Raw genomic sequence first — 143,202 nt, 5'->3', positions numbered from 1 at the left:
TAAATAGAGCTGGAAGTGAATTGAAAGTCTTTCCAAGTGCTAGCCAGAGTATATCCTGTATATCTTGCAGTGATTAATAGCTGATGAATTCAGCTAATAATGTCAGAGGACATTGTCAAGGTTGATGAACCCAAAACTTGCCCCTGTTTGCCGGCGCTTCCATAGAGGAGGCATCTCTTAGGGACAGCCAGAGAGAGGGACTGGCTGCCAGTGGGCTTCTTCAAGAAGATTTGGATGAATGGGCAGTGGTAGACGGATATCATAGTATAATAGGGGTTTTTTTCTTTTAAAACCACAGATTGTGATTCATCCTAATTTTCAGTTCTGGTTATTTTCCAGTATTCAATGAAAGGTCTTCATGGGTCCCAACGGTGTCGTGAGCAGCAGAACAGAGAAAACTCCTCCACAGTTTTGTCATGATTTGTTGCCTGGTCTTTACTTTCTTAATCTTCTGTCACCCAGGGTTTTTTTTAACTCCTTTTCCAGAACTATGGAGGAGTTTCCCTTACCAGAAACACAATCCTAAATAAAAAGGAATTTCCAAGAATTATAAAATGTTGCGTGTTGGTGAGTGCCCATTTTAGTCGTATGATCTTGTTCACATTTCTGAAGGATCTGGGGATCACCAAGATGTGCGCTGGGGCTGAAATTCATGACACTGGCCCTGTGTTTGGTTTGTCATGCATGGCATGCACCCCTTTCCCTTTGCATCATCACTGGGGTTGTTTGGAAAATGTTTAATACCATTTAGAAATAAATAAATGGGCAGGCACCGAGAAAACCATCATTCAAGAGTAATAAAGCAACTACAAAGGTTAAGATGCCGACTTTAAAAGGATGTGCTGACAACTCTGGTAAGATGAAGTGTGAGATCCCAGTGTTCGGTGACATCAGCTCCGCTGGGTGCATGGCCAGGACGGCTCCCGCTTGGTTCGCTTGGCTCCTGTCTTCCCTGTCACGTTCCAGCTTCACGCGCAGCCACGGCTGCAGCATTTGCACACGTGGGCTTTAGAGGGCGTGAGGCATCAGCGCCAGTGAAATCCAGCTTGGGGGGTGTGTAAAGGGCCTGGGTGTGCAAGACACGGCAGAAGGACCGACACCGGAGAGCCTGCAAGAGCCGCCTCCGACCTCTGTGTCCTCACCTGGATTGCTTCTTTTTCAGTGTGGCCCTACAACCGTTCGCAGGAGTGGCAGATAAAACCTGCGCCCATGTGCTTGTGCAGTGCAGGAATACACAAATTCGGATTCTCTTTTAATGATGTGATGTCATCTAGCATACCGCCATATCGGGAAAAAACTGTGCACACAGAAATACGTGGCAATTTTGTCCTTATTAAGTGAATATTTTCTCATGTTTTGCCTACAAGAAGACTCTCCGTTTATAGAGTTTTAAATTTTGTGGCACCTTCTAAACTCTGAATATGTTGTGAAGTGAACTTGTATAAATCAGTAACCATTAAATCTAATGTTTTGAACTGGCAACTGCTAAACTTCACTACACAATGTGCACTCTAATCGTTTGAATTGCAGAGGCCAGATTCTCATATTGACACCAGTATCAACTCAAAGTAAATCCATTATTACAGAGGGGGAATTACTTCAGGCTTACAGGAGCACAAGTGAGCTGAAAACCTGGCCCCTGGCTTTCAAGTTCTAATGAAGTTCAATTGCACTGAGTACTTGAAAGATTGTTTTTTTATCTGTAGTGTCTACAATCAGGAACATTGGTTATTTAAAAGATAAAAAAGCTAAACACAAAATCTGAACATATGTAGATGTTTAGGCCATCGGGAATAAAATTCTCCAATTAAAATACTAATAAATGCAGAATATCCCCTCCCATAAATAATTGGTTAAGTAAACAGTGAGACTAGGTGAAATACTTCTGTGATTATTCAACACAGAGAAAAATCAAGAGGGTTGACTGAATAACAATTCCTCAATTAACACACAATGAAGAACATTTGCGTTTTAATTAATCCTTATTGGCACTGCAGTATCTTCCACAGAGAATCTATTCCGACTCATTTCATAGGTAGGCGTTTCAAGTTTAGGTAATTTCAACATTTGGTGTCCAATATAAATGTACTTATTAAAACTGATAGAAATACATGGGATTAAAATCAGACACAAAGGGCAAGTACACTTGGGAGTTAATGTCTCTGCGCAGAGTGCGGCTGCAGCTGCTGGAACACACACAATGCGCTTCTGCGCTTCTTTACAGCTCTGTTGTTTGGGGGTTAAATGCTTTCTTATAAACCGTCAGGAGTAGATAAACGGCACTGGGCTGAGCTGGGAGGTTGGACTAATAGCACAGGCAGTGATGGACACTGAGGTCAGCACCTCGGTTGGTGCAACGTTGCATCCCTGCTGCTCCTGCAAACACTGCTGCCCCTGCAAACACCGCTGCATCCCCACTGCCCCTGCAAACACCACTGCATCCCCACTGCCCCTGCAAACACCGCTGCATCCCCGCTGCCCCTGCAAACACCGCTGCATCCCCACTGCCCCTGCAAACACTACTGCATCGTCACTGCCCCTGCAAACACCACTGCATCCCCACTGCCCCTGCAAACACCACTGCATCGTCACTGCCCCTGCAAACACCGCTGCATCCCCGCTGCCCCTGCAAACACCGCTGCATCGTCACTGCCCCTGCAAACACCGCTGCATCGTCACTGCCCTGCAAACACCGCTGCATCGTCTCTGCCCCTGCAAACACCGCTGCATCCCCACTGCCCTGCAAACACCGCTGCATCGTCACTGCCCCTGCAAACACCGCTGCATCGTCACTGCCCCTGCAAACACCGCTGCATCCCCACTGTCCCTGCAAACACCACTACTCCTGCAAAGCCCACTGCATCCCCGCTGCCCCTGCAAACACCACAGCTGCAGTCGCCCTCTCCTCCAGCTGACTGCCAGGTGGAGCAGCTCTTGCAACAAAGTCTTGTAAAATTTAATACACTCAACTAATAGGCTTCCATGGCAGTTTATTTAAAAGTCATATAAATTTAATAGAGTTCATTATTTTATCAGAGGCGTTTAATTTTCTGCTGCATTCTTCAGAATCACCCAGAACACCTACAGCTTTGTAGCGGTCGTCTGTGGACCCTTTCTGACTCAGGAGCTACTCTGCAGGGAACCACAACAGGCAACTAAAGACAACAAAACTATTTTCGGTGGTCCTAGATTCACAACAAAGAGGTCCATGCTTCCAGTAGAGAAAAAAAATTTGCAAATGACATCCAAAACCAAGCTCTGTAAGATCCACTCCACTTCCAAGTCATCCAAAATCTATCAAACACCCCATCACAAGGGAGCAAGCCTGCTATCAAAAGAGCAAGAAATGAGTAATTTCTATTTCTGTTTTTGTTGACACAAAACAGGTAGTCTAACAGAACAAATATTTAGACATGCCTAATTACAACACTCAAGTTTTACAGGTAGGACTAAATAATAAATATTTTAAAAGACCTTTCAAATAAGATACAATAACTTAATAATTAAATGTTGGTTTTATGAAAAGCACCTGCAGTGGTTTTGCTGCTGTGCTGCATTTCAATCCTCACACCAATTTCTGGGTTGTATGTTACAAAGATAACAAAATACCCGCTTGCCCTTCAGTGATAGAGCAGACTTTTTAAATTTTAAGTTCTTGTTCTTCATAACCTTCATTTTGTTTTCTTGCTCAACCATAGTATTTCTGTTTGGATTTGTAGGTATCTCACAGAATTTCTTCTTATATTTTAGACTGGCTGAAGAAAGAGAAACTCACCGAAGCCGGTGCTATACCGTACTGCTGAGCCGACCTAGAGACGGGGTCACGCTGGCGCTGGGCAGCGTGGGGAAGGCTGGAGATCTCTATCCCCTGAAACACAGCAAGGGGAGTGTTGTCTCCCTCTTGATGTGGAGAGAATTTCTGTGTTTTTCTTGGCTCTGATCTTATATTTGCTTAGGGGTAAGACCTGCTCAAAACAATTCAATAACGCATGAAATTCAACGCCATACTAATTTCATAAGCAAAAGCGGGACGGCCAAGAGAAGAGCAGAGAAAGTCTTCAGAAAAGTGGCAGAGAACGGATTTTCCCCAAACTAAACCATGCTCAGAAGAGAGCCCATTTACCAACTAATATCTCCTGTATTTAGCTCTAGGTGACGCGTCCCACTCCCCCTATTGCAGCCCCTCCTGGAGAGAAGCTGCTGAGCTTCCCCAGGGTCTGGTCCCCTTGCAGGGAGCAGGAATGTCACCCTGAACCGGGGACACGCGGCGTCGATGTCCAACAGGGTTTGTGGGGGGAGCAGAGCCGCCTGCTCTGACACTGCTGCACGCTTGTCATATTTCTGCAGGTTCAGTAAAGCTGGTTGGTTCACATTCACTGGCATGGAGGTGAAGGCTTTACTTTCACGTCCATTTTTTCTGGGTCAGTGCAAAATCTCAGAGGTGGCTCTGACCTGGCCTCTCGGTTTGACTCCATTTCAGATGCACGAGAGCAAGGCAAGGGGAAACACAAAGATCCAACAAGAGGAGACTTCTCAGCTCCTCCAGCTCCCTGTGAAGTCCCTGAGACTTCCCAAGCTGCACTTTCAGATGACACTTTTTGCCCTCCCTCCGTGTGGTCAGTACCATTGTGCACACACAGCAACACGTGCGCCTCGACAGCCCCATGGCACAGGGCAGGCAAGGAAAGCACGAGCACAGGGCAGGTGAACGAACCAGCAGCCAAGCAGGAGCCAGCGGCGAAGCCCCCGGGCAAAACCTCATCCCTTCACTCAGGTACCCCCTCCCTTCACCACTGGGACGCATTGCTTCAGCTACAAGGAAATTCCTGTGCGTTTTCATGCTGGCCAGAGGAATTCCCCACTGCAATAGTTCTTTCAGACCAAGCCCCAGGTCCGGCCTTGCAAAGCGCTGGCAGCCGTCGCTTGCAATGGCAAGAGCCAACCTTGCCACGGCCGTGCCAGCGCCGACCCGGCTGCTCCGCTCCTGCCTCTCGGAGAGCCCGAGGTGCACGTGCTCAGGGGAAGCCGTCAAACCAGGTGGATTTCAGCTCACTCGTTCCATGCAAGGCCTTGTATTTGCACAGCTGTGGCTCTTTGCTAAATACGAGCACTTTCTGAGGGACTCAGCATTTTCAGCTCACCCTTTTTTTTCAGGAAACCTAGTGCCCAGATGGGAAAGCTGAAACTATATCTGTAGTGGGGAATGGAAATATATGAATCCAATCACCCCTCCAGAAAAAGGGGCTTTTATACAAGAAATGCCACAGCAGATTTTTTTTTTCAGGGGCGTGTTTACATTACAGATGAAAAAGCCTGTCTCCCGATCCAATATGAACAGAGGAACACGGCTTCCTAGAAGGCGCGCGTGTCTAGACAGCCCATCAGCAGCCTGACCGCAGCGCGGGCCCGGCGGCCGCTGCAAAGCTGTCAAAACAGCGCCGGCGCAGCCCGTCACCGAGCCACGGCCGGCACAGCCGCCGCGGTACCGCACCGGCACGGGCAACGGCGGTGACCGTGGACGAGGAAACTGCGCCCCGCCACAGCCTGCCCCGACGGCTCTTCAGAAACGAAATCCCAGCACTGACTGAGCTCATGCATTTCAAACGCTGTCAGTTATGGTTGGCAGCAGCACCACAAAAGCCTTCCCAAAAAAAGCTTGAACTTAGTCATTATGTTTCATTAGGAGCCCTGCAATACTACAGTGAGAGTTGTGGGAAAGTGTTTGCAAGCAGGAAAACACTTGAAACCCATCCTTGACTGTAATTTGGTAAAGATCAAACATGAGGATATTTATCGGCTTTTCTGGGAACATGAATGTTTTAGGAAGGAAGGCTGGAAAACCTGCAGCGTGCTGAAAGCACAGTGTGCCTCCGCCACTGTGCAAACACCATCTGGGTCTCTCTAGCTCGCACACCCGCCTGCAACGGGGAGCGCGGGAGCTGCTCCCCAGCTTGTGCGCCGGCCCGCGACACCCCGAGGATCAGTTTTATAAGCATATGCTACTTTAGTGGTTCTTTAAGAACGCTCTCTCAGCCATGCTGCTCTCCCATCTAGCTTTTTTGCTTATATATATGCAAAATATACAGTATGATTTATTCCACACCCTTCCCTACTTTCTCATCCAAAGTTGTGTGCAGGTTTTTTAGCAAGTGATAACAGCAGCCCGTGTTGAGTTACTGAGTCTGTAAGAGCCTATTGAACTCAATTTTTTCAAATCAGTCATAAAAATGTATATGCTGTTGAAATGGGAGCATTTTTTCACCACCCTCGTTTCCTTTATTCTGTTGGATGGCTCCATTTCAAAGCTTTGTTTTGCTTATCTTTCATTTCTAACTCCTACACCAAGACATCCCCTTTCTCATTCCTCATCTGGAGCGCAATTTCTTCGGTATTATTTTCTTTCAGTAACGTACTGCTCTGTAAGAGCTGAGCCCATGCAGAGCTGCTTCAACAGTTTAACACACAACCTGGAGAACGTTAAGCGATACCAGCGTTAACATCTTGTCTAATGCAGTCTCTTGTAAAATGTCCTTGTGCACCCCATAAATGTTCAATAATAGAAACATGACATCAGGCACACCCAGTTTGGGGGCTCTGAAAAGGGAAATAAAATCACAAAGCTACTTATAAAAAAAAAAAAACAAACTTAAATATGAGCAGGCAAGGCAGTTCTAAGTAAAGAAAGAGATCTCGGAGAATCTCTGTCATGTCCTGCACAGGTTTCACAGAACTGCTTGCAGAGTAAATAACTTTGTCTCCTACATTCCCAGTGTTAAAGCCAACGGCAAGGAATGAGAGGGACACGTCGGGCTGGAAAGCCACCTGCCAGACGCCTCAGGTGTTCTCGGTGCAGCTCCTCAGCATCCGCACGGGCCTGGGACGAGGTTTGGCCTGGGGGACCCTGCGGCGCTGGGGGGCTCGCGCGCGGGGAGCAGGAGCCCAGCAGCAGAGCACCGGGAACTTGGGAAGCTGCAACGCGGAATAACCCTTTTCAACACCCACACCCCTCCCAGGCAGAAATAACACTTCTGAATTCACAGCTGAGGATTCGTGTCATGTTATGTCATAGCTACGGAGATTTTCCAGACTTAGTCAGGTGTGAGTGATTGATTATCGGGTGAATTTAGGAGCAGTTTCAGTGTGCAGAGAAGTTTTCCTTTTGCGGGGAGACTGCAAATGCAGGCTATGGAGCTGAGAGAGGAGGAGATTAAATTCCCTTTGTACTTAGTCATGTCCAAGAGGAAGGAGGGATGATCCAGAAGTTTCAGAAATATTACAAGAACCTGGGTCCAGGCTCAGCGGGAACCTGCCATTGCTTGCCAGCTGGGTCACATAGGTCAGGAAAGATTTATCTCCATCTATAAACTTTCATGATAACATGAAACAGCTTGTGAGGAGGATTCCTGATTTATTTGTGTCCTCCAGCTGCTTCTTAGCAGCAGAGCCGCATTCCTGTGAATCCTGCCTGTAAACGATGCAGCTCTTTGCGTGACCAGAAATTGTAAAGAAGCCCATGTAAGGGCCAACAGGCAGTACTGAACGCACAAAAATCAGCAACATATTTTATATCCTGTTCTAAGGCAGAAAATAACCTGTGTCTGGAAAACTTTGTTCACTCCCCCAGAATCCGCGTCGGTGGTGGAGCTGGTCCCGGGCACAGCCCGCAGAGCTGGGCGCCCCCTCTTTGCAGGAGGGGCTGCCGTTTTAACGCTGGCGTTTCGAGACACGCTTCACACGCTGTCCCATTTTGTGTAAAACGAGCTGTTTCCACACTAACTCTATGAAACCTGTTGCTTAGGTGACCGCTCGTGGAGCACAAGTAGCAGGGAGCGATGGCAGCAGCCGGCACCCACCGCCCGCTCCTGGGTGAGCATCAGAGCATCAGCCGAGCGAAACTCACCGGCTCTAACCAGGAGACGCGCTCAAAGGGCAGTACTGTGGCGGTAGCTTAGGTGAAAGATGACAAAATATTTCCAGAAGCAGCACGTAAAGGGATCTGTGGTTCCACCAAAAAGCTCCGGCTTAAAGAAATATCTATGGCTTTAGTCAAAGGTTTGCAAGTGTCCGAGTGTAACTCCTGCAGGTTTCCACAGGCAGAAGTGTTTATGACAGCTGCATAAATCATAAAAATAGCTGGAGATATTACAATACTGAACCTGAGAAATGAGATATTTGATCTAGGTTTCAATGCCAAGCACCACGTTTAGTAACTGCAGTCAGGCTGTTTACTCCAGCTTTCCCAGCACTCGTGGCAGAGTGCTCTGCTGTTTGTGTGTGGAAAAAAGTGGGATTTTCTTGTAGACTATCAAACTGTTAGGCAGCAGATTAAATTATCAACCTTTCGTTTTGGCAATATATCAGAAACGTGAGTATTTGTTCCTCATCCTTCTCCCCGTGGTTCCCAGCGCTGAGCTGGGGGCACAGCACGCACGCAGCTGTCTAAGTCAGTGCAGACATAAACCCTTCCTGGCGAAGCACAAAAAGAAGCCATTTAGAACAGGAAGATAAGAGCAGTTGCCTTATCCTTTAGTTATATTTAATATTTCTGCACAGTCAAGAAACCACGAGGAAAGAAATTGCAACTAAGTTCTGGCAACTATCGCTGCTGCTGCACCCATTTACAATATATCATTCAATCTCAAACCTCATTTTCTTAAACCTCTTGTTCTTGTTCTGCTGGTACACACACTATCATTCTCATCAATATGTGGTTTACAAACCCGAAATTAATCAGGTTTCTCAGCTTCCCTTACCAGCATCTTGCCTCTTAACACAGCAGCAACAGCATCCCACTCACTGTAGGTAACTGCTGCAAATATCCACACAAACAAACCCCAGGAGCAGAGCCCTTTTGGTAAATGGAACTGAATGATTCATGCCTCTTAAAGCTAAAAAATTTAAGAGGAAAATAAATAAAACACCTGCTCAGAAATTAGGAGGTTTTAGGCCCTAGCAACAACAAAGCCCGGGATGCACGTTTTGATTTTAAAACCACGTTGGACTCCATTCGCCATCGGCACCACGGACCCGAGGCTGCGGCCAGCGCCGGCACCGCCAGCGCCGGCACCGCCAGCGCCGGGACCGCCAGCGCCGGGACCGCCAGCGCCGGGACCACCAGCACCGGGACCGCCAGCACCGGGACCGCCAGCGCCGGCACCGCCAGCGCCGGGACCGCCAGCACCGGGACCGCCAGCGCCGGCACCGCCAGCGCCGGGACCGCCAGCGCCGGCACCGCCAGCGCCGGGACCGCCAGCGCCGGGACCGCCAGCGCCGGCACCGCCAGCGCCGGGACCGCCAGCGCCGGCACCGCCAGCGCCGGCTCGCGGGGACACAGCCCATCTGCTCTGCTCCGGGCAGTTTGCAGCACTACTCTTAAATCCTGTTCTTCCCCCAAGCTGAGTTCAAAGGAGCCCTGAATTTTATAGCCAGAAGAGACTCCGACATCTTATGAAATACTGAGGAACATCAACGGGATTCCTGGCTGTGCTGCAGTGTCACGTTTATCTCCGGCTGGGACACCTGGTACCTCCCAGCTGAACGCCGGGCAGAGGTAGAGCATGAAGAAAGGCTTGAGAAGACTCATCTGCTGCTCTGAACCCCTCCAGCCACTGTTCACCTAGAAGATCTGCACTGGCACTTCCTACAGGCTCAGCATAAGAACTAGCAGCCTAAATCCCATCAGCGTATTTCTTCTGCAAGTCAGACCACATTTCTTTCCCCTTTTACATTTTTGTGCACAAAATCGCATCTGCCCTTTCACCACCTAGTCATTTGGCATCAGGAGGACCTTCTGCATTTCTTCAGTTTTACCCTCATCGACCTGCTTAACTCAGTCGCGTCAACAAACCTTGTCATCTATTCCGGACCAGGCATGTCTCGTCTGCCTTGCTGCGCAGCAACCAGCCGCGCTGGCAGGGTTAAAGCGCGTTGCTCTGGTGCTGCAGCATAATTACATCAGCAGCAGTAAAATGCGTACTCTGCGGATTGGTACCTCTTCTCCCAATGTCATTTCATTAATTAGGCCTTACGTCACCACAGTTAAAATAGTTCTGTGACCGGGCAAATGCATTGCTTTAAAAATAATTATATAAGTTACATAAATTTTAGCCCTTATTACATTGCTTACACTCCTGGTGATTTTAACTTCACAGTAAGATGTACCTCTTAAACTTTACTGCACTGTTTTGGCAATACTCGAAATCAAATATCGATCTCTTTCCGCACGTTCTGTATCTTTTTTATTGCACGCTTTCCGGACAGTGTCTCACAGGACAGAAGTTGTGCCCCTGCCGTGTCCCCCCGCCCCAGCACGACTAACGGGCTGCTCCTTCATCCCTGCCAACAGAACGCTGTCGGTGGCAGCACCGTTCTTGTGCCTTTTCTTTGTGGTCGGATTATACAACTAAAAACGCATTTACGTATATTATACTAAGCCAAAAAGGATAAATTACAAGCAGACATTGAATGAAACAGGATGTCTCCTAGCAGGTTAACAAAGACAATCCGTTAAGGAATAATTGAAGAGTATGGAAACATCTTTTTGCTAAATATTTTATTCCTGCTGAGGCTATAATCAAGCTTCTAAAGAACATCTCCTAAGGCTTCACAAGTTACTAAAAAGACTTGCACATGTAAAAACCACTGCACTGAAAATTATTAGGTTTTAAACGTCAATAATGTAAGTAAATATTTTCATTCTTAGGCTTTTCTTTTTTCTTCTAAGGACAAGTTTATGATGTTTGTAAGGCTCCTGTACTGTGTTAGGAGAAATCAAAGAAAGAGGTGAATAATGAAAAGATAGCAACTTGAATATGTAACAAATGCAAAAACCAGACTATTTGCGTCATTATTAATCACAGAATCATTTTGGTTGGAGGAGACCCTCAAGATCATGGAGTCCAACCGTTCCCCACCCCGGCACTGCCCCATGTCCTGAGAACCTCATGTCCGTCTGTCCGGCCCCTCCAGGGATGGTGACTCCAGCACTGCCCTGGGCAGCCTGTTCCAATGCCCCACAGCCCTTTGGGGAAGAAATCGTTCCCCAGATCCAACCTCAACCTCCCCTGGCGCAACTTGAGGCTGTTTCCTCTCATTCTATCACTTGTTACTGATTTGAGAAATCACCTCACTCGAAATTCACAGACTGAAGCCCAAAGTCTCCTTTAAAAAGGGACAGAAAGAAAAAAATAAATTCTGGCCTGGTGAAAACCTGAACACAATTCAGCACGAACAATTCTGAAATCACCGTCAAGCACGAAGAAATTCCCAGAGAGCTCCTAATCCATCCCAGCTCTGAGCCGCAGGGAACCCAGCCCCTCCTGCAGCCAAGGCACGTCCTGCTGCTCACAGAACACACACATCTCTTCACATTATTTTCAAAGCTATTTTTTGCAGAAAAGTTTGAATTCTCCACAGGTTTTAGATATGAACATGCAGAATTACTTCCCCAGAATTGAATCATTAGCTTTTATAGATCCAGTGGCAACACTTTAAAATAATGACCCAGCCATTATTCATTCTCATGACATTTATTTTAATAACATTAATCATAATGAACTCATTTGGTATTAATGTAGGTGTCATAAGGCCCTCTATAGAATTCCTAGGGCTTTAATTAGCTGGGCCATTATTTTTATTATTTTTCCAAAAGTTAATCTAGATGTGCCTAAGAGGTGCTGGACTGGCAGAACATGGTAGAGAGTTCTCTGTTTACCCAGGGAACAAATATAAATCGTTTCCTAAGGCGCGGGTGCTTTCTGGCTGGATTTTGATGGGGTGTGGGGCTGTTTTGGTTCCCAGTGCCCAGCCAAGCAGCGGCAGGGAAATAGTGCTAAATCTTGCATCTTTGCAGCAAGCTGTAAAATGAGCCTCTTCTTTCTTTGGGCTACTTTTTAATCTAGTGTGTTCTGCAGAATCAAAACTGTAAGATGTTATCTGTTATCTAAGGAGTGTAATCGTGCTTGTAATATTCACTCTCTTAAAAAGAAAAGCAACTCTCCAGTCCCTAATCCAAACACTGCCTCATCCGTAAGTGTGTGTGTTTTAAAGCTCCTCACATTGCCAGGAGCTAGCAGGGAGAAAAAAAACATCCTGGACTTCTAAGCCAAAGACTAGAAATTCTGAGAAAGAAACCTCCTCTTCAGGTAAATCATTTTTGCTCTTAAGGGAAAAGCAACCACATTTCGATCAGGTTCACTAAAGAGAAAGGTGTAGCTGTCTAACGATGGAAAGCTCCATCGGCATCCACATCTGAGAAACCCTACATGGGTAGAAGAGATAAATTGGGATAGAAAACACAAAAAGAACCCCCCAGTACGTCTAAGTCTCGCTTCATTTTAATTCAACAGCCACGTGTGCTTGGATAACAGTTCCTTTGAGATGTAGGAGAGCAATGAAATAACATGAATTCTGGCTTCTTTTTCTACTTTATGGCACATTACAAGGGAGAGTTTATAACCACCCACATCTTTGAAATTCTTGGATTGTCATAATCTTGGAGAAAATATCTGAAACATCCAGCACTGATGCATTAAAAGACTGTTTTTCAACCAGAAAAAAATTAAGTGTGAAGAGAAGGCACACTACAGATTTTTCTGTTATGAGAATCTCAGTTTTGGCTATTACTGAAAACACAGGACAGCGGGAACAAGTTTAGCACTTATTATGGCTTTTGCAGTTGTGGAATTAGTGTTGCACAGGCAGGACCTACTTTTACAACATATTATAGTAGACAGTTTACAATCAGAATATTTTTAGTTTTTTATTCCAAGCCTCTGCAGAATGAACTTTCCAGTAACTACACAATGAACGTAATGCCTACATAATCCTGGAATGAGTCAACCTGGTTGCAGCAGATAATAATACAGGAACCAAACCGCTCAGGAGTTAGACCGCAATCCGTTCCACCTGTCTCTGAAGAGACGTGAGAAGAGAAAGATGCTCGACAGCCGGACAGCCCTGGCGGGGCTGGCTCTGCACCCAGGCACCCGTCTGAGCTGCGCGTCGGTGATTTTCCTGCCCGGTCAGACCAGTCCCGGGCCCCGAGGATCAGCAGAAAGGCCCCGAGCAGGCGGGCAGCAATTCAGTTTGTGCTCCGGCAGAACCCGCTGCCAAGGAACAAACTCCCCCAGCAAGGAGGCGCGTGGAGAGCTGGTGCCGGGCAGGATGCGATGGCAAGCTCCCTTGCTGGAAATGGCATAGGAGAGAAAATAATAAAAGAAAAAGAGGAAAGAGGGGGAAAAGGCTGTGCTCTGAGTGCAGCTTGTCGGTGATCTGGAGCATCCTTTCAGCTGGGACTGTGACACCAAGCGTGACAAATTTCCACCTGCTCTTTCATGCCGGTCCGCTCAACGCCTGAGGGGCCAGCTTAGCAAAATTCACCGGGCAGAGGGGAAAACTCTGGCTGCAGAAGGAAGAGCAGCGATTCTCCATTTGCATTGCAGCCGTAATCGTCTCTCTGTGGTCAGGTGGGAGCTTTGCTTGGGGTGCGGGTCACAGCAAGGTTGGCCCCGCGCAGAACCTGCCCACGCTGGGGTCCCCGTCTCGCTGCGGTCAGGGGGTGCCAAGGGGCGGATTTGTGTGTGCAACATCAGAACAACCCCAGCCATGCATTTATGAGGTTTTCTCCAATTCGGCTGAGAAAATGATCACACCCAACACCACTCCTTTCAGATCTACAGCTTTTCTCCCACCTGTGGGATACTTTGTCATATTATATTCATTAAACTGCCCTAAGCCTCAGCGCCAGCGTTGCTGTAAGTGCTGTAGGTTAATACGTTTTCTTCTCTCCTATGAACGTTCTATTAAACTATGACTGTTACCACAAATTTATTAGCAGACATTGTATATACAAGCTCACATTTCAGTGCTCTCAGCTTACATAAGCGCTACTTTACGCTTACCACTGTATTTTATTTAATGGTGGTAACATTTGCCCAGACAAGGAGGACACTCACATCTCTGCTATGCTGCACGTTCAAATTCTGCAGAAACAAGGCCCGTTTAACGTATTCCTGCAAAGGCGATCGTTAACTTGTGGTCAAACCCAAGCCACGGCCCTTCTGCTCGCAGCCGCCCGGGCGCTCGGCGGGCGCACCCGCGCGCAGCCCCGCGCCCCGGCAGAACGGTGCCAATATCTGCAAAGCTGCTCCCGGTCTCCGGGCAACCCCGGCTCCCCGCGGCTGGAGAGCGGCCGGGAGCCTCTTGTACCGTTCGAGAACTATTGCTCTATTATTTGCTTCCTGGCTTGCTCAAGTACCCAATCTTCAGTTAGGCTATAATGGAAAGACCAAGGAATAAGGAAAACCTGCGGCTTTTTGGGGAAAAGAAAGAACCCAATATGTTTTATATATCCAATTATTTGGGTTAAGTTTGGGGTATTTCACTATTTCACTTGAGACTGTTTGTTCATTCCCTAGTACTGTTAACAAGAAAGCAGAGCAGCTTCCCTGGCCGTGCCAGGCAGGACACCAGGATACCATTTGCACTTTGGCTCACATTGACCAAGAAATAGCAAGAACTCAAGCACTAGAATACCAAAACCGGCTATTTTCTCAAGGTACACAAGAGGCATGTTTTACACATGTGCAGGCCTGAACTTTGCAATACTGGACTCAGGTATAATCTGACACTTGCTTATGAAAAAAAATATAAAAAAATAATTGAGTCTTAAAAAAGGCTTTCAAAAATGGGAAGACACTTTGAAAGGAAGTACTGAAACATTTCATTCAAAAAATGTTGAAATGGGAAGTTTGACATTGCCTGAATTTATCACCTCCTTAGTGCCTTCACCCTCTCAGAAATTAAGTTTTCAGCAATGACTGCATGATTACACGAAGCGTTTTAATTTCACCTGATCTGCACTTTGACAGAGCTGTTCCTCAGTTTTTCCAGCTAGCTCAACACACAGCACTAAGGCAGCTTTTAGATTTTTTTGAAATGTTGTATGTAGAGCAATTACTACTAAATCTACTACCACTTCGATTTCTAGTTTGTTTTTTTTCTGGACACCTGGGGGGTCACGAACACAGTTTCCAGAGACATGATGACAAATGAAGCATCATAAACACATCCACATGACAAAAACATTTATTTATAGTTCTTCAAGTTGTTAGGATACAATGTATGAGAATATTTTATTAGAGAAGCTTCAAAAATAAAACCATCATGAAACAAATAACATACTGAGGAACTGATGTAAAACAAAAAGTTTCATTAGTATATGCTGAGCAATGAAAGTTTCTGATTTACATCAGTTTTATTAGCTTCAACTACCAGTCTTTTCATCAGTACTTGCCATCCCAGTGACGCTACCTGTTCCTCTATCACAGGCAGCCAGAAAAACCTTCATATGTTTTTCAGACACTTTTTCATTAACCAGGTTTAGAAGACAAAACATTACTTTCAGAGTAGTTATTCAGGCATCCTCAAAAAGTTTTTGATGGGGAAGATGAAATTACAAGTGCAAGCAAGTTTTAAATATGCTCTCATATTTTGGCAATGGCATTTGAAATCAATATTTTCCATTACATCTATAAATGGTGATGGAATGTAGGGTAACGTTTCAGCTGCTAATATCTTATGGTCCGATCTATACAGAATATCTATTTTTTTGTGGTCCGATTGTATTGATTCCTCATTCAACATACAAATGAGGCTATGAGTTCATTAAAAAAGGGAAAAACAATTGCAGAATAGTTTATACTTGTCACTCGGGAGACTGAGCTGGATTTCAGCAAAGTTACGGCGAACAGTCACCACGAGCATGTGCACACTTGTCTTCAGAAGCTGCACAAATCTTTCTATAAAACCCGTTCCAAGTTTTCTCGGACTTTAATGCCTGAAACACTGGAATAGCATCTCTTGGCTGCAGTAAAAAATGAAAGACACCCCCAGCAAACCCAACACAGCTTTATAACAATGCTCAAAATCAGTTTTCACCGAGTGTCTCTCAGCAGCCACCCCCCAAACACACAGAGGTTGAAGATTGAGAACCTGGAATTAATTTTTCTATTTTAGAGCCACCCACAGCATTACAGGAACTTCTAGAAAAATCCTGCAGCAGGGAAGAGCAACCAGTGAGAGACTGAATTTGTATTTCAGCTGTCACCTCACAGGCACCCAAAGGCAGGAGAAGCCGCCTCCTGCAAACGATCCAGAAGGCTCGCACTTGGGGTTCGTCATGTTGCTCATCAAAATTCCTGCTTGTGTACCTGAGAACAGACGTGTGGCCCAGCCGGCCTCTGCCAGACCCTTACGAACAGCTCGACAAACCCAGAGGCTCGCAGAACACCCTCCTCAGACTCGGGTTTGCTCTCGGGCAAGGCGGCGCAGGAGCGCGCGTCCGCCCCCCCAGCCCTGCCTGGCACAACGAGGACAGCGAAGCCCGCGGCATTCGGGTGCATCGCACACAGGCTTGAAGCATCCTAAGGGGAAGCTGTTAAACTGGCAGCTTTGGATGCAAAAAGCCTGTTTTTCACGCTTGGAACGAAGAGATGAAATGCCAGCAGGATGGCTGGATGGATGTCTGAACCGAGATTTCGGGAAAGGCAGTTGGTTTCCAGAGGCTTTGACCTCTGATTTCAATCTGACATTTGTCAATCCTGTTAAAAGCTTAGACTGGTCTAATATTTAATGGGATTTTGTAAATTCCAACCCCAATATGCTCAAACAGAACCCTCAAAAAATATCACATAGGAACCATCTCTGTTGTTATGGAGCTGTGCTAATTTAGATTAATATATCAGAGGGGAACACCCATAAATCGTTACTAGTTTTGTACCCTTCTTTGCTGTAGGAATAAGGATAGTAATTTTTAAAATTGCAGCAACCTGGAAGAAGAACTCGAGACAAACCATCAGTACATAATGAACAGAGCCGAGTCATTTCCAAGGCTCTGCGTGAAAGTGAGAGATGCATTAGGTACATTTATGTCTCACATTGCGGGAGCTTCAGTATAGTCTGAACAGAAGACTCCCAATACTTTCAGAAACTATGTCCTTGAAAAGGTAATGACTATGTCAGGCGATGAAGTTAAAATAAGAAATGTGAAAGTAATAAAACACTATCCATAAGTCACAGCAGGTGTCCAACCTTTTCACCTGCTGACATGCCAAAATGTCTTTTTTTCCAGAAGATAAGCTGTGAGAGATGACTATTCTGGAAATTACATTTTAGCTCCAATGAATCACATTTTCCAGCCTGAAGTCACTCACAGTAAAGTGCTATGTGCCCAAGAACTTCTCAATTCCAGAAATAACACTTGGAGGGCCTGGGAGAAAACGTGACGCTCCGAGGGTGCTGTTTACATGTACCCCAGGGTCTCCCCAAAAGACCACAATCATCCCAATATTTTTAATCGTTACCTTAATTTACCTTTACACTTTCTATACATTGTTTTTCTATTGTCTGCTACGTGTTCTACTGCTGATGGTGATTATGGTTTTAAATGCGAGATGAAAGGGACTTAGCCAGATGCAGAAAATTATAGTGCTTTATATTTTCATGTAATTGAATGTTTTCCTTTTCTTGGATATTTACATGAGCTTTTAATTTTATTTTCTTTTAGATATGGAAGTTGGACCTTCAAAATAATCATTTGGCTTGTTTACTTACAAAAGATCCTCTGATTTAATTTATAAGAATTATGAATTGAGGATTATGAATAAACATGTGTGACAATTAATAGCTTCTTTGTTGAATTCTCATATGGAACCAGATGGTCTACTGATGCATGTAAATAGATCATTTATTTCATTTGGAAATCTGAATATTGAATAAGAAATTAGATATTTGCAGTTGAAGACCTTACCAAATGTTAAAGCTAATTCAGAGCAGAACTGGGGAATGGATTATGCATTGTCATATGGAAATAAATCCAGGGGCCTCTTCAGAACGATCAGCATAGTTTAACATATGAGCTCATCGCAAATGCCCAGTATGCATAGAAGAAAAATATTTGTCTATCTGAACCTTTTAATCATCACATTTTTACATCAGAAGTATTTATTTTGGCTTGCTAGCCAGCAGGCTGCTGACATAATAGAAAAACTTCACTGGTGGTTGTTAATCTCCAGTTTTTACACAGCTGCTTCAAATGGAAACTGTTTGCAAGTTGATCACACTACAAGAAGTTAGAGATGGATGGAAAAAACAAGACAAACTGAACAGCACCAAAGGTACATTTGTTCTCTGACATGCCAGTGTCACTGCTTTTCAAGACGTATTTTTAAGAAAGAGAAAATAACATGCATGCGAAACCGAGACACTCAGCAAATGCTGCTGCTGGGACTTGTTTGCAAATAACCACAGCAACAACAGTCACTCAGATACCAACCACTGCGGTTTAACGGCTGAACAGGACACACGCCTTGAAGTCATTGATAAATAAACTCATGGATGCAGGCTAAAACTGATGTTCACTGCCCACTTTAATAGTAGAAAAAGTAAATATGACTGCGACCTTTCCGCGGATCAGTAGAGTACCAGCACTCTAATTAATTGACTCTGTATATTATTCAGAATTCGTTATCACGGCGACCCTGGAAAGGCAATTTATGTATGTTGGTAGAAAGAGCCAATTCTAGTCTTGCTAAAACAGGTATAAATCAGATACCAGCGAGGGTATGTCAGGGGCAGGTCCCACATCTGCAAGGGGATTTCGTGGGGACGCGGATGCCACCGGCCACACGCTGTCCCCAACGGGACCCCTGAGCTGCTCCCCCCCAGGCCGGGGGCGCAAGGATGCTCGGGGGTCTGGGCAGAGGGAATCGCTCCGGCTCAGGGCACTTCAGCAGCTGAGCAGATCGATTGGGCTGAAGTGGGAAGGAGGAAATTACTCCTGGGACTAAAGCTTTCTGAAGCCAGTCTCAAGTTTAATATTTAAAAAGTTCAGTTTTAGGTATATTAACATCTCTCAGCTTCCTCAGGTACTAAAGCTGATGGTGTATTTGTAGGGAATAGGACAGAAAAACAGCACTGCTGGGTAAACCTAAGCTGGCTCCAGAGTCAGGTGGGTTAATCTGGCTTTCCTGGGATGTGGCCAACAAATTAATCTTGTTTTCTAGACTTTCCAAGTACAAGAGAGCTTGGTATCTGGCACTTGTAAAGAGCCAGTGACTCTTTCCTGAAGCATCCCTCTGATGACGGTCCTGCCAGCAATGTCCTGCCCTTCTACAGAGACTCATTTTCTTTGTTTTCTTTCCTCTGGTGTCTTATGATAGGAGTTACTTTTATGACAGCAGAACAAAATCCAGTGTTAGTCACCTGTTGTAATTCTTCCCTTTTGACTGACCACGAACACTACCCACCAAACCTGCAAATCCATCCCTGTTGCTGCAACAACGGAGCAGGGAGAAGATGCCAAAACGGTACCTACGGTAAGGGCTGAGCTCCTCTCCAGGGGCAAAAAGTGCAAACATATTACTCTAAGTATTAAATCTTCAGTCAAAGCCTTTGTAATTCTTTTGTACTCTAGCACTAACTATAAATTAGATTTTATTGCACTTAATCCCTATAGCAGTCACGTAGATGCAGTATCATCTCTTCAGGTCATAACAGCATGTAGTGCAGTGTTAATTCCTTCTCCATTCCGCCAAGCACTTCAGTGCGGGGAAGCACAGAACGGAATGCAGGGCGGGCACTGCAGGCGAAGCGCTGCCGCAGGGCCGGAGGCAGATCCTGGGACGGGACGTGCCCGCGACGTCCCGGCGGGACGGGACCCGAGCGCCCCTGAGCTCCACAGCGCTTTGCCGCTGGAGCACGAATGACGCTCGAAGGCGAAAAACGCAGCTGGGTGATGACTTGGTGTGTGTTTTGAATACAATTGCCAGGTGGGCCTTTGACATTTTACTTCATATCTTTTTAAGAGTGGACAGCAGTAATATTATGTACATGCAAAGAAGGTTTACTTCTTCCTTCTGAGGCAAGAATTTCTCTGCAATCAGGTGGAAGGCACCTCTTAGAAAGAGACCATCATATTGAAAACCTCAAGAGATGCTCCTTGTCATGCACTTAGCGCTGTCTGTGCAAATAAAGCCATTCTTTAGAAGACAGAAAGGTCTGGGCTCCTCCACACCATACCTTCCACCATGACACATTAGTGTTTCTGTTACTCATTTAGGAACTTGTGTTTGCTTCGCCATAAAGGTATTTATTGTTGTGCAAATTTCATGTGAAATCTGAGGAATTAGACAAATGCTGAGACCAAGCAGACAATTAAACTGTCCAATATTCCCCTTTCCAGAGAGAAATTAAAAATGGCACAAGGACATTGAAAAATTAAGTCCAGTTGATTAAGGTCTATCGTCTGCTGAAAACATACAGATCCTAACATATTCCTTTTCAGCAAAGCTTAGCTCTTCAACATGACAAGCTTCATTTGCTCTTCAGTCCCCACTTGCCTACTTGCAAGATGCGGTAACACTTACCTGCTTCAAAGAAAATTATTATGTTTAATTAAGGACTGTTAAGCCACTTGAGATGCTTGATGGCAAAGTTTATTCTTTATTATCAGAATAATCAGCCCTTAATGATGAAAAATGCAAATTGCTGCCAATAAACTCACACATGCAAGTCCGTCTACTTGTCTTTGAGATTATTATTTCATATTAGTGCTGAGTGAAGCCTCTTCCACCTGTTGATTTGACCTACAGCCATCGTTGCCCCAGGGCGCACACATCCCCCGTACCCGAACCACCAGCCATCGCAGCCACGGGATATTTAGTGCATGTTTTTGTGTTTAACAGCTCATCATCTTGTCAGACCTGGGAAGTTTCAAGCATCCTCAGTGCTTAAAGTGGCTCAACAAGACCAGCTCAAATGAAGACAGGCCTGGCTAGAACCAGGAGGACAAACGCAACCGTTCGCTCCACGGCAGAGCGGCGATGGCAGCACACACGGCCAGGGTGCCTTGGGCTCGGAATCAAAGCGATTTTGCCTTCCACAACTGCGGAAATCTGCCCGAGCATGTTGTGCTCTGTCCACGTCCAAACTGAGCCCAGTCTGGCCAGTGTAGGAAGGGACAGCAGAGAAGGGGCTGTCAAGGACCCATCGATGAGCCAGGATACAGACCCAAAACACCCACGTACATTTGCTACTTGAATTCCCCCACCAGTTACACAACCTGCTGTGAACACCTTATCACTCTGTTATTGCCTCCACCAGCACACATACAGATCTAGTTAGCCAAATTCAGGAGCAGTCCCATCTAATCTACATACAAACCTTGGCTCATCTTGCCACCTCAATTAAACCAACTGCCCCACTGAAGTTCAATGGGGGTAGGGGTTACACGGGAGATGAGATTAAAGGTTATGTTTTAATTCTAGCAATGCTTGTAAACCTTGATAAAGGCAAAACTCCATGTGTCAAGTCATGGCAAGGCATATACTGGAAGAAACAAAGGGTTTGCAGGAGATGAGCCAGGCAGATTGGGAGGGAATTGCCCGGGGCCGCAGGGCAGCTGCCCAGCTGGAGTGGGAAATACCGTCTCCACAATGTGTTCTCGTGTTTTACAAGCTGGACCACAAATCCCCACACAGTTCCTTGGCACTTGTTTGGTGGCCAGGCAGTACAACTGAAATCATATCCTCCCTCTGTTTCGCCTCTATTTTTGTTGTTTTCTTATGTCCAAACATGTCACAGAGCATTACCACTGCCATTTAGTCATCTCCGTCTTCCCCTCAGCACACACGCATCACATCTATAGTCTTCCACGCACATTAGTACGGCATTCACCCAAATTTAATCATGGAGAACGAACATAAATGATTGGCATTATTCACTAACATGAAAAAGAAAATACTTCCATATCTGCATGTGCTGTCAAAAATTTAGACATGGCAGAGGCACTTTGCAGTATTTTGGTTGCATTTGGTGTTTGTGGGGGTTCGTAAGCGGCACCACCAAGGCACAGGGGGCACAGACACTGCGTTCCAGTTCTGCACCGCTGTGAAGCAGTTTTGTATCAACTACTACATGATTTTCCTTAGCAGTTACTGAGATGAAGCTATTGGAAAGGCAAAGACTTAAATAAAAAATAATTTAAAAAAAAAAAATCAAAGAGTTAAAGAATCTTTAGAAACATAAACTGCACAGATTTCCATGGCTTTTATAGTAACTATAGAAGGACAATATGAGAAAGAACAACCTTATCTCCTTTAATTTGGAGGTTTGGGAGGGCCTGACATCCAGCTGGGATGACAGGAGTTAGCAACACCAATGGAAATTAGCTCCTATTCAAGTGCTGAACACACAGATTTAAAACACCAGCATTATGTTTATTTTGATAGCTCCTCTGTTTTGTTTTTAAAATTCTAGGAAAGTCTCAGCACATCTACAGAAACACCTGTTCCTGAGCCAAGAGCTAAGAAAATCTGTCTTTGCAGGGTAGTCTAGACAGGAAGAATCTGATACCTGGTATACAGGGGATTAAAGCAAATGGATGTCCTGAGGTTGAATTATTTTCCCCTTTCCCCTTCTCTATACAGCAACTCCAGTTAAAACCCGTGCTCCTATTGCAAGAGAAAGCCCAGCTCTCATTTACCTACAGATTTCTTATGTTATGGATTATTTTTAGCTGCAAAATATAAATGAAAAATAGCACTGAACAATGGTTGCAACTGAAACCTTAACATTGACAATGGTTTTGCTGTGCAGTCATTCATACCAGTTACTCAAAGGAGCACTCACAGGTCCTGAGCTACACGCCACGGCTGTACACAGCTATTGCCCTCTCTGTCCTTTTTGCAAAGTGTAAGCGTTTTCATGAACATTTCATAGAGAAGAGTAAAACCTTAGCTCGTATCCCCAGATGAATCAAGCAATAACACCAGCCACTGATATGAAACCCCCAAATAACCCGTTTGCTACTTAATTAAAGCCGTGGCCTAAGGGCCAGACCTGCTGTGCCCGCAGCAGCTCCTCTGGGCCACAAACAGGCACCAGCCCATCCCAACAGCTCCAGCAGCAAACGCAGCATTTCCTAATTAGCTGGTTCCATAAAACTGATTAACTGCAGGCAGATATGCAGTCAAGAGGAATTTATGGAAAGCTGTTCAGCAGTCAGTGCAGCTGACACCGAAGTCATTCAAAGGCTGGAACGCCAGGTGGGCCTTCGGGAGCGCCCGTCTGTGCCCAGAGCCCCGGACACGGCGAGAGCCCCGGCCCGGCCGCTCCTGTCCCCAGCAGCTCTTCAGCAAGATCTCTGGTTCTTTTGTAATCGCAGTGCTAATTGATCCACTGAAAGAAAAATCTCAGTGTGGGGTTTTTTTCTTTTGTCATTTTTGTTTGGTTTTAGGTTTAATTGTTAACTTTACCTTCCTCCTTGCTCTCTGAAGAGCCTCAGTTCCCTTTAAAACACAAACACATTGCAATCAGATCTCGGGACGTATGTTCGTTATTGTAAAAACCCTGTAATGACTTCCGGCTTGCTTATTCACAGGACCTCTTGCCAAACTAGGACTTACTGAGAGCAGCAGCTGAAGTCGGCAGCCACAGCTTTCAGGGAAACATCAGAACTCCACTGAGTAGTAACTGAGGTGACATCGAGATTCAACAGCATCTTGGCACCATCCGGCCCCCGATAAGAACCTCCCAGAGGGGAGAAGGCACCACGCAGCTTGGTGTCCCGCGGTGCTGCTGCGCCCCGGACAGCGGCAGGGACCTGGGCACGGAACGGGGCTCGTTGCCTCCGCTGGGAACGGGGCAGCTCAGCCGGGCTGCCAGGGCTTCCTCAGGCGCGTTTGCAGCCCCAGAAGGACCCGGCGTCTCCCTTGTTTTTTCCAGGCAGCATTTGATCAGATGAGGGGGCTTCCCCCATTCGAACGTCGCACCCCAGGAAAAGCTGTACAGACGCTGGGATCACAACCGCAGGCTCTCTAGGTCTGTGTTGTGACAAATGCCACCTTTACCTAAAGGCACCCTGTAGAATTAGTTTGTGTTGCCCTTCGGAAAATGCTCAGAGTAACCCTTCTCTCCCAATTTGTTTCCTCGGGCCTTGCAGCCAGCGCTCAGCCACGGCTCTGCCCCCGCCGAACCGCCGCGCTCAGCGGCCTTGCCTTGCCCTCCCCTCCCACCCATCCCCGCGGCCCAGGGCGGCGCGGAGGGATAGAACCCCTTTACACGGGGGTCATACACAACGGGGGTACCCGGTTTAGCTCAGGTCCCCAGCAGCACTCCGTGCGTCCTGAGCCACGGGGCGCTGGGCAGGACCGGGTCCCCTGGGGCTGCCCCCTGGGTTTGGTGTGTATGTGGTTGGTTTGGTTTGGTTCATTTCCCCTGTTGTGGAGCAGTGTTGTTGTTTCGCTTTTTTGGGAAGTTAGAGGATACATTGTAAATAGCTTGCAAATAGCACTATTGTGGGCTGGAGGAAAGTGGTGTAGTTAACAGAATTTAAATGATTAGCTGAGCTCAGGAGATCCAACCACCTCCTAAGTGACTATGAATATTCAGGTAAATATGTTTAGCTGAAATATTGAGTCATCAGCAGACACTCCATGCACAAAATGTACTCCTGCCTATTTTTCATTAATTTAAAGGCTCAGCACTAGCCAGCACTCTGGACAGCTTGCCATGACACTTCTGTAGTATTTCTCAGGTATGTTCTCTTTCAGGTAGGTTTGCTTTCTTCCGGCATGTTACAGAAGACAGAAGATAACAGCTTTGCATACAGCAGCTATAGAATGCATTATAGAACTACAATATAGAATGTCCTGAGCTGGAAGGGACCCACAGGATCATGGAGTCCAACTGCTGTCCCTGCACAGGACACCCCACAGGTCACCCCGTGTGTCTGAGGACGTTGTCCAGTCTCTTCTTGAACACTGTCAGGTTGGGGCCGGGACACCTCCCTGGGGAGCCTGTTCAGTGTCCAGCACCTCTGGGGGAAGAACCTTTTCCTCATGGCCAACCGACCCTCCCCTGGCACATCTTCCTGCCATTCCCTCAGGTTCTGTCATCAGTCACTAAAGAGAAGAGCTAAATCTATATAGCTAAAAGTCAGGATGCTGGGGTTGGAGCAGGGAGAGGGAATATGAAGAAAAGAGTTGGTGAGCATGTTTTTCCTCACCGAGAAAAGATTTACTTATCAGAAGATAGTGCTCCTTAAATGACAAATTTCAAGGATTTCCAGACAGCAAGGATACCAGTCCAACCCAAGGCACCCACCCTTTCCTAGCTCATATGTGCAACACATGCGAGCACAGAAGCGGCTGAGGAGGAGCGGGAGCGTCACCTTGTGCAATGAGAGGAGCAGGGGCTGCTGGGTGGAAGGAAATTTAAACAGGAGTAAGCAATGCTTGAAGATTAGGAAATGGAGATTAAACCATACAGAAAAGGAATGTCTGCTGTGGGGGGAGGCAGGAAAGCATTTTCAATATAATATTTTTCATTAATTGCTGAGAAACAGGGAGAGATGAACTGCCTTGGACAAAGTGCTATACAACAGCAATGGAAGAAAGACAATCAGTTTCTGGGATGCTAGAAAGAGGGAAAGCCAGACAAAATTAGAGGAGGAGCCAAGCGAGGAAGAAGTCTGGAACAGCGGTCCATAGCTGTTCTGGGCACGGTGGAAGGAACCGGAGAGGAGCGTGGAAGGAAAGCAGAGCGCCCTGCTCAGCCCGTGCGCGCCAGCTGGCAGCTCAGCGCTCGGGACGGTACAAGAACCAGCCGAGATACACTCTGGGAACTGGCAAGGCACCCATCTCATGTGTTTTTCACTAAACTGTTTGAAATAGGCTTATACTCATTGTTCCAGGACAGCATTTTTTACACATCACTGTCTTAACAAATAGTTTCAAGTTGTACATTATCTGATCCCTCCGATAAATCTGGCCCCGTGTGCCAATGCAACAAATTGCAGACTAACACATAGGCTGGAAGGATGATGACTAAGAGTCAACTACCAGCGCTCCACTGAACCCTGGAAGTCTACAGCAGCCTGCACCAGGTGAGAAACAAGTGCTGCACTGATTTGTATTTATTTGTTTTAAAATAAATTCTTATTGGAGAACAGGACCAGGAGCAGATCCTGCACAGCCACACTGACCACCCAACAGCACCATGTCAGCTTACAGCAGCCTGTGGGGAAAAACGTAATTCTAGTCATCCCAGCATTTGGCCACCAGGTCCCCACTGGGTCCCACCGCTCTGGTTCGGGGCAGATGCTCAACTGCAGTTTCACAGCTGCTCCAAGCAGAGGCCCGTACAACCCTGTCACTCTGGGACAAGCCCAGGAGTTCGGACAAGTAAAGCAGGAGGTGAAGAAGCAATTCAGAGCTCCAAGTGAAAGTGTTTCATCCATTCCACCCAGAAGCCACGTTCTCCGCTCCGAGCCTGGCAGCAGCCGAGCCTGAAGCTCAGCAGGGCTCTGGCAGGCGGCAGTGGCACCTTCCCCGCTCTGCACACCCAGGGCTGGCTGAGGGAAAGCACATTTTCATTTTCTTTTCTTTTTAAAGTCTGTCTGTTCTTCTAGAAAGATCTACAGCTACCACATCTCTCCTTGTTCTGTGTTCAGTTTGGAAGCCCTGCATTCATAGCTAGAGAAATCCCTGTTCCTGAAAGACACGGCATGTGCCAATGTCAACAAATGGTTTGTGTTTGCTTCAGTAAATTCTGCCATCTCAGATTTTTAATGTGCTCATGGACTAGGACCAAAGCTTTCCTTACTAGCTGGTGTAAGCTCCAGAGCGCCTGTGATCTATTTCTATAGCTTGGCTGCATTAACTTTTTCTCCCAAATCTCTTGTTTCTGTTGCATGGAATTTATGCTTTTGTTCAGCTGTTGCTGTGCAACTCTGGTTCTTCCCAAGGCTGCAGTGGCCTTTGGTCATCCTGTGCTCAGCTCCCTGTAAGAAAACCTCACCCACCGTCAGATGCCTGTCTGTTCTGGAAGAACATCTTGAGAACTACATAAACCAAACTACCTGCTGCCACTTCTCCAAGGGCATGTTAAAAATACATCCTGCATTTGCAGAGAGTAACTCATTGGAACGTTACCATCAGAAGCAAACCTATTTACCTGGTACCACCTCCTAACTCAGAACTTACTGTCTTACATGCAGTCCAAGGGGTTCCCCGGTTTGGGAAAGAAGGGAGATGGAAAGAACAGGAAAGGCTGTGAATTTTTCTAATGTGTCTGGACCAGAAGGTGTGCAATGGGATTTCTTTACAGCTTCCTTTAGCATCTTCAGAGAATATTATCTTTTAATTTGTCCTCTCATCCCTAAGCCATTTTTTAATTTTATCAACAAAACAATTCACACAGAAGCCCAATTTACTGTTGCAATTAAATCAAGGTATTTACATCTCCCCTCATTTTAACAAGTCTAGTGTCTATTTAGTACAGATTTAATATGCAATACACTCATCTAAGAAGTTTCCTCATGTGCAGTTATTCCATAGCCTCTTTTACTTGAAGTACAAGTGATGTGAATATGCACAAGACGACATGGGTATCCCCTTCACGATTTAAAGTCTTCTGAAGATGAATGCAAAGATGTCACCCTGCCACCAGGTGAACGGTATCTGAAACCTGTATGTGAGCTAGATGAAGCAAGGAACCACAACACAGGCATCTGAGAACTACAAAGAAAATGAACACAGACATGCAAAGCAACCACCACCGCGTCACGACTCAGCCCATGAGAGACTGGAGCCCCAGACAGATCCGTACGAGCCACAGGAGCCGGCAGGAGGCAGCTCCTGCCGTGGGTCCCCTGCTTCAAACCAGCTGCACCGTGTGGTGGTTCAGGCACTTGGCTCGGCTCACGTCTGGGAGACACTGATCTCTGGGGACTCTGCTCCAAACAGAGCTGCAGGGACCCAGCAGCAGGGAGAGGGTGGTAACAACGAGCAAGACACGGAGTCCTGCACCGGTAACTAGCTTGGAGAAGAGGAGACTGAGGGGTGACCTCATCAATGTTTATAAATATATAAAGGGTGGGTGTCACGAGGATGGAGCCAGGCTCTTCTCGGTGACAACCAACAGTAAGACAAGGGGTAATGGCTTCAAGCTGGAACACAAGAGATTCCACATAAATTTGAGAAGAAACTTCTTCTCAGTGAGGGTGACGGACACTGGCCCAGGCTGCCCAGGGGGGTTGTGGATTCTCCTTCTCTGCAGACATTCAAAACCCACCTGGACACCTTCCTGTGTAACCTCACCTAGGTTTTCCTGCTCCGGCAGGGGGATTGGACTGGATGATCTTTTGAGGTCCCTTCCAATCCCTAACATTCTGTGATTCTGTAACTGCACCAGCGCCCGAGGGGACAGCTGGTGGGGACACATGCTGCTCCTGCAGCCACGGAGCCCGCAGGGAAACTGCAGGCAAAAGAGAAGCTGAACTACAGGCAGTGATGGGCACTAATAGCCCTCAAGAACTAATAACCTACTATGCCGTCCAATTAATTATCACTTAGGAGTTGAAGCCTCAGAAAAGTAGGGCTTCAGCACCTCCCAACGCTCACAGGCTTCTCCGCCCTCTCCGCCCCCCAGACATCTCTTCCTCCAGCTCAGCGGCCAGGGCACAGCCACCTCCTGAACCCCACGGCAGCGCAGCGTCCCCGGCCTCCCGCGGGAACCTGCGGGGACACAGACCCACAGCCCACACCCCATCCCCGAGGGGGCCGCAGCCGCACGAGCCCGTGCGGCTCAGCTCCGCAGAGCTGGACAACCCAACACTTCCAGGAGAAGCTGCCACTGAGGCTTGAGGTGAAGTTTTGGCAATAACCAAAAACTGAAAAAAACCTTCACACAACTCTTAAGTGAAGATTTAGCACGCATGGGGTATCCTTCTGGGGAACTGGTTAGCAAGAGGTTGACAGCGCTGGAAGACTAGTTTGAAAGGGAAAGGTACTCGTTACTGAGGTCAGCTAATAAAGCAAGAGAAGCACACTGCACAGCCAGCTGGAAAGATAAGTGATGAAAAAAAGAATCCCTAGATAAGCAAAGATGTTTTACTGAATAGCAGTGGGGAGAAAAAAACCAACACACCACATTGTTAAGGAGCAGAGTATTGATAATTAACCTCTGACACTTCATAATTGCATTCAGCAGTACTTATGGTTTGTTTGTTCTCAGCTTTAAAACAATCTTTACTCATGACAACTCCGGCTTGCTGTGCTCTTGCTCGTTGACTCGCTCCTCTCGCGTTACTCTCGTGCCCCTGCGGCGCGCTCCCCAGCCGGCCCCGCGCAGGCTGCAGGCACAGCCCAGCCGCACCGCTCACCCCAGCGCTGGGAGCCACCACAAACCAGCTTCAGATCAGGCTATACGTGTGCAAACACAACTGGTGTGGGATCATCGAACATCATCGTGCCGTTCACCTCAGTAACCCCCAGGCACAGTGTCCTGCTCACGAGGGCAGCTCTGATGCTCTCCTGTCCCAGAGCTGTCCGACTTCAGCCTGTCCAGAAAAGCATAAACCCTGGCCAGAAAATCATTCCTTAGGGCCCATAGAGCTGGCAGATGTTCGCAGCAACACAGAAAAGCTTGTTTCACAGCAAGATCACCTTTTTTTTTTTTTTTTTCCTCCTCAACTGAAACAAGATGCTCAGGACCTTAAAAAGCAAAGTCTGCGGGAGCGAGAGTCGCCTCCTCCCTCCCAGGGGATCCTGGCCCCGCGATGCTCTGCGCAGCATCAACACTTCAATCAACACCGCAGGACCTTCGGGGCCAACAGTCAGTGAAAGCTGAACATCCCAGCCGTGGTTTCAATTAGTGCTAAAGAGCAACTGCATTTGCATACTGGCAACCATTCACAGATTAACTACATTCATCCTGATACATGCACATTTCATCCCCAATATTATGAAAGGGAGACAGAAAACAGTTCTGTGACTTCCTTAAAAATATTCCAGCCCTTTCTCATTATCTGTGAGCTGGGGGGTGCAGAATATCTGTATTACTGGCTGCAGAGAAACAGCTGTATTATCTCTAATCTTTGAGTAAGCTGGGTTGCAGCACTCAGTGATTTTTTTTTTTAATTTTTTTACAGTCCACAAGGTCTTCTCACTTCACTCAACACATGGGTCTTATTTAAACAGGCTTAGTGGGATGAGGAGTAACAGAGAACTAGAAATGTAAAGTGGCAAGGGGAGAGTCATGAGAACAATGATGTAACAGGTTTCCAAAAACCTTATGTTTGTTTGTAAGTTTTTAGCAACTTCAGGTCTACCAGGCACAAAAGTATATGCTTAGGAATATCAGCCTGCAAAAGCATAACAATTAAGAAAAATGGTTAAAAAGCAAACTTGCAACAGAAAAGGGGCAAACCCAACAACTAAGCACAGGCAAATTTCCATTAACTTAAGGGAAAAGAGAAAAAAAAAAATCAGGATTTTGTCCAAAAGTTGGATATTTAGCAAATAAAGTGGCCAAGGAAAACAAGGTACAGTTAGGAATGCCCATAGTCTTCCAGCACTGGTTTAAGTACAGTGTATTGATAGCATTGGACTGACTTGAATCTACTCCCACTTGGCAGGAAAGCTGATCTTTTTTCCTCCCACAGCTGTCTATATCGATGTCCTTTCTTTTTTTTCTTCTTAATATGTCTAGCATCTAATTTAATGCCTATTAAGTGTTCTCAATCAGATAGCATTTCTTTCATTTTAGGGGGAAAGGAGATCTATCAAACACACAGCATGCTCACACCACAAAAAGAGCACAGGGATATTCATGAGAAGATATTAACAGAAAAGCAGCTCCCAAGGAGAGCTCCCGCAGGGCCAACCTGTGCCACCACGTCCTGGGGACACCGTGGGGCCGGGATGAGGCTGATGGAGGGACCCCCCAGCTCCAGTGGGCAATCTCCAGTTCCAGAAGTGTGAGAATACCTGCAAAACGTTACCATGAGCAAATATCTGACCTGATTTTGTAAAGGGCAAGTGACTGGTTATACAGCATCACTGCGAAAGAAAGCTGGTCCACTTTTTTCTGATGGGTAGGCTAAGAGGATAACTCACCAAAATGTCTCATTAACAATTCTAAATGCTTCTCTTCGGCTTCAACCTTTTCCTTTTAACTTTTTTTCCAGTATAAGTTAACCATGGTTTCAAACAAAAAGTTACTTCCAGCTTAACGGGTCATCTTGAAACAGATCCTCTTCATAGAGCTTAAATTAGAAGACTTGGAAGAAACATACCCTTTTAATGAATAGTTTTTGTTTTTATAAATGAATATTTTCCAGTGGAAAAAAAAGGATGTCTTCAAAAGCTTTCAGACACTGCCACTCAAAGTCAATGTCATGACTACTTTGGTAATTAGAAACACAATGACTCTTGTCATATGCTCCCTCAAATTCTGGTAACCACACACCGATTTTCTATATTCTCTCAATAGCTTTAAGACCTGATGGATTGTCCTTCCCTGCCCGCCCCAAACAGCCGAGTGCTCATGTAAAACTTCTAAACATCCTTCCCAGGCCGTGCGAGGCACAAACCCCCCATGTACAAAATGAGCCTTGCCAGGTTCATCTGGATCGGACAACACTAAGGCCAACGTTGTTTGGGAATCAATATAAACCCAGTGAGACTGCGCTGCTCGTTCTCTAACGAGGCTGGAGCGGATCGACAGCATCTCTCCCAGCCCAAGCAACACCCAGTCAGTTTGTTTCAGTAGCAAAAACATCTATCAAGAGGCTAAAATTTCAGGACACAACACAAGTTAAGGGAAGCAAAACTTACTGAAGAGATGTGAATATATTTAAATGAAAACACTGAACTTTAGAAAAACACCCCATGCTACAAAAGATATTAGCATAGCCTGTATCAAATGTGACTGATAACAAACGCTGCTGTTCTGCTTTTCTGGCTCTATCCACATTATTTGTTTCAATCACAGTACATGACATCAGAACAGCAACCTCCTGAAACACCTGGATACACAACTGAGTCTCCTCCACCCCGCGTTTCAGTAGTTCTAGCTTGGCATTCAGATATCCTGACTCTTCGATACCATGGAGTCTTCCCTGGCAGCTGTGACAGCCCATTTGTTTGCTAAATAACAACACTTCATTGTCAGGCTGCTGACTTTCAAAATAGTCCTAAAGGTAACATCCCATTTTTTGCTAAATATTCATTCTAAATCCAACTGGTTTCTCATATTTCAATATCCGTATCACTGGCCAGCAAGGGCACTTGAGGACAGAGGGGTCGCCATATGGAGACAAGCCCTGCTCCAGGGAGCAAACACTCTCAACAGAAAAGACTGATGGAGTAAACAGGGCAATAGTTCAAGCAGGCTCTCGGTTCAGCAGAAAACGCAAACATTGCAGCACAGCACTGACTGTCACCCTGGCTCAGATCTGTGGCTCCCTGCCATCGTTTTGGATGCTTATGTAGCTACGCAGCACCACAAAGTAGAGACCACTGCATTATTGACCTGTTTTCCATGCACCAAGTGCCTAAATCTTTTGTTGCTTCCTCTTAAAATTAACTCCAGACAATTCTATAAGCTAAGGATTGACATTTGTTATCAGAGTTTAACAGAGTAAAGCTACCAGAGAAAAACAGTCTTACAGTTGAAACACAAGGTCAGAGACCCTGAAAAGCAGGTTGCTTTACAAATCATGCCATGCATTTTACCTGCCACCCAGTAAAGGTGGCAGATCCTTCTGGGCACAGACTCCTCGTGTACCAGTGGAGCTGCAGGTGCCTGTGCTGCCACAGGCAGTTGTAAAAGCTTTGACATATCAAGTGGAAAATGTTGAAGTGTTACTTTAGGATAACACAAACTCCTAGCATTTCCAGTACGAGACAGCGGATAATTCCCTGTTCTTTACACTGCGGAATCGGATGGGTCATTCCCCAGGCTGCCCCAGTAACCAGAGCTGGGACCACGGGGGAGCTGGGGGCATGGGGCTGGATTCTCCCGGGACACTCAGCATCCAGCTGGGGTTGGGTTTCCCATTGAACAGCAGCCCCAGGAGTCCAGGGGTGGCTCTTAGCCCCCCACAACCCCAAACTCAGGCTCCAGCAACCTGGGCTGGGGTCTCGCTCCTGTGCGCAAGCTCACCAGTCTCTGCAAACACTGCGGCTTTTCAGAAAGCCCAGGGACTGCAGGTCATTAGGAAAGAAGCACGCCGATGCGATGCCCCTGTGTAACCCACCGTTGCCAAGGGGGCCAGGCCCATCGCTGCATGCCCTTTCCCCCTTCCACAAGCAGCTTCCCTCACTTCCAGCTGCTGCAAACAGCCCAAACCCCCCAGACCCGCCTCCAGCAGCCACTCGCATCAGATGGGGGTTTCTCAGCAGCTGCCGCTTCCCCCAGCCGCTCTGAGAGCCCCTTCCAGCCCAAAACAGCAGAGGAGCTGAGCAATGAAGACAATGGTACAACCACGGAATCTCAACAGGAGATTTCAGAACCTCACACAGAAATCACGACTTTTACTGTCTATTAGCCCAGAATGCCCCATCCTGCAGTAATGAGGGAAACAACCAGGGCAACCAGCGGCCGTTCGCTGCAGTCTCAGAGGACCCGGACAGGCACAGCATTCCTGATGGCTCAAACGTTCATTAGCAAAGCTCGAATCAAAGCCCAAATCCAGCAGGGGCTCCTCGGTGGGACAAGACACACGAGGAGAATGCCCAGAGGGTGGAAAAAGCCCAACTTGTGCAGCACAGCACCACACTCGGGCCACCGCGCCGCTGCATTCCCAGCGCTACCCATCAGGAGCGGCCCCTCTCCTCCATATTTGCAATTTTTCATGCTGTTGCAATGTAAACAGTAATGACTACGGGTAAATGTTAGCTTTCAATGACAACCACTGTACATATAGATTTCATACAGTTTACTTTTCATGTTTTGGTTAAAAGGTCAGAGCAGCGCTCAAATATTTGGAAGAGCCATGAAATTTATATCACATAAGAAATTACAGCGTGTAGTAAACACACACACACACCCCCCCCTATTTATATGTCTATACATATAAAGAGAAACAGCCTGGCTCTGGCAGTTAATCTGTTCTTGCTGGAAGGCAGGATCCAAGCAGCAAGCCCGTGTGCACAGCCTCTCCTCTCCGTGCTCTTTGGAAGCGCCTTCGTTCTATGGCACACATTAAGCTAATGCATATTTCTATTTACAATATCTTTATTTAATTAAATGCCGCTTTTCATACACACATACTATTTAGCTGACACTTGCAGCTCTCCCTCTGAATTGAGGAAAATCTCCTTTCTGTGGCCCCTTCTCCAGATGTTTGCCTTTCAGCAGTGATGCGGGATTAACTCATCTGCAGGAGAAGCAAGCGGTGTGCCCGAAACCAGCCCCGCCTCACCCCAAATGTGCAAGGGGTGCGTGTTCCTGCCCCCGGGGCTGGGGGGGGCAGAGCTCTGAGCCCCCAGGGCCAGCTCCCCCCGCAGGCACTGCACCAAGCACAGGGCTCCAGGCTGCTCCCTGCACCCCCAAAAACCTCCCTCCCGAGCTCTGCTCCGGTGGGCAGGCAGGTCCCCCCTTTTCTCTGGGCACTTTGCTGTCAGCAGCAAGGGCACAAGTTTTCCCGACTTCCACACGGGCAGCGTCCCGGTCTGCGGGGGGGTGCTGGCTCCAGAAGGGACCCCCCAACATCCGGAGTTCGCTGCCCTCAGCAGGGCCAGCGCAGCAGGAGGAGCCGACCTGCCTGGCCCAGCAAGCACATTCACCAACAACTCCATCAAAGCTTAATTATGATTAATAAAAGGATTGCAGCTGCAGCTTGGGTTTTGAAATAATAAAACTCATTTCTGCAGTCGTTCCAAGAATGACTTAACTTCACTGTCCTTTGCAATTCAAACGTTAGTTCCAAGCAGCACCCAGCGGTAAGAGCTCTGTACCTGATAAAGCAGAGCCTTACGATTTGTAACCTGAATCAGCTATGTTTAGTCAGCATACCAAAGCAAGAATATTTATTATTAAGAGAAAGCTATATACTAATTTTCAAGAACTGTCTTTCACTACACAGAACTAGTGGAAAAAGCAAAACAGTGAAAGCTCCTGACGTGGATTACAAGGGATGGGAATGCAGCCAGTTCTGGACAATACAGCACACGCAGAATCACAGAATGGCTTAGGCTTGAAGGGACCTTAGAGATGGTCGAGTTCCGCCCCCGTGCCATGGGCAGGGACACCTTCCATAGACCGGGTTGCCTGGAGCCCCGTCCAGCCTGGCCCGGAACACTCCGGGGATGGGGCATCCGCAGCTGCTCTGGGCCTCACCACCTCGTGGGGAAGAACTTCTTGCTTATATCTAAACTAATCTCCCCTCTTTCCATTTAAAGCCATTACCCCTTATCCTGTCACTACATGTCCCTACATTCTCCTTTTCCCCCCCTTTTTTAAAAATGGGAATTAGGTTTCCCCTTTTCCAGTCAATGGGAACTTCCACAGTATCTCAAATATGATGGACAGGAGCTTCTCATCTTCATCTGCCAGTTCCCTCTGGACCTGCAGATGCATCTCGTCAGGTCTCATGGATTTGTGCACCTTCAGGTTCCTTAGATGGTCTCAAACCTGATCTCCTGCAGTAGGAGATTCTTCATTCCCCAGTCCCTGCCTTTGCCCCTTGTAACCTGGGCTCTGCAACTACAGCACCTGCCAGTGAAGACTGATGAAAAAAAAGCCATCGAGTCGCTCAGCCACCTCCATATCCCAGGTAAGCAGCTCTCCCGTTTCCTTCTGTAAATGGCCCATGTTTTCCCTAGTGTTATCACCAACACACCTATGGAAGCTTTTCTTGTTGCCCAAAATAATGCAACTGGATGAAGATTACCTATAAAGCCACTTGTTCACAATACTAATGTATAATCATTAAGAGTAGCCTAATTATTGTTACTATTTCTGTATACAACAGCAGCTCAGAAGCCATAACCTCCACATGTTTGCAGCTATGACCACGAAACAGCTATTGCTGCTGCCCCGAACAAAGATTAAAATCAAATTTCTTCTCCATCGAATGAAGTTTTATGAGTATACATTCAAATTTTGAGCAAGAACCCCCAACAGGTTTAGTTTCTATCCTTTATATTCCAGTATGGCAGCTGCCACCACGGCCGAGCCACTGCAGACAAAGGCACGCTGGAGCCGTCGCTTGGCAGCCTCTGCAAACGCTTCTGCAGAACCCGGCTCCTTCTGGGCTTTACATTACAAAGCAAAGGAAAACTAAAAAATAAACTTCAGAATTCTTTGCACAGGAAGCAACTAAAAAGCCCCTCATAAGTGAAATAAAATGTGGTCACTTTGATGTACGTAATCTTTTGCCTTGGGTTATTTTTAGAATTTTAGTTGCCATAACAACAAAAAGTATTTTACTGTATAGCATATACTGAAATGAGTTTGTTCTCCCTTGCAGCACACAGCAGTGCCCTGAGCACCACCCATGCCCCCAAGGGGAGGGAAGCTCCCCTGCTCCAGCCCAGGGCAGGGCTGCACCACACATGGGCAGACCCAGGACCGCAGCTGCAGGAACCTGGGCGCGCACAGCATCAGACACACGGACAGAAAAGCAGCCAGAGCAGCAGATGGTGCAGCCCAACAGCATCAGCCCAGCTGCTTTCTAGGCTGCAGTAACCATTGCACAGCCCCCCAAAACCTCCTGCTCCCCAGGCAGCCCCTGTCCCAGCACCCCAGAGGAGCCCTTACCTACACCCAGCACCCTCTCCAGCAGCAAAGGACTCTCAGAAGCAGAACAAGGCCCAGGCTGGCTGCACCCATAAGGAGGCTGTGGGGATGGGACACACCTGTGGGGACAGGGCACACCTGGCCTGCTCAGGCAGCTGGACTAGATGATCGTTATAGGTACCTTCCAACCAAAATATTCTATTCTATTCTATTCTATTCTATTCTATTCTATTCTATTCTATTCTATTCTATTCTATTCTATTCTATTCTATTCTATTCTTTCTCCTGTGCGAGCGGGGCACACCTGCGGCGAGCGCGATGCTGGGTGCTGTCACGGGAGCTGCGGCTGGAGCTCTCGGTGCGGCCAGCAGGCTGGGCTCAGCAGCGGCTCCCCTCTTGCTGTCCTGCCCCAGCTCCCAGGGCCTCATCCCCCCATCTGCCCACTCCAGTTACATGTGACCTGTTGAATATATATTTTTGCTAGCAAATTGTTTTGTTGCTGTAGCCACAATGGCCTAAGGCTACAAGCAAGGGAGGAGGAGATGCGAGAGGCTCTTGTGCTGGTGCTGGCTGCCCGCAGCGGGGGAGTGAGGGGCTTGTGCACATGTGTTCAGGCAGGCGTGAGCGCGGGAGCTGCGGGGGGAACACGCAGCAGAGCGGGGAGCAGAGCAGGGCAGGCCAGAGCTCTAACCGCGTCACTGGGCTTCGCTCCTGATCCCGCAAGTGCAGGGGCTGTGGCGGGGTCTGCTGCGCTGGGACCGCGGCAGCCCAGGGCCCTCTGCAGCAGCACAGCCTCCTCGCCATTACCCATGTGTAAACTGCTTATTGTTGCAAAACATATTTGGTCTGAAATACGTTTCTTCTGCTTAAACAGTACTTTGCTTCCCCAGAGCTGCCTGATCACCAGGTAACTGAGAGAAAGGAGCTGTGGATGTTGAACCCAACTCAGATAGCTGAGTGATTGCTAAATACAGTTTTTAAATGTTTGCAAGCGTTTACTCTCTTCTGTATACCTTTTTTCCAGCAAAAAATGACAGTGTTATTTTCAAACAAAATAAACCAGGCAGTGACAGGAGGTGAGCGCTCCTGGGCACTCCTGCCATTTCCAGCCGGCGTGGAAATCTCTGCCGACAGCAGCTCCCGCAGCCATGGGGCTCCGGGCGCAGACAAGGACACCCAGCCCAGCGTGTGGCTCAAGGGAGCATGTGCCATGGTCAGCCAACTGATGGGCTTTAATTAAAACCAGTGACAAGAGTTTTAAGTACAGAAAATACTGGTCTTCTCCAAAATTATTTATTCTGCTTGAAAGCTAATGCTCTGCTTTAAGTCTGCTTTTATATGTCTTTTGGACTTGAATTATGGCACATTAATTATGGCCAGAGGCAACAAAGTGGGGTTATTCCTTTACAAAGAATATGGAGAAATTCAGTTAAAAATAGCTTGTACGACAGTGCTGCCAGGCTCGGGCATTTTCCTGCCTCTGCTGGATTTCTGTTTTCCATAACCAAGGAGGAATTTGCTCACGGAACATATGGAATTTTTATATTACTCAGCATAATTAAGTGTAACTGGTTAAATGATGGCAGCGACTGTGGAGGTCACTAGAACAGCCATTAACTTTTCCCTGCTAAGTGACATGGCAGTTGGCCAAAATACCATTATTGTCCTCCGCCCCCTTTTTTTTAGTGATGTTACACAGAATTTTAAGCCTCCATTGGAAAGGACGAGCACATAACACCCGGAACACCAGCGTGCTGTAGGGCTGCGTTCCCAGTAAGAGACAAAACTCGTTGCAAGATCTGAAATCAGAGCCAGAGCCCCAGCCCGAGTGATCCACTGAGTTCTGGTGGGACCTGGTGCCACCTTGAGACATCGCTGGGCTTTAGTGGACAGGAAAGGAGAGCAGAAACACCAACGCCTGCCACCCCCTTCGGAAGAGGAATGGAGTTTGCTTTAAGAAATGAAGCCATACAGCATATGGAAACTTTGGAGAATTCACAGAGGAAAGCGAGGATTTGTTCCCTATGCTCTGGCACGTTAGAAAGTGTTCTCAACCCAGCAGCGCTGCTTCGAGGGGCTGTCTGCCGGGCCGCTGCTGGAGGGGCTGCGCTGCCCCGTGGCCCCGCGCAGTGCCCGTGTGGCCCCGGGGCTGGCAGCGAGCGCACGGCGCGGGAGCGGCCCCGGCGCGGAGCGGCCCCGGAGCGGAGCGGCCCCGGAGCGGAGCGGCGGATCCCCCGGGCCAGCGGGCGCGGCAGCAGCTCGGAGACCCGTGCGCGCAGGTTGCCATCTAGTGGCCTGGGAACATGGGCGTCCGGGGCTTTGCTCGCTCGTTTTCACAGAATCACAGAATGTCAGGGGTTGGAAGGGACCTCGAAAGCTCATCCAGCCCAATCCCCCCGCCGGAGCAGGAACACCCAGCTGAGGTTACACAGAAGGTGTCCAGGTGGGTTGGAATGTCTGCAGAGAAGGAGACTCCACAACCTCCCTGGGCAGCCTGGGCCAGGCTCTGGCACCCTCACCATCAAGAAGTTTCTTCTCATCTTTAAGTGGAACCTCCTGTGTTCCAGTTTGCACCCACTGCCCCTTGTCCTGTCACTGGTTGTCACCCAGAAGAGCCTGGCTCCATCCTCCTGACACTCCCCCTTTCCGCATTGATAACCATGAATGAGTCACCCCTCAGCCTCCTCTTCTCCAAACTAAAGAGACCCAGCTCCCTCCCAGGGATGCTGATTGAGCCCAAACATTGCTGGAGGGGACTCTGAAATGCTCTTACATTCCCCCTTTGCCTGGAACGGAGGCCTTGCCACGGTGAGCAGCAGGTTGGGAGGTCAAGTTATATTTGCTCTGCCTTCTCCCCTTATTAATCCTATGTTTTGAGTTTTCAGGATGTTTTGGCTGCGAAGTAAGGCCAAAGGGTGACTTTGAGAGGAAGGTTCATTATTGGTGCTGTTTCTCCTGGGTGAAATACAGATTGCAGGTCAGGGATGCTCTGCCCATGCTCACACCTTGCACCAGGAGATTTAGGGAAACACCAGTGGCCTTGTCAAAACCCTCAGGTGTGCAGGAACCCATAGGATGCTGCATTTTCCAGCAGCCAGCTTGAATTCAGCAGCGGTGCTGGGTCAGCCCAGCCGGGAGCTCCCGCTGCGGCTGGCGCGGGGGATCACCTCCCACAGGGACACCGGTGTGACCCCCTCCCACAGGGACACCGGTGTGACCCCCTCCCACAGGGACACCGGTGTGACCCCCTGCTCTGCAGCCTCCTCTGCCTTGGGAAGGTTCATCTCGTGGGGTCTCGTGCGCCGCTGCCTCACCCTGTGGGGCGTTTACGGTCACAGGGTGACTCATCTGACCCCCTATGGTACTCGCTTTGAGATAAGAAAAGTGCCTTATTTACTTATATGTCTACATCTGCATTACAGATATCTGTCTTATCAGGTGAATCCCACAGCAGATGGGTTGAAATAAAGGCTGAAACCAGTGAGAAATATTGAGAACTGCAGCAATATAAATACCACTGTTACAAATAATTTATTGGTTCAGAGAATGATGCAGACAAGTTATTGATAATGGTATAGATTAATGAGCAAAAGGGGTTTTTTTGTTCTGGTTTGTTTTCCCAGCAGAACTGGGGACCTGAGCTGTGGTTACGCTTTGCCTGTTTAGTGTCCTCTAGACAAATAGTTCCCCGTCTCCATGTCTTGGTTTTTCCCTCTGTGATACAGAGATGATAATAATTAGCCAACTTCTTAGTAAACTGGATTGACTGAGACTGGTAAGAGGGGAAAAGGCACTTTATAGTGGGAGAAAACTGGAGCAGAATTATAATCCATGAAGCATTATTGGCTTTCTAAGCTTCATCAAGCGCTGCATTCACGCATTACTCTTGTGCTTGAGAGGCAACACTTGCCAAGATGCATCACCTGAAGATTTGCCACCTTGCTTAGCTGCAGGCTGCAAATAAAAGAAACCTGATGATACCTGAACAAAGCTTCAAGGGCCCTTGCTGGGCAAAGACACCAGCTTTTTGCATGGCGTGACGCAGGTCCGAGCCCGCCGTGCGTTGTGCAGGGCGCCCACCCCGAGCCATGAGCAACGTTACTCCCGGTTTGTGAGGGGCCGGGGCCGGAGCGCTGGACGTGCTGTAAATCATGCGTGGGGATGACGGGTTGAAAAAAACCCACCACGAGAAATCTTGGCAGCGATGCGGAGGGGATTGCAATAGTGCGCAAGTGCAGGCCAAAGCTGTTTATCCTGCCAAAGGTTCTTGGAAGAAACCAGCAGCGTTTCTGTATCTCGCAAACCCATCTCTGTCCAGCACGCTGCATACCCTTGTTCATATACCAGTTTTCCAGCTTCTTGTGATGGTGAGTGTATTAATCAAGGGTTATATGGAAAAGAAAACAGGACCGTAGCAACCAGACTAACACAGCCGGGTGCTATCTAAACATCAAGCCCATGTACATGTGAGTGAAGAGTGAAGTGAGTTGTTTGGGGGATTATACTTCAGGTTTCCATGGAAAAAACTCCAGTAGAACACACTTCCACCTTAATTACTGTGTAAACTGAAGAGAGGTTTCAGAGCTTCAGCTTGATGTTTTTTATGAGTATTATCCAGCTGCTGCCAGCACTTCACAGTGTCAAAATTTAGCTCAGCTGTATTTTCTCCAGGGTCTAGAATTCTGCCTGTATTTGCTTTGAAAATAGTGAAGGAACAAGAACCATTCTCTGCAGTTATTCAGTCATCTGCTTGGCAATCCAGAGTGAAAACAAGCAAACAAATGTGCTGGAGGCAGCAGCAAGGAGAGAGCTGGATGTGACTGCTCCAGTGCTACTTACAGCAAGAAAACATGAGTATCTCCTCAAAAATGCTGCATACACAAAGAACATGCAGACTCACTTGTACAGACAGAATAATCAGAAAGAAATAGGAGCAAAAATCCCTATAAATCAATGAAGCTAATTAATTACAGATTGTGGGAGAGCATCCCCAGCTGCATCCCATGGGAGCATCCCCGGCCGCATCCCCAGGAGCATCCTCATCTGCTCGCACACCCCACGCCGGGATCCCGCTCCAGCCTGGCCCTGTGCAGGGCTTGGTATCACAACAGGGGAGGGGAGTGCAGGGCGAGGGGCTTTCAGGGTAGATTTTACTGTGGATCGCCACATCCACTATGTACACTGTGATGATTTATTTATGGGGGGAAAAGCCAAAAAATACTCCCAACTGAACAGTGCTCCTGACTCTTACACTTAACTTCATAGCGAGGGAATGTGTTTTTCCCCTCTCTTATCCTGTGTTTTTCATCATCATTTGTCAAATATACTACAACCCACTATTTACCTCATTCTGAAGCTCTGAGAGGTTTTGTGGCTTTATTGCCTCCCGGTGTTCTCTGAATAAATCACTGTATATTTGCAACACAAAGTGAGAAGTGCTAGGAGTGACAAGTGGAACACATAACCCCGTTCCGTAGGTGCCTGCGTTTCAGTGCCCGGCTGCAGCGCGACCTGCGCCGAACCTGCAGCCTGGGAACACAGAGAGCACCGGTGGGAAAACTGGCACTGCCTAATGTGGAGACAAGAGGATCATTTGCAAATTTAAGCTCTGCCATCACTATACATCTGAAACAAACATAAGAATAGATTTGAGGTAGAATTAGGCTGTTTAAGCTTAATTAAAGCTCAGGGAGAACATTAAGATCTTCATACCACATGAGTTAAGATCACTTGATTGCTGCAAATTTATTCCAAATTAACAGTGGTGGGAAGGAGTGAAGAATTAATCCAGCGATGTGGGCTTGGACCAATCAATCATTTATAATTATGATCTTGTCTTTTGTCAATATGCATGTTTAAAATTTAATTCTGATGCTTTATTCAGATATGACAGTGAAATCAACAGAGATTAACAAGTGAAATGAGAAAGAGAGGCCTGTTCAGTTAAAAAACCAAAATAAACAACACCCCCACACAAACATTGATACTTAAAGCAGATAATGTTATTTAAACATTAAATAAGTGAACACAAACTACCCCATGGCATTGAAACCGTTATCTTGATTGTGTAAACACGCGAATGAATAAATGCATTCAGTGTAAAAGATCCTGAAATGAAGTTACGGGTTACGGCGAAACATCTGCGTCTCTCAGAAAGCTGGGGCTGACACGGAGAACTGGCAATTCTCAACCTCCAGATCAAACCTACTGTTACATGGTAGGTGAGTACATACAGTTTAGATAAAAGGATTTAGAGTATGAGAATTCCAGGAGAGTATAAAATGGCCAGAGAAAACGTTAAAGCCAATTGCAGCTAATCAAGCAGATGTTCTTACCGAACCCTTGCTACTGGAATCCATACCCAGAGCATTCTTCTTCCATCTGAGATTATACTCATGGATCCCTTCTCATTCTTTAGCTTTTAAGAGCAATACAACTGCTGTGGCTTTTATGAAAATAAAATGTAATTAAATTATTCAATTGTTTTACTGAAATGCACATATTTGATGGGAAAAGGAGGAGATTCCGCTCCCAGCAGAGCGCTCACCTTTAGCTGTCGTTCTCATCAAATGCCATTGCTCTGGTTTGCTGCTCTGCTCTGCCTCCAGACCAGCCCAGCTCCTCCACAGACCGCACAATTAACAAACCCATTTCACAGCTGAGCAACTGAACTCAGACCTGTTAATTCCCAGATTTGTTTAACTCAAGGCTGATGCTAAAATCAGCAACTCAATTTGCAGGGGATTGAGCAAATATTCCTTCAAACAAACAACAATTCAGAGCAAAATAAGGCCCCATGTCTCATGTGTTGTAAAATCCAAAACCGCTTAAAGCCACTATTTTGCATGTATTTAAAGCCTGCAATATTCAGTGGTGAAATTGTATGTCTGGAAGGCATTGAGAAGGTTAAAATGCAGAGTGCTATTTTTATAATGCTGCGGTGTGATTATTTCAGCTTCTTTTAGCAAAGATGAAAAAACAAGCAGCCTGTGCTGTGGTAAAAGCAAGAGCAGTAAGTGACCAATAAATAAAGCTGCAAACGAGACAACAAAAGTTTCTATGAACAGATCAGAATAAAGTAAAAGCAAAATCCGCGACGATCCCTTAACAGGGAAGGAAAGCAAGTGCTGCAGTGATGATGGGTCGAGGTGCCTTTTCTGTGAGCCCTCCCCAAAACACCGGCTGTGACCAAACACTTAAACCCTCGAAGGTTACGGCTGTTTCTGTGTGTCCGTGGAGGGTTATTAAATGACACCAGAGGATTCTCGGGGAATCGGGCAGAGCAGCTGCCCTGGGAACTGCGCGGCGAGGGGGCTACAGACACCGTCCTCACGGGGGCAAATAAAGCGCTTCTTGAGAGGACGACCCGAGGAAGAAATGTTAATGCCGGTGTCACGGAGGAACCCCACAGTCAGTTTTGGACGGACAACATGTTCCAAACCAGACTTGATTCTAGCCGGAAAAGTGTAGCCGATAAACCGACTAGAAACAGGGTTTATACAATTATTTAGCATTCCGACAACATAAAATACAGGTTCGGATACCAGTTGAGGAGGTTATTGGGGTACGACACCATAAGGATAGCGAGGCTCCACAACGCGCACTCGCACACCCACAGGAGACAAAACCAGAGGCCTCTCGGCCCAGGACACCCGCAAGAAACGGGCGCGGGGCTGGGCCAGGCGAGCGCTGCCACCGGCCGGGCTGGGCCAGGGCTCGCGCGGGGATCTCCCCGGTAATAACCGCTCGCCACGGGAGGAGGTTCGGCGCTCTCAGTCTCCTCAGACGGGTCCCAGTGGAAGGGGGGGGCTCCAGTTCACAGACCCGCTGCCCCCAGGCCGCTGCGGGGGGGCTGCGGCGGGGACCCCGTTTTGCAGCCTGCTCAGATCCGGCTGCGGGCGGTAAACACGGCCCAGAAGCTCCTCAGCTCCTCTGGGCACCTCCTGTGTTGGGGACCCCGTCAATCGGCTGAGGGTCCCACCCTCCTGCCCCCCAGCCGGGGGAGGTGAAGTCACCCGTGGGACCACCCTGGGGGTGAACGCGGGGACAGGCCAATGGGGCACAAATGTGCCAAAGAGCCATCGACTGCCCCATCGAAAGCTCCGGATCTCGGGGGATGTGCAACTGCCACAGCCTGTGAGGAGACTGGAAAAGGACTAAAAGACTCAACCTGTAAATACATAGAAGAAAAGTGAGGTGATACAAATCAGCCAAAATGGGGTGGCAAGAGAGAAAGCAGGTTAAGAAAACCTAGTGATCTTCTTCCAGAGGTAACTCGTTTTATTAAAGATGGGGAAGCCGCAGATGTCATCTCGTGTTTCACAAGAAACACAGTTCAGAAAAATTTACCATAAAGGTTGAAATGTGAGCACAAAACTATGACTGAGTCACTATAAAATGCAGGCGATATCCCCACCCTCAGTCTGCACTGTTCGCTATTTTAATCAACTTGGGGGATGAAATCTAGAGATAAAGCAGAAGGCACTGTAGTCACTTTGGAGACTGGATTGGAGTTCAAATTGATCTACGTAAATTGGAGAAATGATCTGAATGGTTAAGAAGGAATTCAGTGCAGCACACAACACTATTTTAAAGAGAAAATGTCACTGCCTAGAAACAAGGTGGGTAACCGTGAGTTCAGCGGCGCTTCTGTAGAAGAGGGTTTGAGGACTGCAGTGGGTAGTCAAACGTTTTTTTTTCAAGAAAAGAGAAGAATGGCAGGGGAAATTAGAATTAGTTCACCATTATGTAAGAGGCCACAGCCAAAAGGAAGAGAATAATCTTTCATGTCTGTTGTGGATAGAATAGTAATAATAAAGTGCATTAAAGGGAGGAAGAAATAGGAAGAAATAAGCCTGACATCATGAACCATTTTCTAATCATAAAGTGGGCAAAGTACTGACACGGTGTTCAGGGAGACTGTGCCACTGCCCTCCAGCTGTGGCTGCGAAGGACAGGTCAGGCCCATCTGCCAGCGCTCAGACCATCTCACCTCCCCTGGGTCCATCGAGGGGCAGGTCAGACCATCTCACCTCCTCTGGGTCCGTCGAGGGGCAGGTCAGACCATCTCACCTCCCCTGGGTCCATCGAGGGGCAGGTCAGTCCATCTCACCTCCCCTGGGTCCATCGAGGGGCAGGTCAGACCATCTCACCTCCTCTGGGTCCATCGAGGGGCAGGTCAGACCATCTCACCTCCTCTGGGTCCATCGAGGGGCAGGTCAGTCCATCTCACCTCCTCTGGGTCTGTCGAGGGGCAGGTCAGACCATCTCATCTCCTCTGGGTCCGTCGAGGGGCAGGTCAGACCATCTCACCTCCCCTGGGTCCACCAGACCGAGCTGCGATGCCGGGAGCAGGGGAGGGGGTGGAACAGCCGGTTCACCCCACGGGGACATCCAAACCCCATCGACTTGCCTCAAACACTCTGTTCCAAAAGATAAAAACACTCCTGTTAACATTTCTCAAATCCCAAATAAAGTGATCAAAGGTAATTCTGTACCTTGCAGACTCGGGGCCTTTAAAGTAAATCAGGCGGGTGTTTGGCAGAATTTGGCCGAACGAATCTGAGGAAGCAGAGCAGCAAGCAGTGGGACATCTGCTGCTGGCACTAGAGAAGTGCAGGCGCTGCCTTACATCTCTTAACCTTGTCTGAGCCAGGAACTTTTAATTGGGACGGAACACTGGAATGAGAAAATCATCCTGAATGTAAATGTTTCCATCTGTGATTCAGTAAAGCTTCCAGCAGAGCCTTGCCAAGATGCTAGATTACCTTTCCTGCTGACAATTAACATTTGAACTAACCGCTAAAACAATCAAAGGATTGACTCATGAATAAAGTGAAGATTAAATAAAGAAAAAGACACTGAACTCATTAAAATCCTCCATAACCTGTTGTGAGTCTTCAGTGTTTGTCTTGATGGTATGAGGACAAAAGGACCTTCAACTTTCTTGGGCAATCAAGCCTGAATGGGTTAATACATTAAGTTTTTAAGATGGATTTTCAGTTCTGCAGATTGTAGCCTTCACCACAACACAAGTCCTCTATGCACATACTTCTCAGGCTGTGCATTTCTGAGGTAAGAGCTGGCAGCGCCCTGTAAATCCTGACACTGAAATCGCTCTGTGGTCCCAGCGCAGGCTCCGACGCTGCCCGAGGAGGTACCGGCCAGAGTCCCCCCCTCCCCGGTTTATTTGCAAATGAGGATATTTGTCCAGATTTGCCTGACATAATTATTGGCCAAATATTCATCTTGTTGATTCAGCCAAGTCTCCCGTTGAGCTAAACGGGAATTCTGCCTGAAAAAGAACGGAGGAGTTGGCACCCACCCGAGTGGGATAAATCACACCCCGAGTGGAAACGTCTGGATTTTACCCTGAGGCCCGAATAGCCTCCAGTTTGGATTCATAAAAACTGCTGAGGATGAGCCTTCGCTGGCACCAGCTGCCAACGGGCCTGGAAAGGCTCTGCCCGAGTTCTGGGAGCAGCGCTCATTGGTACCTGCGAGGGAAGCTTCATTAGCTCGCTTCACAATATTTTAGTATTAGAACCTGATGTGCTCAAGGAAGTATGTGAGCTTTTATATTTACTAGAACAATTCTGTATTTAATTTGGCCTCATTAGAAAAGGTAATCACTGTAATTTATTTGCACAAATACAGGACATCAAGCCCCACCAGCAGGTAACATTCTTCATTAAAAGGAATAAGAACTTTGTGCACCAGGGCAGATGTGGCCTATTAATCCAAAGAAATCACAACTATGAAGTACAGGGTAAAACATTTTGATAAATTAAATCAACTCAACCTTTATTTAGGATGGTAATTGCTAACAACACACCCAAGTAGAAAAATGTCTTGGCTCTTGAATTTGCTTCTGGAAGGAAACTGAAGTTTTTAATGTGTGTTTTAAAATCCATTGTAACAGCCGGTTACAGTACGTCACCCCAGTCAAAGCAGTTTGGTGCATGTTTGGTTCTTAAGGGCTTTACATTCATCTGGCACTTCCCAGTGCTCCCAGTGACACCAACACACGCTGGCTCCAGCCAACAAAGGACCTGGGCAGTAGCTCCTAGTGGCACCAGGAAGGTAGTTCTAGGAGAACGTGCAGAACTAAGGGAAGAGTGAACAAAAACGTGTGCCGAGCCTTCCGAATCGTTCACATACCAGGAAGAGGAAAGATTTCCTTGGAAGCTGCATTCACACAGTCTTACCAGGTGGTGCTAACGGAACACGGCTGGTCGGTGCGTCACTCCTGAAGCCTGTGACAGATCGATTCACGGACACGAGAGGTGGACACCAGACTAACACAGATGGCTCCACGGACACCACAGGTGGACACCAGACTAACAGATGGCTCCATGGACATGAGGTGGACACCAGACTAACACAGATGGCTCCACGGACACAAGAGGTGGACACCAGACTAACAGATGGCTCCATGGACATGAGGTGGACACCAGACTAACACAGATGGCTCCACGGACACCACAGGTGGACACCAGACTAACAGATGGCTCCATGGACATGAGGTGGACACCAGACTAGCACAGATGGCTCCACGGACACAAGAGGTGGACACCAGACTAACAGATGGCTCCATGGACACGAGGTGGACACCAGACTAACACAGATGGCTCCACGGACACAAGAGGTGGACACCAGACTAACAGATGGCTCCATGGACACGAGAGGTGGACACCAGACTGACACCTGCGGTAGATTCAAGGATACGAAATCCCCTGGGTTAAAGCGCTGAAGAAGCCGTGGTTATAAACCAGCACTCTGGTAGAGCTTTTTCATTTCCAAGGCAGGGGTGGGGAACCACTATCTACTTAACCAACCTCCCTTTCCCAGCATGAGCTAAAATACGGCTGGATCCTTTTCTTGCTTATCTTTAAGAAATAGCAAGTGCTGATGTGAAGAAAAAACAGTCTTGCTTTCCCACTTCTTATGATGGTAAGGCTTGTTGTGAGTGACTAACAGCACAAACTAGATTATACCTCTCATGTAACACTAAGTATTTGTGGCTGAAGCAAATTTCAAATCCATTAACTGAAAAGTGTTTTAAATATGATTTTGCTTCAATATTGAAGTTGCTATTTTAGTACTTAAATCCATTTAAAAAGAAATACTAGAAAAACCAAACACCTTTTTCAAAATTTAAGGAAATTTAATCAATGTGCCTTAAATTATTTTACAGTAACTACAATACTGACAAGCATAACATTTTCAAAATGGTGTTTTTCTTGGAAGTACTGCAAAAGAGATTACTCTTCATCTACCAGTATATGCACCACTAGGAAAAGAAACTCTTGTTGAAGTCATCTTCAGAAATCCAAGTTAACATATAGCTACTTAGACATCCAAATGTGTTCAAATTTCAAGTGTGACAGAATTACAGATCCCTTTAAGTATCTGTTTTCTAATTCATAATTTGAGTACCTTAAATCCTGAAATAATATCAAATGAACAAATAAACGAGACCAAATAGCTTAAGAGTATATTTGTTAAAATATAGAAAATACTCTAATTGCTTGTGGTCATTTGCGCATTTTGCTTTTGCTAAGAGGGGACAGGAAATACCTTCTTTTTTACTGCAGATTTATTCAGAGAACCCCAAATCTACTTCATCTGCAGTTAACTGTTAACTTTTTCTGATTAAAAAAATCTATAACTGGAATAATTCTCCCTGCCTCACTCCCCTACAAAAAACAAACAAAAGAAACCAAAAAACCAAATAAGAATCGCCAGTCCTCAAATAAACAACCAAAAGTTACTTTTCTAAATATAGAGGAATGGGAAGGAAAGTACATTAACTTGATAAGCGTGAACACTTATTAAAGCTATAGACACCTCGGGTCAATTGAAAACAGTATTCAAAGTCCTACAAAAGTGAACACGAGACATTTGTTTTCATTGTTCAGACGATTCAAACCAGGTCTAAATTTCGCAACAGTGACACTACACAGTTGTTTGCAGTTGTTTCTGGTCCGATTCAATGTTCCGAGTTGATGGTTTTTTGGCCCACTGGAGTCCAACGGTTTGGACAGTCTGTTCAAAACACAGAAATGAGAGCAAAGACTCCGTATAACAAAGCACAGGGGTATGCTACGAGGAGCTGTTGTCCTTCCATCGCTAAGGCAGAAATAAAGATTTTGGAAGCAGAAAAACTGCACCAGCCAATGATTCCAGCCGTGAGAAGAATCCCTATCATTCCCCTGTAAAGACAGAAATAAAAAGAGTATCAGACCTGTGTATATATGCTTACAGGACTTGTAACTGGACTTCTAACACTTCTTACAGATTCCAAGATTAATTTTAGCTTTTATCTTTGACTTTTTAAATGAAATAACTCCAGTATAGACTCCAGAATGATATTATTCCATTTTGACAGCACAAAAAAACCCCAAACCAAATCAACTTTGTGCATATGAAACACAAAAGCGGTGAGTAAACTAACTCTAGCAAGTTCTCTCTTTTCAGTCCCTGATTTCATATAGCTACGACTAATCACACTGATTTTCTCCTGCTTGTCAAATTCAAATTTGCATCTTAAAATTATATTTACTTTTAGACTTTACAGGTACTGAGACTTGTCAGATTCAAAACTGACCGAAAACAAACTTGTTACTGTTATTTGAGTCTATGTATTTAAAAGCTATTGACTTACAGATAAAACCAGTATCGACCCACCTTTCATCCAGTAAATACCTGAAGACCGTTGATATTTATGTTCTTACACTGACTACACTACTGCTGAATTCCTGATTATTCAAATTATATGCAGCTTCATCACTGAATATGAAAATTCCTTTTAATAACTTCCTTCATCATCTCATAGGAGAGGAATCTATTACCAAATCATGAAGTTTATATACTTACTGCAAGGAGAACACAATTGCAAAAGTGGAAAGCAGGATCATGGGAAGGAGACAGTATCCAAGGACGCTGGCGACGCAGCCAAACGAGACGCCCGTCATGCTCATGAGGTTCAGGAGACAGAACATCCCTAAACAGCCGATTGCACTTATTCCATACACATAACCAAACTGCATCTTACCAGCCTGCAAGTCAAGCAGAAAAATGCCCGTTAGTTACCAGAGCAAGTCGTGGCTCCCACAAAGGGAAAAAGACACAATCTTTAGAGTATCTTTGTCTTCCCCTTGTCCCTAGTTCCTACATTCCAATTCAGACAGTATTTCCCACTCCCTCCGTTCCAGGACACCTCTGTGTTCCAGGCATTCCGGAGGAACATTCACCCTGACTCTACTTGTCTTGAACAGATTTGGATCAAACTGTTATTCTTTGATCTGGGCTGCAAAACACTATGAATTCTTTAGGGTTTAATCGACTAATGTCTCATGCTGATTGATTACTTGCAATAATAATCTTTATAGAACTAGTATACGAAGACCAAGAAATTGTAATTCAGGAACTTCTTGACAAACCCAGAGCTAAAACCCTTTAACTTGCGACAGACTCCACAAAGTTACAGCACGACATACATTACAAAAACTTCCCAGAAACAGCTGAAGCTGAGCTGTAAAGCGCTACATATGAACAGCAGAATTAACTCATGTAGGTTCTACAAGGTCGAAATCAGAACTTGGCTTACTAACAAGTATGCAGAGAGCACACATGCATTATTTCCAAATCTACATATCCTATGCCATCATGTGTTTTTCCGCAGCCATGGGACCCGCAGGCACCAGCTCTGGCTCCCAGCACCACCTTCCAAACTAAGTTCCCTTCCAACCCAGCCCTCCTCCCTCTCAGGCGCTACAGAAAACCATCACACTTGCTTGAATCTTTTTGCTAGGCTAAGCTTGTTTGCTTTCACTGCACTCAATGTACCTAAAAAAAAAAAGGGCACAAAGGAGAAAGTGGTACTTTCTTAGGAAAAGAACATCCAAATGTATCTATTACAAACATGTTCATTAACTCTATTGGCCTAGTTTCCATAAAGTTTACTTATAAAACTAGGCTTAAAGTCCCCTTGGTACCAAAACACTGTGTTCTAAATGTCACAGCAGTGTGAAATTTTTGACAAAAATTAAATGCAGTGCCTGAAGACATTTAGAGAATAAAAAGAGATTAAAAAATATTGAACCTTTCAATGACAAGGAAGACTGTTCGCTGCTACTCTGTCATTTCATAATTGACACTTTTGAGTCATTAAAGCACAATCTTATTTCAATTAAGCTCAACTAAAAAACCCCACGAAGCTCCAACAGCTGCTGACCTGTTAAGCAGTATAAACAATGCGAGAGCAGGTTTACTCTAGAAGTGTTTCACCAGACTGACTCTTGATACTGGAAATCATGCCTGATGTATCAGTACTTATGAAATCTCTTTTTTCACATGAATTTTGAGTTTCCTTGCCTCTTAAATATCAGTAAAGAACAATGAATAAAGAGTAGGGAGCAAAGAAACACAGTGAAACAAATCAGAGAGAGAGACTCAAATATTAAACACAATAAGAGCTAAAAAATAAAATAAAATCGTAAATGAAGACATGAAATAAATATTCAAATATTTAAGTTGTCCATTGTTTTGATTCCTGGTAAGACAGAAGATAACAGAGACATCACAAAAAGACAAGGTATGACTCTGAAAGCAAAACATCTATTAAAAAAACCCCAACCAGGTAAAAAACTGAGCACACGGGTCACACCCATTCCTGTGACAAAAGGGAGCCACGTTCTTCAAAAGCAAAGTATGACAAGAAATACGAATTACATTGAAATAATTTCCACGCAAAAACCAAGCTCAAAGACATGGATTCAAACTCCATGGAAGGAAAGGGTCAGTGAACTGCTGAACCTCCACCCAGCTCCGGAATCTTGCTCAGGATGTGCTTTTTTGGCCTACGTGCCAAGAAGTCACTTCCAGTAAACCCAGAAGTAACTTGGCTTTTTCCCAGTGTTTCCAAGAATATGAATGCACAAACTGTAATATTTTGCAATCAATATCTTACCAGTAATAATGTGGCTCCAAAAGCCAGACAGAAGACCATTGGTCCAGCCAAGTCGGTCTCATTCATGATGCTGCCATCTGCTACTTTCAATGGGTGTAGCACCGTTAGTGTCTTCTGCCAGATGTGGTCAAAATTGATCCCCAATTCTACAAATTACATGAAAAGAATTATGCATATTTATTTCATTTTTCTCTTCCTGTCATGCCGATTTGCTTCACTCTTGGTTTTCTCTGCGCCTCTGCTTTTAAATGCCCTCCAGACCCCATCCAACTGGGACCAGGAATTGAGTCATTCCATCTTTCCTCCAGCTGCCAAACATGCTGCCTCCACAGATTCCAGGTCCCAAATACTCAGAAGTGACAAAGTGGTTTCTAAAGAACCAGGTAAGAGCATAAGCAGTGTTCTGGGTCAGCCTAGAAGTTCCTTTAGCCCAGTACCCTGCCCTGTGCGTGGCCAAAAGCAGATCCATACAAAGAGCCCAAGCACAGAACATGCAGATTCCCCAAGTCTCCAATGACTGGTGGCTCCAGGATCTCTAATTCAAAGTAGTTTCTCTGTACTTAACGACCCTCAGTGCGTTTCTCTTTCGTACACCACCCAGCCCTCCTAATGCTGGGTGTCCCATGCCAAGGAGTGTCACAGCCCTCCAGCCAGGTCCCATTTCAGGTCTCCGTCCCCACAGCCTGAGCACAATTGTGCACTCAACTCCGGTTCCGAACACAGTTACCATCTGCCCACCTCAGGCTCTACGAAGCATCTGTGTCAACCAAATAATGTTTTGAAGAACACAAAAAAAGCACCGAGGGTGGAAGGTATCGTGAACAGGTACCGGTGAGAGGCATCATGACGACCTCTCTAACCAGTAAGGGTTTGTTCCGCTGTTTGGTATCGAACAGTGACGGATACAAGCTGGAAACTGAACCCAGCAACCCAGACACCGACTGCGATCTGATCCGGCACCCTGCACAGGCTGTGTTCCACACTGCATTTCTGCAGTGCCCAGCATTCCTCTTCAGCAAGGAAACATTTCAGTCCTAACCAATCAACTGTAACTAACTGCATCCATTTATTTTACAAAAAGTGGGATTGTAAGTAATATTTGCAACAACAGAAACATTAAGTGTTTTGTCATATGTGCTGTATAAAGTCAAGTTATGCATTTAACTCCACAGAACAGCTGGTATGAAGTAATAAAGCACAAATTTAAAACTGCAGCAGTTCACACAAGAACATGTATTTCATATAGCAAAATACAGCTAAACAAAAAAATTAATGAGAATTTAAAATCAACTGTGCACTTTCAGAAGCAGGGAATACACACCCTGCTACTCAGCTGATCACCAAACTCGGAAGAGTTTTGGATTTTGGCCATCAAGCTTAAGTTATACCTTCTAATAGAGGAGGCTCATCCTCGAAATTACTTCCATAAAAAGACTGTGCTGAAGTTGGAGTGTAGGTCTGTGTCGGCTGGTAGATCTGCCCTGTGTACGGCTGCTGCTGCATCATGTCTGGGGGGACAAATCCGCTCTGCTGAGAGTATTCATAACCTCCATACTGCCTGCAAAGAGCAACAGTGTGTTACGGACAGGGACAGAATGGCATGGAAAACACTCCCCGGCAAAAGCAAAGCTTATTTTCAGAAAATAAGTCACAGCAAACAATCCTTTCTTCTTTTTTAAAAAGTCACATTAGATGCTCCCCTACTTGGACCCAGGACAATCAGGCATTTGGCCACGTCCAGCAATTCAAATCCTTATAAACACCACACTGTTAAGCTAAACAAAGTAATTCATGCCATATTCACTAGTATTGCTTCTTGGTTTAAATTCAGAGGCCTGGAGAAGTGAGTGTTATCCAATGACTGAATTACTACTACAGGCTGCAGACCTGTAAAAAAGCAGGAAAAGTTTACATCTCAAACCTATTCAAATATTGTCCTTTAATTGCTACAGACATCTCATTTGATACCAGCATTAATTTGCTATTTAGAACGTTTATTTGCAAACTCACAGTTGGAGAACAAAGTTGTTCACACTATCACTTTTGTTACCATCCATATTTTAAAAATGAGCTTAACAAAAACAAAAACCAAAAGCAGTTTCCCCCTTCACTTTGGCACCACGTGTATCAGGGAGCATTATGACATACAGGAAGGAATTATGACAGACATTAAACACATTGTGACATCTCCCTACAGGACATGATGCAGAGAGAAAAAATGGCCAATTTTTCAGTTTCACACATTCTCAATTACTTGCTAACAAACTATTTTATAGTACCTTTGGAATACTTTTTGTTTTAGTTTTGATATGTATAAAAATATACATTACTATCTTTTACAAGAACCTCATCAAAGTTATCCTCTGTTCCTAAACAAACTTGTAATTTGCTCTTGCCACTAACCATAAATATTTAACTACGGAAATATGAAAACAAACAAGAAAAATCCAGAACTCCTCCCGCATGTCAGCAGAGTTCTGCCTCACCCCAGCACTGTGACCCTTCCAGGACACAAACAGGCATCAACCTGCTCCATCTGCTGCAGGGATCACAGGGGCCATGTAACTGACCAAACCCTCAGCCTGAGACCGGAGATACACGAAGGGCTCCTGAGAGCCCCCCGGCCGAGAAACATCCCCCATGCTTCCCTGCTAAAGCCTGGGAATCACCACTGACACTGCAGCTCACTTATGTGACACTGGAACTCATTTCTGCTCCCTGAGTGGCTGGAGTTGGACTTACAGAACAACAGTATTTCTTTTCAATATAACTAAAATTATATAACCTTTCTTTCAATTTTCTAATCTTTGCTGCAAAATGCAGAAGGCAGGGTATTTAACATACAGCTGCTTTCTATCTCCATTTACAGGATATAAGTTATGCTCCTCATAAACCAGAGCAACAGGAACCCAATCCCCGGCACCAGGAGCTGGCTGCAGCACCCGCCCTGTTCTGGATAAACACACTGTCCCACAAGGATCTGAACTCGGGCTCGGTCACTGAAGAAGCCCGACCGAACAGCTCCCCAGCAGCCCCCGTTACACCACCCAGGGCACGCAGGAGTTACTTGCTGTACGCGCTGCCGCTGTAATCATAGGCCTGGGGCTGGTCATCGATGCTGTAGCTGGTCTGGAAGAAGTCTGTGCTGAAGCTGTCGAACCCGGACATGGCGGGTGTCTGCAAGAGAGCGGCCGGGCTGCGGGGGGAGCAACGGACACACCGCCCGGGACCCTCCCAGGGCCGCGCGGGACCCCACGGGGCCACCAGTGACCCCCAAATGCACAAACGACCCGCCCGGGACACCCCAGGGCCGCCCGAGACCCCACAGGGCCGCCCACAGCCCTGAGCACACACAGGCCGCTCCGGGAGTTCCCCTCCCGCCGCTCAGCTCACGGCGGCCCTGCCGCCCTCCCCGGCGCCGTGCGCTGGCCTGGCCTGGCCCGGGCCCGGCCCCGCGGACCCACCTGCGACCCCCCGGGCCCGGCCCCGCACCCGCCGCCCTGCGACGTGTCACCAGCGACGCGAGCACTTCCGGGGCAGCGTGACCGCGCGTGCGCACGGCGCTCCGGGCCAAAGGTCTCTGCTGGGCATGCGCCGCCCCGGCACCGCCCCTGCCCGCGTGACGTCACTGCGCGTTGCCAGGGGGACGGAGCGGAGCCAAGGCGGCGGCGGGCCCGGTTCCCGCGGCTCCGGTCACCCCGCTGGGCCGCGGGCGCTTTTCCCCGCGCTGTTAGGCCTCCCTGGGGCTTCGAAGTTTCATGGCTTCTGTCTTCCATCGCTTTGCCTAAAATCTGAAGAAAAGCAAAACACTGGCTTTTAAGTAAATGCAAAGAATAAAATTCTGTCCAGGTTTCACTTGGCATTAAAGCATCAGTGGTTAGTGCCTCCTTTTACTGCTTTTGCTGGTGCCGAGAGTCGATAGCCCAGCTGCGAAACACCAGGAGCGCCGCTGGCCAGCGGGTGAGGCTGTAACTGTGCAGCCGCGGCTTGGGGTGTCCTGCTATTCTCTCCTGCCGCAGCCAGCAATGACGTATTAAAAAATCCGTGATAGTTGTTAATCCTTCCATCAGCATCACCTGTCCGAAAAACCAGCGGCAACCCCGCCGGCAGACGCGGCGGTGACGGGGCAGAGCGGATGCGGGGCAGGATCAGCCGGAGGCAAAGTGTGCGTTTCGCTGCAGGTTACACGCACAGCGAACACCGGCAGGATTTCAGTAAGGTTTAGTGTTAACAGAGGGATTTATTAATAAGCAGCTTTTTAATTGTCAAAAATTAGGATTTTTTTCCTATTATTCATCAGAAGAAATGGTATTGCAAGTCCTTGTATAAATGTGGAGCAGGGCAGGGATCAAATGCTGTTCACATGATTCAGACAGAATTCTTGTTGACATCACTGGGGGGACTTTAGCCCTAGAGATATTATTTTGCACGCGGTTCATTTAAGGTATGGTTTTTTTCTCCAGGCCGCGGCTTGGTCCCAGGCAGTGATTCTGCCCCCCGTGTGGGCACTTTGCCCGTGATGTGTGTGGATCTCCCAGAGGATCAGGGTGTGCTCTGCTCACTGCTCCGATCGGAGAGCTGTGGGAAACCGCAGGCACTGAAGGCAATGGCGATGGTGCTGCTGAGTGAAAAGTAAATAGTTGCTGTCATTTAATACTAGACCTTAATTCCCTTTCATATGTCCACATTAAATAAAATCAATATTTTCCTGAGCCCAGACAAAAAATTTGCTAGAGCCATGAATCTTCTTGTCTTTACTAAAGATGAACTGTCAGCCCGTCCCTCACAGAGAAGCTGCAGGAGCTGGGAATGCTGTGGAATTGAGAAAAACGACCGGGACCATGGAGACACCCTCATGTGAAGAAGCTCCTTCACAGTCCTTTGTCATTCACTCTTTTTATCCCTGTAGTTTTTCATCATTTTACTCCTTTATTTTTCCTGTAGGGCCAGGGGAAAAGGCTGTACTCGGACTGCTAATTAGAATTTGTTATTAACTGCCCAGGGGCCCGGTGTTGCCCGCTCAGGGGGGCTCTGTCGTGACCAGGTTGGGCAAACCCTGGCTGAGGGGGTTTAGCTGAACCTTCAAAATGAGATGACTCATGACTGCCACTGGAGATTACTGTATTTAAATCATAGTCCTGTTACAAGCCTCTGCTGCAAAACACACCGTGTGGTGCAGCATATACGGTACCTCCTAAGAACAGCCCCCCAGAAAATACGCATCTTTGTAGAACCGAATGAAATAATGGTGGGGGAATTATAACTACAGATATTACAGAGATCAGTAACTGTGGCATAAGCTGCTTCTTGCAAAGTTATACTTTCAGTGAATTCGTGTTTGAAGACTGAGGAGATCCCAGCTTTCACGGGAGACCTGTGGAGTGTGCGGGCTGCATCTGCCGCTGCTGACTTAGTGCCACTTTGCTGAACTGGGTGATTTTGCTGTAGTTCACTAGACAGTAAAATGAGACCCAAATCCCAGGCACTGGGCTGTTTAGTTGTGATCTGCTGTTGAAATGCTCTTTGGCTAGAAATCTATTTGGATTTGCTTAGATTATTAGAATTTACTCACAGCTTAGGCTGAGCTGTCATTAATTATTTCTCTCTGCACTGGGCATCTCAACATGCTTGAGAGTATCGAAGTTACAGCTTTGCAGGACAGATTCAGCCAGGTTTGCAGCGGTGTGTCCAGGTCCGGGGGCTCCAGGTTCGGGCAGGCATTGCAGGCACACAGCTGCTCCTTCCCGCAGCACTTGGCAAGGGCTTCACGTGAAGAATAGCCCAGCTCACAGGTCCAGCCTGGGAAGGCACTAAACACCATCTGTTTCCTGAGGGACCAGCTCCAGCTGCGCCTGGGCTTATCTGAACAGGGGATCTGGCTTTGCAAGAGGCCTTCAAATGACTCCAAGATGGGAAAAGATACTTATAAAATTAGTTACACAGTGCTGATGTCAAAATAATGCTACCCAGTGAGGAGCAAACTTTCTTTTAGCTGTAACATTATAAAACACACTGTAATTGCACCAGTGTTAGTAATGGGGTCATTTGAACTAGACTGAGAATAAAAGTGTTATGCAAACAACTTTGGAATTGTTGGAGGAAGGGAAAAAGGAGGGGAGGCAATGGCTGCTGAAGGAGGCTTTGCTATGGCAGAACTTGTAAGAGAGAAAGGGAGTCGCTTACAGAAGATGACTGAAAACAACAAATTTTGAGTTTAACCCTCACACTGATGTGGGTGCATGTGAGGTCTCTGTCCGCCCATGCACAGGGGGTCTATTGCAGTACCAGAAACCCCCAGGATTGTTTGTTTAGTGGATCGCTTGGTCCATGAAATTCTAAAGGATTTGCTGGCTTTGGATATATCAGTTCTTGGCCAAAATGTTATCTGATGTACAACGATTGCTATCTAAATCAGTGGAACACGATTCCCCTTACTGTCAGCCTTTAAAACCTAGAACCTTGTGCAATGAATTTGCTCTGGATTTGGTGTTTGACAGAAGGAGTGCACAGTTTTATTTGCAGAAGCTGTGCCCACACTCTGTATGTTACATGATGGAAGAAATGTTGCGTGTCTGCTGTTCCGGCTGTCTGCCTTGCACTGTGCCCGTGCTCACGTGCTCAGCAGCTGTGAAAGAGATTCTTCCCCTTTGCCTTTTTTAATGAAAATACATTACACACTTGAGTTATGAATAAAAGATCAAGGGCAAATCTGTATGCGGCTTTACTACATACTTGTTAATAAACCCTACTTCATGGCACTGATGCTCTTTTGCTAGCAGATCCTTTTCGTAGGGAGATTCTGCCATTTAGTGTTTCTTTATGCTTTTTCTTCAAAGTGAAAGATTTGTTAGAGCTTTTATTCACACATGCTGCTGGATTTCAGCAGATGAGATTTTCACTGCATGTAATTCGCACTGCTGGATCAGTGGGTAATGTGTTATTTTAGCTCAGTCTCATACGCTGTCTTGCCTGGCTCACTTCTTGGGAACTCAGTTTCTAGAGCTCCCTGAGTGATGTGAAGCCCGCTCCACTCTGGGAATGAGATCCACCTTTTCGAGAGTGGCCACGTTAAGGGGCTGGAACTCCGCAACAGCCTGGAATTTATTCCTCCCCGGGCTCTGTGACTGTTCTTTGTTGCAGTTCGAGCCTGGATGGGAAGTTTTCTCTAGAAGCGCTTGCACCCACCCCAGGACACGAGGTCTGGTTCTGGGGAAGCCGGGACCCCGCTCCCTTGCTCTGATAATGAGCCAGGACTGGGCCAGACTTCTCTTTTTCTCTTTGCTGTGCCACCCTCCTCAGAAACAGCACTTTTCTCTCTGGCCGGCTGGAGTTTTGCCCCAGCCAAATGTTGCATTGGCTGGGTATTCAGAAATGAGGCTGCCGAGGAGCACTGAATGATGCACGATATGTGGCTGAAGGATCCTGAGGTGGCACCTTGAAGTCATTTCTGAATCAAAGTGTAAGCCTGGAACTGCAAGTACTGGTTTTTTTCTTCCTTTTAAAATTTTTATTTTAACTAGTGTGTGTAAAAATCACCCAGAGTGATGAAAGTTCCCATGTGGTTTTTTAGCTGAAATCTTTTGTCCAAAATCCAGCCTAGATATTTTTCTCTTCCCAGAATTACTCCTTCCATTTTTGATGGAAATTATCAGTACTTCTCTGAGAGCTTTGAAGCTCCGCACGGTGTTGCTAAATGCTGATAAACAGCTTCTACATTTCTCATTATGCGTAGGCGCGTTGATTCGTATTTATAGCTTGTGTATTCACACTGCGAGATGTGAGGTGATACATGTACGACACACACCATCGCTACTACAGCCCCAGCTGAATCCTCCCCTTTCTTTCTAACAGTCATTGCTGCCTCTACTGAGACACCGACCTTTTTTCAGCACCCTCAAAGTGTGATGAAGTCAGTTGTCCCATGATTTCCTGAAAGCTCGGATGCTAATTTAGCACTTTGTCGTAAGGAATGACCTCAAACCTGGGAATGATGTCACATCTTCGTGTACCAGGTCTAAGCACAGCTCTGCTGTGACTTTTGGAACACCCACTTTAGGCTCAGGCTCAGTTTTCCCCTGGCCGGAGTGAAGGTTACATAGGCATCTGTTAAAGTGGAATACACTTCATCTTCCTCCCTCTGATCGATGCTGCTTTTCTGTTCCATCAGAACTGCAGCTGCTCTTCAAATGAGCTGTGTTGGTTCTGCAGCTGAATGCGTAAGAACCTTTGTGTGGTCCTGACACATATTTTACACTTAGGTCACCGGTGTATTTGGCCTGGATTTCCAAGTTTCACTCTTCTCAGGCTGCATTTTGATGGATTTGGCCAAGGGCTTGTATTTAGCAGGGAAGCAGTATGTGATGCTTTTACTACTGAAGTCATTTCATCAAAGGAAATTTATATTATGATACAGTAAAATGATTGGAACATCCTGTGTAACGAAATAAAAGCAAGACTTGAATTTCTTTCATTTATTATTTGAAAAGTGCAGATGCATTTCTAAAGCTGTTGTGATTAAAATTCCAAGGTTTTTGTTCTTTTCAAAGGGCAATTCTGATTATAATGTTTCGAAAAGACTTGGAGCTTAAATATCTCTATATTCAGTAATCACACGGTATCCATGTCAGAATGCTTCACAGAAGCTCGTCAGGAAGCACCATTTTTTATAAAACTCTCTTATCACCACGCCAGTCCCTAAGCACCTGCACATCAGACTTACTGTGCTGTCTCAGTTCAGCCCCAGAGCTTCTACCCCAGTGAACTTTATCCCCCCACCTCGGTGATTTGAATCTTAATCATACTGCGTGATCACAAATGGCTTTGGTGCTTGTTTGAACAAGATCAATTTTTACTGTGCGGAGTGAATTGATTCTTCAAGCCCTGCCAATATAGCATCACTGGCTTTATGAAAATTGATTTTAAAATTATTACAGCATACTAACTGACATTAATAAGTAAAGTATTTGAAAAAGCTGATGCAATACCCCTTGCTTTGAATAGAGGCAGCAGTAATGAGCTTAAAGCCCAAAGAAAGCGATCAGTTCATCTGACTGGTCACATAGCTGGTAAAGCCCGTACGCGTCGAGTGTCCTAGACTCCTAAAAAAGCAATGAAGACATCTAAGTGAACATGCTCTCACATCACACCCCTGAACCTACTTTGTAAGGGTTGTGGAGCACTTGGTAAGTACTTCTGCAGCTGGTCCACTGGAACTGCAGGTGCAGACGGACAATGCTTTGCCTTTTCACCTTCAGAGCTAATACTCTGCAGTATTAATAGTACCAGATTCTGCTGGTTTGAAAATTAGAAATCGGATCCAGAAGAGATGGAACCTTGGCTCAGGAGTCCAGTAGTTGCTTCAGAATTAATGAACCGAATAAGGTAAAAATCGAGGGTTTGATTAACTGTTCAGCTCTCAGGTTTGAAGTCTGTAAGTATACGAATTAATGATTTTCTGCCTTAGCCTTGAAAATTGTACTTTTTACATAGGCATGTTAACTTTTTAAATTATGGCCATGTTTTCAGATGAATCTCACTGAAGTACCTGCAACTGAAGTGCAGTCAGCAAAAAACGTGCACACGGTGACTTCCCCACATGAAGATTTCACTCGAAAGCTCCACGTTCACTCTCAGCTCCAGGTTTTAGTTAATGTTTGAGTAAAAGGCTTTATTTTACCATAGGTTTATCATTCTGAGTAACCTATTTTTGCCCAGAACCGATGTGTACGAGACACACAGCCGGACCGTCCTGCGCGGTGCCCGGTGCGCGCACACAGCCGCGCTGTGCCGAGCCGCGGCGGCCGCTCAGGGCTGCGTCTCGGGGATGTTCGGTGCGGAGCTGCTTTAACTCGAGGCGTGCGCCGGCCGGAGCGAGGGGGCCGCCCCAGCCCCAGCCCGCCCGCACCCCCGGCCCCGCTCCCGGTTGTTCCGCCGCCCGTTCCCGCAGCGCCGGACCCGCGATTTGCCGCCGGGCGGCCGCGCGGTGGCGCGCGGAGCCACGGCCCCGGGAGCCCCGGCAAATGCAGCGGGTGCGGATCCCCGCTGAGACCCGGTACATGCAGCGGGTGCGGATCCCCGCTGAGACCCGGCAAATGCAGCGGGTGCGGATCCCCGCTGAGACCCGGCAAATGCAGCGGGTGCGGGAGCGCTCCCGCCACGCCAAGCTCTTGCGGGGACCCACCTGCCCCCGGCCGCGGGGGGGCCGGGTCCCCTCACTGCCGGCTCTTGCCCTTCCTGGGTCGCTGCTGGGGAGATGAGCAGCGCCAGCAGCCTGCGAGAGCCCCGCTCCTGCCGGAACGCCCCGGGGGGCCGTGCCGGGAGCCCCCCCGCGCCAGCCGCTCCCGCCCCGGGTGCTGCCTCCCTCCCCGCCCGCGCCGCCGGCTGAAGCCCCCCCGTGCCAGCGCGGAGCCGGGCAAGGCACGTCTGGGCGGCGGGCGGGCAGGGAGCGTTCGCTGCCGGCTGAAGCGGGACGGAGAGGAACGGAACGGAGCGGGGCGGAACTTTCCCCGAACTGGAGCGGGCTGCAGTCCCCTCCGCCCCCCGGCAGCGGCCCCGGCGCTGTCTCGGTGCTGCCCGGGGCGCGGGCGCTCATCCCGGCCCGACTCCTTTAAGATGATGCAATCGGCATCGCCCTCCGCGCTCCCGGCCCCGCGCCGCTGAGCAGAGCGGCGCAGAGCGGTGCAGAACCGCGCAGAGCCGCGCAGAGCCGCGCGGGGCGGCCGCACGCCCGGCGGGGCGGAGCGGAGCGGGGCGGCCCCAGCGCCCGGCGCTCCGGGGGGGCCACGGCCGCGCCGCCCGGGTGATGCCGCCGCCGGAGCCGCCCGCCCTTAGCGCAGCTTTCTGCAAGTCATCGGAGCCGCCCCGCTCCCCGAGCCCCGTCGGATCGATTCGGGGGTTTTGTTGTGGTTTTGTTTTGGGTTTTTTGGGTTTTTTTCCTGCGCCCCCATCGTGCGGTATGTGTTGGTTTCCCTCGTCACCTGCCACGGTTAACTTTCCAGTGACTCGGTTTAACTCTTGAGATTTCCATGGATGCTGCTGAGAACACTTTTCCTGCCTTTGCCGGGATCGGATTTCATACCGACTGGACCCTTTGTGGCTGTATGTGTGTTCTGAGTGTCTTGAAATTTTGCTTTCCTTTCCAAGAGCTATGCATTAATTGTAACCAAGGTAAGAGTCGATGTTCATGTTCCCTCGTGCATGTCTAAATTAGATGTTTCTTTAAAGATGAAGGATGTGTTTTCTTTTAAACGGTGGAGTCATATGTAGTCCTTTCATTGATTAGCACTTGTGAAAAAGAAGCGTAGAACTTGCAGAGAAACAGACCTATTTAGCAGGAGATCTAGCTTGGCTTTCTAAACTGATCCGGTTTTCTCTGTTGCAGCTTCTGTGATACCTGAAAGAATAATTTGTGTCTTATTTTGTTTTCCCTTTTGACAGACCTGTGAATGACCATAGGCTTGGCTTGACCTTGATTTTGATGGCTTTGTTGGAAGATGTAATGATGTGATTGCGTTTCATGAAGCGATTGCTCTCCAGCCTGTGTGGCATAGGCTGTAAGCCACTTCTGCCACACTGTCACTCGTGGACAATCCAGATTTTTTTTAAACAAACCTTTTGGCTATTTTTCTTTTCTCACTTCTCCTTTCCCCCCTGTTTTTCCTTAATGTTGGGAGCCTTATTCTACACTTCGATGTGATCGAGAGTCCTGCTGCTTCGTGCTGCTGATTTCTGGTTTAAAGTACAATGGCTCTAAGTGGCAACTGCAGGACTTACCTTCCCCCCCGAGAGCAGGGGACAGGGCTGCCCTCCTTCCCAGAGGTAGTGGAGCTAAACGTGGGCGGCCAGGTTTACTTCACTCGCCATTCCACCTTGGTTGGCACCCCTCACTCCCTGCTGTGGAAAATGTTCACCCCAAAGAGGGACACAGCCAACGATCTGGCCAAGGACTCCAAGGGAAGGTTCTTCATTGACAGAGATGGTTTCCTTTTCCGCTACATTCTGGACTATCTCAGGGACAAGCAGGTGGTTCTGCCTGACCACTTCCCAGAGAAGGGGCGGCTCAGGCGGGAGGCTGAGTACTTCCAGCTCCCAGACCTGGTCAAACTCCTGACTCCCGATGACAACAAGCAAAGCCCGGATGATTATTGCCACAGTGACTATGAAGAGGTCTCTCAAGGCAGTGACACGAGAATATGCCCACCCTCATCGCTCTTACCACCTGATCGCAAATGGGGATTCATTACCATCGGGTACCGGGGGTCATGCACTGTTGGCAGAGAGAGCCAAGCGGATGCCAAATTCAGGAGGGTTCCAAGGATTTTGGTTTGTGGAAGGATTGCTCTGGTCAAAGAGGTCTTTGGAGAAACTTTGAATGAAAGCAGAGATCCAGACAGGGCTCCAGAAAGGTACACCTCCAGGTTTTATCTCAAGTTCAAGCACCTGGAGAGGGCTTTCGACATGTTGTCCGAGTGTGGATTCCACATGGTGGCCTGTAACTCCTCAGTGACGGCTTCTTTTGTCAACCAGTACACAGACGACAAGGTCTGGTCCAGCTACACTGAATATGTCTTCTACCGTAAGTATAAGACATTTCTGAGAGCAACATAACTATCTGTTTTAAGCTGCTCTCTTCTGCTGACTGTACGATTCTCCAAGCACAAAGAGCGCACATTTCCTTGTATCTGCTGTGGACTGAGGCTTTATTTAGATCCGAGGGGTTATGCTTCAGTTTAAGCTTTCCAAATGTAAAGCAAGGCTGAACCCAATGGCTTAGCCTTGGCTAGGTGGCAGCACAGGCTGCCAGAAGCAGCCCAGCGCTGGGGCTGGAGGGTGCTGCTGGCTCTGCTGGGGACATCAGCATCCCGGGGTCATCAGCATCCCACCGCCTCGCCCGCTGCCCCTCTCCGGGCAGGATGCAGCATCAGCCTTGCAAACACACTGCAGATTTAATTACAGAACGTCTTCAAATGGGATTCCATTTGCAAAGGTAATAGCGGCTTGATAATAGTCAAGCACAGTCAGCCAAGCCATCTGTCAACAAACCTGACACACTTACACGCAGCGAAGGGAAAACAAAATCCCGTCCCCCCGGCTGCTTTCCATCAGGGGGCCTGCTCGGAGCCAGCTGATGTGCTTGGAAACGAGGGCTCGGAGCAGAGAGAGACAAGTCGCTGTGCCTCGTTATGCAACATGCCAATGAAAAACAAACTATCCTCATAATGAGAAGTATCTGCCCTGCTTACTGCAATCACATCAGATCACATACTGTTGTGGCAATTTCAGCTGATAGCTCTAGCAGGCTCATTAACTTTCCAAATCGATATCCAGGTAGAGGCATTGTTACCAATGGTAACACAAGGGTAATTTTGATTCTATAATTCTGTATCAGAAAATCATTCCACAACTGCTGTGCTTACATATTCGAGAGGTTCATGAGGCTGTTTTCCTCCATTTTCATTTCAAGAGGGTGAAGGATGGACCATTTCCTCGGTGCATTTGTAGAAATGGGCTTTATCCAGCTGCTGCTTTGGACAAGGGTTTGGAGAGCGAGCACGCATTGCCGGCAGAGCTGCCGCGCTGCATGCGGCGCTCACAGTGAGCAGGCTCGGGAACCTGGAGAGCTGGCAAAAGTTTGAGATGAAAGATGTATCAGGAAGCGAATAGTTTGTGTGTAATACTGGAATCAGCGCCATCTACTCTTGTGCCTCAGCTCAACAGGCAGCCCTGATTTGCTTGTGTAATGGTGCTTAAGTTAGCATCCTGAAAAGCCATCTGTATTTTGGACATGCACAGATTTACTTAAAATTAGTTTTCTAGCTGGATTTCTTAGCAGAATGGTTCTAAGGTCATAGATCCGATTATATTCCAACAGGGATGGATGATTTCTATCATTAGGCTTCTTGTGTTTGAAATCATAGTGTCTTGTACAAGCTATCAAAGGAGAATTAATGTAGTTAAAGGAATGGATGAGAATAAATTCTGTTTGCATTTATATTTAAAATCAGGAAAAAAAGTTCTTTATAGGCACAATGGTTTGCTAATTGAAGAGAGGATGAAGGTGGGTTTTGCACAGACTCCTGTTTTTCATATTACTCAAATTTTTACCTTCAAGGATTGCTTTTTGCTTCCCCATCACTACAGCTAGGGTTAGGTACTGACACGAGAGGTACCTTACGAATTTTGGAGAGTGAAAGTATGTAGTAGGTGTCACAGAATCTTCTCTCACCAGTGCATGGAAAACCTAATTCAAGTAAAGTTCCTGGAAAGACTATTACCCAGTTCAGCAGGCTTTGCATTTGGCCTCTATCAGTTTTGTGGATTTTTGACACTGATATGGTTCAGAGATGGATTTTTCAAAGGTGCCTCCATAGGTAAAAGCTAAAGCGATGACTGTGATGCCAAATCACTCTGTGATCTGGATCCCGTCTGTGACGCCCAGGGCCATGTGCTGCGGTGGAGCTGTGGGGGCTGCGGTGGAGCTGTGGGGGCTGCAGGGGCTGCGGTGGAGCTGCGGGGGCTGCGGGGGCTGCAGTGGAGCTGCGGGGGCTGCGGCGGAGCTGCGGGGGCTGCGGCGCTCGGCCGCGTCCCTGGCTCTGCCGCAGGGTTCACCTGGAGCCACAGGAACCTCTGTCCACATCTCCCAAAGTCATTTCTTTTGAAACTTTTGAGGACCAACAAAGTTGACATCTGGCTTTCTAGTGGAACATTCCAACTTCTTGGCAGCTGTAATTATTTAATTAGAAGCTGCCAACTGTGTCTATCTAGGCATTAACTCATCAGGCTGTTGTCATCAGGTTAATGGGCCCAAACACAGGGGGTGTCTCATGCCAGTGGTGGGGCAGATGCCGAGGTGGTCCCTGCAGAGCCCTGGAGTGGCTCCTGCTCCTGACCCGTCAGGGACCTTTCAGGGGCTGCAGAAGGATGGTTGTTCCCGAAGGAGGGAGAGTAGAGGGAGGAGCATTTTTTTGATACACCAAGTACGTTGAATGCTCCAAATACTGCTTGGAAGGTAAATGCCTGTGGTTGGCATGAAGGTAAAGAACAATATGTGCAAATCCTTCTGAAAGTAGATCAGATGGACAAAAGGGGGTGTAAACTGTGCGGCTATTCACGCAGGTACGGCGTGTGCTGTTAACAAAATTGCACGATTAATATTGTATGACATTTTCTTCCCTTGTTGAAATGTAGGTGCTATTAAGGCTAATGGGAGATTCATGTTCTGTTTGGAGGAGGTTTTCCTGAAATGCAGGGCACGCAGAAGGTGTCCAGGACAGCAAAGCTGCAGCTGCTGTGCTGCGTGGGCGAGCGGGGCTGCAGAGCAGCGGGGATGACGGTGCAGTCCTGGGAGCGCCGCGGGGCGCAGCGCCATGCACAGGAGGGCTGGAGCCGGGCTGCGTCCGTCCAGCACAGCCACCGTGAAGCAGTTCTGTGAAACACAGGTCCAGCGTGGGGGAGAGCAGGTCTCGCAGCCTGGCTCCTGCTCACGGGTGGAGTTTGAGTTAAGCATGTGAGGTTTTGCTCATGCATTTTCTTTCTCTTCAGTTTCTCTTATGTCCAAACAGTTTACTTAAATTTTATACTGGCTAAGATTGGATTTCTTACTTGAATGATTTTGTGCATTTTTTTTCCCCTCCTCCTGTTGTTTTGATGATCTTGAAGTAAAACCTCATCTCCAAACACTCTAATTTTTGAAGACAGTGACAGCATGTGCTTGGATCTTCATTTTAAAATGTTTTCAACCTTTACCATAGGATGAATCAAAAGTGTGCACTTGAACATCTGGTAAATGTTGTGGCGGGGGCAGGGGGTGTTAGAGCATATGGGCTGGCTCAGCCTGGTGGAGCCTGGCCCCGTTCCTGACTTGGCAGCAGCAGCGGCACACTCTGCACCACCTCCCATCACCTCCCAGCCAGCTCTGCACCACCTCCCATCACCTCCCATCACCTCCCGCCCGGCTCCTGCTGCCGCTGCCCCACGGGCAGCACTGCCAGGCTGTGGGGCACAGTCCTGCTGGTGGATGTGGTGATTGCTGGAAAAGCAAAATAACAGGTTGGAAATAAAGGGTTGCGCTTCAGCCAGGTCAGCAGCACGGCAGGCTGCGTGTGTGCCTGCAGAGCAGCGAGGGACCGAGTGACCTGGGATGGGGTGGGGAGAAAGTGCATGGCAGCCCCATCTGCATATTGCTATTGCCCCCAAACTCCTGATACCATGTCCCTTCTCTCTCTGCTTGTCAGTGGCTGAGACTGCAATAGTCTCTTAGAACAGTTCACAGTATGGAAAGGAGAACTTGACCCTAATATATCGCACCAAACCCTGTTCACCCTGGTGGCTCCCTGCACACTGTGGGTAGCACCGTAAGGATGCAGTTGGCACCACAACGAGCAGCTTGTCCTCTGCTCAGCTGGAACAATAAAGCAGGGGGACAGGAGAGCTGTTAGGCAAAAAGGAACAAATATAGAAGCAGTACAGATGGAGGGAAAGGAGAGAAAATTCACACACAGTCTGGAGAGGAAGAACTGGGGAAAAGATGAGGGTACTGAGAGCTATACCAAGACGTGCTGGGGGGGAATTTGTTAGCTATGTCAGGCCTGCAGTGTAACCCAAATGTGTTCCTGCAACAAGCAAGTGGAGAGGGGTTGACAAATGCTCATTCAAGTGCACCAGCAGAAAAGAAAATGGGGATTTAGACAGACGAGTATCCCTGTCCTTCCTAAGGCTGCGTTTTTAAGTCTGAGCAAGCCTGAGAAAGCCAGGCCAGCGGTCTGATTTGCTTAAGCCTTGCCTTGCGCCGGCCACTTCACGTCTGCACGTGTGGAGCAGCTCAGGCGCCTGCAGGTGTTCAGGGGAAACGGAGATGCTCCTGGCACTGTACCTCTGAAAGGCAAAAATTAATGAACAAGGCTCTTGCTCCTGAAGGACATGGTGCCTCTGCTTGCTCTAGGGACAGTTGTACATTCTGGCCTCCTCACCTCACCCTGTCAAGAAGCTGCTGGGTGTGCTTGTCACCTGCTGGCAGGAGCCTGATGTGCAGAGGTGTCTGCGAGCAGGTTTGCGGCACAGGCAGATGGACCCGCTGGCGCGGGGCTGTGCAGAGGGACGTGCCCAGCGATGCCCTGTGTGGCTGCGCTCTGCTGGCCGCTCCTCATGGACAGGGAGCTCTGGGATCATCCTGGTGTCCTTCGCTTGAGATGATCCGCTCGGGATTAATGCAGCGAGCTGTGGCCCGTCACTGTGCGTGTGAGCAGAGCCAAGAGATCCCATACTGATGTACATATCGCTGACTCAGAAATGAATTGTGTGGTAGCAATTTGACTGACAAAATGGAATGCTTCTGCACGGTGACACCTACAGCTGTGATGTCAAACGGGTTTGATGTGGAAGAGGTATATATCACCTATTTTCCCTTCTCTTTAAACTGATACTGTCATATGTTCTAGTAGTTGATTCTGCCTGGTTTTAAATCAGTGAAGATCAAAATGACCTAAAAGATTACAAAATAAAGTCTAATCCAATGAATAATGCAAGCTCCCTTTCCTGTTGACAGGAGGTGTTTCTGTTCCCAGGTAATTATTGTCATCATCAGTGAATCTGGTCCGTCTTGCCAAACAAAATTCTCTCTCGCGAGGATGCTCATCTGCAGGTGGAGGGGCTGTAATCAGCCAAGTCTGCTTGATCCAGCACAGTCATGTCAGAAGGACCTTGCTCACAGCTTTTTTGGTCAGACTTGAGTGACAGTTGATTTTTTTCCCAGTTTATCATGGCATATGGAAAAGCCTGCAGAGTTTTTGATTAGTGTTATTCCACAGATGAAAAAATGCTCTTATTTATTGGAGACCAGTAGTGTCAAATCTGATTGTTAGATTAGTCTAAGAAGCTCCATGGATACCCAAAGCAAAACTTGGTAAAAATGTTGGCTGGATATAGGACTCTGAGTTCATTCTAACAATGTGTGGATAATGATGTTCAGGAACAGGCAAGGACGGCTTTTCAGTACTGGGCTGTGTCTCTGCCCAGTATTCACGGCATGGCTGGTTATTTCACAGCCCTTGGGGTATGATCTTTGTTGGCTTGAACGCTGGAGGTAAATGTCCATCGCGACCGTGCAGCTGTGTGACCTGCTGCTCCAAAAGCCCTCCTGGCAGTGCAGCCCCCCCGTCCCCAGCCCCGCGCAGCAGCTTTCCTGCCCGGGACAACCCGAACCCTCCACCCTGTGTCTGCGGGGGCTCTGCGCTGGAACCGGGTCCTGCTTCGGGAGATAAAATCAGCGCTGCCCAAATTGGCTGTGGGATGGGTGTTGATGTGGTGCTTGCGCCTCCCCGCTCTGCCCCAGCTGTCGGGATGCCGTGTGTGCATCGCGCAGGGCAGGTCTCGGGGAGGCAGTGGAAATGTTCCGGCAGGGCTTGGTGACACGGGGCCTGGCCGTGGGGACACGCTGCTCCATGTCCTCGCTGCGCCCGGCCAGCACCGCGGCGGCTGCAGGTACGGGCTGCAGGCAGGACTGGCCCGTGGAGCTTGCGCCGCTGCTGCTCTGTGATCCACAAAGAGACTGGGATGACTACGGGATTGACCAAGGAGGGCTGGCATTCAGGGCGAAAAAAAAAAAAATCCATGTATTTTAAACTGCAGTCTTGAGCTGGATGTTTTCACAGAGCAGCGCGCAGGTCCCACAGCGGCGTTTGGGGACTGGCCGCTCAGAGGAGGGTTTGCTGTGCCAGCTGCAGGTTTGTGCCAGGGACATGTTCCCGCTGCTGGGACGGGGAAGGTCCCGTGTGCTGTCCCAGGACACGGCGAGGGGCCCAGGGCCCCGGGGTGCTGGCCCCGCTCAGCTGGGGATCCCCTGCTCACCCCGGGCTCTCCCGGCTCAGCCCCGGCCTTTCTCAGAGCTGCTGAAATGTAGTTGTGCTTCTGATGACAACAAAATCAGAAAGAGCAAAGGAGTGTAAATAAGAAAACATAACACAGATATTTGTCACTCAGTGAGTATCAGCAACATATTGTACCCACAGACAAACGCTTCCTTGCAGCAGGTTGGTTTTTTTTCTTTCCAGCCATCCTGGATTTGTTTAGATTTGTAACCACAACATTTTCTCAGTTTCTTCTCCTTTTTTTTTTTTTTTTTTGTCAGCTTTTCAAGTTCAAGGCTAGTGTACAATAAATATGGAGAAATGAAACAAAATCTGAATTACATCTTTGCAATGAGCAAGAGTAACCTTTTATGGAACTTGCTCGAAACCATATTTTTTGTAAAGGAAGAAAACAGACTGAAGTGAGTTGGACTTGGCGGAATTGCTTACATTGACACTGAGGTGTGATAGCGAATGAGTTGGGCAGTCCAGAGCACCCTGCTTGGGGGGTGCCCTGCTCCCGGCAGGAGATGTGCTCGGGTTCGTGCAGGACAATACAATAAAACAAAACATTGCTGCGTTATTGTGCCTTCTTGTGTTGACCCAAGCACTTAAGGACCAGAGGAGCTCAAGCTTCAAATCCGCTGATGTAAGGGAGTGTGTTCTTGTGAGGATTCGGGAAGTGCTGACCACCCAAATCGCCTCTGCAGTCCAGAAGGATGCGGGTCTGATGGCTCATATGTAGTAGAAAAGCTTAGTGCATAAGATAACGTCTCCCTTCACTGCTCCGGTGTAGGAATCTGGTGTTTAATTCTGCACTAATTGTTTTATTAAGGGCTTCCTAAGAGCTTTGGACTTCTCTTTCGGAATGCATGTCCCTTGGTTTTATCTCTGCTAGTAGGATCTGGGTAAATAAAACAGAATGAACAGCAGTATACTGGGCATCGGAGTACTGGGTAGACCATCTTCCTTAGTTTTCCCAAATTAGCTTGTTATATTAGTTTTCTAATAATGTTTAAAGGAAAGCAAGAAGTCTGGAATTGCGAGAATACTTCTTACGTTTCAATAGCTGGCTGTAAGCTTTGTGAAATACCCATAAATATAAACTGTTCAATTAGAGCGTGATCCTGTTGCCCACTTTCTATTGACTACCAGTCATGTAAATTCGTTCCGTCGTGAGCCCAGGCTGGGGGTGAGGGTTCTGCAGCTGGGGGAACCACTTGCACGTAGGAAACTGGTTCATAAATCGCTAGTGGTACAAATTTTCCAGGGTTTCTTCTGAAGCTACTAACAAAGTCATTAGTGATTTATAGGAGCTCATTGATTAGCTGCTAAGGCAGCTAAAAAATTCCTCTACCAAAAACATAGTGAAGAGAACTCTGGCCAGCCTGGTTTGCAATCCGTCCTGAAAACGTGGCAAACAAACCCCAAGTCTGCGTGTGAAAATCCCTGTAACTGTGCTCCAGCTCTGGAGGTTGTTCGAAAAAGAGTTCGGCATCCCCAAACCTTTAGTTTCCAATAGGAAAATGAAGCTGAGTGTGGTGTGTGCCCTGGGAGAGCGGAGCCCCGGGGGGACGGGGGGACGGGGACCCTGCGCCCCGCGGGGCGTTGGGCTTTGGCCAGGGCCTGAAAGCCCAATTTACAGAGAAAATTCTCTCTCTGCATATTTCGGAGGAGACTTATTTCAAGACTTCAGGTTGAATTTCCATCAAACTGAATCAGAGTATATTTTTACACCAGAATTAAATCAGGCTGAAATAGAACCCAGTGGAACATGCTGATTTTGACTGAGTTCTGCACTTTAAATATTCTCAAAGCCAAAAACTCAGGGCAAAGCTTGAGTGAGCAAAAAGCACGCCATCAGAGAACTCGAAAAAATGTTCATTTGGGCTTCTACAAAGCGACTTTTACTGAAGTTTTCTCAGCTCAGAGGCTTCACTGGTAGTGCGGGCAAGTCCAGCGTTTTGTTCCACAGAGGAACTGAAGGATTCAGAGGCTGATCCGAGGCTGGGGACTGAAGACGGCTTTTTGCAAATTTACTGTTTGCATGCCGGTATGAAAATGTGATTACTGATCATCATTTAAGCTAAATATAACACCTGTATTGATAGCGGGTGCTTTCACATAGAATCTGGACCGAGTTTCTCTTCGGTGTCGTGCCTCGGTGCGGTGCCCCGCGGCAGGTGAGCGCGGGCTGGGCAGCAGCGCAGGACACCGGGCTGCTGAAAACCATGGGAGGCTTTGCTGAACATCTGAAACCTCCTGGCTTATAATATACAAAAATCAATAAGAAGGTATTGGATGAGTTGCTGATTATTTTAAAAGTATGTTTTCTTTGGTTTGCTCTCTGAATTTTCAGGTGATCACCACGGTCAGTGCAGGGAGCTGGTCATCAAGAGGGTGCCTGGTTCTTTCTGTTTGGTGTGATGTTGCAGCATAATTGTGGAAAAATACTTTATCAATGTCTTCTTGCAGAATTAAAGAGGAAATTCTGTTTCTGAATTAATGGCCCGATAGTGATCTCTGTCATTCCTGCCAGTTTTGGGTAGAATGTGTTTCTCTCAATCCTGCCATCACCTCTTAAACCACAAGACTTGTTGGTTAGAGAGGTTTTGTGCCCGTGGCTCAAATAAATTCTGTCATTCCCTGGGACGTTGTTTAACCCAAACCACGTGGCACCCAAGGGCGTCTTTGCTTTCCCTGGTGAAGCCACAATTATCAAGATGCAAAAGCATGTGTAGCCTAGCTGGGGGAGAGCAGTTTTTAGGTATTCTTGCTTTCCTTCATTTGTGAGCATTCAAGAGAATAAATCCTCTATTCTCTCAAGTCAATGCACTTACATTACGTGAGGAATAAATCATTCCCTTCCTTCAGTTCTGAGTTTGCGGCTAGAAAGCTAGTCTGCCTTACTTTAAGTAGACAAAGAATATTTAAATAAGGATACTGATAAAAATGCTTTCACTGGTAAGGATTTGATTGAAGAATCAGTTGCTTTCAAGAGTCCTGGAGATGATGCAGAAATGAAAAGACACCATTTCTTGCAGAGAGATTGAGAAGTTGGTTTAAGTTTTATCTGTGGGAAGGATTTCCAGAACGGGGTGACACCTGTGGTGCTGGGAGAGCCCAGCTCCCTGCCGGGGTCCCCCTGTCCCTGCCGGGGTCCCCGTGTCCCTGCCGGGGTCCCCCTGTCCCTGCCGGGGTCCCCGTGTCCCTGCCGGGGTCCCCGTGTCCCTGCCGGGGTCTCCCTGTCCCTGCCGGGGTCCCCCTGTCCCTGCCGGGGTCCCCGTGTCCTGCGCTGCAGCCGGGGGGGTTGCTGGGGCCAGGTCACCTCTGCCCACCCTGCAGGTGCTGCTGGGCCCACAAGTCCAATGCGCATTTTCGCATGTTGTCAGAAAGATGAACATTTAGGAACAATGGTATTTGTTCTGTGCACTAGTTTTGATGTCCTTCGTGATGGAAATAAATAAATAAAGTAACCTCCCTCCCAGAAGGACAGTATTGTCACCTTTTTTGGACTGAAAATAGAAATGGATGTCACAACTTGTTTTTTTCCTGCTTTATATGTGTTAGTTGGTTTGGATTTTTTTTTTTTTTTCTGGCAGGATCAGCAATGAATACGAATGAGTCTACCTCCCATTGCACAGATAAGACAACATTTCCCAGGTATGGGATTAGGCAGCCCATGGCAGTCTGCATCCCTGGGGACGGGCAGATCTGTTGGACGTCATTAATGGGGAGAATCAAACCCTGCTCCAACTCCCACTTTTCAATCTTAAAAGTACCCTTCATGTGTACACTTCTTTTCCAACTTTTGCTAGTGGCTTCGGTACAAATGGCATCGTACCTAAAGTGCATCTAAATACATTACTAGCTTTTCTTTGCAAGAACAGATACAGGCAGGGAAGGAAGAGCCAACCTTCCCAGCAGCCGTTTGGGGAGCAGCCTCTCTGCTGCACCCCTGCTAATGGAAATGCAGCAAAACCAATCATTTTCTTAATGAATGCGAAAAGCTACATGGCAGATAGTAAATAAATAATAGCAGGAAAACATTGCACATAGATTTCTTGGGGAACGGAACTTAATTAAATTCCATGAACATGCCTACGTAGTTCCATTGATCAGGAAAAAATGGATATGTGCTACATCTTGAAGATTTACTCACTTGACAGTGTTTTGCTTTCCTCCCCCTGCTCAGTTTCATTCACTTTATATCCTGCAGTGGTAAGGGAACACATTTCTGTTTTTCTTTCTTGAAGAAATTGATCCTAAGAAGCACAGGACATGATGTATGGTTTGTAACTCTACAATATTGCTAAGCAAAAAAAAAAAAAATCACTGAAGAAGGCTTGGCAGATATTATATTAATTTCCATCTTAAAATGGATTTTTTCCCACTAGGACCAATAAAAATATGTGAAGGCTTTCAACAGCCTCTCTAGTAATAATTAGTTAAAAGATGGTGTAAATCTTGCTAGGCTAATTTAGCAAGGTAGGTTTTTTTAGACACTTCACAGGCATTTTTTTTGCCATTGAATCCAAGCTCACCCCAGAATTCACAGCACCGACCACTCTGGGTCTTGCTGGGGTCTCCGTGTCTCCTCTTTGGCCCGTCGCAGTCAGAAGTCACGGCGGGGCCGCGGCTGCGCTGGCCGGGCTGCGGCAGGACAGACGGCTGCGGCAGGACAGACGGCCGCGGCAGGACAGACGGCCGCGGCAGGACAGACGGCCGCGGCAGGACAGACGGCCGCGGCCGCCGCGGTGGCCCAAGGGACCTCGGCACAGGGGGTGGCTCAGCTCCTCCCGTGGCCGTGCTGGGGCTGCCGGCTCTGCCGCACGGCCCACGCGCGCTGCTCAGACGAAACGCGCTCCGCCAGAACCCAGGGCATTTTCTCTCTTTGCTGTGCGGTGTTCAGATGTCCCACCCAAGCTGCTGTCTGGTGTCAGGGCCGGGGGTCCCGGCGGAGCAGCGAGCAGCCACGTTCCTGTTGCTCCAGGCTGGCCGCTGCTCGTTCCCCGTCCCCTTGAAGGACGGCAGCAAGTTGGTTGGAAAATGAGGAGGCTGCTGTCCTTGCGAGCATAATTGTGATTTGGCGTATGGGTACAGTATTAAAATTCCAGTTGAACAGATGGTGTCAGGATTTTAACATGCTTATGAAACGCAGATGGTCTAAGGAGTGAACTTGTACACTAGTTATTTTTATTTTGAACAGGTTAAGAACAAATTATTTTTTGACTATTGCTATTATTGCCCTACTTGTCATTTTCTCTTTCCCTGTGCGTGTACATGCATTTATGTGCGTGTCTGTGCACACGTGCAAGTCTTCGCAGAATCTCTTTGCCTTGTACCTTTAGATTGAAAACAGCCTGATTTCTGCCTAAAACTCCTTTCTGTATATTTACAGTTTCCTTCCCAGTGGCCCTTTGTTTTCCCTTAGAGCCACTGCCGCTCTCCTCGGGGCTGCGGGGCGGAGGGGCTGCAGAGCCTCTGCAGAGGGGACAGTGGCAAACCCCGCTCCCCGGGGCGGCAGCTCGGGACCCCGGGGCAGCGCCGGATGGGCCACACGCCCCCGCTGGGACCGAGGGCGCCGGGGCAGGATTCTGCTCTTGGTTGTGCTGGAGTAAATGCAGACTGACCCCATTTTTACACCAGTAAGGATCTGGTACTTGCTGTCTAATCCTGTCATGAAACACAGGGTTATATATTTGTCATAATTTATAAGTTTATTTAATCTTTTATGAAACAAATACAATTATTAATGTCCACCTTAATATTTTACCCCTACTACGTAGTACTAATTTCCATGCAAAGATACCGTTGCGTTGCATAAAGCACCTGTGTGCATTTTCCGCCCTGTTTCTCGTCCCCGTGCCACAGACTCCGGGCAGGACGCTGCGGCGCGCTCCAGCCCAGCCTGCCGGGTGCAGCCCTGACCCTGCGGCGGCTCCGTCCCCGCCGCCGCCGCAGCTGGTGGCATCTTCTCGGAGGGGGAGGTTCGACGTGGGTCCGTGATCTTCCGTGTCCCAGGGGTGTTTGCTGTGTGCAGCTGCTCATGGGGAAGCTTGTGCCAATCCGTGGCCTTGGTGTTTAATTTAGATCCCAATCCAGAAAGCAGGAGAGACCCCCCGTACCTCCTGTGTTTGGAACAAGCTGTAAGTATTTGAGAGTGGGGAAAAGAACGTTTCTCAAGGGTTAAATCCTTGAGTAAGTGTCTACCCAGCTTGCTCCTAACATGGGAATGTATTTCTGAGGTCTGACTGTGATCGAGTGACCAGACCAGCAAAAATAAATCCGAGTCTGTTACCTGTCCTTGATGCAGTTCCTGTGTACATCCCGGCAACAGCGGCTCTGGGGAAGGTTTCCACAAAAGACGATGCAAACATATGGTGCAAGGGCAAAGACGCCAGTTGCAGGTGTGGGTATAATCAGGTTCATTTATTCCTCCCTCGTGCCTGCTGCCATTACTCATTCCTCTTGCATGCAAATGTGCAAATCTCCCTACTGCTCGTTGAAGCTCGCAGTGATTTAGAAGCCCCTGTTCCTGTCCTGAAAAGGCAGCGGGATGGAGACACCCCCATGGCAGGGACCCGGCACCCAGGGACCCCGGCTCCCCCGGGCCCCGCTCAGGGCCCTCTCTTGCTTTTTTTTTCTGCTTTCTGGGAAGCTGGTGGAGAATGCGAAGGGTTCTGGTGGCGTTGTGGCTGGAGGGGGCGGCGGGGCTGGCGGGACGCAGAGCGGGGTGCTGCTGGAGCGCATCTGCACGGGCTGCGAGGGGGCTCGTCCCCATGGGGCTGGCATGTCCCTTCTTGCTGGGGCAGCCGCTGTGTTGCAGAAAGGGCTTTTGGGATCCCCTGGAGTGCAAAAACGTGCCCTCCCGCCTATTTTCGATAATCAGTATTTTCCATAATTATCCTGGATGAGATGACATTGACCGAGAAGCCTGTGCCGTAGCCAGAGGTGTTGTAGGTAATTTGGTTTTCCTCGGAGTTGCGGCACCGTCGAGGGGCACACGTCGGGCTCGGCTCTGCGCAGATGCTCAGGTACTAATGGGGACAGGGTGAGCGGGGATGAGTAATGAGTGTTTAATGGGAAAACAGCACAGCGCTGTAAGAGAGCAACTGACTCCATCGCACCTTCACAGCTGCCTCCTTGCTTTAGACAGCGTGTTTGTTCTCTCCAGTTACCTGGTGGGGAGGGAGGCGGCGACAGCGGAGCGGCACAGGGCACCGATCGCGGCTGCCACCTTCTCCCTCGCAAGCATAAATATTTGAAAGTTTATGTTGCTGCTTCTGAACAAGGGGATTACAGAGCTCTGGAATGTTAACTTCTTGCACTTCATGCTATGTTTGAAGCGTGGCCTCCCCAAGCACAGCCCCCCGGTCTGTGGGTGGGAAAGGGTCTCGCTGTGCCCCGGAGCGTGTGGCAGCGGTGACCCCGTCCCCCCATCCCCGGTGGAGACCCCCGAGCCGCGGGGCCTCGCTCTGCCCGCGGGTGGCTGGGTCCTGGCTGCCGGGACCGCCCTTGTCCCCGCTGGGGGCCCTGGGGACTGTCTCCCCGCAGCACATCCCCGTGGGACGGGGCGCCGGCGGCTGCTGCGCCGTGGGGTTCGCTGCCCCTCGCGCATCCCCGGCAGCTGGGGCTGTCCCTGGGCTGTCTGCGGGCACAGCGTGGCGCGGGGCTGCCCGTGTCCCACGTCCCCAGAGCCGGCAGCACCTCCTGCCGCCCCGCCAGCCGACGGGACCGGCACCCCACGCACCTCTTCCCACCCTTCACTCCACCTACGTCTCCATGGCTTGAAATCAAACCAGGGCTTGAAGTCGGTGTCGGTACATCTGCTTCTGTTATATTGCCAAAAAAACCAAAGCCGAATTCCAATATCATATTCCACGTGTCCCCCGTGCTGTTATGTGACATAAACCATCATGCTGGGGAGAGAGAAATTTTCCTGTACGTGAATTTCCTGCACCTGACCCTGCCAGGTTTCTCCCCTGCCTGGAGAAATGCAGAAAAAAATATCAGTGACAAAGATGTTTGCGAGTTCCGTGACCTGATTTTGAACATATTTCGAAAAGAAACAAGTGAAATTTAATAAGTAAAATACTAGCTAGAATGTGTTTGCTCAGCTGTAGTGACAACTTTAGTGACATACTGTATTTTTTGTTTGCAGATGCAGCTTTTGCAGAGCCATGGCTGCAGGAGAGATTAAATATTGTTTGAAAAAGTGTTCAGAGATTTTGTTTGCAATCATGCTGTAGCTCTTCTCTAAATATTGGAAGCTTTTAAAATCAGTTTGTATTGATAATGGCATTGTACAGATCGTCAGTGTTTTAATGTGCTTATCCCCAAGGGATGAAGTCACTGAAGAGAACAGATTAAGTTAAACCTTAAAGAATGTTTCGATAGGGAAAATCATATTTCTTTTAAAACTGCTTAGCATAATGTTATTTGATATTTGATTGTATTCCTTACCACTTATATAAGCAGCATTTGTGGCCAGAGCACGGTTATTGGTTTTTGGGCTGCAATGGTGAATGTCCCAAAGCAGCAACGGGCACGGCCCAAGTCGGGGCTGTTTCACGGGCCCTTTGGAAGGGCTGTTCCACCGTGTCCCCCGCGGGCCCGCGGAGGGCTGTGCTGAGGGGTCCCTGTCCCCGTGCGTCCCCGCGGGTTGTGCAGGACCCGGTTCCCGTGGCCGCCCGGCTGGGGGTGGCCGGCTGGAGCCGTGGGTCTCGCAGGCACTGCATCCCTAATCGAAAGCGTCTTCTTGTACTGCCGTCCGAAAAGTCTTCTTGTACTGCCGTCCGAAAAGTCTTCTTGTACCTCCATCCGAAAAGTCTTCTTGTACCTCCATCCGAAAAGTCTTCTTGTACCTCCATCCGAAAAGTCTTCTTGTACTGCCGTCCGAAAAGTCTTCTTGTACTGCCATCTGAAAAGTCTTCTTGTACTGCCATCCGAAAAGTCTTCTTGTACCTCTATCCGAAAAGTCTTCTTGTACCTCTGTCCGAAAAGTCTTCTTGTACCTCTATCCGAAAAGTCTTCTTGTACCTCCATCCGAAAAGTCTTCTTGTACTGCCATCCGAAAAGTCTTCTTGTACTGCCATCCGAAAACGCAAACCAGAGACGCGTGTGTGTTGCAGCGCTCGTCCGTATTTCCGCCTGTCATAACAGGCTCCATCATCTGCCGCGCTAACTTGGCACGCGGTGACACAGCCACTTCGGGAAGACAGATCAGGTTTGATAAACCCATAACGACACCGTTTGCCAAAAGCTGTTTGGATGTACGGGAGTCACATTTTTACTGAGCTGTTCTGAACACGTCCACCTGGATATAACCTCATACAAAACAATCCCCTTCTGCAGGACAGGAACATGTCCCATATGTCCCCAAAGGGGACTGAATCCATCCGACGAGACCTTAGAGCTGCCATGTGCTAACCACAGGGTCCGGAGTAAAAATGCATAAACCTCTTTGTGACTGAGATCAGAAGGATTGTTGTGCCCATTCACTAGAATTGTTAAAATTATTTCAGTGAGACCTTTACATTAGTTTCAGCCTTTGTAGCTGAAGTTTCATTTGGCATGTATTGCGCACCCTGACAGCAGTGTGCCAAATAACACATATTTATTTGACCCTCCCAAATTCACCAGAAATACAGAGCCAGCCTCTACAACAAGGAAAGGTTTCCCTCTGCTTGGAACTGTTGTTTGAATATAGGATGTTACAAAACCTGTCATGTCACTGTTATTTTCTCCTCAACATCTTATTACTGGCTATTAACAACCATCCAGTGTGCTTTCCCTAAGAACGCATCGCTGGCTACTGAAATAGGAAATGTGGAAATGTGATGTGGATTAGCAGATCTTTACAACACACAGCAGGACGACTTCCATCCGATGCCCCATCGCCGGGACCCGCCGGCCGCTGGGCTGCGCAGGAGCCCGGGCAGGTGGAGCCGGAGCCTTGTGGAGCAGCCGCTTGGCGTCCGACACGACTCCAACGCCCTCGCTGGTCACCTGGCCCTCAGGTGCGGGCCCACAGGTGGGTCCTGCAGCCCCAGGGGCAACACTGGCACTTGTAGAAAAGAACCCAAGTTCCCCCTGTCTCGAGGCAGGTGGGTGATGATAAAACATCAGCTGCCACAAAACGCTCAGCAGTTCCAAGAGCTGGCACTGTTGATGCATATGCGATATTCTGTTTATGTTTATTGCAATAAAGAATATGATAAAAATCCCACATAACCAATATTTCAGCTGATCAAAAACTGACTTATTTGTTCATTTTTATTGATGCTCTGATCTCTGGTGAGAAAATAATTGGCTGAAGCAGCAGAAGCCTATTCCGTTGGAATTCATGGCAGCTTTGTTCAGTGGAAGCAGCAGGTGACCCCACATCGAGTAAACAAACAAACGTTCTTACTTATGTACCAATTATGTGTTAGATCATTTAAACTCTGAAGTACCCAGTTTGCTTATCACTAGTGATTCTGCTGTCTCCTTGCATATGTCTCCACTTGGCTAATTGCAATTTTTAAACTTTTGGTTGCACTGTAAAGTATTGGCAGGTTTGCAAAGCTGCGAGTTGCAAGCTCTGGTAGGAGAGCAGACCTGTCTGAGAGCAGCGGACGTGCGCGTATTGAAATCACAGCTGCCTGTGTTGTGCACAGGGTGGGAACGTTCTGTATTTATAGGCAAGCCTGGCCCAGGAGGGGGGGGCGGGGGAGGCTGACCCGCGCTCGCCGCTCCCCTGGCTCAGATCGGGGTCTCCGTGCAGCGGTTGTGGCGCGGCCGGCGCGGCAGCCGCGGCCTCGGCATGAGCAGCCACCGAGGAGACGGTGAAGCCACCGGGTCACTGGCCACGGTGAAGTGATGGGAACTGAATGGAGCGTTGTCACCGAATGATTCATCTTCTAAAAATAAGTGTCTTCGTTTCCCAAAGTCATTTATTTTTGATAAATGCCTCAGCCTTGCATTTGTTTAGCAGCAGGACAGTGTTCCTGTATTCCACTGGCATTGTCTTAGCTGCAAGTAACTTCTATGACCTAAAAGAGCTGACTTGAATCTTACAATAGTCTCTAAGTTTTTCCACTTGTTGCTAGTGATGAATGTCTTGTTCTATTTATTGGGAGCAGCCCCTGCTACCACTTTAAGCCCAGCTCTTTCTGATAGGCACAGCTGTGGTTAACGGCTTTATCTGCGGGGTGAGCTCTGGGCAGAGCCCGTGAGGTGTGTGTGGAGCGGGCAGGGGGCAGGTAAGGCTGGACTTGCTTGGAATGGGGTTTCTCAGCTGCTTTGACTATTGAGGCATGAATTGTTGTGCCGGTTTATTTCAAAGATAAACTGGATTTGAGTTGTTTTTTTTTTTGTAGAGACTAGTTCCTGTGTCTGTTCTTGTAATGTAGAAACACATAAGCTAACTTAACAAAACTTAAACTTTAACACATGACTTAACTGTGTGATTAGCTGAGTTGTTCTGCATATTGAATATGTTTTGTGTTTAAGTGAGAACATAAAGAACCTAAGCAGTCTAGGAACCTAATTTTCTGTTAAGATAATCTGTAGGCATGTACAAATCTTATCTAAGAAAGCCCAAGCTAAAGGAGCTATTTCTTGCTGCTGTTACAGATGGAAGAAAGAACTCGTTTCCACATCAGCTTAGAGTTCTGCTCTGCTTAGGAATGAGTATGGGATAAAGCTGATAATCAGAAACACAGATTCTTTCCCCAGCACTTAAAACTGTGCTGCTAGAATGATGAATACAATGAAGACATGTGCTAGTATCCTACTGATTTATGGAAGAGTGTCAAGTAGGGATGTCAAAACAGCTGTGCAGCCACCAGCTGGTCCCCCAGCCCTGTTGGGCAGTTGCAGTTTTCTCTGGAAGCCCACGGAACGTGGCTCCCCGCGGTGTCCCCGTCCCCCCGCGGTGTCCCCGCGGTGTCCCCGTCCCCCCGCGGTGTCCCCGTCCCCCCGCGGTGCAGGGGCTGTGGTGGGGTTGCGCTTCTGGTCTGTGCTCAGTGGGGTGTTGGACTGGGGTTGGGAGGGGCTTTCTTGTCCTTTTTTGTCTTAGCTGGTCTTTGTTTTCAGCTTTTCCGAAGGCTTACGCTATTTCTCACTGTCAGACACTCTGCCCGGCCTCCCTGCTTCCTTTTCCCGTGATCTGATGGGTCCAAGTGGCACTGGACCGATGAGTGGGGAGGAGGTTGTTCTGTAACCTGGAGGCATAAATGTAGCAGTACAGCCCAGATACTACAGCGTGCTCTGAAGAGATAGGGGGAGTCACAAGGAGCTTAAAATACTTTGTTGAGGAGAGCAGGAAAGAAATCACGCTTCTGTCTGCCTTCACTTTTGACGTAGAAGACAAGCTGCTGGTTCCTTAGCTTGCAGCGTGGCCCAAGCGAGCCATTCCCCAGCCGAACGGCTGATGAAGCCGCTGCGAGCTCCGGCAAACACCCTTTGGAGCTGCCGGTCCCTCTGCGGGGCTTCGCCCGCCAGGCTCGGGCTTCCCCCCCGTGCTGCAGGACCCGTGGGGTCTGAGCTCCCGGCTTTGCTGCTCGCCCCACCGTCCAGCTTGCCCTGGAATCCGCTTCTCCAGTAGGACTTTATTCCCACCCCCCAGACAAGGTCCAGCAAGGCTGGGCTGCCTCAAGAAAGTAGTTTTGTTAGAATTGTACTTAGCAATTTGACAGCTCTCGTTCCCTCTCAAATGTGAACGTGACTCAGATAAAACTATCCACATGAAAAGATTTCTTGAAATTCTCCAAGTGCACATTAAAATGCAAATCAGTCGTCCTATTAAAGACTTCTGGAAGTTCTCTGACAACACATTTAAATGCAAATCGCTGAAACACCGGCTCAGTATTAAAATCCAAACAATTATTTGATCCACATGCTGAAATTAAAATGGGACCGTGGTGCATGTCTCCAGAAAAGCGGCGCTGTTGGGGCAGCTCTGGCCGGCGGGGCGCCGGGGGCAGGATGGGGGCTGCGTCCCCGGTCACGAGCCCTCGTGTCCCACCGTGGGGACATCACGGCGTCAGACTCGACTAAAGCTTCTGACGTGGATCTGGACTAGTGGAATTGAAAAAGTCCAGCTGGAGTTTATAATGAAGTATCTCTGGCCTCACCTTCTCTTTTTGTCCAGTTTGGGTGTCATCAACACACAAAAACACACATGGGGAGAAATGGCAGCGAGTTCGAGCTCTGCCCGCGCGGGTTTGGGCTCATCAGCGTCCAGGAAATACAAATGGGAATGTGTGAGGCGGCAGAACAGACTGTTAAAATATCCTTAATAAGAAAGAAACTACAGCTAGATGATTGAATTTTCCACCAAATTATGCAGTCTGAGGTTAAAGCTCTGCCCCCAACCAAATTGCTCGTAATTATTTGATGGAGTTTTAATGGGCATTCTCTGAAAGCTCTTGGTGTTGTGGGATGCAGCTCAGCTGTACACATCTGATCTGGTTTATTTTAAAGTATGATAACCCATTAGGAACAACAGGCTTTAAATACCTTTAAAATGGAATGAGGTCCTTTTTTTCTTTTGCTCTGCTGTGCTTATGAAGTTCCTTCAGAAAGAGTTGAGGGGAGCAAAAGGTGCTTTTCCACCGCTCTTTCTTTTTCCTTTTTTACCCTTGTGTGCATTTATTGCGCTGCTTCCCTCAGGCTTTGCTTTCCCGTCGGTACGGTGGAGCAGGGGGAGGCGTGCAGCGCTTTCCCCAGCAGCGTGAGACGGGGGACTTGCCTGCAAAGCGCTGTCCCTTACATTAAGAGAAATGTCTCTCTTTCTCTCCTAGTTTCTTCCAGTCCTTAGACTGTACTAAAATTAAGATGCAACATTTTCAAACAAAACTGTCGTATTCCAAGTTGACGGTGTTGTCTGTAGGATGCTAACGATGCTGAGGTGTGCTGGGAAGTTAGGACCAGTGTGTTTGGGAAAAACACAGGCTGAAGGGCAGGTTTAGCAAAGCCCCGGGGGTGGGACGGTGCAGGATCGCGCCTGGCTGAGTTGGTCAGGCCAGTTTTTATTACTGGCTGGTGTACAACCAACATCTGAGTTTCCCCAAAAGAAACCGGGAATTCTTTTCTCTGGCAAGTTGGATATCCCACAAACAAGCTTTGCCAACACCAAGATTATGATTGATTGACTGATTCATTTATTTATTTATTTTATTTGTATTTGTGAGATCTGAAGCGCTGCTTTTGTTTGGATCTTTTCTGTTATTTCATGTGCTAATCAGGGTTTATTAACTTGACTCTGTCACTCAAATGCTTCTTCCTGATGATGAGCAAAACAAAGCTGTTTCACTGTGTGTATTATCAGTTAATTTTAAAGGAAAAAATGGTTTTGTTAATGTTTTACCTATGATTATTTAAAAAAACAGGATAGTGATATTGGACAGATAATCATCTAAGCAAAACTGAATCCAAAGTACCTAGTTCCCCCCCACTCGTCTACTGCTTGTATTACATGAAAATAACTATCATGCCCAAGTAATTTTCAGTGATACACAAGGACAAAATGTACTGTAGCTGGTATGTATCAGTGTTTGAAAACGCGGGAAAAAAGGGAAGCATTTCAGCTTATGATATTCATGGGTTACTTGTCTCTGCCTCACCCTTTATTGCACGTATTTTTGTCTTGGGGAAAACTGAAAATCGGATCATGAGCTGTAAATGACAGAAAAAGAATTGCGTGCCTAAGTGGGTGGGAGCCTCAGGGAAAAGGAGAGAAAATTTATAGTGTGTAAAGAGAACCGCAGAGTTTGCGTGTGAAAGCAAAGTCACGTCCCCCGTTTGGGCGTGGGGCAGGTCTGCGGCGCGGGGGCGAGAGGCGCCGGCGGGGGCTCTGCCTCGGGCTGCGGCAGCGCTGCCGGCGGGACACCCCGCGCCGTCCCGCGCCTGCTCCCCTGGCTCGGACGTGCAGGAGCCAGGGAGCACGTTCTGGGGCTCGGGGGTGCTGGGAACGGGTCCCCCCCTGCGCAGCCGGGCAGAGGAGACCGGCACCGCCAGCCTCGGATACCCGGCCGGGCTGAGCCGTTGTCTTCACGCTGCTCAGTTTTGGACGGGCTGCCGATGGACTGCTCCACGGGCCTTCATTGACAGCCAGCATCTGTATTTCCCGGTGAGGGACACTGCAGAGGCGCGTAACTGTGTCTGTTACCTCCTTAGCTAGCGGGGAAGAACAGCTTCTGCCACTGACCGCGGGCGATGAAATCCCTGACGTGCTCTTTGTTATGGGCTTAAGAAGCCTGGAAAATCAGGGAATTGGCAATCCCTCAACATAATATGTGTTAGCTGCAGCATACAGTACAAATTCTATTGGAAAACTGCATTGCTCTTGAGCTATTTGTCTGTGGGTTTTGTGGCGAAGTTGGTGCTTTCTCATTCAGAGAAGAGACAGAAACGCAAACGTACCCGTGTTCTGCGCGAGCGTGGGTTGGTGTGGGCAGCACTGCGGCACCCTGGAGTGCATCGCTTAACTCTGTTCTTCTCCCTGCTCAGACCCTTGTGTTCTGCATCGACACTGAGAATGTTTGCTGATGATACTGGGAATTCATAGGAATTCCTGGGAACAGTCCCCTGACCCGGCTCAGCACCCTCCCCTTGAGCATCACCAGCCGCCTGCACCCACGGCACTGAGCGGGGACAGACGGACAAACCTCTGCCCGCCGGGGCAGCTCCGTCACGGATACGCTCGTATGCTGCTTTATGGGCTTAAAATTCAATTTCTCATCTTCTCAGACTGCGTTTCTTATGTTCTTTTAAGTGCTGCTTAGGCGTTTCTCATTCCAGTCTGCCCTGCTTCCCCCTCCTCCTTGCCGGAGTAAAACAGGCATTTCTCGTAACAGGAATCATCCAGCCCCCTCCACCTGCCATGGAAAATACTGCCCAAACCCATTCTCTGCAATGATCCCAGAGCAGCAGTCAATATTGAACAGCAGCTCTTCAAAGCTGCTTTCTGGACTCTGAGGAAAATTCCTAAAGAAACAGTTTGTAGGAGATGTATTGGAAAATTAACTTCATGTTCATCAACACATCATTAACGGTTTTCTCACCCTAACAATCAAAATGTCCGTGATCATTTCTGTCTTGGAAAAAGGTGAACGCTGGCACCAGGCAATATGTTCTCTCATCATTTTCTTATGGCAGCGCTGTTCCCGGGGGGCTGCAGCTTCCTAATGAGCAGGGACAGCAGAGAGAAAGGCATCTGGTGTGTTTATGAGCCTGTTTACAGCAGAGGCCAAAAACAGTCAGTGTTGGAAGTGAATTTATTTATTTATTATTTTTTACAAGAAACGGGTGTCATTCACGAATACCTTTGCCATTCTCAGTTTTCCATCCTCCTTCCCGGTCTCCTTGGTCATCTCATGCAGCTTCTGCTTTCCTCCTGTCTTTCCTGACATCACTTTTCATTCTGTGTCAGCCTTCTCTGCTGCATGAAGAACATCATTATTCCTTTTTCTTTTTGGATGCTGGTCTCTGAATGTATGGTTAGCTAAAGACGCCAAAGCATAGTGGCATCTCAGACAAGTCCACGTCAATACAAACAAGGTGAACATGTCCTCTGTTTAACGGCTGGGGAACTGTTTTTCCTTTCATTTCTGTTTTTATTTGCATTTATAATCCAAGCAAGTGTTCAGGACAAATGGATCTAAAAAAAACCCCGATCAATGCCTGTTAGCTGTTATTCTAGAAAGGCCACAAGCAATGCAGTAGACCTCACACTTAAAAAGACTTTGAGGATGTCAACAGACTTGTAATAATGCCTCGTAGATGTTCAGCTGGCTTTCAGCGTGCATGCCGTCCAGCCCTGCAGTTCTCTTCTGTGCTCGTGCTTTTCGGTACCTGAAATCTGCCCCCCTGGAGGGACAGGGAGCTGCTGGCCTGGCATCCATCGCGCCGCCCCAATTTTGCCCTGGAAACGCAGTGCTGAGCAAGCGCCGACCATGGGCTTTGTAAGACACGGACCTGGTACCACGGCACTGCTGCAGACTCACACCCAGAAATACCAGTTTGGTATTTGCAGCCGGCTCCATTCTCACCACACGGGCGCTGCCTTTTCCCTGCTGCTTCAGTAGCTGCAAATGGAGCATTTGCTGTGGTGCAGGCAGATGGGAGCGTGTGCTCTGCGCATCTCGCCCAGCGCTGCGCGTTGGCTACACCTGGGTTACTAATGAGATTTAAAATCAAATAATTAAATAACTAGAATTCATATCTATGTGAATAAATTCCTCTGAAACAGGTTAGTAGTGATAGTGTAAAATAAGATATTTTAGCACTTACTGGCTTGTACAGTTCAGAACAAATGATCTGAGAAAACTGATGTTGCCAGTGAAAAGACCTGTGCAAATTCAGGTGTAACACAGGAAAAAAAGAGTGGAACAAATAATCTGTGGAACAAGAGAGCAAAGGGTTTCTCAGCCTGGAGGCTGCATCAGCACAAACAGTAATTCTGGTGGTGGGAAGTTGTGCTGGACCCTGGGGAAAGCCCTTGGCTTTAGGGGGACTGACCTGGCAGTTGGCAGTAATTGTATTTCAAGATCTACAAGCAGATTCTGGACGAATTACACTGATCCCTTCCAGGGGAATGATGTTGTATTGGAACCTGTGCCACTGAAAATGGTTCTCACCGCGGTGGGGTGTCGTGCCTGGTGCGGAGCCGGCAGCGCAATGCTCGTGCATGTCCCGGTGTGTTTGCAGGGTCCCTCTGGGACCCCGAGCCCGCCCGTGGTCCTCGATGGCCCGACTGTCCCCTCGAGACCCCCCTGGGCAGACGAGCTCGTTGCAACCTGCGGTTATTGCACTGAGGTTGATGGCTGCTGTAGTTACACGCACAATCTCTCTGTTCACGTGGAAGTGATGATCTAGCCCTAAAATGAGAACAGATTTTCTTAAACCTGTTTTCTGTTTAAATGGGGTGATTTCATTCTTGTCCCTGCCTGTGGAAATTGGTGCGATGTACATGATAAGCATGGATGATGTATGTAATATATTGCCCATGGGAAGCATTGTAGGTTATGGTAATTCTGGAATGTATGTGTGAGGGCTGAAAGAAGCCAGAGAGATGTAGAAATGCACTTTGTCAGGTGTAATTCATCCCAGGATAATGTAGGTATATGCACGGTATGGGATTCGATGTCCTCTGCAGCGGGAGGGGCTGCGCCGGCTGCTGCTGCCGCTGGTCGCGGCGCTGCCGGCTGCGCCAGCTCCTCTGCCTGCCGCTTCTCCACAAAGTCATTTCCCCGGGATCATCTTTCAGCCTGTGATTTATCTGCCTCCCGGACCAGCTGCTTTGCATGCTGCAGTTCTGCACATGGAGGCATTTCCAGCACGTCTGCGGTTGTATATCTCCCAATTCCACCAGCCTTTTAGTGGTTCTGGTTTTATGGGTGCTTATACCTTCCTGCTCGCAGGGGAAAAAGAGCTGCTTTTTAGGCAAAGAAGGAAGGATGGAGGACCTGGGGAGCAGCAGGGATTTCCACGAGCTGAACGCAATTCATGGGCTGAATGCAATTGCTCCCCCTGTCCAGCCCTGGCATTGGGAGGCAGCCGATCCCCTGCGAGCCGGTGATCTTCACCAGCAGCACACCTGCAGTTCTGCCCGGGATTTCCGAGGGCTTTTGCTGAGTAAAATACAGCGGCTTTGTGATTCTCCCGTTGTGTTCCATGCCGTGGCAGGTGTCAGCACTGCCCCTTGCACGGTGCACATCTACCAGCTCCACGTTATCTCCCTTTTCACTGCAAAAAAAGAACCCATGCGGGGGCTGGAGTGGCTGGGGCTGGTGTGCGCTGCTGCGGGCGGGTAGTGAGCGGGGAGCGCTCCCGTCTGGGGCTCCATCAGGAAGCCAGGGTGAAGAGATGCACGAGTGGCATTACAAGCTCACAAAATCAGATAAAAGCAGCCTTTTAGGAAGAGCTGGGTATGGTATTTGTGGTCTGCATTCATTTATTGCTTTCATCCGCCCACCTGGTTTATTGCAGAGGGATGCTGGTGTGTATCAGTGTACGTGTTGATAGGGATTTATGCTTGCACAGGTAAAATTGAAAGTACTCCAACGGCTGCGTTTAGGTTGTATCTGGGTGATCAGACACCGCTGCCAGCCGTGTGCTCTCCGCTGGGATCTCAGACATTTCCCATCAGCGTTGCCCAGGGCCTCCAAACTCCTGGTTTGCTTCTGCTGCAAGTGAAACCAAGATGGTCCATTTACAAATAGTGGAGCACTGAGAACCAGGAGCCAAGGAACTGGCCATGGGGGGTTGTGCTGAGACCCCACCGTGGTGTGCTGACCAGCAATGTGGCGATGAGCCTGTGAACTGCTTCCAAATGTACATTCTCTGCAAGCCCTTGCTGGGTGGGGTAGCGGGGAGGGCAGAGCAGTGACCGCTGCGAGCTGGCAGAGATGCAGATGCAAACCTGTGTACTAAAGGCAAATATTTTTTGTTGGTTGTTTGTTTCAAGGAGAGCCGCAGTGCCTGCGCTGGACTCCTGCTCTCCCTGGGGAGCTGGAACAGTGGGGTTTGAGGTTTAGTTTTTGTTTGTGTTTGAATGCACATCAGTAAATATTGAAACTTTTGGATGCTTCAAGTCATTTGGGGTCCAGTTTTAGGGTCTGAATTCCCCATTCTGTCAGGTCAGTGGGGAGATGCTGATTTTGGAGGAATTTGGACTGGGCTCTGGCAGGGCGGGAGGCACCGCGTCCCATCCTCTCTGTGCCCCTTGTCTCTGCCCCAGAGCGCGCAGCCGTGTGGGTGTTTCTTAGCCCGTTCTGTGCTTTTTTGCCCATCACAGACAGGAGCAAAGCTTGAGGCCTGAATTAAACTTTCAGCAGATACTAGAGACCTTTGGATACAGACGCTCGGCTTGTTTGAGCGCGAGCAGCAGGGCTGGATGTGGAGAACCAGCTCTGAGCTGGGCTTTGCTGAGCCGGGAGGGTGTCCCGAGGGGCTCAGGAGCTAAGGACCATGCTCAGCATCCATGGTGAGCTCCGCGAGCTGCCCATGGGCACCCGGCAGCGTCTGCCCCCTCCCCGGGACCTGATTTGGGGGCTGCAGCCCTGCGTGGATGGAGAGCCCATCCGCCCATCGCGCCCAGCTCCCGCGCTCAGGAGCGATTGATCTTGCTCTGTGGAGCGTCCTTTCTGAGGCAGCCCCAGTGAAGCGTGTCCTGGGTGGCAGCAACGCCTCTGGCCGGTGCCGCGGCGGTGGCAGCTGGTGGCAGCGCCGCTCGGCTGCTCCCTGACGAGCCAAACGAACGGGCGTGGGTGCGAGGCTGGGGGGCAGGAACAGCGACCCGGGTGTGTGGCTGTAGCTGGCTCGTGTGTCTGTTGGTCTCTAGTGCAGGAGTTATCGCTGTGCCTGTCTAGTCCTGCATACGTGGTTTTTTCAGAGTGCCAATTACAGTATAAGTAATTATTTGATTACGCAGTTTTCGCTAACTGCTTTGTTCTCCATCTTGTCTTGGATTGCTCAGGAGCGTTTCAAGGTGAAATAATGGCATGTTCAGAGAGTTTGCTTAGAAGCCAGTAATTATTAATTTCCACGTCAGTCCCTTTTGCACATGCACTCGCTGCGGGCCGGGCTGCGGGAGTAGCAGGCTGGGCTGGGCTGCTGGTGGAGCCTGGGCTGCGGGAGCAGCGGGCTGGGCTGGGCTGCTGGTGGAGCCCGGGCTGGGCTGGGCTGGGCTGGGCTGCTGGTGGAGCCCGGGCTGCGGGAGCAGCAGGCTGGGCTGGGGGCTGCTGGTGGAGCCCGGGCTGCGGGAGCAGCGGGCTGGGCTGGGGGCTGCTGGTGGAGCCCGGGCTGGGCTGGGCTGGGCTGCTGGTGGAGCCCGGGCTGCAGGAGCAGCGGGCTGGGCTGGGGGCTGCTGGTGGAGCCCGGGCTGGGCTGGGCTGGGCTGCTGGTGGAGCCCGGGCTGCGGGAGCAGCAGGCTGGGCTGGGCTGGGCTGCTGGTGGAGCCCGGGCTGCTGGTGGAGCCCGGGCTGCAGGAGCAGCAGGCTGGGCTGGGCTGGGCTGCTGGTGGAGCCCGGGCTGCGGGAGCAGCGGGCTGGGCTGGGGGCTGCCGCCCCACGCAGGGTCCCGGCACAGCGACGTTCCAAGGAAGAGCCGTGACCTTCGCTGCACTGCAGATACCTCAGCAGAGTTCCAGTCAGCCTCAGCATTTATTCATCTTAACTCATTTTCCCTGTATTTTCTGTGCCTTTTCAAGTCCATGGTTATATAATGTAATTATCTTGTAACTTTTATTTGATGACTCTGTTTTATTAGTAATGATGTGCTAATTATTCAGGTTCTGTGTGTGTTGATAATTGCTTCGTATTACGATAGTAGCTTAAAGATCACAAATAATATGTAGCACCTCATCTTCTGAGCCATTACTGACTTGTACTGTAGCCCACAGAAGAGTCTAAACTCAGTTTAGAGCTCCCATTGCCCAATACAGGTGTGATGAACGAGACAAAATCCTCATCTCCAGCCCCTCTAGACTTCATTGCAAATGCCTAATTACTCTTTCCCACAATTAGACCTGTTCTGAACTTCCTAACTGCAAAACAAATCCAGTTTCTTACGCCTCCTTTAAGAACGCGGTCAGGACCGTTTGGGGATGCTGGAGCCGGGTGCAGGATGAGGGTGGTGGGGGAGACCCGAGGCTGCTCCTGCCCCCAGCACCATGTTTCGCTAAAACTTTATGCTGTGCTCATAACCAATTCATGCGCATCACCAAGCTTCTGAGTTTCACTAAGTCTGGATTAAGAAACTAGAGAAGTCAGTGTCACTGTTTATATTTAGTTTCACTTGGGTCTTCTATTTAGCAAACACTGTGACTGAATTTCCGTAACTGGTGGGATAAATATAAATTTTAAAGCAAATGCCATTGTGACTAAAACACTTCAGAGGAAGAGAAGTGGTGGTGTTTGCAGTGGGGAGATGCGGGAGGTTCTGGAGCGGGGGCTCTGGGGATGGGTGCGGGTCGGCGCTGTTCCCAGAGCTAACGGTGGAACTGGCTTTTCACAGGGAATCGTTTCCCTTAGAGACTCTCCCAGGTGCTCAAATGTGGAATTTTATCTGCTCGTTTTGTACGTCTGACCCCCTGGTTTATCGGTTTCCCAGATGCGTGGATCACACCCCGTCAGCCTCGGCGCTGCCCGGCGGCCGCCGCTCCGCGGGAAAAACGCTCCGGGCTCTCTGAACTCAGCTTCTTGTACTTGCGCTCTTTTTGTTTTAACCAAGGCCAGTGTCTCAGCTTCGGAAAGGTACATGTGGAAACAAATTATCTCTCCTGTGTTTTGCAGGAGTTTAGAAAGACTAAACAAAATCCAACATATGAGACAAAACAATTATCAAGGATGTATGTATACACAGCACTGAAAGAAGATGCTTTGCAACGTGTATAATAACAAATAGGAAACAATTGTTTGAAAAGGATTTAATTAACCTGAATGAATTTAAACAGGCATTAGGCACTTTAGCCAAAGTATATGCGGTTGTATTTTTTCATATGTGAAATTTTTTATATGTGAAAATGTTCCTTGCTATATTTGTGCATGCTACATTGAGATTTTATTATCTTCAGTGTTTTCATTAGCTACCTGTAATTAAATACTTATGGTACAGTACATTGACATTTCTATAGAATATTGAAAATGGGGAGGAAATCTGTTTTCAGGAAATAGCGGGTCGGGCTGATAGCGGCAGTTCCGTGGGGCGCTGGATGGGGTGGGGTTTGTGCCCCCAGAACGAGCGGGGTCGGGGTCGGCAGCGCCGGTTCTGCTCTGCCCAGGGCTCCTGGTCAACCTCTGACCAGCGTGAGCCCGGGACCAGCTCGGCCGCGAGAGCCAAGAACGTGAACCTGCAGCAACCGGGGCCACGCCGGAGCTTCCAGCCCCTCCTGCCGCGGCGTGAGATCCGGCACAGCATCTGTCCCGTGCAGCAGGAACGAATGAGTACTGAAAACTGTCAGGATTTGGGTAATTCAAAGATGTAAGTGGGAATTTCTGAGAACCAAGGAAAATCAATCACAGACTGAAATAGGATGCACTTTTGCCTTTTTGTCATTGATTTCATTGCGGTTGTGTCAAGTATAGTTGATATTATATAAGGCAAGGAATTCAGAAAACAGTTTCAGCTTGTTGGCTTAAAAAAAAGGCAGCATCTCATTTAGGCAACAAGCTCAGTAGCTATTGCAGCAAGGCTTTTTTCTTCTTCAACAAGTAGAGCATTTTTGTTTAAATAAAGGAAAGAATAGACTATTTATTACTGTTTAGAAATTTGGATGTCATTAGCAGCTGTGTAAATTAGTTTAACTTCATTGACTTCTGCAGAAATAAGCCAATTCATCTCTGCTGAGAATCTGGTTCCATGAGACTTAATTGATTTTCAAGCTGACATTTTTATTAGTAATAACATTTAAGGTTCAGATAATACTCATCAAATATTTGCTTACTAGTCTACACAACAGCTTTTCTAGGTAAATAAGGTTATTGTATGTATACAAATCAGGATAAAAATATAGATAAAAACCTAGACATTATCATTAAGCAGCAGATGGGCTGTAGAAGGTGAGGTTGCCGGTCCTGAACCATTAACGGGAGCTGCAGTCACGCTGAGCAGCGTACGGTGACCAGCAAGGTTTTGGGCCACGGAACCAGTGTCATATTGTCACCTGAAATGAGGCGGATTCAGTTCCCCAGGTCCTGGGTGTGAAATGGACCTCAGAGATTCCAAAGATTGGGTTGATTTGGTGAACACAAGCACCAAATGGTTTTAACTTCTAAGCAATGCAGAATGTATTCATATTCTGCAGATGTATACCTACGGAGAGAGAAAATCTGGATGAAATGCATGTTGTATCACGTACGTTGTTCGAAGGACCCTGGTGCTGTTTCTACAGGTGCCGTTGCTCAGTTCTCACTCCCGCGAGCACGGTCCCCGTCTCCTCGCTCTGCAGGAGCTGTGCTGAGGTCAGGGCTCTGCCAGGCTTTCCGTGGCTGAAAACACCGTTTATTTCTTCCTTTGCTGTGCACAGCACACGCGCCCGCTGCGGGTGGTGTCCGTGCCGGGCTGGCGGCCGTGCTCCCTACAGCAGCCCCCAGCTCGCTAAACCAGGATCCCAGCCTTGCCCAACAGCTCTCTGCAAAGCAAAGCCCCCGAATGAATCACTGTCAAAAAGCGGGGGTTTATACATGTACACAGATATTATTATTGTATATATTATAACAGATGTGTTTTATATATCATAGAATCGTAGAGCATCCTGCGTTGGAAGGGACCTACAAGGATCATAGTCCAACATCAAGTCCAATATATATCACTGTTATATATGTTATACATGTTATATATCACACATATATATATACTATATGCAATATAGTAATATATTACTGATCTGGGTTGTGTAAGGTGGGAGAGGCAGTGAAATCCAGTGTATGGACCGCTCTGTAGCATCTCCTGCGTGCACTGGGGCAGCACGAGCTGCACTGGTGGGGCCGTGGGGCTGCCAGGGCTCCTGTGTGGACGTTGTCTCTGTGGGAGCCAATTAGCCTGTCATTAATTCCAGCTACACGTTAGTGTGTGACTCTGGCTAAAAGAAGTGGGAGGAAGGGAGAAAAAACCCAGAGGAGGAAGGTGTATGGGATCAGTGCTCGCTGACAGTATTTAGTCTTAAACTGTAAATTCAGTGGCATATGTAAAATAGTGTCTCTGGCACCAGCAAATTGTTCTTTGAGTAATTGTATTATGTAGTTCAGTGCTTCTTTGATAAGATGTAATTTGTGTGAGGTGATAGCAAGTCAGTAATCCCTGGTGTTTCAAAATCACTGTACCGGGGAGGTTTGTGCTGGTGGTTGGCTGGTGTCCGGGGGAGGAATGGGCTTGTTTAAAGGGGGGGAAGTGTTACTTGCAGCTTAATTGAGGTGACCCTTGCATTTAAACCCCGATACACTGAACTGGTTTGCAGTGTAAGGAAATGGAGTTTTTGGGGTTACAGCAGAGCAAAGGGCTGTGACCCGGCTGGAGCCAACCCCCGTGGTCCGAAATGTGTGTTTGCAACACGTCAAACCAGAATCGCGGAGAACAGGCTCTGTGTGGCGTTAATGCAGATTAATGGTCTTTTGGTTGATCCTGAGCCAAAATGTTTTGAAGTGGAAGAGAATTTGAATCACTGGCTTCAATAACTTTTTTTTAACTTAACCGTTGTGTCTCCTAGCTGAGTCACAAGCGGTGTTAATGTTGGGTAACCTCATTACACAAAACAGCCCCTAAGATGACCATAGTGCTGGAAGGCTTGGACATCGTGGAAATACTTGTTAAATTTATTCTCTATTCATTATTTGCCAGGATAGGCAGCCTGAGATCTCTGCAGGGTTGGTATTTGCCTTAAATTTAGGATCTTAGTGCTATGCAGAAATAACAAAACCGGGCAAATACATGTGGATTCCAGGTATTATCTTCCCTTTTATTGCCACTGTATTAGATGCTGCTAATCTAGAAACAAATGTGTTGTGCAATAATTTGGTGAAGTGCCAAGAACAGCATCTGCATTTGCATTCTGTGAATTAGAAAGCAATCTGTTGCTAGAGGGGAGCTTGTGTATTCATTTCTAGCTCACAGTACTCTTGAGATATTTCACTGAAAATACCTTGTGTCTAAGGTCTTTCTTTCCTCATGTCTCAGAAAAAAATGGCCATACAGGTGCTCTCTGAAAATAATGATTTATAGCTTCTTGTGTCACTTGCCTCATCTTGCCCTGGAGAAACGACTGTCCTAAGATGGTTCCAAGGAAAAACAGAGTGGGGTTTTTTTGGTGTTTTGTTTGTTTTGTGGGTTTTTTTTCCACCGTGAAACTTTAGTTGGTAAAACTAAATGTTTGGATTGTTTTATTTTTCTGTTTAAAAAAAAAAAAGGTGCAGTAGATCGGCTGTGTGCTATTTGCAACAGACACGAAGGTTTTTATTGCAACTGAGAGGGTGCTGGCAGCGGGTGGCTTGGTTTGACAGCAGCCTCTTGGCTGTTTGTTTTAATCTGCTGGATGGACATCATTAAAGTCTGGAGTGCGTTAGCACTGACCTGAATCACCGGCCTGCTGCAAAACGGGGTGTCACCATCCGCCTGCCGGAGGGTGAGTCTGGGAGATGCTGATGCGCAGCCTGGACTGACTGTGAACGTTGAGCCTCCCCAGTCACCTTCCTGAAACGTGCTCTGGATTTCATGTTGTACAGTGATATAACGCGGAGTTCTGAGTGCGCGGGGTTTGCAGGGCAGGCTTTATGTACCTGTGCAGTGCAGGGGCAGTTGTGCTGCGACGTGTCCCTGTGCGCGGGGTGACGGGGCCGATGCCCGAGGAGCCGTGGCGGCCGCTCGGGTACCAGCCCAGCCGGGCTCTTGGAGACGCCGTGGCGATGACAGCCCTGGAAAGAGTGCTCGGGCTTTGCTGCCAAGAGCTCCAAAACTGCTGAGTTTATATTGAGCATATATACTTTGCGAAATGAAAATAAATGCCTGAACCCATAAATACCATCTGGGACAGCGAGTGCCGTTTCGGTGGGTTATATAGATACTGTGTGCTGGAGTAATACCATATGTGACCTAGATGTACAGGTGGTAAACGGAGACTTGTGAAATGAAGCTTGTTGCTGTTCCATCCTGGAATAAAGGCTGTGGTGATGCCTTTTCCCACCCAGCCCTCAGCTGCCCATGGCTGTCACTGCCGGGCTGTCCTGAGGTGACAGCTCTGGGCAGCCTCGATGGAAAAAGCCGTGGAGTGTCCGGGAGCTGCCGCCCTGTCTGATCTCGCCCGGCTGCAGGCATGTACACGGGAGTAGTCTTTCCTCCCACTCTTTCAAGTAAAATAAGCAAACCATTGTGAGCAACCGAATGCACTGGACCGAAAGGAACTGAGTGACAAAAGGGAACGGAGCTCAGTGAAAGCCAGCCCAGGGCAACGGGCACCTTTTAAATCATTTGCCTCCTCTGTGTCCTCTGTGCTGTATCAGAAGATGAAAGCCTTCCAGCTCGGCTCAGCCTCGCTAATTAAACTGTTCAGCTCCCACAGCAGGATCGGCCCCACCTCTGCTTTCAGCCTCCCCAACGTGCGGCGTTGCAGATGATTCGGGCTCTGGGAAGGGCTTTGAAAGAGCTGCATTAAATTCCTCCGCTGCCCTGGGAGCCGGGGATTAGGGTCGGCCGGGTCCCCGATACTTCTGAAACGCCTCCCTCTGAGCCTGCCTGACCTGCAGACAAAGGCAGGCTTGAAACCGGGGGAAAAGCCTCCGTTTGGGTAAATTGCCGCAGTGTGGCCAGGGGCAGCGGAGCCTCGGCGGTTGAGACCAGGAGGGAATTTGGCCCGGAGTGAGGAGGCAGTAAAGGGAACAGCTGTCTTGAAAAACATAAAATTTAATTGTTATGCAAAAGTGGTATGTATTTTTCATCTCTCAAAGATCAGTGCTCATAACTTCCCCATAAAAAGTGCAGCTGGCCAATATTTCTCACTTTTTCCTGAGTGAACTGAAAATGAAGGCATTTTTCACGCTCTCAGGTGAAACTTTGAACGAGAGCTGCTCTGAATAAAACCTCGGGGTTCGGCAGGAGCTTCGCGGGTCCCTGGACACCCCTCGGTGGTACCTGCAGCCACGTGTGCCCCCTCCGCTGCCCCCCGCGCCGCGGTGGGAGGTGGGGGGGATGCTGGGGGGTGTCCTGGTTCTGGCAGCCGGACTCACCGCGGCTTCTCCTGCTCTTTCCGCCACGTGTCCCGCCCGGTCAGGAGGGGATCGGTGCCCTCCTGGGCCCTCCCGCAATGGGGCCCGGGGCTCGGGGTGGGGCTGCGGTCGGTGGGCAGCCCTGGGCGCCTCCAGCCCCCAGTTCACAGGGGCTCCAGTGAACTTCAGATCATCCTCTAGTGCTGGGGCTCTTTCATTGTGAGAGAGCAGATCTTGATTTTAATGCCTCTTTTTGTCAGCATCCCTGGAGGTTTTATTTACTTCAGTTGCTTTCTCTGCAAACTGTACCGATTCATTTAGCTGAATCCTCGTCGAGTTGTTTGAGCTAAAATTGAGATGCAAATGTACAGCAGCTATTCCCATTTTTTTCAGATGTAGAAAGCAGGCATTGGAAAGATAAATTACCGTAGTTCCCTTTAAGCACATATTGCTGAGAAGCAAACACTAAAACATCAAAATAAAGCCCTTTTTCTTCTTTGCTCTTTTTAAAGCAAGAATATCATTATGCTCCGTGGATCTCAGCAGAGCACAGATTAAAGCAATTAAGTGATTGCTCTTGGCATTTGGACTGTGGTTTGGAGTGGCACGTACAGCGGCTGTATGGTGCTGCGGGGCTGGCAGCCCTGGGGGGTTCAGTGGGTCTGTGGGCAGCTCTGCGGGGGGGTGAGGAGCAGCGGGGGCCCGGGGGCGGGGGCCCTGCCCTCCGCTGCTGCCGCTGCTGGCACAGGCACGTGGGGAGGGCGAGACGCCCGCAGGCTGGTGGTAAAACGGTCACTTGAAGCTTCAGTGGTTGCTTGGCTGGTTCCTCATTTAGCATGAAAACCTCCCTCTGAATCTTGGAGATGCCTAAAATGCAAGTTTCATGAGTCGTACTTTCCAGCAGGACAAACTGGACCCTACATCCGAGCACTGACAGCGCTCGGTTTGGACTTTGGCAATAGGTGCTGGGTCACTTTTACTTGTACAACAATGAGACTGAGCAGACGTGAGACTAACCGTAATTTTTCATATAAGACTTGGCAAAAAAATTATATTTCAAAAGCATTTTATATTTCCCCACAGAAACGTTCCCCTATTTTTAAAATAAAATAGTTTCGTTCTTGCCTTTCTTCTGAATGCATGATCCTCTTGCAAGGCAACTTATAGCACCATTTTGTTTCTAATTGCAGGGAAAAATCCTGTTTCTGAGTCGCACTCTGGTACTCGATCGGCTTTGTGCAATTGTTCCTCTCGTGGTACTCCTGGCACAATCAGTATATTGAACGAGCAGAGAATTTATGCCGGTGAATTGCAATACAGATGAGGTGTATAATGTGGCTGGGAGGAGGATTCTGTGCTCGGGGTTCAGCTCCCGCCTTGCTCAGCTTTAAAAGCCAGATTTAAAACCCACCTGTGGCCGGGCCAGTGCGACACGTTTGGCCACGACCCAGAGCGGGTCCCAGGCGGCTGCTGTGGGATCCGCAGGGATCCACTTGGACCCACGCGCCACGTAAAACACCAGCTGCAGAAGTGTCCGTGGCGCTGGGTCTGCGGTTCTGCTCCAGGTGTCTTTGACTCCTGATAGCGGTCACGTAACCTCGCCAAAACCTGCCCACGTAAATTTGTTACGCTGCAAAAGAGGAGTCTTCAACAAGCAAGGGTGCGAGAAATAGATTGCTGTTTGTCTTGGGTTAAATTCAAAATCTTCATGTGAAAAAGAGAAAAGTTTTCATGAATGATGATCTTTTTCATTTAAGCTTTTTCCCATGCTGCAGGAGGAAATCTCTCAAACCACGCTACAGGTGTAATTTGGTTGCAAAAAAAGTCAGCTTATATGCAAAATTTCTATGAAATGAACAAGGATATTAATTAAAATGTGTAATTGTGAGCTCCCTGAGAAAGTAATGACAGGATGCATAATTGTTTCTCTGTGATTCTTGTTAATCAAGAAGAGAGCCAAAGAAACAATATGTTAATCACAAAGGTGAAGATTTTTGAGGACATAATGATAGATAAGGACCCAAATGTCATTGATTATCACTGGGAGTTTTATACACAACAGTCTTTTGTGCCTTTCAAAATCTGCCTGAAATGGAGAAACCATGGATCCTTTCTAAGTCTGGGCAATGAGCAAGGGATGGTAATTTATATGCCATAATTGCATGGAGATCTAGTAGTGGGAGGATTTGAGCTTCTATCTGGGCACCTGCAAATCTTGAATTCCTGCCATTGCTGCTGGTTTGCTGAAATAAAAAATGCTTGCCAGATAGCTTGGCTGGGAGCAGTTTTACCTTAACTAATGTAGGCGAGCCTCTGCCTGGTTTAATCAAAATTCTCCTCAATGGAGCTGGAGATAGTTCGGAAGAGTACCTGTAATAAAAAGTACATTTTCTTACTGCTCCTGGAGGGCACGTAATCTAGCACTTTCTACGTCCCCTGAAGGCACAGGATTAAGTTGAAGGGCTGGCACCTAATTTCTGAGGTTTAAATAACTGCTGCTTTATTAAGATGTGGCTGCAGAGCCTGCCCAGGGCTCTGCTCTGCCCCGGGGTGGCTGCAGAACGGGGACTCGGAGCCCATGGTGTGTCCCGGCGCTTTGGCGTGTTCACGGCCCCGCGCGCTGAATTACAGCCCCAGTCACGGGCTCTGGCTACCAGTAGCTACCAGAAAAAGAAAACCGACGTGTAATTGCTTTATAATCATTTTTAGGAAAAACTGCGTCCACAAGAGCAGCCGGAGGTGGGTCTCTGAGCCGACAGAGCAAACCTGGGCTGAACGCCCTCCGGGTGGATCCCCGGCTGCCCGGGTTGGGGGTTTGCTGGGGCCTTTGGGACGGCCCAGCTGAGCAGGGGACGGGAGCAGCATCGTCCCCGTGGAGCGATTCTTGCCTCCAAGGGACAAAGAGCTGCACAGAACACACTGTCTGACCTGGCTCTGCAGCAGCTCCTGGTTTCTCTGCAGGGCGGTAGATCCTCTCCTGGGTAATCCGAGGCTCTCCTTATCTCAGTTAATTCTCTCATTCCAGTTCTACTTGTGGTTTGAAATGAATTTGTTGAGCAAGCAGTAAATCTGTCATTCCAGCAAGTGCTTAATTGAGCTATTCAGTCCTGGAAAGTCTTTGTTTCCTTTCAGAAGATAAACAAATACCATCTACCAACATATTTCTTCTTCCTTCCCTGCTCTGTTTATCCCTTTTTTCAGACTAGACATTTCCAGGCAGTGGTGTTCTTTGTCCGTTCCTTGTCGGCCGTGCACAGGGCGACCGCGGCGGTGGATCCCTGCGCAGGGTGGGGGCGCCGGGATGGGTCCAGCCACCCCCGTCGCCCCCGGCCGCAGGGACTGCTCCAGGTGGGCTGAGAGCAGCCCCAGGAGCGTCTGAGGATGATGTAAAGAAACACAAGAATAACAACAAATACACGGGGCTCCTGCTGGTTTCGTTCAGCTCTGGGTACAGCCTGCAATCAGGGCTCAGGCGCCAGCTCTCCCCGCTGCCCACACATGGAGCTAATGGGGCTCTTCTGCCATGACCTGGAAGCTGCTAACAGCTCTTTAAGAAAAAAAGAGGAGAAAGGAAAAAAAAAAAAGGAAAAAGGCAGATTTTTCTTCTCTTACAGATATTTAGATCAATAGGAATGTTATTCACTGCTTATTGAAAGAGATGGTTGCAAACTAATGAGGCACGCCAGGCTGAGCGCCGGTGCTCCTGCCCTGTGGTCCCTGCGAGCAGAGGGACAGCGGTGGCTGGGGCAGCACACGGAGCAGCTCCAGAGCAGCTCCTGCAGGAGGGCGGTGGCTTCTTGCAGCCTGAATTCCTGCAGAATCCACCTGCTGCCTGTGGTGCCGCAGAGGTGAGGAGGCTGCAGCCTGCCAGGGGATGTCTCGCTGTATTTAGATGTTCGCTCCAAAGGAGCATTGTGGGGAGGTGAGAACTGGCTGGGGTGGAGCTGGTTCCCCTGGCCCCCCTCACTGTGTGTGTGCAGCTCGGCTGCCCCATGCCCAGGCTGTGTACACTGACCCGCGTGTGTGCGTCCCGTGCACTGGCCCGCGTGTGTGCGTCCCGTGCACTGACCCACGTGTACGCGTCCCTTGCACTGGCCCACATGTGCGCGTCCCATGCACTGACCCGCGTGTGTGCATCCCATGCACTGACTCGCGTGTGTGTTCATCCCGTGCACTGACCCACGTGTGTGCATCCCATAAGCACCTGCTGGGATGCTGCCCATGCTGTGATCTAGTGCATTCAGCTAATTGGAGAACAACACTACTTGCTGTTACAATAATTTTCAGTGTCAAATATTTTACTGTTAATTTGAGCACATGAGGCTTTCTATAATGCTGTTTAGGGCTTTGAAGTTAAATTGCAGTTTCATCAGTTGAAGATAAATCACTTAGCGGAATTTCCCAGACGTTTTAAAATTAAGCTTGTATTTTCCTAAAAGAATGTCAGGCTCATTGCCGTGACGGGAGCTGGAGGATTTCTCATGGTTTACTGAAATTTAAACTTCCTTCTTAGCAGCTCAAAGTCCAGCTCCTCCCTTTCGGGGGGTGCTGAGCAAGGTCTTGCCCGCGTGCCCGCAGAAGCACAGAGCAGTTCTCGGGAGCTGCTCCAGGACGTGTGCTGACACTCACAGCTCCGATCGCCACCGATTTGAATTTCAAAGCAGCGCAGACTGCTGGTGGGGACTTGGGACCCACTGCCGGGGTATGTCTGTGCTCTGATGAGGGACCTCTTCCGTGACCTCTCCGGTGTGAACGTGGCTGAAATGTTCCATTCCTGCAGAGTGACAGAATTGCCCAGACGATTCAGTTGTCTTCGAAAGAGTCGTTGGGGTGATTTTAGAAACATGTTTGATCATTATAGCGTGAACCTGAGAGAGAAAAATCCAAGTGAAAACCTCAGTGTTGCCAACCAGCTCATAATGAAGAAATGAAAATAAGTGAAATAAATAGTGTGAGCTTTTTGGTGCCATGGGAGCAAGGACTGGCAGTTTGTGCTGGTTTTCATTTGGCTGTAACGCCGATGAGGCGCACAGCAGATGGTCAGCCGCGCTGGGCAGTGCTGTCGGTGGGTGCAGACCAGGGATGTGCTGGGGCCGGGGCAGCCTGGGGACCCCGGGGACCCGCTGTGACCCGGGTGCCCTCCTCACCCCCGCCATGGGCAGCGCCTGGCAGCAGTGCGGAGCGGAGCGGGGATGCAGCGTCGGGCCCCAGATAAATTGGTCCATCATCCTGCAGGCTGCCATTTACCGAGGAGAGAGCAGGTCAGCTGAAACAACTGAGCCTGGTGGCTTTTAATTCAATAATCATGTTGCTTTGATTTGTTTAAAAGTTGCCCGTTGGCTATGAATGCCTCAAAACATGATTGTACACGGAGAAGATGTCAGGATCCAGGCAGGTTTTCAGGAGATCGATCGGCAGTGGCAGGGCTGCTGGCCCAGAGCAGGTGGGCAGCTCAGAGCAGCTCAGATGCGCTTATGCGCTTGGACGGCTGCTCGATCTGCCGGGACCGTCGGGCTGGAAGCTGCGGCTGAAGGGGGAGCAGGCGCTGCTGCAGCCCTGTTTGCAGGCGTGGGTCCTGTTTGCAGGCGTGGGTCCTGTTTGCAGGCGTGGGTCCTGTTTGCAGGCGTCAGTCTTGCTTTCCCTGTGTGAGGCATTTGACAGAGTTTTTGTCTCCCACATAACCCGTAGCTGGGTGGCAGCTGCAGCAGTGACAGCACAGGCTGACCAGGCGGGCACTAGAAATACCCATCTGCAGCTGCTGAAGTGGTATAAGCACCGTGCAGATTTGTTAGTGGAAATACTGTAGTTGCACGGGGACCCATTTTAGGGTCGTTAAATGACTGTGCTAGACCCAGCACACAGCGTGTGAGTAACTGTATTTCTGCCCGTGCTGGTGCTCCTCAGCGGCAGAGAACGGGCAGAAGAACCAACCTGCCCATCTGTGGCCAAGCTCCTCAGCCCTTCTGGAGGAGCTGCCCTGCCCGCACATCGTGTGCTCGTAGTGCACAGCCCGGAGTGTCTAATTAAACCCTGTGCTCGCGATGGACTGAAAGAGGGCTGGGTAGCACCGTGGGCCAGCTCTCCTTCATTAGCACGGTACTTCTGATGATCTGAGTTCAGCTCCTGGCCAAGGTTAATCAGGTGATGTCAGTCGTGTTGCCTTCTAATCCTCTTTCGTGCATATCGTACAGTTACTGAGCATGACTATACAGTTAATAATTGTAAGGCAGTGGGGCAATGCTGGGATTCGAGGAGGAAGCCCAGCCTGAGCTGAGGACTTGATTTCCATATGAATTTTTCCTAAAAGGTACTCGGGTGTCTACTCTCGGACTCACAAGGCAGCATACGCCTGTCATGGTAGGCATAAGGATGTTATCTGCTTTTAGCTGCCTGCACAAGCTGTTTCCAGCAAAAGACTGAATACTGGTCCCTTTGGGCTTGTCTACATGACTTTTCAGATGTGCTACAGGTTCTTGCAGACTCACTATCCTGTGCCGGCTCCAAGCTGACTCTGCTCTTCCTGGGATGTTAATGGCTGCCTAAATCACACGGCTTTTCCTTCAACCCACCATCAAAATGTTTTAAGCTGGGGGCTTCCAGGCGCAGACTAAGCCAAGGGGAAGCGAGCAGTGCAGTTCTGGTGTGAGCAGTGCTCCCCAAGCCCCAGCTGTGCGGTTGTGGTGTGGATGGGCTCTCAGCTGAACGTCTGCGATGGGACCTGGCACAGCCTCTTTGGGCAGCAAACCCAGTGGGCTGAGCATCCCCCCGGGGCCGGCTGAGCATCCCTTGGGGCCGGCTGAGCATCCCTTGGGGCTGGCTGAGCATCCCTTGGGGCTGACTGAGCCTCGGAGGCTGTGCCAGCAGAAGGGAGCTCCAGCCCCAGCTATTTGCAGGGAGACCTGCTGGTTAACGTGTTGGAGCAGCTGGGTAACGTGTCGGAGCAGCTGTCCTGGGACAGGCTGTGGGCTCTGCTGGGGCTGCACTACTGGGTCCTGCTTTATGCCACCATCTCCCTGTCCCTCTCCTGCAGAAGCTGAAGGATGCTGGGAAACAAATACCTTTTGCTGCTTTCATGTGTACCTGTTCACTGGTTTAGTTTCCACTCCCCTGCGTTGTGCATGTGTCAGTGCAGAGGGGCAGGGAGGCGGGGGTCTGTGGGAGGGGGCAGCGGTACCCGCAGCCATGAGGGTTCCTGCGGGTGCTGCTTCGCATGGCGGGGTTGGCATCAGCTCCTGCGCTCTCTCCAGTGCTTTTGTAACAGCTCAGGCAAAGCCATCAATTTTTAAAGAGACTGCAACCACTCCTTTCCAGAGCTCCCTGGACACAGCAGCAGCATGTTGCCAAGTGCAGCCCTGCATATGAAACTTTTGCTGGGCCCTCCTCCCTTTCTTTTCCTTGGCATGGATTTGACTCCTATTATGAATAACCTGAAATGAGGATACCAGAAAACATATATTACACCAATAACCGTGCCATAAATATGTATTTGCACTAGAGTGGGCAAATATATCTGCTGAATGATTTAATTTTTTTAAAAAAACAGAACAAATTCACAGGATAAATTATTCAATGATTAATATTTAACCAGTTGCAATGTATGCAGAGTTACCTTAATATGTTTGTAGGCCAAAACTGACTCAGTAATATGTAGCATTTGTGCAATATTTTTACAGCTGTTAAATATTAAGGGCCTGTTGGTCATAAGCACTGGGGCCCTGTAAATCATTCTGGCTCTGTAAAGGGGCCTTGAAGCATAAGTAAATTACATTGCTGCTTATTTTATGGCCCTGGAATGCAGTAAGAAAGGTATAAAAAGGCTTAATGTGTAAATGGGAATCTGGCTTCCCTGGTTTTGCATTTGTGAAGCTTTCCAAATGGCAAACTCCCTGCAGTCAGCGGAGTGTGGCTGGGGCACTGGGTGCCATGGCAGAGCATCTCCCGCCCCACTCCGGGGCCCCCGGCCGCCGCTGTCCCCAGGGGTGTCCCCAGTGCCAGCGGCTGTGCTGGCAGGAGGGGCAGCCCCGGGGCTGCTCTCGCGGTGACGAGGTGGCTCAGGTCAGCGCATCCGCTGGCCGTCACACCACGGCTTGAAAACGAGTCAAACCAGGGTGGTTTTCAGGCTGGGCGGGTCGTGAGCCGGGGCTCCTTGCAGCCCTTCTTGCCAAGCGTGCACTCTGTAGAACGATCTCAAACGAGTCAAACGTTACCCCACAACTGCGCTTTGTTCAAAAGGCACAGTTCCTGCTTCTGCTGGCCAGTTTTCCAAAGCGGTGCCTGGAGGCTGGTACCGCCGCTCTGTCCTGCAGCTCTGAGCTCAGCAGGATCTCTTCCGAAGGGCCTGGTGACCCCTGTGAGGCAGGACACCAAAGAGGGGCGACCGGAGCGGAGCCGCTGAACCCCACGGGTGAGGAGCTTTGTGCCCTTTGCACCAAACCCCTCCTTGCTAAGGTTGAATAACTGTGATAAAACGTGTGCGTCTTTCCCAGATGCTGGTAATATTTGTTTTAATTTTATTTTTGCTTAATATGCAAGAGAAATCCATTAAATTCAATGAAATAATTCGGCTGGCAAAGTGCAAACCGTTTCAGCCAAGATGTCACTGTGATATCATAACTAGTGCAAATGGCTTTTGATTTGGTGATGGCAATAAGGTAGATCTTTAGCTGTGAATTATTCATGTAAAGGACTAATACAGCAAACATTGGAGAGCTATGCCAAAATACTACTTGGTTATTTTTTATGCTTGACTGCAATATAAAGGAATGATTCCTTTGTCTTCGGCAGTGTTTGGTGATACACTGATCTTCAACTAATGCTTATCATAGCACAAATGCAAGTACCCATGAAATGAAATTTCACTGTATTAATTAAATATTTTGTGTTAGGGATTAATCTCCCATGTTCAGTAGGAGTTTGGTTTATTTTTTGAAGGCAATAGGTTGAACTTTGAGAGCGTGAAATGCAATATGAAGCCCCAGAGAGTGCACAAATCCTGCAAACCTGTGCACCCAGCCGCGAGCATCCCCCAGCCCGGGACTCTGCGCGCTCTGGGTGCAAATGGGCCGTTTTCTCCTGGCTGGAAGCTGCTGAGCTGTCAGCTGGAGTGAGCAGTGTGTGCTTTATTCCACGTTAATTCAGGTCTAACGGCTCCCTTTAGCAATTACTCGCCGGATTTGCGGTTTCTCCTATGGCTGCAGCAGCTTTCCAAGGGTGCGAAGCCACCAGGGACAGGGCAGGATGGAGCACAGTGGTGACTCGGGCCTGAGCAGCTCACGGGGAAGATGAGAATGGTGTCAGCAGCAGCTTTTCTTACACAGTGATGTATTGAGTCAAAGCTCAAACATTTAGACTCCTTAAATTACAGTTTGTGCCTTTTTCTTCAATTTAACTGTCGTATTTCTATTTGTCTGCACCACTTAAACTGGATTCACTGCTTGCGCATTGCTGTTTCTGGCTGAGCAGCAATGCTGAACTGAGGCTGGTGCGATGCTGGGGGGAGCCAGACCCTGCGCACCCCCCGCTGCCGGACCAGTGCTCCCATTAGCGCCCAGCCTGGACAGCTCGGAGTACCAGAGCTGGATCGTCTGGCTGCTCGATAAATAAAGACCATGAAACACTAAAACAAGCATCTTGAACAGCAGGTCGTGCGTGCATTTAGAATACGATTTATCTTTCCTGAAAAACAGAACTAGGTTGCAGCTTTGGTTTTCACCAGATAAAGCTGAAATAAAGCAGTAGGCAAAACCTGAGCAGCCTGTCTGTGTGGTAGCATCAGAGACAGATGCAAAAGACAACTGCTTCCAAAAACCTCGCTCTGAACCAGGGACAGGATCTCTAGCCCTCCTTTCCTTGTCTGTATCACCGCTGTACTCGCCCTTAGAGCGAGCAGACCGCGGGTGCGGGGAGCACTGCCTGCAAGGTTGCGTTTCTTCCCAATATTGAACTGAGCAAAGGACTCCATCTCTGTCCTCCAAAGAGAAAATGCATCCTTAGGTGTTTTAACTCCAGAGTATTTCTTGCTTCCAGACACGGGTCTGTGGCCGTTCCAGAGCCGTGTGCAGGTTCCAGCCCCGAGCAAACCCCGCGGGCAGCCTGTGTGCGCGGGTCCCTTCCCACCCGACCCAGCACAGGAGGTTTCTCCATCCTCACATCTGCTGAACTGCTCTTCAGCTGAACCGGAGGGTCACAGCTGAGGGAACGGCTTTAGTCAAGGTGGAGTTCTATACGTGCTTTTTGTTTTGCTGTCGCAAGCCACACGTGAAAGTCCCGATGGTGTTTATTCTCAGCCTACTTGTCAGATTAATGCTGTTGCATCTATGGCAAAAAAAAAAAAAAAAAAAAAGTTCCCTGTATGAGTGTATGAGTTAACAACTGACATTTCCAGGCACTAACAACAGGTGAAATAATTTACACAGTGACAGAAGTAAATATGTGGTGGGGGGAAAAAAAGTAAAACCACCCATAACATGCCTGTCTTATTCTGAGTCTTCCAGGCACATGTGGGAAGGTATGTTTTCCTCCGGTATAAAATGTTTAGAAAACATTGCTAGGTGTTTGCTGGAACTCCAGCTGCAAGAGCTCCTCTCTTGTGGCAGCCACAAGGCGGTACGTGGTGTCTGCTGAGATAGTTGCGTTGCCCATTTATCACTTCAGCCGAGCCGTTACATGTGTTTAATAGTTCAGAAAGCCTTTGTGTACGTGGGCATGGTGATCCCTCAGTCAGGATCAAAAGCTGAGGTCCATGATTTAATTAGAGAAACAAACCATAAGTGTTGCTCTCTGTGTAGCCACCCCCGGAGGAAATGCCTGTGTGGGGGTGACGGGAGACGCGCTTGGCCGGTGGGGAGGATGCTCAGAGCAGCACGGGAAGGGTCGCGGTGACCACCGAGAGCAGAAGAAAACAGCACCCACCGGCAGCTGAGGAGAAAGGTTTTGTGTAGGATCTTGGTTCTAGTTTGGTAAATTCCCTTTTTTCCTGGGGAGAAAAAAATCACTGAGGGAAACAACTGTGGGAGACCCTGGTGAAGGAGATGCCCCACGCTCTGTCGCGATGGTGGTGAGCCCGGCGGTTGTATATTGCCGGTTTGGCCGCGTTTCCTGCAGACGGAGGTTCCCTGGGCAGCAGCCGTGGGTCCCGTCGTGCAGACAGAGCAGTTGTGCCGCCCGTGAGCCGCTCCTGCTGCATCGCTGGCTCAGCTGCTGCCGCCGCCGGTACCGAGAGGAGGAATTCCTGAGCCAGCCTGGGAAGCCTGCCACACCAATCCGGATATTAACTCTGTGTGTGTATATATATATATATATTTTTTTTTTTCCCCTCAAGATTTCTTCAGGCTCAGCCTGCCTTCCCAATCTGCCTTGTTAGCTTTTGGACAGCTGTGAGCTGTGATGACTTGTAAAGGAATAAACTGTGTGTAAGGCGCAGAGTAGAGCAGTGCAGCAGTACCAAGCACAGCTCTGTGCCGCAGCTGCTGTGCTCCTTTGCAGACCTTTCCTGTCAGAAGAAACACATTATTTCCAGAGGGATTAAGATCAGGTCTTTACATAGCTGAGAGCTTTCTTACATTTTCAACATTTCTTCTAGGTCAGTGGACAGTTAGACCCATTTTTCCATGTTTTATGCATTTCCACGCTATAGTGTGTAGAAGAGTGCTGCCTTTAATGTTTTGAATACATCCGTAATGCTCTGAGATTTCCTGTGAATGTGTTTGTTCATCCACAGAGGTACTGGGCTCATAATCATTGAGATTTTCTGTGTTCTTATGCAGAAGTTATATGGAATTTAATAATGCTGATGCTGGTAGTCTCTATAAATGACACGAAAGCCCTGCAGAGTTTAAGAATCACTGAAATCTCTAAAGACTTTTTGCATCCTCCTGTAGAAATATATGGAAGAGAATATCTAATAATCTGTTAGATTTGACAGGGGGAAAAAACTGAAAGTATTTTCTTTTTCTATAAAGGCAGGGCAGAGCGGTATATTAGTTAATCAGAACCGGTTTAGTTTCCCCAAACTGATCCAGCCCAATGTGCGAACCTCAAAAAAAATCAAATTATCCTTGAGACCCGTTACAGAAAAACCTGCCAGAACCTGGTAGAAAAGCCTCTCCGCAGGCTATGTACACAGCTGCCGGTGTGGGGTACCAGGCGGCGTCACGGCCCCAGGTTTGTCGGAGGCTCCCGTGGCCGTCCCAATGCTCATCCCACCCGCCTCTGTGCCCGTCCGCCCCTCGCTTCCCCGGAAGAGATGTCTGTGGTTCGGGCTGTTCCAGCTCATCCCCTCCATCACCTCGGCACGAGGCTGCCTTTGGTTTAGTTTTCCATCTCTAAATGTCACTCGCTCCAGATTTCACTTGGGTTTCCTCCCACGGAGCAGGTTCACAAATGTTACTGATGCATTTTCTGGAACGACTGGTCTGAAGGCGGCGTCCCCTCCCGCGCGGCGCCGTCCTTCACGTCAGGAGTGATGGGGCAGGTCGGGCTTTGCTTGGCTTCTGCTTTTATTTTTTTATACATTGCAAAAATAGCAATAGTCGGGTATTTCATTCATGCGAAGGAGAGCTGGAGTGACCTACATAGCCCTGCCCTGCGATGGGCGACCAGCCCGGCCGCTGTCCCTGCACAGCTCCCTGCGCTCCCCTCCGGAAAAGCCGCGAGCTCAGAGGATTGCCCAGGCATGGGTAACTTAATTGGTCTTGGAGCTGGTGCTAAAAAGGTTTGGAAGAAACCGCTGCATTTTTTTGAAGCGGTATCTGGAGGGTCGCCCGCTGCATGCCATTATTTGATGCGAAAGTGCTTTGCTCTAGATGCTAAAGCTGATAAACCAAACCATTCATTTCTTAAAGTTCAAATTCGCCACTTAGAGGATAGAAAATAAACCAAGCTAAGCCACAGCAACATTAAACAGCAAGATACAGGATTTGAGGCAAAGCCCACTGTGGCTGTGAATGTTTCTCTCACATAAACCAAATTTATCTCTATAGAGCAGAAGGCTATTTTATGAGGTTCAGACAGGGAAAAAAAAATTGAAACTTCCAGAGAGAGAGTGTCTCATAGCTCATAAAACCAGGGATCTGCCGCTGTGGAAGGGACTGCCTGGCGCTCCCCGCGATGCAGCAGCCCCGGTGCAGGGTCCGGTGCCGCCCATGTCCCGCGGGTTCGTTCTCGCCCCCGCGCTCCGGCAGCTGCTGCCTCGGTCCTGCTCTCCATAACGATCAACCCCAGCCCTGCAGCGCTGCTCCCTCTGCCCGCAGCCCCTCGCTTTCCCATTTGCTTTGCAGCCGCAGCATTTACCTCCATGCAGCTCATCTGTGTTGGTGCACAGAGGGGTCGGGCAGTAATTGTTTCCAATAAGCAACTTTTTCGGTTGGATCTCTCAGTCAGAGAACCGTTTCTGGCTGCTTAGCTGGTCCTGTACCCTCTCACTGCTGCCTGGGCCAGGTGCACAAGCCATGGTTCATCTCACTCCATAATAACAACATCCATCACGTCCCTGTTCACAGTCCGGAAAGCAGCTGTTCCGCTCGGCTCTGCCAGCGCCATCCGGGCCCGGGGGGAACGCGAGCAAACGGGCTAAACTAGGCAGAAAAGAAGCGCCGCTGATGAAGCCGTCGCAGGCTGACAGCTCCGTGCTGCTCCTGCCGCCGGCCCCAGCGCCGTGCGGGCGGCGCTCGGGGTCCCGCAGACCCGCAGGAACCAGCGTTCAAGAGCTGGATTCCTCCATCCCCGGCTCTTGCTCCGCGTCCAGCGCGGGCGCTGGGTCTGGCTGGCGGGTGTGCTGGGCGAGGGGGCCCTGGAGCCCCCGCCATGGGACGGGAGGCGGCAGGAGCCAGCGCTGCCCCCCTCCCCGGCCGCTGCTCCGCCAGGCTGGCTCTGCACCCGTACTAACCAACCCTTAGTAACCCGGGCTGTAAATTCAGAGAATCTCCCCCCACCGCCTTTTTTGACCAAGTCATTTCAGTTGTGACTTCTAACAGCTCACTGGCGGTTGTTACAACTTAATTATTAATTTATAGCATCATAAACCCCCATGCTGCGCATGGGTAAAGTGAAGGAAAAGGACTAGTAAAGAAAAGAGACAAGAAGTCGGTAACACCAAGGAAAAGGAAAACTGGACAGCAGAGTCCAGGGGGAGACCTGACCAAGGAGCCTCCATTAACAGTTTCTGGAAAGGGTGACTTTTGGGAACAGCACTGGAGTAGAGACAAAGAGGCAATAGAAGGATACTGCAAGAATAGCAAATCACTGGATACTGAGAGTAAAAGATGAGAGAGAAGAAACTGGAGCAAGAGAGAAACTGCAAGAACACAAGAAAGGAGAGGTGGGAGGGGGCGGATTTATCCGTGTGATGATGACGAGTGTCATTGTCCACAGAAGCCTCTGGCAGGATCTGAGGAGATATACATTTGGACGTAGTGTATATTTGTATATGAGGGCCAGGTGGAAAATAAAAGGGAAAAGGAACAATTTCTTCCCCCAAGGGCTGTGGGGCATTGGAACAGGCTGCCCAGGGCAGTGCTGGAGTCACCATCCCTGGAGGGGTTGGACTCCGTGATCTGGAGGGTCTCTTCCCACCAAAATGATTCTATGGTTCTGTGAAATAAGGTGAGAAAGGTTTAACTTGGGTCTTATAAAAGGAGAGCTGAGTTTGCTCCAACTATAAGCATAATAAAATGCGATGAAAAGACAGCAGAGCTGTAGATTGATTTAAAAAAATATCTTACTGGTTGGCTGAAACCAGCACTGTTAGCAGAAACTCCTCATTTAAGAATTAGTTATCTTTTTGCCTGGGGATTTTTCTACTTGACATCATGAAATAGCTTGTCAAGCTGGTGCGTGTCTGAGTGTGGATGTTGAATGAGAGACTTGCTGTCTTTGAGCACGCTGGTCTTAATCGTGAATGCCTCTTGCCTGCGAGAGTTATATCCCTGTTGGATTTGCCTGCTCCACCAGCTTTTGCAGTAAGCATCCAGCCTGTTGCTGAAAGCTGTACAGTTATTTAGGTCATTTGATTTTTGTCAAAAGAACTCTGTCAGTATTTGGGGGCCTTTGTTGTGAAGCCAGTCAAGCTAAAGACAAGCCAAACCGCTCTCTTGCCCATTAAACTGATTCCAAATGGTGCTTCCTTTCCCCGTGAGCACACTTCTTAATTGTTTGTAAAAAAAAAAAAAAAAAAAAGTGACAGCAGATGCAAAGGTGGTGGCTTTGGCCAGGCTGCTGGTGCCCTCCTTGGTGGCTCTCGGTGTCAGCTCTGGAGCTTTGTGCGCTTGCAGGTGCATCTCTCCTGCCACCATCGTTAAACCAGAGCATCTCCCAGCTCCTGCGCTTTCCTTCATCTTCATATTTGGAAATCACTAATGGGTTAATAACACATTTGTAGCCTATGGCAGTCACCCAGATGTGTGCCTTTCTCGTGCTGGGCTGGGACATGGGAGGAAGCCTGGGCCTCTGTGGGGTGATGGGCACGTGCCCCCCCCTCTGCCTGCATCCCTGCATCTCTGCTTCCCTGCATCTCTGCTTCCCTGCCTCCCTGCATCCCTGCCTCCCTGCATCCCTGCCTCCCTGCATCCCTGCCTCCCTGCATCCCTGCATCTCTGCATCCCTGCCTCCCTGCATCCCTGCATCTCTGCATCCCTGCCTCCCTGCATCCCTGCCTCCCTGCATCCCTGCCTCCCTGCATCCCTGCATCTCTGCATCCCTGCCTCCCTGCATCCCTGCCACCCTGCATCCCTGCCTCCCTGCATCCCTGCATCTCTGCATCCCTGCATCTCTGCATCCCTGCATCTCTGCATCCCTGCCTCCCTGCATCCCTGCATCTTTGCATCCCTGCTGCAATGTCCCCATCCTCCTCCTCACCATGTCCTGCATGGCAGCAGCTCCGGAAGCTGTTGGGTTCTGCACAAGTGATGCCATTGCCAACCTGGTGATTTAGCTGTGTTTTATGTTTGCCTTTTTTCTGCCTGTGAAACCAGATTTTCCAATCCCTCTCCACAGTCTGTGACACCCCTTTGTCCAACCCAGGCCCATACTGTGCCTTCTGCCTTTCACACTGTTTCACCATTGTTGCTTGGATTTAAGATGCCTTGTTTTTTGAAGACTTTAGTTTCAACAAATGAGGCGTCTGTGCTGTCTGCAAATCCAAGGAGTAAGCAAATGCATTTACTCAGTAATAACAGAGCTGCCATTTTGGAAAGTTTTAGAGGTGGAAACCAAACAAGAGACTGAGATTCCTTGGCTCAGTCCTTGTCTATTACATTTTTAAATCCACAGTGCCTCATTTTATTGTGCCTGCCAAAGAGGCAGAAGAAAATCGGGAATCAGGCTGCTGATACTCCTTTTCACTCTGTTTCCTGAGATTTCTTTGCACCAATGTCATTTGTGATAGGGGTAAAGGGGGACATACAATTATTCTCCATTATGTTTGCAGTAATGACAAGTCTTAAAATAGCTCTCAATTAGCAATTGATTGCAGTTAATTGGAACAACATAGGCTGACATGATATCCTCATATCTCCAGAGCATTTTTGAGTTCATGAGTTCTAATTTTCAAAAATTCAAAAATCGTGGCTCCCATATTACCATAACCATCTGTTTGCAATTTATAACATGTATCTTCATGAAGCAGGAGCGATACATGCTTTGGCTTTGCTAATTAAAACAGGTGCCCAAAACAGGGCTTGAGTTCGCACGTAAGCTGGTTTTTTACATTTATGTATGCAAATGTGTATTTATGTGTGTATCTCAAGGTCTCTCGTACCAGCTCAGCACCGTGTCAGTCACGGGTCCAGGCGCTCGGTGCTGGGGGTGGTGCAGCCGCGCTGGGGAAACTGCCCCCGATTGCATTTAGGCATGAACGCTCTGTTGACACTCATCTAATTCTGCATTCCTTTGCTTTAGCTGCTGAGGAGTCTGCAGGGATGCTCATGTGGGCAACGCTAAAATTAGGGCACTGGGAGGCTATGTGTTTTCTGATTATTCAGATTAATTTGGTGCTGCCTGGGCTTTAATTAATGGGTGTTTGGAATTTCTTTCTCAATAAGCATCAGGAATTCATCAGTGCAGCCCAGCTGTGGGGTTCCGGCTGGACGCGCCGCGCGGCGGCCGCGGCTCCCGGCAGGTGCGCGCTGCCCTGGCGGCTGCCGGGTCGGGGGCGCCGGGCACGGCTCCGGCACTGGGACCGCGGGCTACCCCGGGGCAGGGACAGCCCTTCTCCTTCCAGCAAACTTCACTTTCACGCTCTTGAGCGTAACTTTAAAGTAAGAGAAGGTAAAAGGAAAGGTCGTATTAAGATAAGGTATTAATACAGCAACAATAAATAAGATACAGAAGATTCTGAAGTTTGAGGGGGCAAGGCTGGACTTGAAGAAGATGCAGGTACTGGCAGCTATTAATCCTCTGTGCACCAAAATTTAACAAGCTAGAGGTGTCTGACAGAAGGAGCAAACACTAATGGCACGAGAAGACTTCTGCATCAGTTATTCATATTGATGTAATTTTCCCAGAGGAAAATACACGTAAATGCCACAGTCCTGATGGTCAAATATTGTTTCCAATGACAGTATTTGGACGAGGGAGTGCAAAGCAAGGAAGCCAGCAGCACTGAATTACTGCTCGAATTACTTCTGCTTCTGTTGGAGGTACCGAACAGTCAGACCTCCTCAGCTCTTTGTACACACCAGGCCATCCATTTTACTTTTCTTCCTCAGGCTAAATGCTTGCTAAACTGTGAATGAAAAATACAGGTGAGAATTAAAGAGTATTGCTCAGCTGTGCTCTCGCTTTGGTCCGGGCAAAGATTTGACTTAGTGGGTGAGAACTAAGAGGTGGAGAGGCAGGTAAATGTGGGTCGCGTGAGCCCCAATGATTCTACAGCACTACCAGGGGACCATAGAAGTGGGTTTGCTCTGATAAAAAGGCTTTTGTTCTGAAGTGCAAGGAGGAGCCTGTATGACTTGGGGTGCATCACAACTTCCAGAAGCCGCCTGCCAAGGCCAGTGACCGCGGCTGACCCATTTCTCTAAATGCTTTTTGTTTTTACCATACTGCTGCTCCCACTTTGTGCTTCTCTTTCCACTCAGAATTTTAACTTCATCACGTGCTACTTTGGGAAAGATCCTTATACAAATATTTTGGCTCTTTTAGTATGCCTTCTGGTATTTTAACACCAGGTCTTATATTTTCTCCGTCATTTGGGGAACTTATTTTTATTTTCAAACAAATTTGATACTCATAAAGAAGTTCATTTCCAGAATTGAGTGTTTTAGGAAAGATCACAGGAGGGCTGATAAAATGATGAAGTACTGGGAGACACCCGATGAAAGTGTATGGACTGGCCATGGACTGGCTGAAATTCTCTGGCATAAATTCTAGATGGAGAGACCATGAGCCAACATTTCTGTTTTTTACACTGGGTTGGTAAGTTCAAAAGATTTTAATGGAAGAAACATTAAAGCAGAACATGTAAGTTAGTAGAGCAGACTAGGGAGGAAGCAGGTATCTGCAGAGAACAGCTCGAGTCCTGGCCGCACAGCACCCGGGCGTCCGCATAACCTGGAATCATCTCAACAACCCCCGGCCACTGACCTGCCCCTTTGCCGTGTCTTGGAACATACGGGAGACTTCAAACCAGTAACGCCACTACCAGGTCCTTCCCTGGTTTCATTTGCTTACTGAAATTTTACTCAAGATACTTGATCCTAAATGCAAATAAACCCACCGCATGTCCGTCCTGCTGCCAGCGCTGGTCCCAGAGCCAATTACTTGCATGGCATTTGTCATTGTTCCTCAGCTTTACCTTGGTAATTTTATTTAGACAGGGGCATTTTCTGCTGATAAATCTAGCTCGATTACCAAGTCAGAATGTATTTATTAAAACACCAATTAGACCTTGGTCTCTCATCAATCACAACACCTTTAATTCATGCATGGATGCAAAACCCGTTTGAGGTGTTGTGCATGCGTGAATGAGTGATCTAAATCAAATTGTCACTTTACCAGCACTACCTTATCTCCAGACCTAGAGGCAATCCATGTTTTATTTATCATATGAACCATGGGTGATTTTTTTAAAAGCTTCAACATGTTGGTTTTTTGATGTTGAAAGGTGAATATTTGCTTCACAAGGATGGAAACAAAGGTGAGCGTGGGGGTGAGGGCAGCGGCCCCTGGAGCCCTCAGGTGACAGGACCCCCGTGGGATGGAGGGGACAGGGACCTGGCCAAGGTGACACTGGGGCCACCCTGTGTCCCAGCTGGGCAGGGTTGGTGATTACTGCTCAAACGGGGATCAGCTGCTGCCGTTACCCCCGGCAGAGGAGATAGAAGTGGGGAGAAGAGCGAAAACTGAGAACAGGTGAGAGGCCGAGGTCATGGGGAAAAGGAAAAGTGATGTGCAATGGAAATAAAAGAACAAAACCAGCAACAAAGCCCTAAAGCAGAAGCAGCAATGAGAAGAATAAAAGGTGGAAGGACAACGGAGACAGACAAGTTTGGATTGAAACCAGTGGGACAGGAAAATGGCTCAAATGAGGACGGTCACAGCCAGAAAGGCTGGTGCAGCCCACACGCGAGGGTAGCGAACAGATGTGGAAAATACCCCCCTCCCGTGGGACATCCGGGCAGGGCTGGTGGCCCGCGTCTCTGCTGCCCGGTCAAGTTCCCTCCTGCTTTGCGGACTATTGTGTTGCCGTCTCCGCATCTGCAACAAACCTGCCATGCGATGTTTTGTAAGACAGGTTCAACCATCCCTCCTCCCCTGGAAAAAAGAAGGGTAAACCAAACCCACCAAAAACCCCAGTCCTCCTCCCCAAGCCTCAGGAAAAAGGGCTGTGAAAACTCTAGAAGCTGAATAAAAGGAGTAGAATTCTGAGAGCAATGAAGAGCAGTGAGCTGCTCTGGCTGTGAGGTCAGAGCTGCCTGGGGACGCGGTCTCCAGCCCATCCGGTGTCCTCACACACAGGCGTGAACTTTCATTCCAAATTCAGTAGGAAAAAAAATGTGTAGAATCGTAATTTGTAACATTCGGTCTGAAATATCACAACATTGCATTTTTAAAGTCTGAAACATTTGAACAGAAAATTAACTATATATAGTTTGATATTAAAGTTAATGTGAAACGGGTGTAATACGGATGTCAAAATGAAGGGGGATGTTGAAGTGATCCAGCTGAGCACTTCCCCAGTGCAAATGTCATCAAAATCACTGTGCTCTTTTAGAATGTATCAGTTTCAAGGCAGCAGCATTTATTAGTGAAAAATTGACTAAGTCTCCCTGTCTCCCGGGATCGGTCAGGTCTCACACACTGCAGCTCCCTCTGCGTTTCCAGGTGGCTCAGAGAACAAGGGTGAGGATTCTCCCCAGTGAGCAGCTGGATAATTTGTCGGTGGGATTGACTCTGGGAGCGGCTGGAGCTGGTGCCAGTCCCAGCAGTGGGTGCAGCTATGTGTAAATCAGCGCTTGGCTGGAAGTTAATTATGGACAGCATTTAAATGTGAATAGGATTCAGTTTTCTGGTAGCCTTTTCTTGATGCACAAACGTACTTCTCAAAACCCCCGCAGCTGGGGAGGGGGAGATGCCCCAGCCTGGTGCAGCAGTGGGGTTGGGGCAGTTTTAGGTGCCTCAGGGTGCTGGTGCGACCGCCCCGCAGCCAGAGCATCGCTGCTGCCGAGGGAGGGGGGAGCGCTGCCCCCCGAAACCCGGGGCTGGCTGTTCCTGCCCCTCGAAACCCGGGGCTGGCTGTTCCTGCCCCCCAAAACCCGGGGCTGGCTGTTCCTGCCCCCCGAAACCTGGGGCTGGCTGTTCCTGCCCCCCAAAACCCCGGGGCTGGCTGTTCCTGCCCCTCGAAACCCGGGGCTGGCTGTTCCTGCCCCCCAAAACCTGGGACTGGCTGTTCCTGCCCCCCGAAACCTGGGGCTGGCTGTTCCTGCCCCCCGAAACCCGGGGCTGGCTGTTCCTGCCCCCCAAAACCCGGGGCTGGCTGTTCCTGCCCCCCAAAACCTGGGACTGGCTGTTCCTGCCCCTTGAAACCTGGGGCTGGCTGTTCCTGCCCCTTGAAACCTGGGGCTGGCTGTTCCTGCCCCCCGAAACCCGGGGCTGGCTGTTCCTGCCCCCTGAAACCCGGGGCTGGCTGTTCCTGCCCCTCGAAACCCGGGACTGGCTGTTCCTGCCCCCCAAAACCCGGGGCTGGCTGCTCCTGCCCACCCCAGCCTGAGCACTGCAAAACGCAAACACCATCCTGTCTGAGATGGACTGAATGCTGGCCAGGGTTAGGCTCTGTGTGCTGTTTCTTTTGTGGTTTATATCAGAACTTCTCTGTCCTCCCCAGTTTCCTGCACACCCGCCGTCCCCCTTGGCGGGATTTCCCGTTCCCTTTTTGCAGCGCGTTTGTTGTCAAAGAGGGAGAGGAGAAAACTGGATGGCTGATGGTTTGTGTGTCAATTATACATCAGAGGCTTTGCTGCTTCTTCAGAAGCTTCTAATAGTAATAATTATAATTAGGGCACTGGGAGAGCAATGTGCTGAGATCAGGGAGAAACGCAGGAAAGCCAGGCCAGAATTAATTAGCCCCTTTTATCCAAGAATCTCAAAGCATTTAGACATTAATTAATGAATTCGGCGGTTAAATCAGCGTGATGTTGGGTTTTCCGCTGGGTTGGTGGCCGCTCTCAGGGCTCAGCGCCTGTCCTCACCCGGCCGTGGGTCCTGTGTGGGTTGGTGCTGCTGCACATCCCGTCCTCTCGCTGCAAAATGCAGAGAAATGTTTCTTTTTTCTTCTCCTGTCAGCTCTGTCTGTCACCCTGACAGCACCCAAAACTGGGATGAGGAGACCCGGCCCCCCGCAGCAACGCAATGGGGCAGGTTTGTGCTGCTGGAACTGTGCAAATCCCCAGGCGATGCTCGACGTGGCTTCCCATGGGGACTCGGGGCTCTCTGCTGACCCAAGCTCAGTGACATCTCCCACCTGCGGGGCTTAAATTGGCCCTGGGACTCCAGCAAAAATGTTTATTGCGTGACAAAACGGTGCCTGGCGTGGGATGAATGACTTGCCTTAGCTCTTCTTTTTAATGGCTGTGGTAGTTCTTGGGTTTTAATTGATTTCCGTTCGGTTTGCAGCCATTGCTTTTAGTTAGCAGCAATCTGCGTTTTTTCAGTAGCACTTCATTGATTTCCTTTTACACACGGTCGCTGCACAGCACGTACCGGTGGTCCTGAGCTGGGAAAGCTGGTGTAGCCTGAGCCTAAGCCTGTAGCACAGGCTGAGCTCACCAGGAGGGTTTGCAGTTTAGATGCTGCTTTTGCCGTGGTCATAGTTCTTGCTGTTGAAAACTTGTATCCAGCAAAATAATGTGTAGTGCGTGTGCATGGAAGGTGTGAGCTGCACTGCTCTGCTCGTTTCATTGCAGTGCAATACAGAACCATTTGCTGATGCAACCTGAGATTTGGCAGCAGCTTCTAATTACGCCCAGATCTGGAGGGTTTTACATGTAGGTGACACATGGCACAGCCATAAATCAGTAGTTGTTTTCCCTCTCTTTGATGTCAACTAACTGATGTAACACAGAGAGTAATTTAGTTACTTAAAATGATAAAAGTAGATCTTGGATGACGTGCCTAGAATGTCCAGCTTCCTTTCCTTGTTAGAATTTTGTTGCATTTCCTTACCCCATACCCTCTGAAACTCCATGGGCACAATGACCATATCCTTCCCTGAGTTCACGTAGCTGGTGAATTCCTGTGACTGATAGGTGCCTTTAGACCGAGGCTTTTAAGCGTGTTTTGTTGAGTCTGTGTCTGGCCAGCCCGGCAGCCCTGGCTCCGGCCGGGGACAGGAGCCGCTTGCTGAGCCGGTGGCTGGAGCCGTCGGTCAGAGCCGGGGGAGCAGATGTTCCCACAGCCCGGCCCGGCTCAGGCAAAATTAGGCAAAGGGAGCTTGCGAAGCAGTAAACTAGACAGCAATGCCTGTGCTTTTTGTTGTGCACCTGCCACAAAGCAGAGCTCAGCTTGCTTGACTTGAGATCAGATCATTTTACAGTACTGTTTTAACTAACAGAGCCAGCTTCCTAGCATGGTAATTGCTTTGATCCTGGTTGGCACAGATGTATTTTTCATGTATTATTGTGTAATACCGGAACCCTTTTTTTCCTTCCTCTTGTATCTGAAGATAGCCTAATGAAACTTATTTTTTCCCCTACTTCATTAAATGCTAAAGGGCAATTCAGTTTTCTCCGTAGCTTTCCCTCTCTCTTTAGATTTTCTTAAATGTACTGCTCTGGCTAGCCTGGTATGTTTTATTTGTAGTTATTATATCCAGGTCTTTTCAGCATAAAACTTAAGCTCATTTTGTAGCTAAAAGTGCAGGTGCCCATCTGGCAATGGCCACTGGGGCTCTGGCTGTGTGGGGCTGGGCTGGAGGGTTGGGCAGGTTGGGGCCGGACTGGATGGGTTTGGAGAGCATGTTCCGTTTAAAGGTGTCAAAAATGCATTTATCACAAAAAAGTCTGTCCACCTTTGCCCCTTTTCCTGCGGAGAGGAGCAGTTGGTCTGGTTGCAGCTCTCCCAGCTGCCGCAGCAGCTGCTCCCGGGGCGTTTGGAGATCTCTGCTGCATCCCCACAGGGATGCTCGGGTACCCAGCGCATCGCTGCTGGACACCGGCGCAGCCGCGCTCCCAGTGAGCCAGCCCAGCCCCGCTCACTGAGTGCTGCTCTCCAAACCCCGTGGCTGTTCCCAGCACCCACGTCTTGCCTGGTTTTGGCTGTTCTGCTTCATGAATAGATGAATTTCTGCCTCCCAGCTCACCCGCGATATGCCCATCATTGGTGAATATTCATTAACTGAAATTAGCATCTATTAGGTCTTAATTAACTTCTAAAAGGCTTGTTGCGTGGTAATGAAGTAGATACTCTAGATGTGCCTGATGGCAGCCGGTGGGTCCCGTGGCCCCACAGCCATCCCCAAGCAGGGTCGGGTCCCTCTGACTGGGGCACAGGGCGCTGGACCCTTCTGCATCCCCATCACTGGGACATCCCAGCCATGAGGAGCCGTCTGTGGCTGCAGCGTGTGCTGAGCAGCAGCTCGGAGCCGCAGAGTTTCATCAGGTGACGGCGGCACTGTCCTGCACCGCTGCGGTGGGCTGATGGGCAGTGTCTGATACTCAGTGTCTGATGTTCTGTCCCATGTCCGGTGTCCAGGCTGGTGGACACTTCAGGCACCTGTTGGAGCTTTGTTCCGTGGCTGGGCGAGTGCAGCCCTTTGATTTTGGGTTTCATGGGCTGTCCTGCTGCTGTGGGGTGCAGAGGGGCTTTAGCTGAAAGTCTCTATGAATTTGGTTATTTATTAGGGAGGCACCAAGCCCTGCCATGCCAAGGGCCAGTGGTAGGAGAAGAATGTATCATACACTGATGGGAACTGGCCTGGGCAGTGGCCTTTTCCCTCTCGAATCCATTCTCATGGCTTTTGAGCCTTAATTTGGTTCAGCACAGGGTGGGAAGCAGTGAAAGCAGCAGGAGCACATCATCCCAGCACGGGAGTGGGGGAGCATCCCCGTGCTGCCGCTGGGACCTGTGACGGGGAGGGAGCCCCGTGTCCAGAGGAGGGAAAACACGTCATGGGAGATCTGGTGGCAGCAGCGGTGCTGGTGAGGAGCTGGTGGCGGCAGTGGTGCTGGTGAGGTGCTGGTGGCAGCAGTGGTGCTGGTGAGGAGCTGGTGGCAGCAGTGGTGCTGGTGAGGAGCCGGTGGTGGCATTGGTGCTGGTGAGGAGCTGGTGGTGTTGGTGAGGAGCCGGTGGTGGCAGTGGTGCTGGTGAGGAGCCGGTGGCGGCAGTGGTGCTGGTGAGGTGCTGGTGGCGGCAGTGGTGCTGGTGAGGTGCTGGTGGCGGCAGTGGTGCTGGTGAGGTGCTGGTGGCGGCAGTGGTGCTGGTGAGGAGCCGGTGGCGGCAGTGGTGCTGGTGAGGTGCTGGTGGCAGCAGCGGTGCTGGTGAGGTGCTGGTGGCAGCATTGGTGCTGGTGAGGAGCTGGTGGCGGCAGTGGTGCTGGTGAGGTGCTGGTGGCGGCAGTGGTGCTGGTGAGGAGCTGGTGGCAGCAGCGGTGCTGGTGAGGTGCTGGTGGCGGCATTGGTGCTGGTGAGAAGCTGGTGGCGGCAGTGGTGCTGGTGAGGTGCTGGTGGCGGCAGTGGTGCTGGTGAGGTGCTGGTGGCGGCAGTGGTGCTGGTGAGGAGCCGGTGGTGGCAGTGGTGCTGGTGAGGAGCTGGTGGCAGCAGCGGTGCTGGTGAGGTGCTGGTGGCAGCATTGGTGCTGGTGAGGAGCTGGTGGCGGCAGTGGTGCTGGTGAGGAGCCGGTGGTGGCAGTGGTGCTGGTGAGGAGCTGGTGGCGGCAGTCGTGCTCATCAAGTGCATTTTCTGCATTAGCATTCACTGTTATCCTTAAATGCACACAAGCAGCAGGGGGGAAAATAACTAACTTTGCAGGTGAGAAAAGCAAAGTAATTGGAGGTGAGCGTGGGGAAACTCTGCAGAGCCGAGCGGGAGCCGCGGCGGGGGCTCTGCCCTCCCCAGCTCTGTGTTCCGTGGGGCCGGACAGAACCGCTCTCCCCGCTTCCCTTCCACCTGGTTCATTTCTGCCGCTCCAGCGCTGGAATCAGCGGTTCTGTATTGGGGAAGGGCAGAGGCTCTGGAGCTGTCCCGTCGGTCGCCGGGAGCACTCGGTACCTGCAACGCAGGGAAACCCTCACCGAGCTGGAACCCCAACTGCAACAGGGAGCTGCAAATCGATGCCGCTCATGGATGTGGTTTTCAGAAGCACATGTGATCAGGGTTTTACGAAGGCTCAGTAACGCCTTTGTCAAAGTCAAGCAAATTATAAAAAAATTCAATTTAGCCATTATTGACTTTTTTTCAGACAAGATACAGAACAGGTCTTGAAGCAAGTCTATGAATTAAATTTAGCCACGCAGCTCACAGACTGAAAGACTCCATCATTGACAGAGAAGTGGAAGAAAGAGATGAGGAGCGGCTTCCTGACTTTCGTTTTTCCATGTGTTTCTGTAAATTATATGGATTGTGTTCATAGTTGCGAAAAAGATGGAGAAATAGGAGAGCAGGGCAGCGACTATCAGCAGCTCAGCTTTTTAACAACTTGCTGCCCTGGGCTCACAAACCCCCATCTGCTCCCACAGCTTGGGGGTGCGAAGTTGGCAGCAACATTTTCCTTTTTTTTTGTTTTCCTTTCTTTGCCCCATTTTTTGGATGGGGACCTGTTTCTGGAGCGGTGGCAGCCGACGGTGACCTTGGACCCTGCTGGAGGAAGGGATTTCCCTTCGGCCTCGTCCCCTCTGCTGCAAACCCCCAGGCCGGTGCTGCAGCTCTGACCCGACCGTCCCCGGTCCCTTCTCCTGCCCCTGCTCTGCTGTCACAAGTGCCACCAGTGCCGGCTGTGACACTGGTACGGGGCCCCTGCTGTGACACTGGTACGGGGTCCCTGCTGTGACACTGGTATGGGGTGCCGGCTGTGACACTGGTATGGGGTCCCTGCTGTGACACTGGTACGGGGTGCTGGCTGTGACACTGGTATGGGGTCCCTGCTGTGACACTGGTATGGGGTCCCTGCTGTGACACTGGTACGGGGTGCCGGCTGTGACACTGGTACGGGGCCCCTGCTGTGACACTGGAATGGGGCGCCCGGCTTCTCCTTGGGGGTGAGACCAGGGGCTGTGTCACTGGTCCAAAGTTGCAAAACTAAATGATGCTTTTTCTGACCTGGGTAATGTTACCAATCTGCGTGAGATAGAAATGATAATTACATTTTAGTGGGAAGATGGTTGCTTCCAAATGACATTTAAATCCATGGTTATTGCAGTGGTTTGGTCAGGGAACAGTTGTTACCAATGCCAGCTCTTCCCCTTTGTCACGGATTGCTGCGTTTGGGCAGGTCTCCAACTGAAAAAGAAAAAATCAAGCCATGCACTACATGAATCAGGAAATACATGAAGCACTGTTCAGGGCTGCCATCACTGATGGGCCATGCAGATGAAGGGCTGTGTTCCCCAAAGCCTCTGTCTGTGCGTGGCCGCGCAGCAGCAGCCAGCACCACAGGGAGAGATGTCTGTGGAAATCAGGGTGCTGGAGCCGTCAGAAGTGGAAAAGACAATTTCCCGACCGCTCTTCCCTGGAGGCTGGGGAAGCCAGGAACCTTCTGATACCCAGTTCTGAATTGTATAGCAGGCTGTCTGTATCCTTCTCGTTGTGGGAGAAATGTTTCTTGACATAAAAGGACCCCAAATACAGATAAAACTTGGAGGAATGAATCAGGAATGTCAAAATCTGAAGCCCTCATTCTGTTCTTTCTCTGTTTTTCCTCTGGCAAAACTTCTGTGGACTTCATCAGGATTCTCTCACAAAGGAGAAAAAGCCCCGTGTGATCTGCTCGGTGTTCAGCCCTGGGTTGATGGGTGGGGGGAGCAGCAAATCATTAAGAGCCTGAAAAGCGATTAGGGCTCGTGGGGCGATGGGTGCTCGCTCTGGTTAAACCCCTGGCTGGGTCCTGGCGCGACTGTTTCTCACGGAGGAGCTCAGAAAACTTTCAGCCGAGCATTGGGTGTCCCTGGGCGATACGGATGAAGGGGCTTGGATGTTAATGGCAACCAGCCCCCTTGGGCCCCGGTGGGGGTTTGCTGACAGTTTCGGTGATGTTTAGGAAAGCTGGTGGGTCTCAGCCTGCTTTTGTTGCGGGGGGGTCCGGAGCTGTCGGTAACCCTGGGGCGCTCTCTGTTCCTCTTGCAGGCGAACCCTCCCGCTGGTCCTCGTCCCACTGCGACTGCTGCTGCAAGAACGGCAAAGGCGACAAGGAGGGGGAGAGCGGCACGTCCTGCAACGAGCTGTCGACGTCGAGCTGCGACAGCCAGTCGGAGGCCAGCTCCCCCCAGGAGACCGTCATCTGCGGCCCCGTCACCCGCCAGCCCCACATCCAGACCCTGGACCGCCCGCCCAAGAAGGGGCCGGTGCAGCTGCTGCAACAGTCCGAGATCCGCAGGAAGAGCGACCTGCTCCGGACCCTCACCGCCGGCTCCCGAGAGTCCAACTCCGGCAAGAAAAAAGCCGTGAAGGAGAAGCTCTCCATTGAGGAAGAGCTAGAAAAATGCATCCAGGATTTCCTCAAAATCAAAATCCCAGACAGGTTTCCAGAGAGGAAACATCCCTGGCAATCCGAACTGCTGCGCAAGTACCACCTATAGGTGCAGGGTGGGGGAAGCACAAGACCTTATTACCGTTAGGGCAAGATTCTAAGTGATACAAAGATAATTTCCAATGATATTTATTTCTTAGGTCACAAAAAAAAAAAAAAACTAGAACAAACCATCTCTATAGTACTGCCTAATTTGCCTATTTCACCTTAACATTTATAGTCATAGGGTAACGATATTTTTCCAGTCATGGAAGCACAATGAGAAACACTTTTGTTGTAAACTCCCAGTCTTACACAAGCGGAATCTCTAAGGGCACAGCCCGGGGACAGGAGCTGCTGGTGCCGGTGCCCAGGCGTTGGGAGGGACGTGCTCAGCGCAAAGAAACGAGCTCTGCCATGGCAGTTTACCTTAAGCATGTGTATATATATATGTGCATATATATATGTGTGTATATATATCTCTGTGAATATATATATGTATATATATATCAATATATATTGCTTAAAGATTTTCCGGCTCTCTCCTTATAACTGCACTTTCTCAGAAAAGAGCATTTTTTAGCAGTCTGTGGATGTTCTGTTTCTTCTTTGGGTCTTTGAGGGTTGAACAGTAGAAATCCCACCTCGCTGTCTCTCTTCCTCTCTCTTTTTTCCTCCTTCTCTGCGACACCGTAAATGCATTTCAGTGGAGACCGGGGAACAGTGTGTGGGTCTTTGTTGCTGTCAGCAAAATATTCCATTTGGTTTTGATGCTCTTGTTCCCTCTGTGTCCTCCCCATGCCTCTTGTCCTGTTTGTCGAGGCTCTGGCGGGTCGATCCCGGCTGGAGAGCCGTAGAATTCCCCGCGGAGGAGCGCGGTGGCCGCGCTGGGGACAGGGGCTGGTTCCGCAGACTTGCCGGGCGCGTGTGCCAGGAGCCTTTGGTGGGAGCTGGCAGGAGAGCAGGCGCTGGGTCCTGCCTGGAACAGAAGCAAACACAAGAAATTATCCATCTAACAAGCCAAATTTAGTGCTTTGCTGGCCGGGGATGGATTGCCAGGGGACGGGAGTGGCGCCGTTCCAGCCCCCTGTGTTTCCAGAGAAAATGCAGCTGCAGAGGAGGAACCCGTGTTCCCCTCCGTCCTGGTGCCGGTTGCAGACGGTGGCGCGATGTTGGCCGGCAAACGGTGCCGAGTGTCCCGTGCTGTCCCTGGGAGCCGTGGGCAGAGCTGGTCCCGCACGGAGCGGGGCAGGGGACCCGCAGCCCCCCGGGGCGCGGGGCCGTGGGGAAGGGCAGCGGGTCGGTCTCGTGGGGTGCAGTGGGCGGTCACTGCCGGGCCACGCAGGAGCCGCACGTTAGCGAGGGGTCAAGGGCGTAGGGCCAGCAAAGCCTGGAGCAGGTCAGTGTCGGGGGGCTCGGCTCGGGGGGCTCGGCTCGGGGGGGAGGTCGGGCTGCCAGGGCGGGCGATCCGCAGAGAGCAACGGGAAAATGAATTGCTCCAGCTAATGTACTTTGTCCATAGCTGGGAACGAACCAGCTAAAGTATTCGAGATAAATTATTGATTTTCTAAAGACACAGGTTGAAGGAGATTTTATATATATATGTAGAGATATATATAAAAATATGGGAAGTGATAGTGCTGGTAACAGAAAGCACTTTGATTCTGACTTATTTAATGTCCTGCAGGTTCCAGGGCTTCCCCCCTCTTAAATTTCAGAGACTACTACAGGACATGGTGCCAAGCATGCACAGATTGTTTCTGTTGCTCTAGTGCAGTTCTAGCACGGTGGCATCTTCGCACTTGCAGGGCTCCAATGCAGCCTCACACCTGCCTGGGACGTTTTTGTTTTGCCAGAAGAGCCACAAGGTCTGTACGGGCACACGGGCAGAGGTTCACACCCATTGCTCAGCTGCAGATGTTGTACAGGTAGGATGCAAATTTTACCAGCAAAAAAAGGAAGCAATACTTATCCAGAGTGATCCATAAGCATGAGCTGGCTGTAAGGAGGGGAAAAACCCTCCCAGCAATACATCTCCCAGTCTTTGGAGAGCAGGGCGTGGATGTGGCAGCTTGGCATCATCCCTACTGAGGTTTTACATGCAAGAAGGGTGCGATTTCTAACAGTGAACAGGCAGTGTTGGTAACGCTGAGTAGGGATTGAGAAATAGAGGATCTGACCTGGAAAATGCTGGTCTGAATGAGCAAACTCAGCACTTGGGATCAGTTCAGGTTTGAAGACATTCACTCACGCTCGAGTCCATCCATGGTAGTTGTGCAGCCCTCTACTTACCTGCTCAAAAGATGCATTTTCACATGGAAATCAATGTTTTGCACAAGATCCACAGATTTGGCTCCTCTTAGTTATTTGTTGGTTATTTTATAACATTTTTCTTTTCCTACTCAACACTTTCTGCATTTTGCCCCCTGGCTCCGGCACCAAGCAAGCAAAACTGGGGAGCAGGTAGGGCTCTCCCCGGGGATTTCCAGCTGAGTATGCAGTTTGGGATGGGTCACCCCGCTTCCTTGGCAGCAGACTGCAGCTAAAACCTTGTCCTTCCCACCACTCCAGGTCATTCCCTGTCTCTTTTTAATATCACAAATATTTGGTCTATAAAATACGTGTGACATAGTGGATGAACAGGCACTGGACGTGTGCGTATGTGTTCCCAGACTGATGTTCAGGGTGCACAGGATTGCACAATGATTAATAACTGTAGAAAAATTAGACCAAATGAAATGCGCCCGAATGGGCGTGATTTATGTGGCCTTCATGTCTTCAGTTGTAGATGAAATGGTTATTGCGCTCCAGTGCTACAGAAATAAAGGTCTTAAAATTCACTAATCACAGGCAGGCCAAGCCTGCTAGGAAACACAATGCTTATCGTTGTTTGGGATGGAGCAGGAGGAGATCAGGTGCCCGGGCGTGTGGGTGCACACTCGTGTGTGTGGGTACGTGCGTGCGGGTGCACACTCGTGTGTGTGGGTACGTGCGTGTGGGTGCACACTCGTGTGTGTGGGTACGTGCGTGCGGGTGCACACTCGTGTGTGTGGGTGCACACTCGTGTGTGTGGGTACGTGCGTGCGGGTGCACACTCGTGTGTGTGGGTACGTGCGTGCGGGTGCACACTCGTGTGTGTGGGTGCACACTCGTGTGTGTGGGTACGTGCGTGTGGGTGCACACTCGTGTGTGTGGGTGCACACTCGTGGGTGGGGGTACGTGCGTGTGGGTGCACACTCGTGTGTGTGGGTGCACACTCATGGGTGCACGCTCGTGCGTGCGGGTGATGGTGTGCACGTCCTGCTGTGTTACTGCAGGGACTCAGTTCTGGTCTAACTCCATGTTGCAGTTGTTTTACAGGTGGTTTGGTGTAAAAGGGAGCTGGGGGCTACGCATGGAGGGGTTTTGCTGCTCAGACTGACCCTTTTCCCGCTGCTGCTGGTGTCCCTGCACAGGCACCGGGATGGTGATTGTTCTTATCACGGGAGGGGGATGTATTCACTCAGGAAGACCTCTTCCCCAAAATAATGTCATGCCCACATATATATACATATATACCAGTACATATACATAAATATAGCTAGCTAGGTATATACATGCACCTTGGCAGGAGAGGCATATGCTTACGCCTTTTTGGCAAGGTCGTTCTCCGTCCGCAGGACGCGGCGCCACTGGCTGTCAGAAGGTGCAGGAGAAAGCCCTGCAAGGGGTGGGCGTCAGCTCCCCCCGCAGCCGCGCGTCCCGCTGGCCTCGGCCACCCACACCGCCTCCCGCCTTGCGGGGGCAGAAACCCCAGTTTTCCTTACGCCTGTCAGGGTCAGAAATCCCAGTTTCCCAAGGGCTTTGTTACCCGCCCAGACGCCGCGGGGCAGACAGCCGGGCAGGGCTCCAGGCAGCAGGGGAGACAAAGGGAGGACACGGGGGTTTACAGAGACCTGTGCGGAACAAGTTATTCTTATTTTCCTGGATCATCTGCACACACTGTATAGAGGCTTCACAGCGCTCTGGAGAACACATTTTGGGTTTTTAATTCTAGTTTCGTGAGTCCATTTGTCAGTTTTATTTGCAAAGCTGTGGGCTGAAGGAGAAGATGAGGTTGGTCTTTATTGGCAATGACCATAATGTAACCGAGACCTTCAGCCGTATCTCACATTGCTGTCCCAGCTCTGGAAAGCTGGAGAAAACTTGCCAGCTTCTGACCCTGCCCCGAAGCCCTTTCCACCATTGCAAGAATGCACGTGGACTTGACTTTCAGAGTACTTTATGCATAAGGCCCCATGTCTATCATGGTACAAAATAATTGTCCAGTCTTATGGATAGTTTATGCCCCAACGGGGTTTTGTAGATTAATAGTAGAAGAGCAAAAAACACTTTTAAATTATTTATATTATAAAAAGACATTATTTATTTTTCTGGGCATCGATACCACTTAGCTAAAAAAAAAAAATCAGTTTGTAAGTATGATATTACAGATTTTAAACTATAGCAATGATAACACAAACACACACACAAAAAAGCAGAATTCAGAATTAAGCAGACAAAACCTACGGACGTGAAGCAGGAGGATGGCAGGGCCCAGCCGGTGTGGCGGGAGTTGTTGGACTGTACTGGGCTGTCTCCGCGGTCCCCTCGCGGGTCTCTGGCCGTGTCACCCGTCCCCAAGGAGCGGGGGCAGCGGGGGGCTGGTCCCCTCCCGGCTCTGCAGGGCAGACCCCCCGGGTTCAGGTTGGGGTTGGGGTTGGGTTTGTTCCGAGTGCTGCCCGTGCAATACTGTCCCAGCCAGCACAGGGTTCGCAGGGCTGCAGCGTTTGGTGGTTTGGTGACCTCGGGGCCTTGCTCACGGTACATTTTCGGACCTCATGCAGTACTCGGTGCCTCTGCGGAGCCTGAGTCAGTCTGTTGCACATTGATGTAGATTAAGTGGCACCCACTGAATTACCTCTCGACTTTCCGATGTGGTTCACTTGTACATAAGTGTAATGTCAAATTGTTTACAGGTTACTTTGTGCGTAATTGTGGAAAAAAAAAAAATAACTACAAATTTAAAGGAATCGATTTTACTGGAAGGTGTTTAAAAAAAAATGAATGTGCTTAATACAATATAGACATCATTGATTATGGTCTCACATGAATGCATGTATCTCCGTGTTGTCAGTCCCCACCAGTGAGGTTATTGGCAATATTCTGCGGTCTGTGAATAGCAAATATGCATAAACTACTGTGACTCTGACAAATATAACTCGGTAACTGTTTCTACTGTGGTATGTAAAACAAACAAACAAAGTCATGTAGCTTTTAGCCTGCTGTATTTCCCTGGTACAAAAAACACCATGAAAGAAAGAGAGACATCCTGGGAAAAATCAAACAAGTCATTGCTGTGACCTGTGCGGTGGCACCTGCCCGATACCTGGGGGCCAACTGCTAAAAAATGCCTGTTTCTAGGGGCTGGGGGTGGCAAATGAAGGTGCTGCTATTGCCTCCAGCCCCAGCATCACTGCTGGCGGCAGAGCTGACCTTTGTTTGGGATGCGCCACTCGGATGAGCAGTTTCTGTGTTGGGTGTTGTACAACGCACTGGTGGAAAGTGCAGCTCTCGGTCTTGTGGCATTGGGCAGCTGAAAACTGCAGCTAATTTGTGTCTTGCCATTCAAATAAATCGGTGCATATACACTGGAAGAGCACAGACAAGAGTAAATAAGTTGGTATCCTTCAACTGTCATATATACGTACACACACAACGCTCCATACATAGATACATACACGCTTTCTCACCCGCTGTGATTTAGCGTCAGTTCATGAGAACCACTTCCCTGCAGGCTGGGGATTATCCTCCCTTGAAGGTGGTGGGGTTTTTTCCCCACATTTTTTTCTGGGTTCGGCTGATAATAACTGTTTGGTGGTTGCAGAGTGAGATTCTTCTGCCTCCCTGTCTTGAACAGAGATTTTTCTGATGCCGTGATTTGAAAGTACTGTCACCAGCAGCAATACTTCTGGAAAAGCCATCGTTGCATCGGGGTTACCTGCCAGAGTATTTCCAAGCATACTTTGAAATACTTTTATTCTCTGTTATTATAAGGACACGTTAGCGAGGGACGGTTTTGTTACAGCCAGCGGCCAAGTCACACGTGGCGAGAGCGCAGGAGGATCGGAGGGACAGGCAGGGTCTGTCCTGGAGTGGCCCCTCACCATCCATCCCAGCGCGTCCCAGTGTCCCCGGGTGGTGTCCAGCTGAGAAAGCTTCGGGTTCCTCCAGCAGCTGCTGCAAAGACACAAAGAGAGAAAGGTTGCTGGGGGGGAGGAAGCAGTTCACAATCCTCACCCCCAGCAGTGACAGACCCATAATTTGGGTTTATTGTCTTTTTCCATGCACAACTGCCAGGGGTGACGGGCTGGGTCCTGCTGTCATCACCGCTTTGGGTGGCCCGGCTCCCATCGCTCTGCCAGCCACGGGCACACGCTGGCAGGGCTGGAACCGAGAGGCATCGCTGCAGGCGAGCTGGGGCTGAAAGAGCCAGAAAACCAGGCAATTGCTCACTTGTGGAGCCGAGTATCCTGGGATGATTTATTTTTTAATGATTATTATTTTTCATCTGTGGTACTTGGCTGTTCATCAGAGGAAGCTCTTTCCGATGGCCCCTTCCTGGGAGAAGGCGCAAGCTCCCGTCTCTGCAGAGCTCCCGCATATGGCACTTCACCCGCGCAGGGATCTGGCTGTGAGTGTCTGCACAAGCATATGGGGCGAAGCTGTGCTGGAAGCCCTGGCTCTCAGCTGCCGGAGCGGGATGCTCGCCCAGCGCCGGGCGCACTCCCAGCCTGCAAACAGCCAGAGACACGGTGGTCCCCGGCCCCGGCAGGTGATCGCAGCAGACGCCTGCCTTCTGCATCGGTGCCGCCTGCAGAGCCCGCGGTCCCCAAACTGCATCACAGCCTCTGGGCGGGCTTCTCCCAAATTACTGACGGGGAGGGAGGGAATGGGGAGACGGTTCTGCTGCCGTTTCTAAACAAAGCTGGTGGTCTGTGACCCTGGTCACCTGCCCGCTGTCTCCCGGTGGCATCTGGCACGTGAGCTCGCTGCTGGCTGGGGAGCAGCCGCCTGCGCCAGGGTTTGGGGCGCTGCAGGAACATGGTCCCACACTCATCTTCATACAAATAAACCAGGTAGCGATGCTGCTATCGCCTATTCTTTATTAGAACTGGCACAGGTTACTTCTCTGGGTACGCTTTTTTTATCGTAATGGCATATATCTAAATAACTGTAGGTGTGTGGTGCCGGTGACATGAACCAGTAACTGCAAATAGCTGGACTCCAGGTGTCTGTGGAGCTGTTGCACTTCTGTGTGGATGAGATCTTTGTGACTAATGGATTTTGACTTTGCTGACCAAATTTTTTTTTAAATGTCAGTTTGGAATAAACAAAAATATTAAAGTTTTTATTTTCTTTTTATTTTAATGTGAAACTACAAATATCATTTTGTCTGACCTGAAATGAAATAAATGTTTCACTTCAAACGAAAAAGAAATTAATAATGATTTATTACACCCTTTTTTTTCCCCTCTTTTTTTGTTTGAAATAGGTCAGTTTTGAATTGAAAAATAAGAACAAAAGTTGAAATAGTTCACTTTTAGAATAGCAATGTATGCATTTTTTGCACATTTCACCATGTCCCCCATGATGTGCAGGGAAAGGAGTGACTCCCTTTGCTACCAGGTGATATCAGAAAATCGTTTAAATCTGCCTTATAACTATATAAGTAAAGGAGCTTATATAGAGCAACGTTTATGTTTTTCTGGCTGCTGGCGTTCCAGCCGGTGCAGCCCGGGAGCAGCAGCAGCCCCCGGACGGCCCGGGCGGTGACGCCGTGAGCCCCAGAGGCGGGAGCAGCGCTAACGCATCACTTGTTTAAAAACCTCGGCAGAGGAGAGGACACCTCGCCCCAGGTGTAACCCCCAAAACGACGAGCTGGTCAAGCACTTACTGTCCGGGAGAGCAGCTCTAGGCAGGTGGCCGGTTGGTCCTGGTGTCCCCTTTCTGCTGCTGACCTCAGCAAAACCCACGCGACACAACGTTCAGGCAGGGCGAGGTGTGACCGTGCGAACCGTCTGTGGGCTTGACAGAAATAGGAATAAATTATTACTGTGCCCCAAACCCAGAGCAAACAAGGAGCTCAGCAGCTTGCTCGGTGGTGTCCAGTGGGCAGGGCGCGGTGGGACGCAGATGCGGTGGGATCAAGGTGCAGTGCGATGATGATGCGGTGGGATGCAGATGCGGTGGGATCAAGGTGCAGTGCGATGATGATGCGGTGGGACGCAGATGCAGTGGGACACAGATGTGGTGGGATGCAGACGCAGTGGGATGCAGACACGGGTGGGATGCAGATCCGGTGGGATAAAGATGCGGTGGGATGAAGATGCGGCGGGACGTGACCCAGGCACCCTCCAGCAACAGCCTCCCCGGCTGCGCCGGGGGCAGGACTGGGCACAGAGGGAACCGAGACAGCAAGATTGTCTCACGTGGGAGCAGAAAGCCACGGGTCCTCGCTTCTCACTCGACTGTTTGCTCCTGTTGTGCTGCAGAGTGCAAGGAGCTGGTCCTTGTCCCCCCTGCTGCTGGCAGACCCCCCTTGGCCTCCCGTCCAGCAGTCCATAGGGGACAACTCTAAATACAGCAGGTTAAAATCTGGCAAAGTAACAGCAGATCTGTATTTAATGCAGATGTTTCCCATGTTTTGTAGTATTGTTTTACTGACAAATAAAATCAACCAAAGACAAAAAGAGGCATTTGGCATTGTTTGTGTGACGTGGCCCAAGACACTCGCCTGTAGAAAGGGGAGAACCTGTCCCACGAGGGGCTGCGCTCACCTCCAGGAGACCCTGGCAGCGTTGCGTCCATTGTGCGTTTTCTTCTCAGTGGGAGAAGATACACTCGGTGTAGAAACAATAATTCCCACACATCTGTGGTGCCAAATCTTGTGTATTTTCTTTTTAAACACTGCCTAGGACAGCCAAGGGACAGCGATCCAGCCCGACGGGCAGCAGCAGGAGCCCCGGGAGCTCCATCTCCACGTTATTCAGCTCAGGGCTTTCTCCAAACACAAACATTAGTTTTCCGCCTGAAACATAAGAATTAAAATACAAACCCTGTCCTGCAAACTCCTCAGGATGTAGCGTGAGCAGCTGAACTGCTAAATGGTTGGTGCCATTGCCATAAAAACCTGCTCCCACACTCATCCAAATTACAAGCAGTGGTCCCCTGAGCCCAGCGGGAGGAGGAGCCGCTCAGCACCAGCCACGGGCGCATCCTGCTCAGCATGGGCTTGGTGCTGCAGTCCTGAGTCGCAAAGCAGGGCTGCCATGACAAAAATATCACTAATGGCTGACAAATTACCCCAAAATGCTCAGGATTTTTAAAGCACAGCAAGAGAAACAAAATTTGAAGCAATTTAACTGCATGTAGATTAGCTGCCTCCCAAAGAAAAGCTTGAGAAAAATGGTTTCATCAGAGACTCGTTAAAAACCACTAAAAACATTAATACTATAAACATCCTCCCTGTGGCATAAATTTTGCATCTGTCCAGATGTATTTTTATTATTATGCCCATTTGATGGGTGGGGAAAGTGAGGCACAGCTATTAGGATTATTTTGCCCCAGAGATCACAGCAAACAGTAGCCAAGAGGCACTAAAACCATCTCGTCTTATTGAATTCCCAGTCAGGTGTGCTTGTGCTGCACCAGGCTGCCAAATCTAAAACACTTTATCAGATTTTATTTAGTCTTTACTGAAGCAAAACATTCCCCGATTTCAAGATTTAGTGCTGACAGAAGCGGGAAGCCAATACCTGTGATTCCTGCAAATGTCCATTTACCCATGAAATAGAGCTGGGGAGCAGAGGGAATGTGAGAATAAACTACTTGGCATTAACCCCTGCAGCCTGGGCAGCATTCACAGAGGTCCTGGACCGTCAAAAATTATTTAGTGCATTTCAGTGTAAACATATTTTAGCATACGGATTTGCCGAGGTGCTGAACATAGGCGATGGGGCCGTTCCTGCGCTTGCTCTGATCCTGGAGCTGGGCTGTGACCCCACAATCCCAGCGGCTGGGGCGCTGGCACCGCCAGCTCTGTGCCCATCAGTGACCCGGGGGTCCCAGATGTCCCTGGGGAGAAGAACCGTCACCAGGAGGCAGCCACCGGGGGGAACCCGGCGGCCAGAGCCTCTGTCCCCCCAGCTCTGCACTGTCACCCCCTCTGGGTGATACAGGAGACATGGAGATGGGGCTGGGGACACCGCCATCCCTCTGCATGGAACCAGAGTCCCTTCAGTTCACCTGACTACAACGTCATTACTAACTTTGCCCCCCCACCCCTTGTTCCCTCTTTATGAGCCGATAGAAAATGAAGATAAGCTCCACCAGATGGGCGGTAGCAGCTGAAGGGCTCCCGGTGTCACGGACTGCGCGCGTTGGCAGCAGTGACCTTGGCCGTGCCTGCGAGGAGAAACGTGCCCTTCCTTTCCTTCTGGTTCCTCTGGCCACGCGCTACCCGGTGGATGCGCCGCCCGCCGCGGCCCCGGCCCTGCCGACAGCTGGACGGGCGCGGGCGCTCGGAGGCGCGCACCGACCATGGAATTTCTGCCTTCTCTGTGATCTTGTCTGGGTTACTTGAAGTTGTTATTAAGCTACTCTAATTACTTTTTAAAATCCAATAAAGACATCTAATATGTGTAATTTTAACATAATGTTTTGGGACTAGTGTGTAGTTTAGTGATATTACCAGTGCTAAAATAAATGGCACTACTCATGTAGCTGTGAGCTTTTATTTTCATCATTAGCCTGAAAGAAGCGATCTTGATCTATTTGTAATTATTCATTAGGAGCATTACATCTGACCCCCTTCTTTCCTTTGCCAGAAGATGCTCTCTGTCCTATTGTGAGCACTGTGAACAACCACAGAATTTTACGTCTGTTGTGATCTTGATGGTGAGAGAGATGTCAGACGTGCCCAGGCCCCCGTGCTGTGGCCAGGATAACCACATGCCCTGTGAGAGAGAGACAGGATCTCTCCCTGGCCTTTTGCATTAATTAATGAATTATTCCAATCTAAACCTGCGAGAGCTGAAGCCAGCACGGCCTGAAATAGCGAGGCTTTGGGCAAAGCAATAACCAGCAGAGAGGATGCCGGAGGCTGCAGCGTTGCAGCAACAGCAGCGCGGGTGTGATGGGCAGTGGAGAGCGCTGCTCGGTGACACTGTCAGACTGTGACATACAGCCTGGGAGGTGACAGGGAAAGTCAATGCCCACACATGCAGTAATAGAAGGATTAAGAATATGTCTCTACTATAATTATCCCTCCATTAACAGCAGTATTAGCCTGGATATGTCTGCCCATCTTTTTAACCCAGGCTCCCAGGAAGGGCCAGGTGGCTGCTCCTGTCCCCACTGTCACTGTCCCCTCTGTCACCGTCCCCACCGCAGGATGAGCTGCTCCTGTCCCTGCCTGAAGCAGCAACTGGTTCCCAGTTACATGTTTGCTCGACTGGCACAAGTCTCAGCGTGTGGGTGACTCACAGGTCACCAACCGCAGCAGCTTTGCCAAAACATCCCTTCTTGGGTAGCACCGTCTGCAGCGGGACAGGAGCTGGGAGCAGCCCCGACACCAGGGCACCTCCAGCACGGGACAACGGGGACCCAAATAAACTCACCCCCTAAACAGAGCCCCGTGTGTGTCCCCTGAGCCCCGTGTGCATGCCCTGAGCCCCGTGTGCATCCCCAGAGCCCCGTGTGCGTGCCCTGAGCACTGCCAGTGCGGGTGGGAGATGCGGGTGCTCCTGCCGCTGCCCGGGGCAGGTAAACCTCACCACGGGTCCCGCAGCCCCGCCAGCTTACCCTGGAATTGCCACTGGTGTCCATAGCTGTAGGAAGGAAACCAAACAAAACAAAACTATTTTAAAAAAGCAGAAAAGAAAATCCAACAGCCCTTCCTTTTTTTCATGGTAAAATTGTTATTTAAGGGAAAACCTGTTCCTGACTACAGGGGCAGCAAGATCCAGTCCCTAAAATGCAAAATCCAGACACCTTCCCCCACACTTTTCCCTCCTGTTTTGTGTCCCGCTTGGGACTGTTCTCCCTGAATTATCCCCCACACAGCTCCTGCCACGTTTGTCACTACATCATAATTTAGCTCTTTAAGTTGTCCACAAATCTCATGTATTGATCTAATTATCTACAGAAATCATTCCAGTCTTCACCAGTCCCTTCATCCGTTTTTTGCAGCTTTTAGCCAACACAAAGGACTGAAGATTTTCCCTCATAACTTCATGAATTTTTAATCACTCACACCTTCATGTCATGTCCAATACCTTCCTTTATGTCTAGGGCAAGCTGCACGGAACATAAAATATTCTCCAGCTCTTTACCTCTGCTACTGCTTCATGCTGCTTGTTATGCCCTGCGTTGCAGTGCAGCGTTAATACTTATCTCTACCTCACAAGCATGTTTATTTTTCCAGCACTGTGGGTAAGAAATAAATTCAGCTAACAATGCAGAGCTAAAACCTGGCAGTTTAATGCAGCAGTACAACCTGCCTGCCCAGCAAGCCAAACACACACAAGAACATTTCCCCCTCCAGCTCCTGGTGCACCAGTGACTGCGGCTGCGTCCCCTGAGCTGCCGAGACCCCATGGGGAGGGCAGTGACGGGGTTTCATCTGCTTTGGCTTGTAGTGACACATTCAGCCCCATCCGTAGCATCCTCACCTCTCCTCTTCATCCCCTTGGACTGCAGGGCAGCCAAAGCATCCTGGAGCAGCAAAACAAACAAACCACAACAACAACAAGAAGCAGCTTTTTTTTTTTCCATCGGGATAGAGCCATCAGCCTTGAACCTGTCCCTATGGCATCTACATTTGAAAGTTAGTTAAGTGCTAAGTGTTCTAGCAGGACTTGGATGCTGACCTCCTGCTCCTCCAGCCAGAGCTGGGACAAGGGCAGCGGAGGGGACAGTGCTCACACCATTGGTAGTTTCTTCCAGCCACTAATCTGTGCCCTGAAACAGGAAAATGGATATTCCCTTTAGATCTACCTGATAGGAATACCAATGTTATTCTGCTTTTTATAAATACCCTGATACTGTATTTAAGTTCTTTCTGAAAGGACAAAGCAGATGAGCTCTGTTTCCCAGCGATCATTTCTCCAGGCAGACAAATTTTCATCCTGCGGTTGTATTTTAGCACCGTTATAACTAATCATCTCCTCCAGGTTAAACCTGCAAAGGCATCCCAAATCACGTATTTAAATGATAGCAAAAAAATTCCCCCAACTCCTTAAAGTTAATGATCTTCATTTTCATTTTCCACATATTTCTCTCCTTGTAATAGCCGTGTGCTAAATCTTCATGAGATTTTTATAGTTTCACTGAAGGAATATTTGCATAATTATTAGCGCAAAATCTACTTTAATGGTCCCACTGATTTTACTATTATAGCTGAATGGATGTGGTGACACATTTCAGCATCTAGAGCTTGGGCAGTTCTTGGGCAAACCGAGCCAGCTGAACAGGGTCTGGGCTCCTGCTCTCCCTCTGGAGCCTCCCCCACGGGACTGACGTGAAAGTACATAAAAAGGATCTCCTAGAATAAGAGTGAGGTGTGCGGATGCTGTGATGCCAGCAACTATATAAGGAGGCAGCACAGAATTCTTGAGGGAAAGCATCGAGCTTCTGCTATTTTCCAACCAGACCATACTCTCTGTATAAAATGTCATTTCTAGAGGGTTTTTTAGGCTGTTCTAATAGATACTGATAAACGTTCTTCTGCTTGGGGCTTGTCAGAAGCAGAAGTGATTGATACTATGTTCAGAAGCAGACGGAAATGTTGAACGCAGTATCTGCCAGTGTGCCGGATCATAAAAACAATGGTCTAAAGCTAACCTGTACTCAACTTTTTAAAAAAATATTTTAAATTCATAAACCAGCAATTTACGTTTACATCATACCTCTTCAGGAAAGCCATAGTGAAGACCTTTGGACTTGAAAAATCTGTGAAATAAATAAGAAAAGCAGAGCATCTTAAAAAAAATGTAGACAACAGTGTGGTGTGAGTACAGTTTTGGGGCAAACTGCTTTTTCTGCGTTGTTTTTGAAAGTGTCATTATTCAGTTAGTGTTATTTAATAAGAATACTACCGTGTTGTGATTGAGAGGCTCCCCAGGCCTGGCCTGGAGGCTGGGAATGCCTCCAGTCTCCCAGATTCGAGTGCAAACCCAAAATTAAGCTCTTAATGCCTTATTAACAGCAGATGGTTTTGAATGTCAATTTCTTTAAATGATATATTAAATTAACTTGCCTTCTGTGTTTCCAGCTGGAAGTTGAGTGTCTCCACGCAGCTCTAGACAGCCGTGGACAGGCCAGGGGATCGCTGGACATTTCCCGAGCCCGCCGAGCTTCCTACGGGCTGTTCTTTCACCTACATTTGCCACTGAAATCCAGGACAATTTCTTATCTGATGCCACATTTGCTTGGTAGAAGCAATACTAGTAATGAGCATCCTTGTGTTTGTTCTACCACCTGTGCCACTCTGGGGGTTTCAGCTTTCTGAGAGACTGTACAATATTCCAAATTTGTTCTTGCATAACAATTGATGTTATTTGTCAGCTGTTATCCTTTCAGCTATATGCAGACAATGACAGTAGTTCTGATTTTTTATTTTAAACAGAACCTGTCAGAATAACATGATAAAGTGTTGCTGTCATATCCCAAAATTGTGCATACTGTAATCCTCAAGTTTTTTCAACAGTTTTGATGGTACCTTATTTCCATAATAGCAGATAAACAGCCATGTAGTACAAAGCTATAATTTCATTGATTGTTCCCGCGCCCTCGCACACCGTGACAGCTCCAGCAATTTGTCACTTGGATCTCCGCACACGACCCTCCCGTCTGACACGGGCTCATAGTTTACTTACAGTCCAGTTACATTTCACCTCCCAAACAAACACAAAGATCACACAGGAACCCGATGGGCTTTGCAGCTCGGGAGCGTTCGTGGGAACCACCGCTACCCCCGGGTGGGAAAGTCCGGCTTGTTGTCGCTGTGACAGACTAATGCTCAGCATCCTCCTTTGTAAATGAGGCAGCTGTAAGAAATTAGGAAACAACTTCTGGATAAATAGATTTATTGGTGCAATTTGGTTTTATACGTCTAGAATGGTGTGTTTATAAAATATTTATAGAGTTTTCCTTGGCAGTAATGGAACAAGAACCAGTTAAACAATGTGTGGGTCTTCATTAGTGCTATTTCACACACAGGTTTGTTTTCTGTCTCGTCTTGTCCCTTCATTAAGTTGGCCATCATGATAAATTGGCCCAGATCATTAATTAACAATTACCTCTTCTGTATAAAATCAGGCTCCTCAAGTTAGCCCTACTGGTTATGAATTTAAGATTCTGCAGAAACCTGTGTGCATTTCTCTGCTCCATATTTAAGTCATTCCACTGCTCATCCAAAACCTCATCAGAACAGATAATAAACCACTTCATGAGCAGATGTGCCACTTATTCATCTAGTTTTATAATGATAATGAAGAAAATTTAATCTGGAGTGTCTATGGAAGATGATCTGAAAGACAGATTGCTATGAATAATAAAGACACTACAGAAGACTTTAAAAACTGCCATGAAAAGGCAATCATTAACTACTGCACAATGCTGCCTTTGATATAGTCCAGCAGAGTATGAAAACAAGAACCTCTTGGGTGTTGGACTCCACAAGGAACTACTGTTTCTCCAGATGTAAATGCTCTAAATTGCTTTTACTTTTAAGAAGTATAAAAGATAATTTATCTTACAGCTGGAAGCAACATCTGACATTGCAAAATGCTGAAAACATTGAAGAGAGGTTAGAGATTTCAGACACATTCAAGGTGAGCAAGATAACATACACAGCTGAATATTTATCTAAAAAATAAGAAAATGC

General features: G+C 48.8%; 2 protein-coding genes across 3 annotated transcripts; one reads left to right on the top strand and one right to left on the bottom strand.

Annotated features, from left to right (window-relative positions):
* Positions 1-48,733: 48,733 nt before the first annotated feature.
* Positions 48,734-56,097, bottom strand: YIPF5 (Yip1 domain family member 5). 2 transcript variants are annotated; one of them, XM_065644068.1, is made up of 6 exons: positions 56,026-56,097; positions 55,629-55,738; positions 53,950-54,119; positions 52,562-52,707; positions 50,467-50,648; positions 48,734-49,802 (listed from the first exon to the last, which is right to left on the bottom strand). In XM_065644068.1, the coding sequence occupies exons 2-6, from the start codon at positions 55,727-55,729 to the stop codon at positions 49,640-49,642; spliced, it is 762 nt and encodes a 253-aa protein (XP_065500140.1). In that variant the 5' UTR covers positions 55,730-55,738; positions 56,026-56,097; the 3' UTR covers positions 48,734-49,639. The 2 variants fall into 2 exon arrangements, with proteins under 2 accessions (XP_065500140.1, XP_065500141.1); XM_065644069.1 differs by lacking the exon at positions 56,026-56,097 and having other exon boundaries at positions 53,950-54,115; positions 55,629-55,715.
* Positions 56,098-64,303: 8,206 nt separating this feature from the next.
* Positions 64,304-127,305, top strand: KCTD16 (potassium channel tetramerization domain containing 16). The gene is made up of 2 exons (XM_065644259.1): positions 64,304-65,135; positions 126,854-127,305. The coding sequence occupies exons 1-2, from the start codon at positions 64,304-64,306 to the stop codon at positions 127,303-127,305; spliced, it is 1,284 nt and encodes a 427-aa protein (XP_065500331.1).
* The last annotated feature ends 15,897 nt before the right edge of the window (positions 127,306-143,202 follow it).

The sequence above is a fragment of the Caloenas nicobarica genome, chromosome 13 (assembly GCF_036013445.1).
Source record: "Caloenas nicobarica isolate bCalNic1 chromosome 13, bCalNic1.hap1, whole genome shotgun sequence".
Taxonomy (NCBI): Eukaryota; Metazoa; Chordata; class Aves; order Columbiformes; family Columbidae; genus Caloenas; species Caloenas nicobarica.
This window is presented reverse-complemented; position numbering and strand designations above follow the sequence as displayed.

Excerpts from the sequence above, each read along its gene's own strand:
- YIPF5 (XM_065644068.1), bottom strand. The coding sequence starts at position 55,729 with ATGTCCGGGTTCGACAGCTTCAGCACAGACTTCTTCCAGACCAGCTAC. Across the intron at positions 52,708-53,949 it reads TGAGCCTCCTCTATTAGAAG|AATTGGGGATCAATTTTGAC; the intron begins GTATAACTTAAG and ends TGTAATTTGTAG. Across the intron at positions 49,803-50,466 it reads GCAATTGTGTTCTCCTTGCA|GGGAATGATAGGGATTCTTC; the intron begins GTAAGTATATAA and ends CTGTCTTTACAG.
- KCTD16 (XM_065644259.1), top strand. The coding sequence starts at position 64,304 with ATGGCTCTAAGTGGCAACTGCAGGACTTACCTTCCCCCCCGAGAGCAG. Across the intron at positions 65,136-126,853 it reads CACTGAATATGTCTTCTACC|GCGAACCCTCCCGCTGGTCC; the intron begins GTAAGTATAAGA and ends TTCCTCTTGCAG.